Below are 144179 nucleotides of genomic sequence, written 5' to 3'. Positions count from 1 at the left end.
CTACCTCATTCTGGAATACAGCAACATGTGATGGAATCCATTGAAGTCAATGTATTGCCTCCGTCTCTGATCCTCCAAACTTCCTTATGAATTGCGTTGGTGATAGCGTTCTGATTTCTTCTAAAGGAAGAAAGGACTGCCTGCTAGTCAAATATAACATCCATCTCTATTTCTGCTCTATTTCCTGTAGTGCAGTAATAGCTTTAATTTCAGCCATATAATTTGAGCCGCTATATCTCAAATAAAGAAATCTCATATAACCTGTTCTTCATGAATTGGCCTTCTCCAATTTAAAATACCCCAGGCTTCCAGTAAGGCACAGAACCTTCTCCCTTATTACCTAGCCTGTATCTCTCCACCTGCACGTGGCACATTCCCTTGTTTCCAGAATGAGGGCAAGGGTCCTGCTCCAACTACAACCAGAATGACACTTGCTGCTCCTCTTCAACCAAAGGAATGCAAGCCTGCCTACCTGAGTGACTCATGCTCAGAGGGGGAAGTTGGCCTATGTGAGTCCCTGTCCTCCAGCCATTCCCCTTCTCATGCCAGCTTCATTTGTCACATTTTCAGTTGAGAGAGGGAAAAAAAAAATACTTGTGGGGAGGGGGAATCTGGAGAGTCAAGTTGCAGTAGTGGGATGACTCAGTTTTGCTACTCGAGTAAAAATATCAGCAAACATAGGCAATGGTCAGAATGAACATACAAACTGCCATACTGGGTCAGACCAAAGGTCCATCAAGCCCAGTATCCTGTCCTCTGACAGTGGCCAATGCCAGGTGCCCCAGAGGGAATGAACAGACAGGTTATCATCAAGTGATCCATGCCCTGTCACCCAATCCCAGCTTCTGGCAAACAGGCTAGGGACACCATCCCTGCCCACCCTGGCTCATAGCCATTGATGGACCTATCCCCCATGAATGTATCTAGTTCCCTTTTGAACCCCGTTATAGCACTGGCCTTCAGAACACCCTCTGGCAAGGAGTTCCAGAGGTTGACAGTGCGTTGCGTGAAAAAATACTTTCTTGTGTTTGTTTAAAACCTGCTATCTATTAATTTCATTTGATGGCCCCCTTGTTCTTGTATTATGAAAAGGAGTAAATAACACTTCCTTATTTACTTTCTCTATACCACTCATGATTTTATAGACCTCTATCATAGCCCCCCTTAGTCGCTTCTTTTCCAAGCTGAAAAGTCCCAGTCTATTAATTTCTCCTCATAAGGAAGCCATTCTATACCCCTAATCATTTTTGTTGCCCTTTTCTGAACCTTTTCCAATTCCAACATATCTTTTCTGAGATGTGGCGACCACATCTGCACACAGTATTGGTGTGGGCATACCATGGATTTATATAGAGGCAATATGATATTTTCTGTATTATCTATCCCTATCTTGACAATTCCCAAGATTCTGTTAGCTTTTTTGACTGATGCTGCACATTGAATGGATGATTTCAGAGAACTATCCACAATGACTCCAAGATCTTTCTTGAATGGTAACAGCTAATTTAGACCCCATCATATATGTATAGTTGAGATTATGTTTTCCAATGTGCATTACTTTGCATTTCTCAAAGTTAAATTTCATCTGCCATTTTGTCGCCCAGTCACCCAGTTTTGTAATATCCTTTTGTAGCTCTTCGCAGTCTACCTGGGACTTAACTATCTTGATTAGTTTTGTATCATCTGAAAATTTTGCCACCTTTTTGTTCTTTTCCAGATCATTTATGAATATGTTAAATAGGACTGGGCCCAGTACAGATCCCTGGGGGACACCACTATTTACCTCTCTCCATTCTGAGAACGGACCATTTATTCCTACCCTTTGTTTCCTATCTTTTAACCAGTTACCAATCTATGAGAGAACCTTCCCTCTTATCCTGCTTATTTTGTTTAAGAGTCTTTGGTGAGGGACCTTGTCAAAGGCTTTCTGAAAATCTAAATACACTGTATCTACTGGATCTCCTTTGTCTGCATGCTTGTTGACCCCCTCAAAGAATTCTAGTTGGTTGGTGAGGCATGATTTTCCTTTACAAAAACCATGTTGACTATTTCTCAACAAATTATGTTCATCAATATTGTTATATCCTTGGGGCAGCCGGTGTAGGAAGCAATCACTTGAGGCCAGAGAACAGGCAGCTAACCAAAACCTCCATTTTATTTACAGATATACAGAGAGCTCACTCAGCTGGTTGAAACCGGCTGAGCTAACCCATAATAATCTAACTCAGTTGCCATAGCAACAAAAACCATGACAACCAAATACACAACAAATATGTCTGACAATTTTGTTCTTTACGATAGTTTCAATCAATTTGCCCAGTACTGAAGTGAGGCTTACTGGCCTTTAGTTGCCAAGGTCACCTCTAGAGCCCTTTTTAAAAATTGGCATCACATTAGCTATCCTCCAGACATTTGGTATAGAAGCTGATTTAAATGATAGGTTATAGGTGACCATTAGTAGCCCTGCAATTTCACATTTGAGTTCCTACAGAACTCTTGGGTGAATACCATCAGGTCTTTTTACAGTATGTTAGGAGCAATATTTATGCCATTAATCATTGCACTTTGTTCTGATTGGTATATGATCTGGAATCTGAGTTAAAGAAACTAGCATAGCTTCATATATCTTGTATCTTTTGGCTCATACAATACTGGCTCAAGTTTCCTGCATTTTGTAAAATCAGGAGCCTTTCAGTATCCAACTCATTCATAGAGATGTAATCTCTTGGCACAGGCTCTTTCCTCACTTCTGGGCTACTTCTATTGTTCAGTCTCTGTAGATTCCTTAATACATTTTTCTTTTGCTAATCTTCAGTAAGGCTGCCCTTTGATGACTGAGGTGACTGGATGTCACCCAGGCACTGTTAATTGAATTAAAATGTATATGAATCTTAATTGCTGGTACCCCCCGCCCTCTGATTTTCTCATCCACTGCTATGAACAGCAGTAAAAGGCATACTGTAGGCTCACTGCACCATCATTCTGCCTTTTCCACCATTAAATCCTCAGTTTGTCTCATTATTTCCCTCCCTCCCATGAAGTGTATTAGGACTCTAGGAATTAAAGGAATTATTTTAGGAAGGTCAAAAGGAGCAATGAGATAATAGAGAAAGAACACATAGGCTGGATATCAAAGAAAGCTTCCTGGCAGAGAGATATATCAGACTGTTACTTTGAATTTAGGCCATGGTGACCATTTAACAAGCAAAATTCTACAACTCTGGTGAGGGCCTGGGTCATCAGGTTTTGTTAGGAAACATACATGTGTAAAGGGACACTCACCTCAAGTGCCACTGACTGGCTGGGTGAGGTATTGCAACCCTTTCATCACGCCTGGTGCTCCCTGACGGCTGCTGGCCAACTTTGACAGGTCTTCAGTAGCTTGGACCTCCTCTGGCCAAGTCACAAAGCCCAAATGAATCCCTTCCAGGATGTTAGAGTCCCTCGGCCCTCGCTAGGGTCTTCAGCCCAGCTCTGGCTCTTGAAATGCAGCCCTTTGTTCAGGCTCCCAAATAAGCCCTGTTGCCATTCGGGCTTTATGCCACTTTACCCGTGGTGGTTACAGAAACCCTGGCCTGCCCACTAGTCCAGGTTCCAACTCAGGGACTCTAGACACAGCAGCCACATAATGCTCAACTTCAATCCACAGCTGCTATTTCTCTGGGCCTCTTCTCACCAGGCCCTTTTATCTCCAGCCTTATCTCAGGACCAACATCCTCAGATTCTTGGTTCTCTGCACTCCTGGCTGTGTAAGGTCAGCCAGCCATAACTGTCTGATTATTGGGCTCCTTCGGCCAGACAGGAGCACCCTTCTTCACTCCACTGGTCCCAGCCAGCAACTGGGATGCTAAAAGTCAGGTAGCTCCTTTTATCTGGGACAGCAGGCTCCTAATTGCCTATTGCTAGTCCCATTAGCCGTAGAAGGACCAGGTTTCTGTAGATTCCAAAATGACTGCTCCAGACGGCCCTCTCTAGGCAGGCCTGCAGGAACCACCTTCGCTGCTCCATTCCACTCACATTGCTGTTTCCCTGGGCCGTGTGTAGGAGGATTGTGTGGTCTACTGTAGAGAGCTGGAACGGCCAGATACACCCCATCATATGGTAATGGTTATCTATTACTCTCCTTTGTCTAGCATGAATTCCCTGTTGAGACTGTGGACCTGCTGCTGCTCCCTCTGAAGTCAAGACAAAACTCCACTGGAAGAGGAAGTCAACAAAGTTCAAATGAAGTAAGAAGTGCATGATTAAGTGAGGGTCATTAACCAGTGTACCAGCTTCCCAAGAGACAGGATAAAGTCTCCATTACTTAGAGTCTTTAAATCAAAATTGGATATCTGCCTAAAAGATAGCTTGTGGCTCAACCACAAGCCGTTAAATTAGAGGCAGCAATGACTGGGTGAAATCTGTGGCCTATGATACAGGAGATCTCTGCATCTCTTTGAGCGAGATCATCCTGTGCTGTGACTGAAGTGTTTCAGTGCTTGATAACATATCATAGTAACCAAAGACTCAACAGGCCAGACAGTCTCTCCCACCTGGGGCTGATGCAAGATTTTAAACATATTTCCTAATGGCTTGTCCCATCTAGTTTTAATCAATGAGGCCTCTGTCACATCCCTACCTAAAATCTGTGTATATAATCACCTAGGATGGGATCCACAAAGATGCTGAGCATCACAGCACCTAATTTTTAGAGGGAGAAAAAAAAAATCACAGGAACAACATTGTGATCCACCAAGGTAAGTTAGGTGCCTAAACTCCCTATACAATGGAAGGGGAAAGACAGCTACGCAAGAATGAGATCCACAAAAGGCAGCATGCTAGGCAGGGATCTGTCTAAGCTAGCCAGTGGAAGATGCTGACCAGAGGGGTGTGTCCTAAGCAAGGCGTCAGGGATCATAGGCTGGGCCTTCCCAAACAGCCTAGCATGACCCCACCCATGCTCCGCTCCCAGGCCCTCTCCTAGTCCTGCAGTTCCTGGTGCTGTGCTCTGCCCTGGCCCAGGCTGGCTGGGCCACCTAAATGCTGAGTGAATTTAGGCACCTACACGGCTAGACAGCAGCTGCATGGGGGTGGGGTTTGGATCGCACTAGAACCGAAAACTGAGATTCAGGTGTCTTAATCTGGTGTTTAGGTGCTCAAATCTTTTAGTGGCTCTGGGATTAAATGCAGTAGTGGAGCTGCGTGAGTGGAAGTTTGGGTAAAGATGCTAGAGTGAGGCATAAGGATGCCCTCTACACCCTGTGTGCTTTGCAGAAGAGACTGATGTGCAGCTACTGGAACCAAGAGAGGGATGGGACTGGTGATGCCAGAACAGGGGGGACCAAAGGGCCAGGACCATCCCACTTTTTGAAAATGGACAGGCCTAGCCTGTCCACTTTTCTCCATGGCGGACCCTGCCCGCTTCCCGTCCTCATCGCCCCAATGCTGCACACCCCGGCCAGGCCAGTGTCGAGCCCGGGCAGCTGTGGGAGCCACGCAGACCGTCCACCTGCCTGCAGTGTGGGGGGCCCACGTCCAAGAGCAGCCCGTGTCCCTGGGCTCCCAGCCCGGTGGAGGGTCCCTGACTCTGTGCTGGCTCCCCACAGCTGCCCACATGGCACTGTCCCCAACTTGGCTCTGGCTGGGGTAGGTGGCCTTCAGAACCAGTCCAGCCATGGTAAGAACTGCACAGGCAGCTCTGGGGAGCTGTGGATGGAAAGCTCCAACACCATTTATGCAGATCTGTTTGGCTGCTTGCTGGTTGGGGTGCATGAATTCCAATCCCAGTCTCCTGCCTAAAGCTTGATTGCTGAATGAGCTCCATCCGATTCAGTCTGTGGACACTTGCCGGTCAGGGCTGACCCTAACTTTGGCTGGGTTCTAGTCAAACAGCTCCCGAAAACGTCATTGTCAGTCACACAGTGTCACATGATCAGACACTCTAACCCTGCCTCTGCATCTAAAAGAGGCAGGGGAATTAAACGCCATGTTATACAAATAGCAGTAGTAGCTGTAAAAGCCAGGGCAGGGAAATAGAATCTCATGCCTGAGGGCATCAGCTGTCCATGGAGGATGTGAGAGAGACAGGGAGGAATTCTTTTTGCCTTCCATACAAAGCCCAATTGGCGAGGTTCACTCTGAGGGTGGAGGCTTTGCTTTCCTCTGGAGCATTAGGCAGGAGCCACAGCAGCTGAGGCAGGCTATTGGGCTAGTTGGATTATCGGTCCAGTCTGGTAGGTCTGAGCTCTGGGTTGTTCTAACAGGGTTTGCAGCCTGAAAGAGTTCAGTACAATCAGAGAGAGAGAGAACACAACGAGAAGCTGAGATGGGATTAGATGCTTCACTGGCTTCTCCAAATTAAACCAACTTCTCAGTCAGTGTGCTTACTTCTCCCAGAGTCCTCCTTATAGTCTAATCATGTGCTGGTAGCTTTCCTCACCACCCCTCTGACTAGGTCAAATTCTTTCCACAAAAGTGAAAAAAAAAAAACTATACAGACACCAAGCTAGAGCTCTGCTTCCAGGGCTCCTCTTTTACAGATGTAACCCCGGTTGTGGAGAGATTAACGCTTACTACAGAAATACCAGACTCTAAAAACAAGTCAAGTGGCCTGTCATTCTAAACTTGTTTGGAATATTTAGCAGTGGCAATCTAGGGCTGGGAAGGGGGTCAGGTCTTCCTCTCTAAACTAATGACAAAAATTTCCAGTGCTTATAATAAAGAAGTTTTATAAGCACTTTTAAAAAAAAAAAAAAGAGGAATGCTTGTTTCTTTGTCTAAAGCCAATATGCAGATTTCCATGATGCAGATCAGATCAATTCAAGGGCTCTTTAGAGACAAGCAAATTCTTCAACTGAAAAAGGAACCTTCCAAGGAGGAATCTCTCTGTTCTGCTGCCCACTCTAACTTACTATTCAGCCTCACTTCCCAGAAACAGCATGAATCATACTAGTCACACAGAGCCCATCTGCAAATATCTAGGCTTCAATAACTAACAAGTATTTTATCTATTACATTTCTTAATAACAAGCTTCCAGAGAGACCTCACTTTATAAATAAAGAATGTAAAATTGAGGAAAACTATTTATCACAGCATTTTTTTTTTAATTTCCCTTCCTGTGCATTTATTCCAACCATGATTATGACCTACTGCAATGTTAGCTGCATTAATATCAAAATATTTGTGTAAGGGTCCGTGTACGGGTCCCCTTGTCGGGTGAGGGGTCGTTCTTCACCTTCCGGGCGCCTGGGAACCAGGCCGCCTCACTACAGGAGGCTGAGTAGCAGTTCAGTATTAAAGTCCATGCCCTAGGTCAGGGCGGGCCAGCAACCAGTAGTTCAGGGGCTCAGACCCTCAGGCAGGGCTGAGCAGGAGTTCGGTTTGTAAAGCCCAAGCCCTGGCTCAGGATGGGGCAACAAGCAGCAGTTCAGGGGCTCAGGCCCTCAGGCAGGGGCTGAGCAACCAAGCAGCAGTTCAGGGGCTCAGGCCCTCAGGCAGGGGCTGAGCAACCACACAGCAGTTCAGTTTGTCCAAGCCCAAGCCCTAGCTCAGGGTGGGGCAGCAACACAGATACGGGGCTCAGACCCTCAGGCAGGGCTGAGCAGCCAACAGGTAAGTCCAGGCTTCTATGCCGGAGTGTTGGTGAGGGGGAGACTGCCACCCGTGAGTAGGGGGTGGCAGGGGGATGCGGGCCCACCCACTCCACCGCGTCCCAGCCCGGGGCCCTAGCAGCGGCAGGGATCCGCTGCAGTCAGTGGGGATCCTGGCCGCAACACACTGACATAGACTCAGTGTCTGCCACAGCCAGACTGGGGTCGGCTACCCCCGGGCCACTTCCAATTTCCCCCTCCACTGGTACCTGAATTGTCGTGGCTTCAGCAGGGGGGTCCACCAGCATCGGCTCCTCAGGATACGGGTGCACGGGAGGGCTTGACTCCTCCTCTGGGTAGTGGGAGCGGGGCAGGCTCGGCGAGTCCTCCTCAGGGTACCGGGCTCGGGGCAGGCTCAGCCAGTCCTGCTCGGGGCAGGCTCAGTTCAGCAGGAGCTCGGGCACCAGCGTCTGTCCTCTCCAGCGGCCGGGCCTCACTGAGCGTTGGGGCCGGGACTTTATACTTCCGGTCCCGCCCCTTGACTTCCAGGGGGCGGGGACAGGTGGCGGTGACTCCGCCCACTTCGGCAGCTGTTCTGGCTCGGCCCTTTCAGGTGCAGCTGGGAGCCAGGCCGCCTCACTACAATTTGTACAAATGTTGAATTATTATGTCTATTAGAGAATCGGAGCTGATTCAAATGGGTGATTTACCAGTAGTTTTACAAAGTGACCCATTGTGGGTGCAGAGGGGGTAAATGTAAGTTGTTTTGGGGTTTGTTTTTTTTGAGAGAGAAGCTAAAAGGTGTGGATTGGATCCAGCAAAATCTTTCCAATTTACTCTTTGCTAGCTGCAGCAAACATTAACAATGAGAATCTCTTGCATTCTTATAGTTCTTTTCATACCAAGAGACCCTAAAGCACTGTAAAAAACCAAAGCAAACTGCACAGACACACAGGTGGAGAAAAAGGGAAAGACACATATAGGAGATTCTATGCCTGGCTGGTTATTTGTATTCTAGCTGTACCTACCATGTGCTGGGCCCTGAAAAGATTATAGTTGTTGAAGTCAGTAGGCAAGGGCTCAGAACCTCTAGAAGTCAGGGTACTTTCATTTAGGTGCCAACGTGGATTTTGGAGCCCAATTTTAAGCATCCATTTTTGACAATTTAGGCCTAAAAAGTTTAATTACTATATAAAGGCCATATTCTAGCCTTGACCTTTGTACAAACATCCCACTGCTATTAGTGGGAGGGGAGTATATGGGTCTAACTTTGTAGACCAGGCCAATTAATCATAATAAAAAAATAGCATTCAAAGAAATGGGTTTCACACCCTGATCTAATGTGAGTAAAGATATTGCACTCTTCTCTTCCTGGTGCAACAAGCTGTGTCTGGTGCAAATGCAGCTGCCTTTGTGCAAGCAAACAGGTACAAAGTACAAAATAATTGGATATTTTCTTTTTAATGTTGTTGTCTCCGATTGTCCACCCTCCACTCCCCAACGGACACATTCAAACTAGTATGACATTCAGAGATACATGTTCAACTATCTGGGAACAAGATCATCATCTAGCTAGTACTACTACCTAAGAAAAGCAGACCTCCCATTCCCATGAATGAAATTACAAGCTCAGCTGTTTGACTGTCTCTCTTGTTCCCATCCTCTCTCTTTTGCACTTAGATTATCTGATCAGTTCTGAAAGTGGTTGCCCTTGATCTTTTGAATGTTTTGTTTCCCAGGTGTTGCTATTTTTCTAAATTGTTGTAGCTAGTGCACAAAAACATGCTGGGCTCAGCTCTTCTGATTGCAGGAAGGGGTTGTGAAACCATCTGCTGCTAACAGTCTTCTCACATGTTGCTTTTTTTGAGGATGCTGTTATTCCAAGCACCCAAGAAATTTAAGAGTTTTGACTTTACCAAGTCAGCACAATCTATTGCCTACACTACAGTTCTTCAGTTAAAAGAAAACAAAATTGATGTAGGCAGGTATAATAATTGCTGTATATTGAAATTACTGTGTATGCATGCACATACACGGATTAAAAATCCTAACACTTCAAAAAGGTAACATAACACACAGGTGACGTTCAAAAGAAAATACATTTAAAGTATTTTTTTTAAAAGGAAGATTATTGGGGATACGGGAAGGTTGACTAGGGATGAGAAAGGGGTTTGAATAATAGCCGTAGAATGGAACCTTTCTACAGGTCGTGTATTCAATGAATCTTTTTGGAGGGGACAGTTCTCCAAGAAAATGTGGCTAATCTGAAAAAACAACACATTGGGCACCTTAGGGAACACTTGTGCAGGCGGTCTGGTGCCATTGGGCTGGGATGCAATAGCAGTATTTGCACTAACCATGCATAGGACCTTTCATCCAAATATGCCAAAGTACCTAATGAAGGCAGTTATTACCCATATATTACAGAAAGGGAAATTGAGGTGCTGACAAGCTGAGTGACTTGCTCAAGATGACTCAGTGCATCAGGAACAGTATCTTTATTCCAAGTCTGCTTTTCTCCTGGCACACAGCAAGGGCATACAACAACATGACGATTTCCAGTGTCAGCAATGAACATGGTGAACAGTAGGGCCAGGCTCAGAGGTGAGAAAAGGTAAAGACTAGTAACATGTGACATAGCTATTAGTAGAAAGAGAATCTTTGTGCAGGTGAGTTCATGAGCATACAAATTAGGGAGAGAGGGCGACTGGAATCATAAAGAACCGCATCTGTACAGGGGGCTGAATCATCAACTTGCTTATTTTCTAGAGCAGAAGTATTGGGGGGGTGAAGAGACCCATTTGTGGGATCAATGCAATTAGAGCCCCCTTTTTTGTATTTGTCACCTACTGTAAATCACTGCTTATATTAAACTCGTATCTCCTCACTGAATTCTGTTCTTCTACATCTCTCTGGCTGCCGCCCAAAGCAGACACTGCCATTGCAGCAGTAGCATATTACAGTGCCACTGGGCAGGGGGGAGCATTAGTACTTTGTGAAGTGTTTGACCCAAGCTGCAACAGTACTTCACAAAGAGCTTGGGTCTGCGTTCGGCCTGCGTCACACACTTCAGGAACGATCACTAAACATGGCTGGATGGGGGTCGCACATAGGAAACTGGCCAATCCTCTGTTACCAGGTGTGCTGCTCCGAAGCATGTGCTGCCACACCCAGCCTCAATCAAGGAGCTTTATTTCTTTAACTGAGGTTATCAGACCAACAGAAAACAGTCTTACCTCTGTCCTTGTCCCCAGGGTTCTCTGGCACACCAGCTCCTGGCAGCTTCCCAACCTCAGGAAGCTCTGCTCCCTTGCTAGAGTAGCAGCTGCAGGGCTGCTTCCTTGAGCCTCTTGTTCCAGGGACCCACCCCAGCGCTAGCTCCACCGCTGTGTGGCTTTCCCTCCCCAGGGCATAGCCTGTCTCCAGGGGCGGCTCTATGCATTGTGTCAGCCCAAGCATGGCAGTCAGGTGGCCTGCGGCGGCATGCCTGCGGGTAGTCCGCTGGTCGCGGTGATTCGGTGGCATTTCTGTGGGTGATCTGCCGGTCCCGCTCCTTCGGCATCCACCGCCGAATTGCTGCCGAGGCCACGGGAACGGCGGACCTCACGAAGGCTGTCTGACTGCCAGGGCCTTCAGCAGCTTGCCTGTGGGAGGTCCACCGGTCCTGCAGCTTTGGTGTACCCGCCGCCGAATTGCTGCTGAATCCGCGGGAGCAGTGGATCTCCCGCAGGCAAGCCGCCGAAGGCTGCCTGACTGCCACCCTTGCAGGGACCGGCAGGGCACCCCCTGCGGCTTGCCGCCCCAGGCATGTGCTTGGACCGCTGGTGCCTGGACTCAGCTGCCCCTGCCTATCTCCGACCTTCCTCCTCCACCTGCCTACCAGTAGCCCTTTCTAGGCACAAGTGAAGCCCAGCCCTCTTTGCTCACTGGATTGGATTCACCTGCTCTCGCACAGGGAGCTGGGCTTAGTCTAGGCACAAGGAGGAGTTATTCTGTGACACCCTCCTGCTGCAGGACTACCCTCTCCCCATCCAGCCTCTGTTGAGCTAATCTATAATAAGGAGATGGGCTGGGGTGTAGGGTTGCCAGGCATAAGGTTTTTGACCAGAATGCATGGATGAAAAGGGTCCCTGGTGGCTCCGGTCAGCACTGCAGTGTGGGCTCGGGGCTAAGACAGGCTCCGTGCCTGCCCTACTGCTGTGCGGCTCCCGGAAGTGGCCACCAGGTCCTTGCAGCCCCCAGGCTCATGGGCAGCCACAGAGGCTCTGCGTGCTGTCCTGCTTGTCTAGCGCCAGCTCTGCAGCTTCCATTGGCCAGGAACTGTGACCAATGGGAGCTGCGGGGGTGGTGCTTGCAGGTACACAGAGCCTCACTGGCCCACCCATGCACTATGGGGCTGCAGGGACCTGGAGGCCGCTTCCTGGGAGCTGAAGTAAGCACTGCCAGGATCCCATGCCCTGAACCTCCTCCCACACCCCAAGACCCCTCCTGCATCACAAACTTCTGGCCCCACCCAAGACCTGCACCCCCAGCCAGAGTCCTCACCTCCCCCCACACCACCCCTGCCCCAACCCAGAACCCTCCCTTACCCGAACCCCTCATTTCTGGCCCCATCCGCAGCCTGGACACCCCTCCTGCACCCCTAGCTGGATACTTCACTCCCTGCTCCTGCACCCCAATCCCCTGCTCTTCCCTTCCTTTTGCTTGTTTTAAATCTGCTGCCTGTTAATTTCATTTGGTGACCCTCTAGTTCATGTGTTATGAGAAGGAGTAAATAACACTTCCTTATTTACTTTCTCCACACCAGTCATGATTGTATAGACCTCTATCACATCCCCCCCTCAGTCATCTCTTTTCCAAGCTGAAAAGTCCCAGTCTTATTAATCTCTCCTCATATGGCAGCCATTCCATACCCCTAATCATTTTGTTATTGCCCTTTTCTGAACTTTTTCAAGTTCTAATATATCTTTTTTGAGATGGGGCGACCACATCTGCTTGCAGTATTCAAGAAGTTGGCGTACCATGGATTTATATACATGCAATATATTTTCTGTCTTATTATCTATCCCTTTCTCAATGATTACCAACATTCTGTTCGCTTTTTTGACTGTCGCTGCACATTGAATAGATGTTTTCAGAGAACTATCCACAATAACGCCAAAAATCTCTTTCTGAATGGTAATAGCTAATTTAGACCCCATCATTTTATACATATAGTTGGGATTATGTTTTCCAATGTGCATTACTTTGCATTTATCAACATTGAATTTCATCTGCCATTTTCTTGCCCAGTCACCCAGTTTTCAGAGAGCCTTTTGTAGCTCTTCGCAGTCTGCCTGGGACATAACTATCTTGAGTAGTTTTGTATCATCTGAAAATTTTGCCACCTCACTGTTTGCCCCTTTTTCCAGATCATTTAGGAATATGTTGATTAGGACTGGTCTCAGTACAGACCCCTGGGGGACACCACTATTTAGCTCTCTCCATTCTGAGAGCTGACCATTTATTCCTACCCTTTGTTTTCTATCTTTTAACCAGTTACCAATCCATAAGAGGACCTGCCCTCTTATCCCATGACTGCTTTCTGAAAATTTAAGTACACTATAGCCACCATATCCCCTTTCTCCACATGCTTGTTGACCCCCTCAAAGAATTCTAGTAGATTGGTGAGGCATGATTTCCATTTACAAAAAACATGTTGACTCTTCTCCAACAAATTATGTTCATCTATGTGTCTGACAATTTTGTTCTTTACTATAGTTTCAACCAGTTTGCCTGGTACTGAAGTCAGGCTTACTGGCCTCTAACTGCCAGGGTAACCTCTGGAGCCCTTTTAAAAAATTGGCATCACGTTAGCTACCCTCCAGTCATCTGGTACAGAAGCTGATTTAAATGATGGGTTACAGGCTTCAATTAGTAGTTTTGCAATTTCACATCTGAATTCCTTCAGAACTCTTGGGTGAATACCATCTGATTCTGGTGACTTCTTACTGTTTAGTTTATCAATTTGTTTCAAAACCTCCTCTAATGACACCTCATTCTGGGACAGATTTGTCACCTAAAAAGAATGGCTCAGGTTTGGGAATCTCCCTCACATCCTCAGCCATGGAGACTGATGCAAATAATTAATTTAATTTCTCTGCAATGTCCTTATTGTCCTTGAGTGCTCCTTTAGCATCTCGATCATCCAGTGGCCTTACTGGTTGTTTAGCAGGCTTCCTGCATCTGCTATATTTAAAAATTTTGCTATTTTTTTCCTTTTTAGTCTTTGGCTAGCTGTTCTTCAAATTCTTTTGGCCTTCCTAATTATATTTTTATACTTCATTTGCTAGAGTTTACGCTCCTTTCTATTTTCCTCAATAGGATTTAACTTCCACTTTTTAAAAAGGATGCCTTTTTGCCTCTCACTGCTTCTTTTACTTTGTTGTTAAGCCACAGTGACACTTTTTTAGTTCCATTACTATTTTTTAATTTGGGGTATACATTTAAATTGAACCTCTATTATGGTGTCTTTAAAAATCTTTCACACACGTTGCACAGATTTCACTTTTTGCGCTGTTTGACTAACCTCATTTTTCTGTAGTTCCCCTTTCTGAAATTAAATGTTACAGTGTTGGGTGGCTGTGGGGTTTTCCTTGCCAGGGGATGTTAAATTTAATTATATGATGGTCACTATTACCAAGCGGTCCAGCTATATTCACCTCTTGGAACTGATACTGTGCTCCACTTAGGACTAAATCAAGAATTGCCTCTCCTCTTGGGGTTCCAGGACTAGCTGCTCCAAGAAGCAGTCATTTAAGGCATCAAGGAACTTTATCTCTGCATCCCATCCTGAGGTGACATGTACCCGATCACTATGGGGATAGCTGAAATCCCCCATTATTATTGAATTTTTTAATCTCCCTGAGCCTCTCTAATCTCCCTGAGCATTTCACAGTCACTATCACCACCCTGGTCAGGTGGCCGGTAATATATCCCTACTGCTATATTCTTATTATTCAAGCATGGAATTACTATCCATAGAGATTCTATGATACAATTTGATTCATTTAAGATTTTTACTTCATTTGATTTTATGCTTCCCCCCCCCCCCACATATAGTGCCACTCCCCCACCAGCACAATCTCTTCTGTCCTGCTGATATATTTTGTACCTTGCTATTACTGTGTCCCATTGATTATCCTCATTCTACCAAGTTTCTGTGATGCCTGTTATAGCAATATCCTCTAGTTCACCCATCTTATTATTTAGACTTCTAGCATTGGTGTAAACGCACTTTAAAAACTTGTCACTTTTTAGCTGTCTCCCATTACATGATGTAAATGAATGGGACTTTTTTTTCCATTTGACTGTCTCATTAGATCCTACCTGTATTTTATCATTTTCCCAACCTCTCCTCCTTACTAGGAGACAGAGAATCACCATTAGTAGATCCTCCCCTAAGGGATGGTTCTGTCCAAATCATGTGCTCCTCTGCACCTGTGATCTTTCCCCCAGCCCTTAGTTTAAATGCCCTTAGTTTCATTGACGTTAACAGGAATTTTGCCATTGATTGCAATGGGAACAGGAATTATCCCATAGAAAGAAAACTTTCAGTACAAAAGATTTATCAAAATATAATAGTCTATGATTCTACTGGGAATTCTATCAGGGTTGGAAGGGACCTCAGGAGGTCATCTAGTCCAACCCCATGGATGAATTACCTTCATCCCTTCCCCTTTTCCAACCTTTGTCCATTAACTTCCAATGCTGAAATGGCATCTTAGGGCATCGCTTTACCATAAGCGACTTTAAGCACCAGCATATTTCAAAGAGTTTCTGAGGAGGTGCTACATCAGGAAATGAAATATGTGATACAGTGGTCACAGCCGGATAAAGGTCATAGCAAAGCCATCCAAAAATCAGCCTGTCAGTAGGTGAACCTCCCTTTTCATGTTTGGTTTGGTGGCTATGAATTTTTGCACTGGTACCTATGTCAACCCTTTTTTGGAATCAGACATAACTAACAGAGTGTGTATAAAGATGGCAGTTACAAGAATATGGACTGCATACAGAGACATACTGGCATTAGAAAGAGTTCAGAAAAGGGCAACTAAAATGATTAGGGGTTTGGAATGGGTCTCATATGAGGAGAGATTAAAGAGGCTAGGACTTTTTCAGCTTGGAAAAGAGGAGACTAAGGTGGGGATATGATAGAAGTATATAAAATCATGAGTGATGTGGAGAAAGTGAATAAGGAAAAGTTATTTACTTGTTCCCATATTATAAGAGCTAGGAGCCACCAAATGAAATTAATGGGCAGCAGGTTTAAAACAAATAAAAGGAAGTTCTTCTTCACACAGCGCACAGTCAACCTGTGGAACTCCTTGCCTGAGGAGGTGGTGAAGGCTAGGACTATAACAGGGTTTAAAAGGGAACTGGATAAATTCATGGAGGTTAAGTCCATTAATGGCCATTAGCCAGGATGGGTAAGGAATGGTGCCCCTAACCTCTGTTAGTCAGAGGATGGAGATGGATGGCAGGAGAGACATCACTTGATCATTACCTGTTAGGTTCAGTCCCTTTGGGGCACCTGGCATTGGCCACTGTTGGCTGACAGGATACTGGGCTAAATGGACCTTTGGTCTGACCCAGTATGGCCGTTCTTATGTTCCTATACATAGGGAGTATCCTATTTAATCAGGATTTGAACTGCCTAATGCCTATGCCTATTTACTTTGCTGTGCACAGATTAATCTATTGCTAACACATATTGCAGTTATTGCTGTATTCACCCCCAAAGAGGCACAATGAGAAAGAAAATAAATAATAATTTACTCTTATAGAATACCTTCATCTGAGGAGCTCAAAGCACTCTGCAAAGATTAATTTAGCCTCAAAGCAATCCCTATCAAGTTACTTGGTTATAAATGGAGGCAAAGCAAGATTAAGGGACCTGCTCAGGACACAAGTCAGTGGCAGAGCTGGGACTAGCCTTTAAATGGAGGGGAAGTAAAGTCCAGTGGGGAAATGGGTATACAACTGCAGATGCCAATGAGACCATTAGTTGAAACGGCTGAATGCATACTTGTAAGTGTCACAAAAAGAAAGGGATTAATGTCCCTTTTGACAGAACCATTCAAAGACAATAGAAATCTACTGGTTTTAGAAAGAAACAGTTCTGCCTCAGAAAGACACAAGCAGCTGTTATGCTGTTTGCACAGGATTCTTTTAACGCCCTAGTGTCTGCAAACCACAGCTTGAAAATCCTCCCTGCCACATAACATTCCAGACCACAATTGCATGAAACAGAAAAGTCCTGTTAGAAATTACCAGAGCTGTCTGAAAACTGTGGAAAGTTTTACATCACATAGCAAAGGCTTTTCCTGTGGAAAAACTATTTTGCAACTTTCTATTAATATTGTTCTTTGCTGTCAGTTGATGCTGGGGGCTTTAAATATTCTGGTTTCTGAGGATTTTTCATGTTGCTTGGTAAGAACTTTGAATGCAACTTCATTTTATAGCATTTCTCCTTTTTGTAGCTGACTCCTTTGTGTCTCCCCCATTGACTCTTCTGCACAAATCAGACGCTGAAGAGGATAGGAACTGAGATGCATGGAAGTGGTGAGGTTACAGGCATGAGGAATTGTATGGCACAGCTGCATAGTGACCTAGGTCCCTGCAGCAATCTGTTGACAGCCTGAAGAGTTAACAATTAAAAGAACTTTTCTTCTTATGTGAAGAACACTCCCACAAAAATCTCTGGGGCCTAACCAGCCTGTGATTCTTTATTTCGGTTTTCTGTCATGAAAATTATTGTGCAGCATAAAGGACAAAACAAAGATGAGACTTTCAGTGTTCTCCAGTGCTTTGAAGTCTCTGGCAGCAGAGCACAATATCAAATATAAAAGACTGGCCTAAATAAATAAATGCCTTTGGGAGTGAGCAAAACCTCCTGCTTAATACAATACATATCCTCCCTGATACGAAACAGAATTGCAAAAAGTTTAAGGGGGGGGGGGAATATTTTCTCCCTGCATCCTGACTGTTGCTAAAGCAATGCACTTCTCTAGCTCAAACTGGAATTGAATCAACTTGATGAGCAGGGTGAGTGAGACAGAGAGCGAGGAGAAAGAGGAGATGATCACGATCACAAGGTGAAGGGTGGGGGGCAGGGGACAGAGCAAAGTGGACTGAGGAGTGACCAACACAGTGAAGTAATGACCCAAGGAAGTGTGAGTAGAGCTAAAAGCTGCTCAGCAGGCAATCCCAGTGTCATCTGCTCTCGAAGAGCTCATGGGGATCTCGGGAGCTATGGGCCACTGAAGCTCTTACCTCAGACAATACTCCTGCTGAAGTTATTGAGAACCTCCCCTGCCTGCAGGCCTGGGGCCTAGAATATGAGTGACAGAGAAGAATTTGGGGGGGAGACATAAGGGGCAAGAACAAAAAGTCAGTCACAATGGACATCAGTAGGGTCCCCAAAAATCTAACATGTTGCTGCCTGAAAGGTCTGTGAAGGCTCCCAAAATTTCCCTCTCAAGGGGGGAAAAAACCAAAACGTTATGGAGCCTAATTCTCAAACTATACTGCCATCTTCTCATGGGCTAAATGGTTAAAATTCTCTGCACTGCATGTGCTTTCCAGGGCTGGGCTTCCGTTTCCAGTGTTGAAGATGTGTGTGCATCAGGCATTCCTGACCTCACAGCTCACTACTACAGTGTTTTATTGTAGTTATGAATACAAACAGATTCCACTGATTCTTCAGTTACATTGATGGAGTACACCTGGGATGAATTTAGCCCTGTAAGATTGTATTATTCCTCTATATTACATTGGACTGTAGTTTTAGGATTACATCTGATTTAACCCTCTTTCCCAATCTAAATTCCCTGTTAAAATTAAGGTTAAGCATAAAACCTCATTTTTAAAACAAGTTACACACAAGACTGGTGTGATAAATCAGAGGCAGGGGGAGCTCCCTTTTGTAGACACCCAGCTGGCTATGGAACCCCACTTGGTGGTTGTTCTCTGTGCTCCCTGAACGCCGACTCTGCAGCTCCCACGGGCAGGAAACTGCGGCCCAGGGGAGCTGCGGGGGCAGAGCCTGCCTTAGCCCTACTGCACTGCTGACTGGGAGCCACCACATGCTGCCCCCTCCGTGTGCCGCTCCAGGAAGTGGCTAGCCATGTGTAGGGTGACCATATTTCCCTAGGCTGAAGACAGGACATGTGATAAAATTACTCGTATTCAAGTGAGTTCAACGGCAATCATACAAACGTTCAAATTAACATCAAGTTGACTGATCCCCTGTTAAAAAGAACCCAACTACACAGTATCTCTTTTTATTTATCTTTAAGGCTCATAATCCAGCCGCCTCCTGTCCTCTGGCTACAGCGTGGGCAGGAAGAGGTTAAGCGCTAAGGATGCATTGTGCGGCAGGGCCCAGGGAACCTGACTGCAGGGGCTTCTGCAACCCGGCCAGAGAGGTGACTTGCCTAGGGGACGGAGCAGCCCTGCGTTCCCTGGGGGTAGGACCCAGGGCTGGGGGGGGGGGAGCGGGAGTGTGGGTGAAGAGGGTGCTAAGCCCCTGCCCATGGGACTGCTGTTGAGCCTGCAAGTCCAGGGTGTGAACAGGCTGGAAATCACTTCCCCTCCTCCCCTGCTACTCCAGAGCTTGCCGAGGGGCGGAAAGGCTGCCCCATGCCAGCGCTGTGCGGGGCTTTGGCACATGCAGGGCTTGGTTCTTCCTGGCTACCGCCCTGGGCCGGAGGGTCTTGGCTTTCCCAGGGTGCCAGCCCAGCCAGAGGTAATGGGGGAAGGAAGGAGCCTGCTGACCAGGCTATTTGAGAGCTGAGCGCTCTGACCAGGGGCTGGTTCTCCACACAGCACTGGCAGTGGGACGTGCCCTTCTAGGGGGGATATGGAGGAGCAGAGGGGCTGGAGGATGGGGTGAAGGGGCAAAGCAGGGAGAGGACAGCGAGAAGGGGAGCACGTAACAGGCTGATGGGTGGGCAGCAGAGGCGACACATAATTGGCTGCTGCCTGGCACCTGCCTGCACGCACCAGCCGCTGCAGCTCACAGGCAGTGGCCCCTGGAAACGGGACGGGGGGCAAAACCCTGCTGGCCGAGAGCCAGCACACAACAGGGGCTGCGCTGATGGACCACTGGGGGAGCGGCCCACCCTGCATGCTGCATCTTTGCCCTGCCACCAACCTTGCACACCCACCCCCATTGTCAGCCACTGGACAGCCCCCCTCACTCATTGCTGGTGGGCGGGCAGCTGGCAAGCAGGGATCTGGCCAGCAGCAGGAGCTTCCAATACGGATGGGGAGGGAGGCAGAAAATACAGGACAGAGTCAGGACACCTGCAGAAGGGCTTAAATACAGGACTGTCTCTTTAAAAATGGGACGTCTGGTTGCCCTAGCCATGCAGCCCCTGTGGGGGAGCCAGGGAGCTCCTCACGCTGCCCATACCAGCAGGCACCGCCCCCACAGCTCTCATTGGCCTCAGTGCCCAGCCAATGGAAGCTGTAGAGTCAGTGCTTGGGGTGGGGGCAGTGCATGGCAACCCCCCTGCCACATCCCAGGGACGAGCCAGCCGCTTCCGGGAGCCCCATGGGGCCAAAGCAAGCAGGGAGCCTGCCTTAGCCCTGCTGCGCCACCGGACTTTTAGTACCTAAAATCTCCCGGGTTAGTTTCAGTAGCCTCTGGGAGATAGAGCCCGACTCCAGGAGACTCCAGGCAAAAAGTGGGAAGATTGAAATTTGAGCTGCTTGTAGGATTTCCAATGGAGCCAATTAGCCTGTTTACTAACAAAAAACACCATGAGCCCACCACTGAGTATCCACCCCCACAAAGCAGGCCGATGAGTTCCTGCCACAGCCAATACATCTTCCCACAACTGGGCAAGAACAGAAATGGGGAAGGGTGGAGCACAAATGGAGGGGTAGAGCTGGGAAGATGGAGCAGGCAGGCAGCGCTAGAGCTGGGCAGGGCACGTAGGAGGGGACAGGATGGAGCACGCAGGGAGGGTTAGAGCTAGGCAGGGCTGGTAGGAGGGGACCCACTCATTTTTCCACATGGGTGCTCCAGCCCCGGAGCACCCGTGGAGTCGGGGCCTATGCCCCAGACCCCACCCCAACTCTACCCCCTCTCCCAAACCCCCATCCCTGCACCACTTCTTTCTGCCCCCACCCCGTTCTGCCCCTTCCCCCGGGTATGCCCATCTCTGCTCCTCCCCCTCCCTCCCAGCACCTCCTGCATGCCGATGAACAGCTGTTCTGCGGCATGCAGGAAGAGTTGATCAGCAGGGGCCACTGGTGGGCAGGAGTGGGGGGAGAGAGGGGAGCTTGGCTGCTGGTGGGTGCTAAGCACCCGCTATTTTTTTCCGTGGGTGCTCCAGCCCTGGAGCACTCAGAGTCAGCGCCTACAATAGCTCCTGCCTCTTGGAGAGGCGGAATAGCTACTCTGACGGAGCTCTCCTGTTGGTGTACATAGTGTACATGGTGTAGTGTAAGCACTACAGTGGTGCAGCTGCAGTGCTTTAAGTGGAGACAAGCCCTGAAATGCCTTTTACAGGGAACACGATGCTACTTTATTTGTTGCTTATACATGCACTTGGATGGGAGTGGGTTAAACCCTAGGACTCGGGATTTTTGTCTGATCATGTTTTTTGGGTGTGCCTCTTTTGCATCACTGAACAAGCAAAGTGCTTGGAACCACTAAGGACCATAATAGAGCTTGCACTTAAATTAGCGTGTCCTATACCACTTCACTTTCCTTATGTGCTGTGCAGGGGATGGGACAGTCAGCACCTAAGCTAAACATTTAGCACATGACAAAGAGCGAATGAGAGAAACTGACTGTACCTCTCAGTCAGGGTGAAAAGCATAATGTGGTTTATAAAATAATTGAAGATGTATGGCAAGTCTACTCTAAAAAATTAAGTTCACTTAGTAATGTTGACATACAGCCACTACAGTAATTGAATTGGTTTTATACGTCCATGCTACCCTCCTGGTGTCAGCAGTGCTCATCCTTACCAGGAGCACTTGCGCCGTTTTAACTGCATCAGGGACATTGCAGGACAGTTTCTGAAAGGCAGCAACAGTCGATATAGGCAAAGCACCCTCTACACTGACACTGCATCAACCTAACTACGTCGACTTAAGCACCATGCCTCCTGCAGAGGTGAAGTGTAGCAGGCAAGTTACAGCAGTGGTAGCTATATTTTAGTGTAGATGCTTACAGAGTTAGGGTGACGCAAGCTGCCTTACATCGACTTAACTCTGTAGCGTAGACCTAGCGAGACATCATGTAGAAAAGATTCCCTTGGTGTTCTGTTTAGGTAAACAAAGTGAGGGGGGGAAAATGTCTCAGACATCACCAATCTGCCTATTACACATCACATTCTTTTAAGCAAGAAAAGAAATGTTAACAAATGCAATGAAACATTGACTTAAGAGGCAGAAACCCTTTTGCCATCAAAAGGTGAAGAGAAACAATCCCTCTGCTCATTGTGTCACTACTCCCTCAGTGAGTGATTGGACGAGTCACCACTACCACAGGTCAATTATCCCATTGCCTCCCATTCAAACTCCCTCATGCAGGGTGACTTACTCTGAAGCAGGGACTGGGCTGTGAAGCACATGTTAAATCCTCACCTACAGTGAAATATTAAGTCAAACATTCATCAGTGATCAATATCACTAATGGGGGGTTTGATGAACAGAGCCTCTGAGCAGAGACCATATGATTGGTCCAGGTGACTCATCCTTTCCTTCCCCTGCCTCCTTTGGGGCAGTTGGGTTCCAATGCAAGAGGACAATACAACAGCAAGGGTCAGCCCTGGGAGGACTCTAGATTGTAGGGGGCAGTGCAACTAGACAAGCACCTATTAGGGAATCGCTTTGCACAGCATTTTTTTTCCTGGAAAGCTGTCACAAACACTTGCTTTCTTTTTAAGCAAACAGTGCCAATGTGACTCAGTAAAAGAAACCACACTTTCCTTATCCAGCTGTTTACATTCCAAGCCATAACATCTCCTTTGTCTTCAGGGAGGGAAGGCATGAAATTATTAATTTTTTTATACAGGGCCAAGAGTTTGCTAAGCACTTTACAGACAGTATGAAGGGAGGGTTGCTGCCCCAAGCACTTTCAATTTAAATATGCGCGCACACACACGGGAGCTGTACCTAAGGGCAGGAACACCCCACCCCACCGATTTTGCAGACAAGAACTTCCACTGGGTTGGAGGAGAGGTGAAGGAGCCTTTTTGACATCAGTGCTGTTACATTAGGGATGAATTTGGTCTGGTATGTCTATCTCTTAGATTCTCCTCTTCTTCTACGGTCAGAAGAGTGGCTTAGCTAGTCCCTCAGCAGATGTACAGCTGTGCCTCACTTTCCATGGAGTGAGTCTTCCTAGGCTGGTGTGTGGATTTGAGACTTTAGCCACAGTTCCCCCACCTCTCCCTTCAGAGGCAATAAGAGTCCAAACAATAACACCTGCTCCTTCAGCTCACCTTGGGATCAAACAGTTCCCTTGGCCCATGCCAGATAAAGTCCTTCCCTGTGGTCACAGGGGCTCCTCCTCCATAGTGGAATTAGGACCCTCCCTCAATTCAAGGCTCCAGCCTGGGGCACAAAGCTGCTGTTTGCCTTGCATTCTAATCTGCCTTGCCTCAGAGTCCCCTGGGCCACTTCTTGCCTACTCCCTGAAGACTTCTGCCAATCCCAGTCCCACTACTGGTTCCCCTCCATGGAGAACCACTGCAGGTCTCACTCCAGGCTGCTGGTGGTCCACACGTCTCCCCTGAGGCCTTCCCCAGCCACTCCCAGCCCTGTTGCTTGTTCCCTCTTAGCAAGGAGCCATGCTGGCCCTGGCCCAGGCCCACAGTGCTTTCCCTGGGCAGCAAGCCCTGGTCTTCCTCCACTTGCACAATATTCCTCCCCCCAGAAGCTATGCTGCTTCTCTACCAGTATGCAGTCTCATGACCTCTCAGTCATGTGCTCCTCTGGGGGCCTGAATCCCACACAGAATCATTGGACCTATGTCCAAGACCCCATAAGAGGTGTGCAGGGCCAAGCTGGGCTGAGTCCTTAAAGGGTCAGCACACTCTGGTAGCTGTAACCCCAGTACAGTCTGTGACTATCAACAGCAACAGAAATCCAGCTCTCACTCCTAAATCGAACACTGGCATCTCCTGCACCCAGTTTGGTAATGGACTCCCCGGACTCAGCCAGGGCTCAGGAGGCAGTCCAGAATATCCCATGTAGAGGTGCACATTAGCTCACGCTGCACTATAGTGCCAAAAACTCCCATGTGCATACTGAGGTCCCACATCACAGAGCCCCTCGATACATGCCCCTGGAGAGACTTCACCGAGAATATTGCATACAGTGCTTAGATAATAAGGCCATAGGCACTGTGGAGCTACCTATGTAGACTAACAACTAGACACACACATTCACTTTTAGGCACCACAGTACTGAAGAGCTGGAGACAAACTAGTTGGAGACAGTTGGGACTAGCTCATGGTTCATCACATGATGTATTTTACATTATGCATATTCATAATGGTGTTTGCACTTCATCTCACGGCAACTAGACAGTTAAATCAGTGGTCCCCAACGTGGTGCCCATGGGAGCCATGACACCCACTGGGGCATTTATGTGTGCCCGCCTAATGCCCAGCACAAGGAGAGAAGCTGCGGTCCCGCGCCTGCTGGGGACAGAGAACTCCGGGGCAGCGGGCGCCAGTGTTCTCTGTCCCCAGCAGGCGCAGGGCTGTGGCTTAAGCTGGAGAGAAGCCGAGGCCCCGCGCCTGCCGGCGACAGAGAACTCCGGGGCTGCAGGCGCCAGTGTTCTCTGTACTCCCGACTTCTCTCTGCACTGCCCTGATCTGGTGCCAAAAATACCCAAAAACCAAAAACAAAAAGCTCCAACTCTGCAGAATGGACGGAATGCTGCCCCATAGCATGTGCTTCCCCGTGCTTGCTCCACTGGTGCCTGAAGCCAGCCCTGTATGTGAGTAATTGTTGGCGCCCGCCACACTCTTCTGAAAACATGAATGTGCTATTGGGCCACAAAAAGGTTGGGGACCACTGAGTTAAATAGATAATTGGAGTTACATCCAGCATATTTTATGTTATATTAGAGCTGGTAATTTCAGTGAAAAACATCACTGAAACAGCATGAGAGTGAAAAATATGTTCCCAAAAAAATTATACCAGATGTGCCTACTGAGGCACTAATGATTTTCTGCTGTCATAGTCAGCATTTCTCTCATCACTCACCAGCAAGTAACATTTAATATCAGATCAGTGACAGAAACAGATACGAATGCTACCAAAATGAGATGTAAAATGAGATCTTAGAAGAACGCTAGGACTAGCCCAAGGCTAGCTAATTTCTGGAGACAATACGCTCCATGGAGAGCGCGTCATTACCACAGGAGCTCTTTGTTGTGTGGTTTGTAGTTACAAAAGAAAACTCTGAGAACTGAATTTCTTCAGCATTAATATGAGCTCTTCCTCACTCTGCTTCAGAGCCTTCCCAAGGAGAGCTCTGCAGCTGCAGTCTGGTGACAGCATCCCTGGGAACTTGGCTCTATTGGAGAGGGCTTCAGGGAGCTAATATTAAGGCACAAAAGTCAGGCACAAGCTGCATCATCGGCTTGTTCTGTAGGCTCTTCTCCCCCCACCCCAGGGAACTCTGAAGGGGGGGGGTCCTCAGGCAGTCTCCAGTCTTCCATGTGGATTCCTCCTGCATAAACTCCATTACTACTCTACCCCTTTGTACCTGCCTCTCCCACCCCCGACATTCTGCCTTCACTGACCCCTACAGTACTGCCAACCTCAAGAGATCAAAGATCATGAGTCAGACCCCCCAAAATCATGAGATTTAATAAAAAAAAGATATTTTTGGCCAGACTATTGTGTTATGTTTGGTCTTTTGATTTGACACCCGCCCCCCTGCCCCATGCCCATTGTGTGTCAGAGAGAGAGAGAGAGAGAGAATGAATTAGTGTTGCCTACTCTCCCCAGTTTATTGGGAGAGATGATGTTGGTCTCTGTTGCAGGAACTCTCACCCCCACCCCCCACATCTGTCCATCCCCGGTCCAGCAATAAACTCTGTCCCCAGCCCCACCTCACCTCTTCTTCTCCTGTGGCTCTTTACCCCCCTGTCTTGGGGCAGGATGCACCAGTCTCTCCCCTCTTTCAGGCCGGGGTGGTGGCTCCAGAGGCTGTTCACCTACCTCTGCCCCTTCCCATGTGGGTGCTGCAGGGAGGCGGAGGAGCAGAGACACCATCCTGTCCCCATTGCTCACAAGTAAGAAGGTGGCAGCACCACCTTGAGCTCCTGGGCTTTCGCTCTAAAGGCTTCAGGTTGTGATGGGGAGGGAAGAGAGCGCTCTGCCTGCAGCAGATCTGGTTGGTTATTCTCTCTCAGGAGGCGGGCAAGTGGGGCAGGGAACCAACCAGAGGGCTCAAATTCATTTTAGGAAGCATTGCCAGACTGGTAACAGACTCCAGCCCCAGCCAAAATTCCCTCATTACCAAAAAGTTGGCAGTGGTAATGGTGTGTTTTCCCCAGCTCCACTCACCCTTGCTATAACAGGTCCCCCTCTCTTTCTACCCATCTACCCCACATCACCTATTGCACTGTGCCTTGAGACACTGGGTGAACAATGCACTATCAAATTAAATTGCATTGTTAAGAGGAGAAGGAAAGGACCTTTGGACCCTGGAAGCTTGTGTATTATAAATTGCTCCTTGGTGCAGGGAAAGATTATCACATTATCTCAGTTGTCAACAGCCAATTAAGCTCTAAGACACACTGGAGGCACTAGCAATGATCATAACTGTTATGAAATATTTGTGTGACAATAAATAAACAGAATCATAGGTGATGTTTTCCAGACACATTAAGCTTAGAAAAAACAGGTCTTTTAATTTTTTCATCAAAGTTCTGCCTAATGGCAGTTTGTAAATCATATTTTATGAGCTATTGCTTAGAAGAAAATATCACCACTATACAGCCTTTAATGTCAAGCTAATCAGAGACTTCTCTTATGTTTATCTTTAGTGTCCATAGGGCAGAAGGAAAGACAGGGTGATACAGTCTCCATATATTTAAATATGCCCATGAGATAGTTTCCAATAAGCCATAAACACCAGCAAACGGTATGCTTTGTATTGAGCTAGGTCACTATAGCATAACATTGCAAAAGTGTCTTGCTAGAAAGGAAACCAATAGCAAACAATATCTGAGGTGCATACCACCTCCTACTTCAACCTGCCTGGAAAATATCAGCTCTCCTCTATCAATCAGTGTTTGAAGAGCACTGTGCCATTCAAGTTCTGTAGCAAAATGGCTGAAATTCACATAGATGTTAGAGAGACAAGGTGAGAGGTAATATCTTTTACTAGACCAACTTCTGTTCATGAGAGAGCTCTGTGTAAGCTTGAAAACTTGTTTCTCTCACCAGCAAAAAACGGTCTATTAAAAGATATTACCTCACCCTTCTTGTGTGTCTCATACCCTGGGAGCAACACAGCTACAACTACACTACATAAATAATTTGTTAAATGCTCATACTCTGAAACAGGTGACTATGGGTATGACCCTGTTCCCATTGATGTCAAAGGAAATTTTGCTATTGACTGACTTCCATCAGAAGAGAGTTTGGCCTAGTGTCTCTATCCTATCATTGTACTGCAGCTAAATTATCCTTAGCCACTGACAATACTGCATTTATGCATTTCACATTTGCTTGTAATTCTTCATCAGCATATAGAAACACCAAATATTTTAGCTAGAAAGGAATGGGGTGGGATTGTGGGAAAGGGGTTTAACACTGGTTAACTGATTGCAAACCACACCACCTAGGAAATTCCCAGTTCCCACCACAGGAAGGAATGTATTAGCCTGATATATGGTTGTTTGCATTATACTGCAAAAAGTGCGGTGTTACAGATAGGACATATAGCTGAAGTCCCAATAATTTGTGATTAAAAATTTCCTGGCACTTTTCACTGGAGTTAGAGTATTAAGTGCAGGTGTCCTGACCAGATTCCAGCTGGATAATTACAATCTGCCAACCTGTAGTTTTCCCTGCAAAAGCTCTGGGGTGCTTCCATTTCTGTTCTCAACTGTTTATATTTGGCATTCTTTGTCCATAGCTCTGCTTTACAAAGAAGCGTAAAATGGGAATGTGAGATGATATTTCCAGGAAGGAAATCTCAGTGTCCTATTTTTACAGGGAAGAACAGACTTGCCTGAGGTCACATGCTAGATCAGTGGAAGAAGTAGGAACAGAACCCAGGTCTCCTAGCTCCCAGTTCAGTACTGAATGACCACACCCCCTTGCCTCCCATGCAGTACTACTGTACTCCATTTAAAAGGTGCTGTATTGTATGTCCCTCTTGTAGAAGAGAGCAGAACGCTACCTTCTTGCAAGCCATCTCCATAGCGCAGGTCCATGAGAAATCAATAGTGAGCAAACTGGAGCCCTCCCTGTTGATTGCACCTGCCCTCCCTCAAAGCTGAGAAGCGCTCGATTTCATACAGCACTTTCTTTGTGGAGAGATGTCTCATTCCAGGCAGAAAGGTTCATTGAATTATATAGGAGATACTAGGAGAGGGTATCTGCGTGTCAAAGTTTTAAACCAGCATAACATCTGGATGTCTACAAAACTGCTTGTGTACAGAGCTGCTGTTCTTTCATCTCTTTTGTACGGGTGTGAAACATGGACACTATATAGGCGTCACATCAAGCAGCTCAAAGCATTCCACATGCATTGCCTCCGCAACATCATGAAGATCCGCTGGCAAGACAAAGTGCCCAATCTTGAGGTCTTGAAGAGAGCCCAGATGACAAGCATCGAAATGATGATCATGAAGTCACAGCTACATTGGACTGGTCATGTCAGCCGCATGGATGCCAACAGAATCCCCAGCCAGCTTCTGTATGGTGAGCTCTCCCAGGGCACCCGGCATATAGGTCATCCACGAAAACGTTACAAGGACACCATCAAAGCCAATCTGCAGTACAGCAGTATCAAACCCAGGGACCTTGAGGACATAGTGGCGTGCAACAGTCAGAAATACCTGCATTGCCTTTGAGGCAGGCCGCTGCCGGCGTCTACAAGAGGCACGTGAACGACATCACAGAGCACCAGCAGCGCACGACCCACTGACTGTGAACTTCCCATGCACCATCTGCAGCAAAATTTGCACCTCTAGAATTGGCTTGTACAGTCATCAGAGGGCACACCATGGGCTGGTCTACACTATGGGGGAAAATCGATCTAAGATCACGTAGCTGAAGTTGCGTGAATAACGTAGCTGAAGTCGAAGTATCTTATATCGAACTACCTACCGTCCTCACGGCGCGGGATCGATGTCCGCGGCTCCCCATGTCGACTCCGCTACCGCCGTTCGGGGTGGAGGAGTTCCGGAGTCGACAGGAGCGCGTTCGGGGATTGATATATCGCGTCTAGATGAGACGCGATATATCGATCCCCGAGAAATTGATTGCTACCCGCCGATACGGCGGGTAGTGAAGACGTACCCCATGAGACTAACAATAGATGATTTGCTCAGATTTGTCATCGGATCGATGAACTACCAAGAAGACTAGGAGAGGGAGATGTGATAAGGTGAACATGAAATGCTATTGTGCTCAGATGGGCAGGGGGTATGCCTACACAGTAACAGCTGTGCACATGCTAGTCTACCCAACATCACTTGAATCCAGTTAGTGTAGGTAACACCTGCCGTGAAGTCAGCATGGCCCAAGCTTCAGAGCAGGCTAGTAAGCAGAGTACATACTGCGAGCCCACGCAGGGCTTTAACTACCTATGCTGAACTGTTTTCACTGATATTGTTACCTGCACTAGCTGAATTCAAGCTGGCTTGGCTTGAGCATGGTAGCTCATGCACATCTTTTGCAGTGTAGACATGCCACCAGTCTCTCTTAGGGTACCTGTTGACACTCCACAGAAAGAGAAAGAAAAAGTGCCAATTCTGTGTATTGATGGTCTTTGTGCATTATAGTTTGCTATGGTAGGGTAGACATAATATCAGTCTAATATCAAAAGTGTGTGTGTACTAGCCATCTTTCCCTCTGAAATCTTTCATTTATTACTGTAAAAAGAATAAAGTTATGATTCCCATGTCATAATGTTGTTAGATGAGGTTGTTATTGCATTGAGAGAACTCTTACTGAGTGACAAACATTCCAAAGGGATGGATTAATGTCTTTAAACCTCTCAGCTGACACTGCATGGCCTGGTTACTACTGTAAAGACTCCAGCAAGGATCAAGCAGTAAGGTGTTCAAAAGGCAAATAAAGAATTACCATAATGAGCAGCTCTTAAAGAGGTAAGCCTGAGAAATGTCAACATCCCAGTTTTCAGAGTGGTAGCCTTGTTAATCTGTATCAGCAAAAACAATGAGGAGTCCTTGTGGCACCTTAGAGACTAACAAATTTATTTGGGCATAAGCTTTCGTGGGCTAGAACCCACTTCATCAGATGCATGGAGGAAAAATACAGTAAGCAGAATATTTGAGACTAGGCCACTTCCACCTTAATTGAATTGGCTTGTTAGCCCTGACACACCACTTGATAAGGCAATTCCCATCTTTTCATCTGCTATAATATATTCTACTTACTGTATTTTTCACTCCATGCATCTGATGAAGTGGATTTTAGCCCACAAAAAGCTTATGCCCAAATAAATTTGTTAGTCTCTAAGGTGCCTCAAGGACTCCTCTTTGTTTTAACATCCCAGTTGCAAGTTTTACCTATCTGATTAACTGCAAATTGATTCTGCCTTTTCTAAAAGTCTCCCCTGAAGTAAAGAGAGAAGGTACTAACTTATTAAAATAACTTTTCCATAATGTGCCAAGTAATATAGCACTTAAACAAGGAATGTGATGCTTGTGAGAAAATGCTCCTCCTCCCCCTTGGTATTTAAATGTACTTATATATGCTTGGTGAACCATTCCCCCTGGGGTTAATGATTATCTCACAATAATTATACCCACCCCCTGTGCTGGAGTGCTTACTAATTGCAGTGGAAACCTTCTCATTTTGGAATTTTACAGTCAGAAGTGGAAAATGGGTATTAATGTTCCTTCTGACCCTGTTTTGATTTAAAAAAAATTGCCCATCTAGAAATGGTTTAATCTCATTAAATGTTTGGTTAGTAATATTATAAATAGAATAGCCACTAATCACAAATGACAAGGTTGCTATTACATCAAGGGGTCCTAGTGACATTTCAAACCAAGAGGCTACAGCTGGAGGGGTTCTTTAGAAATCATTAGAATCTCAAGCAGGTGTTAAATGGTTTTAATTTCAAAAGGCATATTACATAGTCATATTTCATTACTTCCTAATGCATTTCCTTAATTGTACCATGACCAGATTCTTTGACTTATTTTATTTTGTTACTAAGATAGCACTTTACTCAAGAGACCCTCACCACATTGTATAAGTGTTCATAAACCTCAGTAAATCCCTGTGTGGTAAGCAGCATTATTCCCATTTCAGAGAGGGTAACCTGAAGCACACAGAAGGTATGTGTCTTGCTGAAGGTCACAATGAGTGAGGTGGAGGAGCAGGGAAGAGAACTCAGGAAAACCCATCTCCCAGCCCTTTGCTCTAACCACAAGGCAATATTCCCTCATTCAGAGGGAAATTTTGGCTTCCTGAGATACCACCTCTCTAAATGGATTGTCCAAAACCCAAAAACAATAGTGAGAGCAGAAAGATACCTCTGGGGAACGGCCAGCCCACGTAACAAAGTAAGTGGCAAGAGAGCTGTAATATTTGGTCTAGCTCTCTTTGTTGAGCTTGTTGTGGGTTGGTGTTTAGGGGCCTGCGACATATAGGAGATCAGGCTAGATAATCTGTTGATCCCTTCTGGCCTTAAACTCTATAAAAAGACAGTAAGTGACATCCTGCACAGACTACAAAAAGCAAGTCATCTGAAGGTCAAGGTGTCTGGATTGCTGGATCTAGGAGGAAGCCAATTCTTTGCATTTGTTTAGTGTTTTTCCATCAGAGGATCTCAACTGTTATAACGGTTGACAAATATCATCCTCATGATATAGGTGGGGAAGCTAAGGCACAGAGAGGAGAAATGGTTTGCATAATGACAGAGTTGAAAACAGAGACTTTGTTTCCTCATTCCCAAGTCCCCAGCTCTTAGGCTCTTCTGACATCTAGCCTCTCTGGTGAGAGACCCAGTGGTACTGTGCACTCTGGGGCATGAGGAGTTCTCTTGTATTGTGTTGTTGCTAAGGGGGAGCAAAGGCTTCAAATGTCAGAAGTGTTCACTAGTTTTTGGGTGCCCACTTTGAGATGTCCAAGATGCAGGCTGAGCACTCAAAATTAGTGGATGCTCCTGACAGTATCAGATTTAGTGTTCAAGTTCCTGCACACAAGAAATGTGAGTTTGGGTAAATGGTTCCTGTTTGGGCCTATCTCAGCAGCAAGCTCCATTGCAGGGAAAAACAGAGAGCAAATTAAATAAAAAGTACATTTTATTTAGCACTCAAATAATGCTTTTCCTGTTCAAAGTGCTTCACAAACATTATCCAGATTAAAAGAACAGGAGTACTTGTGGCACCTTAGAGACCAACAAATTTATTTGAGCATAAGCTTTCGTGGGCTACAACCCACTTCACTGGATGCATAGAATGGAACATATAGTAAAAAGATGTACACACACACACACACACACACACACAGAGAACATGAAAAGGTGGGAGTTAAGAGGCTAATTAAGATGAGCACTTATCAGGAGGAGGAAAAAAAAAAGCTTGTAGTGATAATCAAGATGGCGTGTTTGACAAGAAGGTGTGAGGATACTTAACCTGTGTATAATGGCTCAGATTAACCCTCATAATACCTACCTGAGGCAGGCAAGTGCAGCAATAGGAAATTCCTTGTGACATGGAGGGCACACCAGTCTTATGACCCTGACCTTGTGTGGGGTGCTGTCCTCTGTCTCCCAAGCAGCCAATATAATCTTGATCCTGAGCTTCCCCCACCCTTCACTGGGGCAGCTCAGCTGACATTAACCCCTTGTTCACCAGGAAGCAGGCCCTGTCACAGGACTAAACTCACCCTGAGCTGAACACTCCGAAACTTTGAGGAATCTCAAATCTTACAGCATATTTGAATTTTGCATCTGGGCCCCACCTCAAATATATTCTGATTCAATGGGAAGGTTTGTCTGTGCAGCTCCTATTAGCATTACAGGGAGTCACAGCCCACTAATGCCAGATCCAAGAACCCACCAGCAGTGGGATAAGCCACAGAATGTTGGGAAGCTTCTCTGAACTGAGCTAGCAAATGGACTTTCACTCATCAGCGATTGAGGGCCTGACATGGTTCGTCAAAGCCATTAGGAGTTGAGCTATTGACTTCAACAGGTGCAGGAGCCATCTCCAAAACAAATATTAAAGCTAGAATTTTTTTTCCCCAAGTCAGGCTCTCCATTGTGTGGGCTACAAATATATACACCTGTATGTTTAAGTTGCATGCAGTTACCATGAATGCACATCAGAAGGCTGCATACATGTACACTATACACAATGCACACACTAGCTCTCATAAGGCACCCCAACTGGAGCACCTTCCTCTGGTAGGCCACAGCATGACAGGCACACCTGCCTCAGTTTTTCTCCTTCAGAATCCAGAAATAGTCCAGAGCATCTTCCCAAGTATATATACAGCCCTTGTAGGGTTCATTTATTATAAATGAAAGCCCCAGTGCACACAAACAATAGCCACAGTCCAGACAATACATCAAGTAGAGATAGAAACTCCACACCACTTACCAGTATCCCTCACCTTCCTTCTCACCCTCTGTAGCCTGGAGAGCCACCAGGCAACTCCCTCTGCTTCTCTCAGCCTTCAGTTCTCTTCCACTTTCTCCAGCCATGGCTCTCTGGCACAGAAGGGCAGCAGACTAGCTCCTAGCCCTTTTTAGCCTCCCAGCACTGCCTCAGAAAGATCAACCTGCTAGCCCCTCCACGGGTTTCCTAGCCCTCAGCTTTTTTTCAACCTCCCAGCAAGTTAGCCCCTCAACTGACTTCCTAATGATTCCTCCCTCCTTCCAGAGATGGTCTGTAGAGAGCTGTCTGTTTTCTGAAGACACTATCATTCTCTCAAGTCACTCACTCCTTGATCTATCACTCTACCCTTCAGCTTCCCTCTAGCTCATCAGGTCTCTCCTATTTATATGGCCCAGGTGCCCTCTCTTAAATTCCACTTGGAGTGAGCTGATGATTCACAGGTGCACAGGGCCTGCTCCCTCTTAAAGGACACTGTCTGATTGTAGTGTCCATGCAACATATGTCCATCATTACTCAGCTGTGCATGCAGTACAGTAACTGATTAAAAATAAGCCTTAAATGTTTACCTTGTTTATTTACAAAAATTCTAAAGCTCAAGACTCTCCTTCTTTCAATGGTGAAACAAACATTCCTGCAGGCCCCCAGGAATTATCTTGTGAATTCCTTTTCTTGTTGCTCTATCAAACCAGTCACCATATTGAAAAGTACACTGCAAAATCTAAAGTAATCCCTTCATTTTAGGGGTAGGACTGTACTGTTTTGGAGATGTGGTTTTCTGGAATGTTCATTTTTGTGTGAGGTTAGGCACAGTGAACAGCTTCTAGAGGAGAAAGGATGCACAGGTTGTATCAGGACTCCTGGCTTCACAGGGAATGGTCTGTCAGGCGGAATGGAAGTTTGCACACAGATATTTCACCCCAGAAGAAAATGAGTTTTCCTGATGGGGTTGTTCTGCAGTGAATGTGGAAAAAGAGAAAATACACAAATAGTTGGAAAAGTGAAACCCCCGGGGAACTTTATTTATTGGAACAGGGCAACAAAGAACTGCAGTTCTCATTAGATGCTAAACGGACTCCAAGAGACACTAGCCCTATTTATACTTCCAGGGCCTGATTCTTCTCTCACTTACACCTGTGTAATCAATGGAGTCATTCCCAATTTAAACTAGTGCAAAGGCCCCTAGTATTTCATGCTAACAGAGCACTAGTAATTGTCAACTATGACAGCACAGCAGGTTCCCCCAGTGGGGAGAGAAACAGATCAACAGCATAGGACCATATGCACAGGGCACAGTCCTGTATTTAGAATGGCTCTAGGCCAGGGGCTACATTCATTCAGGCAGATTAGACAGAATTTCACATTTAAAGGATATCAAAATGTTACTGCCATAAATGTATAATGCGCTAGCCTACCTCAACCCGCCATTCACTCTCTGCTCCACCACAGTAACAGTAGCAGTGAGGCAGGGAAAAGTGAGTCCTTGCAGCTAGCCCATGCAGCTGCCACACTGAGATGGCTCAGCATGGCCGAGGAAACTGAGTCATGTATGGGGGCTGCAGCATTTGCAGATGGCAAGGTGACCATTGTGTGAAGAACTGCATGCAGTGTTCCTCACTCTCAGTGCCTCAATGAAGTTATATGACTTCTTGTTGTTCACTAAAGCTCCACTGAAATAAAATAATTATTGTTTAGATTCAATGTTAGTGTAATTTCCCTGAATTCAATGGAGTTACACCAGAGTTTAATTTGTCCCAGTATTTTAGATCAGATTCTCTCTTGGGCCCACCCTGCCAACCTACTCACAACCCTCCTTGGAGCTGTGACTCCAGGGTTGAAAACTGCTGCCATAAGCATGTGCAGTTGTATGTCTGCTTCACTTTGCTGTTTCATGGACTTTAAGGTCAGAAGGGACCATCGTGATCATCTAGTCTGAGCTCCTGCCCATTGCAGGCCACAGAACCTCACCCACCCACTCCTGTAATGGACCCCTAACCTCTGGCTGAGCTAGTAAAGTCCTCAAATCATGGTTTAAAGACTTCAAGTTACTGATAATCCACCATTTACACTAGTTTAAACCTGCAAGTGACCCATGATCCATGCAACAGAGGAAGGTGAAAAACTCCCAGGGTCTCTGCTAATCTGACTATGGGAAAATTCCTTCCCAACCCTAAATATGCTGGTCTGCTAGCCCCTGAGCATGTGGGCAAGAAGCAAACATGATGTCAGGGGTAAATGGGCAGAGAAAGCACTAAGCAGAGAGGATTACTACACCAGCCATTAGCATGCTAAGCTATGCTATGCCTTTGCCCCAAAACCCTTTCAGAGCACATCTCAGGGGAGCCAGAGGTCCTCATATAAGCCAGCCCCATGTTGTGTACAGGCTATGCACACTTGTTAAGCTAAATGGATCCAGTGCAAAAGAACTTGTTTCATGGACCAAAGCCTGAGCCTGCACAGGGAGTTTTCCAAATGGCCTAGGAGTGGAGCAGAACCCTTCCAGTAGCTCACAGAGCACTACTGCATCACATGATACCTCCCATGTCTGGGTCACAGGACTTGGACCTAAATGCAGGTTGATGTAGATGCTGCACCTCTCGCAACAATGGGTATGAATCTGCCTCCCTAAATATCCAAAACAATAGGAGTTAAAACAATGTCCCATCTGACAGAAAGGCAAGGAAGTTCAGTTACCATTCCCCAAGCAATAGGAGACCCTGTTCATTGAGCACATTAGCAAGCTGCATCAGCCTGCCCATGAATGGGGAGTCAGGAGCTGAGAATGAGTAATGTCAAGCTCAGCCACAATAGCATTACAAACAAAGAGACAATTCACTGAGCCTCATGGGCAGGGGACTTGCAACTCTCCCAGTCATAGTGCGGTACCAGTCTGTGCACAACGGCTCAGCAACATGAGGACGGGTCAGCTTTGTTGTCTGTCCATTGTACGAGTGGCTGAACTCTCTCTCGAGGATATGTCTCCTGTTGTTCTCTGCCCTCCCAGCACTGAAAGAGACCCTGTCAAAACTAGAGGGCCTAAGACGCAGGTCCCTCAAAAATTGCACAAAGTATCTTTCAGGGGATTCATCCATATTGCAACAATAGTAATAATGCTCTGCACTGCAGTACTGGGGCGAGCACTTCATGAGCAGGAATGCCTGGCTTCCCAGCACCCCTGAGACAGCAGTTACTGTCCCATGGAAGTGGTTAGTGGCTGACACAGGCCATGCAGAGGAGGTGCTGGGAAGAGAATCTATCTAAGGTCTAAAGCTCAAGCCTCATGCATCCAGATTCCCAGAGCCCTGCTCCTCAATGTAAATGTATCAGACACAATGCACAGTGTCTTAGGCGGCTCCTTCTTAGGCGGCTCAGTGTCTCCCTCCAATGACATTGCTCTTGTATCTGGTCACAGCCAGAATATCTTGTGGTGATAGCAGGCCATGTGGCTATTCTAAGTTTATTCCTGCCTGTAGCGAGTCGGTGTGGCTCCCCTCCTGCCCAGCAGAGGGCGCTCCCTCCCAGACGCCCGAGTGGGCTGAGTCACCACTTCCTGTTCCCGCCCCCCGGAAGTCAAGGGGCGGGACAGGAAGTAGAAAAGGAGGACGCCAAAGCTCAGTCAGGAGCCAGCCACCGCCGCGAGCAGACGTGCCGGCGGGAGCTCCAGACTAGGAACCCTCCAGGACCCGAGGCGGCGACCAGGACTGGCCCCCATTGCCCCGCGCCCGGTACGACGAGGAACCCGCAGAACTTCCCCGGGATCGGAACCCGGAGCCGCCGCTAGGACTTCCCCGCGCCTGGTACGAGGAGGAGCCGCCGCCGCCGCCGCTTCCGCCCTGCTGTTATCCGGAGGAACCACCGGAGCCAGCCTGGCCGGACTGCCAGCAGGAGTTGCCTGACTTGCCCCCAAGCCCTGGTCCTGCAGACCCCATGCCGGTGGACTGGCCCGAACCCATGGTGACCGAGGAGCAGGTACCCATAGAGGGGGATATGGAATGTAGCCCGGGGATAGCCGACCCCTGTCAGGCTATAGGTACCGAGGTGCCCACGTCGGTGTGTTGCGGTCAGGACCCCACTGACCAGCGGCAGTGCTAGCCGCTAATAGGGCCCCGGGCTGGGACACAGTGGAGTGGGTGGGCCTGTGTCCCCCCTGCCACCCCACTCACGGGTGGCAGTCTCCCCCTCACCCCAGCGCAGACAGAGACGCCTGCACTAAGCTGAGTTGCTGTCATTGCCCAGCTCCTGACACCAGGACTTGAGTCCTGTGGACTATGGCTTGTTGCCCCGCCCTGACCAGAGGGTCTGGGCTTACTGACTTTGTAGTTGCTCAGCTCCTGAGGCAAGGACCTGAGCCCTAAACTGAACTGCTGTTGCCCAGCCCCCTGCTCCAGAGGGCCTGGGCTTATATAGAACTGCTGTTGCCCAGCCCCCTGCTCCAGAGGGCCTGGGTTTATATAGAACTGCTATTGTGCTGCCCCGCCCTGATTGAGGGCCTGGGCTTACACTAATGGACTGTGTGCCTGGTGTTCTGCCCCTGCCTGAGGATCTGAACCTGAAGGCATTGAGACTGATTGCTGTTGCCCAGCCCCTGCTCCAGAGGGCCTGGGCCTGGGCCTCTATTGAACTGCTGTGGCCCCGCCCCTGCTCCAGAGGGCCGGGGTTTATATTGAACTGCTGTTGCCCCGCCCTGACCGAGGGCCTGGGCTTACACTAATTGACTGTGTGCCTTGTGGTCAGCCCCTGCCTGAGGGTCTGCACCTGTGAACCTTCATGAGACTGATCGCTGTGAGAATCTGAGACTGATTGTTGTTCAGCCCTCCTGATCTAGGGGGCCTGAAGGCGCTGAGACTGATTGTTGGTCAGCCCCCCTGATCCAGAGGGCCTGACTCCTGAGACGCTGCTAACCTTGACTTCTTGCCGCCCACCAGTTAGAGGGGACAAGGAGCGAGTCGGTGTGGCTCCCCTCCCGCCAGCTGGAGAGTTGAGCCCCGACCACCAGCTTACACTGCCGTTGGGGTTTGCCTTTGGAATGGGGCAGGAAGGAGGGTCATTAGAGATAGGCTCATCGGGGAAGAATAGTTAAAAGGGAAATGTGGGAGGAAATTCAATGTGTGGAGAACTGAAAAAGGACAGAGTCTCCCTTACCTGCAGGGATACAGGCTGGGTGAGGAAGAATACAGTTTTCTCCCAAGAATGTCACCTTCTTCCTCCTCTCTCATTTCATCCTTCCCATGTTTCTTTACCCTTCTTCTGTTTTTGTGTTGCTGAGAGATCCCTCATGTCTCCTGCAGTTCATTAATCAGCATGATCAATGTGCTCTCAGCTAAGCCCTACAATTAATCTGTAAAGTTTGTTAGGAAAAAAGGCTGATACGTTCATTGACAATATTTATTGTACTTGAGTACAAATATTGCAGCATAGTCTGTGTGACTGTCCTAGCAATATCTGGATCAAGGGAAGGTCATTCCTCAGCAAGCGTAGCCTCCCTATTGCACAAAATGTAACTAACTTATTATGTGTCCTCTATAGACTATAGCAGGAGAGAAACAGTAATTACATGGGGTTCCTCTGTGGATAGGAGCTTTTAGAACACAGATTTCAGATGGTTCCAGAGGTGTGGTGTTCAGCTCTGCAAATAGCTTTGTTCTGTGCAGTGCTCTTCTGAGGGGTCTGCTCTCTGCGGTCTCATTTTGCAGTCTGTTGCTGAAGGTACTCATAGAGGAGATAGATGCAGGCAAGTGCTTTCTTATGAAGACTTCGTTCATGTTCTGTGGTGTTCTCAAACTAAAATAAAGGTTATTCTGACTCAGAGTGCCTGTCCTTTGGGCGTTGAAAAGAAACAATTCCCAGCTAGGCTTCCCCTCTGACTCTGCACTAGCCTTATAGCCAAGGGAACATGCAGAACAGTGGGAACTAGTGACATCTGAATCTGGAAAACCTCCCTCATGCCCCAAGAATGGTTTTACTTTTTTCTGTTATTCTCTAAGGCAGATTCTAACATTCTCCCCACAGAATGAGCCAGACTCAAGAACTGAAAGTCTGATATACACACTTAAAAGCCACAATTCAATAATTTCCAAAGAACCAGGAAGGCAGACACTCAGAAAAGTGAAGGTAGGAACATGGAGAGAGCAAGACCCAGCAACTAACACACAAGCAATGAAACCTCTGACTTCTAGAGAGTCCCACCCCCACCCCCCCACAGCTCTCTTATCCCCCATCCAGTCTTTGAGATGGTCCATAAGGAGACAGGCAAGTATCAAAGGTAGCCAGGACACATGCAGCATAGGGCTTTCTTGATGAAAATCAGCACCTTGACAAGCACACAAAACCAAAGCAGTTCAAAGAATCTGAAAAATTAAGTATCACGGGGTAGCCGTGTTAGTCTGTATCCACAAAAACAACAAGGAGTCCGGTGGCACCTTAAAGACTAACAGGGAAAAGGTGCCACCGGACTCCTTGTTGTTTTTTGAAAAATTGAGATGTTCTTTTGCTCTGGACTACTAACATACTTTTTAAAGTACAGGGGCTGGCCTTTGCCTTAGAACTCAGCAGGGGAAGGTGTCTTTGAGAAGGCCAAAGGAAGTTAATTAAGAAATTAGCTAGCTAACAAATCTGAGGAATTGTCCCAGATTGAGGTGTCATAGGGGTGGTTTGGGAGCAAACTGATAAATGAAACAGTAAGAAGTCACCATGACCAGGTGGTATTCACCCAAGAATTGGCTCTACATACAAACACTGTCAGTTAACAAAGTCCAGCCTGGCAAGAAGATTGTTGCTACCTACCTATCCCAAACACTTCCAACCAGCTGCCACAGAAAATACTCAGTTAGTCTGGATAGCTCTTGACCATAGCTCTTATTAGTTTGCATTATATGCAAGTGACATAAAAACATAATGAGCTGTGCATGAGTTGGCAGTGCAAATCATAATCCACTATATAAAGTGCAGGCAAAGTGCTGAAACAGAGAAAAACCCAGGCAAATAAGTAAACTCACAGGCAGAAACTTTTGGGAAGGGATTTCTGCCCATATGTAATTTATTACCAGTAACCCCAAATGTTCAGAAATCATGATCAAGTTACCCAAAATCATGAGTTTAGTCTCAAAATCAGGAGGTTAAAAAAATCAGGGGAATTATTTGCCTTTGTTTTCAGAGCCACTAAGATCATGGTTTCAAGATTTTCTGTTCAACCATGAGGGGTAGAAAGGGCCTTTAAAAAAAAAAAAGAAAGAAAGAAAGAAAGCTGAGATTCTCACCTAATCACTTGCCTCTGGGAGCTGGGATTTTAAGATACACATCAAATATTGGTTGTTTGGTGCTTGAAGAGGAAGAAGCTCACCTTGCCCAGTCTGTCAGGGTGAAAACTCATGAAGTCAGAATCACCAGCAAGAATAAATCATGACCCGTATCTGAAAATAAGTTTATTGTAAATTCTCTTCCTGCTGGATGGGAGGGGGAACCTCTGATCTGGTGTCAGAGCCTTCCTCATTCAAAGGAGCCATCGGCAACTGCTCCATGCATTCTCCACGCTGCATGGTACTCTCGAAGTCCTCCACGCTGCATGGTACTCTCGAAGTCCTCCAAGCTGCATGGTACTCTTGAAGTCCTCCAAGCCCAGGGTCTTGTAGTTGTGAAGTCGGATCCCCTCTTTCATTACAACAATAAAATGGCCAGAAAGGGGCTCACTTTTACAGGTCTCGTGCTGTGTTATTTCTTCCATCACTGTAAGTTTATTGAATTTTGTACAGGATTTATTCCTGTCCCAGGAGGCCATTTTCTAGCTTGACTGCACCAATAACTGGTAGCTTAGGAATGCCATTTATTATCAGAGATGGGCTTCAGCTGCTAAATTCAAATCTAGATCATGAAGCACAGCGTCTATGATTTCTAGCCCATTATAAAAATAGGAAAATACAGCTATGCGTCTGGACTGAGGTTTCAAACTCCCCACAGAGTTCATAGGATGTTTAGATATGGAGGTTTCATTCAGCCCATCTACTTATTAGAAGCTTTATTTCCAGGAGCGTTTACAGTCAGAAGCACTGCTCAGAATTTGAGTTTCCTCAGCGGGGCTGAGCTAAATGAACTGAGTTTTTCCCTTTCAGAAACAAGCTGAGTTCAGCAGAACACTTTTAAATGATACACCTGCCCCTGGAAATTTCCACTACATGCATCTGATGAAGTGGGTATTCACCCACAAAAGCTCATGTTCCAAAACATTTGTTAGTCTATAAGGTGCCACAGGACCCTTTGCTACTTTTAAATGTGATTTCTATCAGCAGAATTGGTTCCCAGCCTTAACAATAAGAAAAATATGATTTCTAAGCTCCTTGGGGAAAGGACTGTGCCTTTGTCTCTGCTCTGTACAAAGCTGTGCAGACTGACTGTGCTAAATAAGTAAGGATTTGGCTGGGGGAGAAGCAGCTGGGAAGTGGAACAGAGTAGCATCCAGTGGCACTTAGAGGAATGTGAAATAAGAGGATCTCTGTGTGCTATTACACTAATCTGAGTACATTGGGAGTAGCTCCTTACAGTTATTCCATATACATGTCAGGACAAGGAAGAGCAGAATCAGGCCCATTGGACTGGACTGTTGTATGGAGTTAGGCTAGTGTATAGATCTGACTACCATACATTCTTCTCATGGATCATCTCCATTACTTATCCGAGTAGAGCTGACTGTCTTCCTTCAGGGTAGCAGGGTGAGCCGCAGGGGCTCTCTCTGCTTGGCTTGTTAGACTGAAGATACTAGGAAATGAGATTTCAGCGTCAAAGGAAGAGTCTATGTTTGAAGGGAGAACTAAAAGTTAAGTTTGATCCCTTTATTTCAGCAGCTTCTGTAGTGTTCCTGGTACTCCAACAAGTTGCATCCAGTGCTGACTCAGCACAGTATCTCACAGGCATGCACATCCCAGGAGGTGCATTGTCAGGGCAGGGTTTGCAGGCTGACTCTGTCTGGTGGATGAACAGAGGACTTTTGTCTCCATCCAGCACCTTTCAGCAGCACTGAATACCCTTTTAAAAGAATAAAGATTAAAACAACAACAAAAGACTTGTATTTTCCTGCCAGTCGGGGTCGGAGCTGCTCAGCTTCCCTTAGTACAGCAATATTACAGGCTGCTGCACTAGCTGTTCAGGCAATCCACTAGGGGAACCCAAACCAGGCAGCAATTTTCTTTATGGTTTCAGGAAGACAAGCTGCTTTTACATTCCATTAAAAAATTCATAGCGACATGGATTATGCAAGAACCACCTCCAACAACAAAATCAGTTTCCTCTACAATTAAAAAGCTTGTGTTTAAATTTCCCTTGTAGTTTTAATTGAACCCTGGGAAACTGAATTATTTTCATAGTCATTATAAACTAAAACCATCTTGGTGGCTGATTTTATATTTTTAAATCACTGTTTGAAAAGAGAACTGCATTTCTGTGATTTGTCAATGTCTGAGTTCTTACAAGGGTTCTGAGTGTTTGTAGTACTCCCTGGGGACCTATGCAAATATCAGATAAATAGCTTAGGCAGCACAATAATCAACAATAACTCAGGAAGCTGGTCTGACCTCAGGCAGCTTTTTAAAAAAGCAGCTATATAATACTCTAAATCCATAATGCACTTCACAGAACAAGAGCTTGTCACACTAGAAGCTGCCTTTGGAGGAAGGAAATATTAAGAGACTATTTGTCTCTTTAAAATAAATCTCAGCTATAGATTTGATTACAAATGTTTTCTGACAGCTGAGGGCCTAAACTACACTTTAATAGCTCTATTGTGGAGGGAGCTTGGTACAATAGTTAGCCCAAAGGCCGGAGATCCCGGGCACCTAGCTAATCTACCTGTTGAAGGGTTTATATTGCTACCTGTCACCATAGTATCTGAGTGTCTTCCACATATAATCAATTCCACTAGTGAAGTCCTTGGACTTCATGAAGTCTCTGGCAGGTCTTCCTTTCTGGAGTAAAATTCTGCTGGGAGTATTTTTTGTTTGTTTGGCTTTATTTGTTGGCCAGCCAGAACATATTACCCTTGTACTGCACAGTCTGCACTGGTTGCCAATCAACGTTGGGGGAAGGGGGTTGTCAAAGTACTCTCTCCTCAACGGCTTGTGTCCTGGTTATCTAGGAGATCAATAGGCTGGCTGCCATAGAATCATAGAAGCGTAGGACTGGAAGGGACCTCAAGAGATCATCTAGTGCAATCTCCTGCACAGAGGCAGGATTAAGTATTATCTAGACCATCCCTGACAGGTATTTGTCCAACCTGCTTTTAAAACCCTCCAGTGATGGAGATGCCATGACCTCTGAAGGTAATTACTTCCATTGTTTAACTACCCTTACAGGAAGTTTTTCCTAGTGTCTAACCTAAATCTCCCTTGCTAAAATTTAAGTCCATTACTTCTTGTCCTGTCCTCAGAGGTTAAGGAGAACAATTTATCACCCTGCTCTTTAAAACAACTTTTTATGTACTTGAAGATATTATCATGTCCCCTCTCAGTCTTCTCTTCTCCAGACTAAATAAACCCAGTTTTTTTCAATCTTTCCTCATAGGTTGTGTTTTCTAGACCTTTAATCATTTTTGTTGCTCTTCTCTGGACTTTCTCCAATTTGTCCACATCTTTCCAGAAGCATGCTTGCCATGGCATAGAGGATTGGGCCAAAAGAAATCTGATGAGGTTCAACAAGGACAAGTGCAGAGTCCTGCACTTAGGACAGAAGAATTCCATGCACTGCTACAGACTAGGGACCGAATGGCTAGGCAGAAAAGGACCTAGGGGTTATAGTGGATGAAAAGCTGGATATGAGTCGACAGTATGCCCTTGTTGCCAAGAAGGCGAACGGCATTTTGGGCCATATAAGTAGGGTCATTGCCAGCAGATCGAGGGATGTGATCATTCCCCTCTATTCGGCATTGGTGAGGCCTCATCTGGAGTACTGTGTCCAGTTTGGGGCCCCACACTACAAGAAGGATGTGGAAAAATTGGAAAGAGTCCAGCGGAGGGCAACAAAAATGATTATGGGGCTGGAGCACATGACTTATGAGGAGAGGCTGAGGGAACTGGGATTGTTTAATCTGCAGAGGAGAAGAATAAGGGGGGATTTGATAGCTGCTTTCAACTACCTGAAAGGGGGTTCCAAAGAGGATGAATCTAGACTCTTCTCAGTGGTGGCAGATGACAAAACAAGGAGTAATGGTCTCAAGTTGCAGTGGGGAAGGTCTAGTTTGGATATTTGGAAACACTATTTCACTAGGAAGGTGGTGAAGCACTGGAATGGGTTACCTAGAGAGGTGGTGGAATCTCCTTCCTTAGAGGTTTTTAAGGTCAGGCTTGGCAAAGCCCTGGCTGGGATGATTTAGTTGGGGATTGGTCCTGCTTTGAGCAGGGGGTTGGACTAGATACCTCCTGAGGTCCCTTCCAACCCTGATATTCTATGATTCTGTGACCTTGTGTAACCATTACACTAGCTCAAAGTGAGTGTAAAATTGTGTTTTAATACCCTGTTTGCACCATAAAAGGTGCAGGGCAACAGAGACTCAAGCCCTATCTCTTCCTGTCTGCTCCACCCCATTGGCATTCATCTGATATGCTTTTACCTAGGGTCCAAAGGATCCTGGCTCATGGTGCTCCCTTTAGTTCATAGGTTCTCAAACTGTAGGTCATGACCCAAATGGGATCATGCCATCAGCAGATGGAGTTTGGGTCCAATGGGCCAGATTTGGCCTGAGAGATGATGCTGTCTGCCCCCAAAAGACCCCACCAGGAAGCTACCGTTGTGTTCTATAAAACAGCAGCCTCTGCACAGCATGCCCTCTCAAGTACAGTGCACATGAGGTCATGCTGTGTGGAGGCCACCATTTTATAGATCAAAATGGTGGCCCCTGGTGAAACATTTGTGGTGCAGGTCCAGACACATTTGTCAGTGTCCTAGTGCAGTGTTTGTAGCTCAGGTCTGGACACACTGGCTGTGCAAAGGTGGCTGTGTGGGTGCCAGTTTAGCTATTTGCACCATCCCACTGTACAAGTATCCGGCTGAGGGACTTGAATGCACAAGATCCTTGTCTGTGGACAGCAGCCTCATCAACAGAGCAGCCTCTTTGTTTGAACTGGTAGGAGCCTATGCTAGCCTTTTCTGAAATGGGAGTCTGCAGTGGCTTGTATGCTTCTGAAGGCAGGGCCCATATCTTCTTTTATGCCACCCTGTGTACCCTGCTGGGACCACCATTTCAGTAAACCTAATTACAGGCCCTTCCCAGAGCAGTCAACTCACCTAGAGATGGAGAATGAGAACCTTTCTGAGTACATCATTTACAGAAGATTGTCAACACTCCTTACATTGGCCATGACACAGTTCCTTTGGTCTTACATTTGCACTATGGTCTTTGTTCTTTTTTAAATTCATGTAGTATAATTTTTTATCTATAGTCTATATAATAAAACAGAAAATATCATAATGCCACTACATAAATCCATGGTACACCCACACCTTGAATTCTGCTTGCAGTTCTTGTCGCTCCATCTCACAAAAGATATATTAGAATTGGAAAAGGTTCAGAGAAGGGCAAAAGGCTACACAGACAGGCTGATCCAGGTGTGAAGCTGTGCAGCACAGGGCTGCCCAGAGAATTCAGGGGGTCTGGGGTCTTCGGTGGTGGTGAGGCCCCCGCCGCCAAATTGTCGCCGAAGACCCTGCACTTTGGTGGTGGGTCCCGGGGCGGAAGGACCCCCCGCTGCGGGTCTTCGGGGCACTTCGGCGGCTGGGGGTCCTTCCGCCCCGGGACCCGCCGCCGAAGACCCGGAGTGGAAGAAGCTCCGGGGACCCGGGACCCACGAGAGTTTTTGGGATCCCTGGTGCAAGTGAAGGACCCCGCTCCTGGGGCTCCAAAAAACTCTCGTGGGGGGCCCCTGCAGGGCCTGAGGCCTGGGGCAAATTGCCCCACTTGCCCCCCCCTCCTCTGGGCAGCCCTAGTGCAGCATGAGACAGTAGTTGGAGGACTGCTGGATGCGGAGTAGTTAGGCATGTGTCCACATGTACCTGAAAACCTAAACTCACTGCAAAGTGGAGATCCTCCTGTTCCGAGGAGGTTACTTCCTGCAACCGCGGGCCCCAAATAATTAGTGTTTAAAAGCTGTTGTGTGGGGATGCAAGCCACCGTAAAGCTAGTCTACTGTAACATGCCTGTGCAGACAGGCCTTAGTCTGAGGTATTGCTGTAGTGGCAATGGCTGTGGTATTTGGGGATCAGTAGTTCACATGCGCCTTATCTGTGATGTTATTTGCTCTCACTTCAAAACGCGTATAGTGCCTCCAACCATGATGGGGCCTTGTAACTGACCAATGTTTGATTTGTAAATGTGTGGCTGTGCTGGTGCCAGCTGGGAACCATTGCTCCATGTCAGGCTTTGTGACTGGTGCTCCACATTCCCCCTCACGATCTGATGGACACACCTTAGTGCTGGGCCCTACTGCAATGCTGCTACTACCTTCTATTCTGCCGGGTGCCCTGTTGCTCGTTTCAAGCCTTAGGCTGCTCCACACCCCACACAGTAAGGTCTATAGCCCAAAGAGTCGGTAAGTCAGATGTAGGTAGTCCAAGGGATCTGTCACCCAGGAAGTGCCAGTGACCACTGATCCTGCCGGTGATTAAAACCTGGAGTAGACAAACTCTTGAGGGCGCTCCCAGCCCTACATTTCCGTGATTCTATAGTCCAGGGTTTCTAGTATCAGTGGAAATAGTTTATTATCAGGACTGAACATTGGGGACCAAATTCAGCTCTGGCGTAATCAGCTACTCGTCCCATTGACATCACTGGGGCTGTACCACAGCTGAATTGAGTTCATCATCTCCAGCACAGAAGATCTGTTAGTTGCTAAATGCGTTTGGATGCTGAGCCACTGACGTTGCAAGCTGAGGTCCTTTGCTATGAAGTGCAGAGTCAGCTCAGTCTGTGCTTACTGCTAAGCAGAGATACCAGCACTTCACAGCCTCCAGCATCTCACTGGGATGTATCCAGCATGCAGCACAGGATGGCCAGACAGGTAGTGTGGGTCAGTTGGTGATACTCTGAGCTATGCAGATAATGTGGTTCTTTATTTCCAGTTCCAAAAGAGCCTTCTAAGACTTTTGCACATAAATTGACAGCTAAGGGGACGTTTCTGCCTCTGTGCATCCGAAGACTCCAACTCCATCAAAATGGGAAAGCATTTTACGCCCCAGTAAGTGGTCCAGCTCTGGAATGAATGGTGTAGTAAGCCCCCAGGCATGAAAGAGCTGAAGCACCAGCAGGTCATCTGTAGCTCAGCTCTGACAGAATCCTACTCTCTTTCACCCCAATGACAGGTGAATGTCAAAAGATACATAGCCTGACTTTGATGCTGATAAGCTTCTGAAAGCCGACCCTTACCCAAAGTATTCTAACTTTGTGGGGCTGAAACTTGCAAGGAACTTTCCTGGTAACAAATTCTCTTATGAAATTTCTATTACTTCCTGCTTCTGAGAAGGCTGGACATACCACCAGAATGATCTCTCCTGGGTACCCCAGTATTTCTATGGTGGAGCCCCGAGGAGCAGAGCTGAGCGAAAGTAAAAAATAATGATTAAAAGAAAGAAAAACAAAGTTCATCACATACTTCCTAGTCTCCAGAAAGATTCCATGTGGATGTGAGGTTTTGGCAAAAGTGGGAAGGAGAGGCAGGGACTGGGTCATCTTTACTCACTGGCACATGATTCTGGGAAGCGAGGTGTTGAGGGATGTGTCCCTTAGTAAACAATGTTCTATGAGATTTACTGGGATATCCCGGTATGTGTAACTTGCAGTTCAGATGTGGGAGCTGTAGAGAGAACCGTTCTTAGCCCACCACATCTGAAAGTAGAATGAATTATATTGTAAAAATAAGAATGAATTAAAGAAATGTATGTTCCTTTAAGCAGAAATAAGAAATGTTGAAATACAGGTGTCAGGAAAAGAAACATTAAGGCATAAACAATGAGTCCACTTAAGCTAATGGTGAAACATTAACCAGAGATTGGTAAAAGTTAGTAAGGAAATTAACTATCCATGTCTAGCACAGGTAAACTTATCAGATTCTGCTTCCTTTTCTATCTTGTTACGTTCACGCCCTTTTATCTGTATAAGTAAGATAGTTTTTGTCTTGCATGGTGCTCACATTATCTGGCTGTATTAGCAGAGCGCTGTGCTAATAAAACAGAGTGGTCTGACAAACTGAGAGTCCTGAGTCTGACTTTGACACACATAACTCATTCTTAAAAAGAACAGGAGTACTTGTGGCACCTTAAAGACTAACAAATTTATTTTAGCATGAGCTTTCGTGAGCTACAGCTCACTTCTTCGGATGCATAGAATGGAACACACAGACAGGAGATATTTATACATAGAGAGAACATGAAAAGGTGGAAGTATGCATACCAACAGGACTTTTCCAGTGTTAGAATCAGAAATTATCTGGCTATATTCACCCTTTTCTGGTGGGAGCTGGATGTATAGGTGTTCAAAGCAACATATTAGCTTGTCTGAGAACCTGAAACAAAGGTCCTCATTTAGATCTTTGCCAATCCCTGGAAGAGGAGGATACAAAAAGAAAACGTCTCATCAGCAGGCAGAGCCTATGTGTCACACAACTGAAAAGGAAACTGGGCCCACAGGCCTCAGACCAGGCCTCAGAAGGGTTCCAGGGACAACATTCAGCATAGAAGAGCCAGATTCATATCAGAAGAATAACTGGCAGGGCCGGCTCCAGACCCCAGCACGGCAAGCACGCGCGTGGGGCGGCCCTTTCCCGGGGGGGCGGCAGGCTGGGCCGGCGGACCTGCCGCAGTCATGCCTGCGGGAGGTCCACCGGAGCCCCGGGATGACCGGACCTGCCGCAGGCATGACTGCGGAGGGGGTGCTCGTCCCGTGGCTCGGCTGGACCTCCCGCAGGCATGACTGCGGCAGCTCAAGCGGAGCCGCCGGACCTGCGAACCATCCGCAGCTGCGGGAGGTCCAGCTGAGCCGCGCGACCAGCGGACCCTCCGCAGTCATGCCCGCGGGAGGTCCGCGGCTCCGGGGCGCCTCCCGGGCATGACTGCTTGGGGCGGCCAAAAAGGTAGAGCCGCCCCTGATAACCGGGCATTAGTTTGGGAACTACCATGGCTTGGCGTGACCAAAATGAGCACTGTTGGCAGCAAACAGATTGTGACTGCCTCGGGGAGCAGGCAGCCCAAAGGCCAGGCTTTCAGAGTGTGTCAGAAGAGTTGCAGCACACATACCTTCTGTTCAACTCTGGTTTCAACCACACATTTGCTGAGTGCTACACCACAGCCAAAAGGAAGGTGCAGGTAGGACTGCAGCAGCGTGTGCTTTCCCTTCAGTGAGATGTGTTCCACGTGCCACAGAATGCTACTCTCTCTACTGCTTTCTTTTGCAAACTAATATCTTGATGACAGATGGCTTGAAGGAAAGGCCAGAAAGGGAATTATAGAGTTTCTGGCCTACTTATGGTATGTGACATTTTTAAGTTACTCAGTCTCATGGAATCCTCTTTTCAGATCACCTGGAGGGACTTTGGGCTTTCTGATGAAACATCTAGTAGGTGTTTCAGGACAGGAGCTAGAAAGATAGGAAAGAGCCATGCACAGGCAGAGAAGGTCACATGGACAAGATGACCAAACACATTTTTTCTCTCTATTTTTAATTATATCATTGTTAGCCATACACTTTGCTTGTCTCAGTTGCTGCCCTATGGCTCACTTCATCTATTTGCTGCACCCAGAGAGGACCAGACAATGGCCACATATTTAGAGCTGGGAGCAGCAGCACCAACAAAGGTTTGTGCAGAGAATGAAAATACCCCTGCCTTGCAATACATCAATATCCCTTAACGTGAGGGGGGAAAAGACTCCACCCACAAGCCTATCAGCTATTTATTGAGGCTGAAATAGCTGTTTTTTAATTAAATGTTCAGTAATCAGCACAAGTACCAAATTCCATTAAATGCTTTGCTAGCACAAAGCCAATGGTTCAACTATCAGGACAGCTTTTGCTTTAAATGCACATTTGCAGCTTCCCAGGAGTGCCTGGAAATCCACTAAGCCCCTGCAGCATGTGGTGTGGTGGGGGACTTGTTATTGTAGAGCAAAAACAAGAGAGAAGCACATGGAGTTTTCCTGTGAGTGAGCTGAATTGTGGATAGTGTGCAACCAAGGCCCTCCGTACACTGTACCTGTGGGTCACAACCTTTTCCCTCCTGGAAAGCTAGCCAGAAACCGCCCCTTCCTGCATCCTGTGTAGAGGTCACAACCCATTATTTGCATACAGCTGAATATACAATTTGCAGCAAGCCCTCCCCTGGCTTTGGAAGAACTCCAGTGCAGCAGGCAGGAATGTGACTGTAAATGGAGACTAATTCATTCTAATCCACCCATGATCGCTGTGTTTGTATATTTTGACACCAATCATTTATATTCTGGTGTAACCCTTCTGCCAGGTGGAGCCAGCAGCAGCCAGGGTGAGGTTCAATATCTAGGGGTTCCTTTTCATTGATACAACACAGAACTGGCTTGAGCCCCCACCCAGTAACCTGGGAAATTTACACACCACCCCTGGGTGCCTCTGAGAGGCAATACTTCCCCACTTACAAGCACAGAGTCTGAGTGTAGAAAAGAAATTTTTAATAAAAGGAGGGAAGTAACTTGGCATTAATTTGAGAAAACACCACAAACAGGTTTCATAAGCATAAACTATGAATAAAAGACCCACTCCCAAGGAGGTTGGGCAGTGTCCTTTTCCCCTCAGGTTCTTATGTCCAGCAACCCAAAAGCCCCTTTCACATGCCCAACCCTTCTCTGAACCCCACTCACAGTTGCTGTCCTTGGTCAGTGCAGACCCAGAGTTCAGAGGTTCATCTGCAGAGTTCACCTCCCCTCCTGGGAGGGGTAAAGAGGTACCTTACTCGCTCACCACCCGCTCTGCTGGCTGCCTGCTCACCACTCTCTCCACCAGCTGACTGTCAATCACCTGTCTCTGCTGTAACCTCTGCACATCAGTCTCTTAGTAAAGTTCAGCTCTTTACAGGCTAAGCAAAAACACTGCCCCATCTCAAGTGATTTCAGCTCTTCGCAGGCACGGCAGGGACACAGTCATACCACAACCAATTTCAGTTCTGAGGGGGCATTTAGCATAACAAAAAGACTCTTTAGCTTTATTCTTTGAACAGTGGGGAAGAATAGGTTAAACCAGTCTAGGAAAAACCCTTGAAGATGTATCACTGCCTGGCTAGGAAAACTTGTCCCCACCCCCTTTCACAGAGCACTGACATTCAGGCCCCTGCTTAACAAGGTTCTTTCAACTGAGGGTGGCCCCCCTCATTTGGGACAGGTTAAGCACAGTCTTGCTTTCCTGTATTCCTACAATAATTACAAAATTGGGAACCATATTTCACTACCCCTGCAGTCAGTACTATGGTCATTTGTACCCAACACCAGCCAAAGTTGATCCTTTGACACAGCTATAGCTGATGAATATGTAAACAGAGCAGGAGAAAACTGTATTTACATAAACACACCCATAGTCAATTCCCCTCCCACCTAGCTGTCAGGGAAGAATTCATTCAGATCCTGCTTACATTAGTAACTCTAACTTTTTAATTGTAAATGTACCGCATATGTTTGTATTGTCAGCCAATGGCAGCATTACAGATGGCAGATGAGGGGCAGTTGGTAGGGGTAGTTTGGACTTTGCACAGGGGAAGCATGGAAAGCATTTTGGGATTGGGGAACAAGCACATTAGCTTGGTGTTTCAGTTAAGATCATCATCTGTGAAGTAGCTAACAACATGGATTACTTCCCATCATTGAGATTCAGTGTCACCAGGCAGCTCAGACCTCTTGGGCCTGTTGTTTTAAGCTGTTTACAGACTCTAACAGGCATTACTGCCTGGGTTACATTTGGTTCCTGTACTGAAAGAACCTTCACTGGTCCATCTCTCCCACTCACATAGCCTGAAGCATAGTTGATACTACCAACTTCTGTCGGTAGAACTGCATCATGCAGGGATATGGAAATCCGCACCCCTGAGCGATGCAGCTTTACCCACCTAACCCTTGCTGCAGACAGTGCTATGTTGATGGGAGGGCTTCTCTTGTTGATATAGCTACCGCCTCTTGGGGAGATGGATTAACGATGCCGACAGGAGAAGCTCTCCCGTCAGCATAGGCATCATCTTCACTAAGTGCTACAGTGGCACTGTTGCAGCGTTGTGTAAGTGTAGACAATCCCTGAGCCTTCCTTTCCCCAGGAAAGTCCCTTCTCTCACCAGGATGTATGTGCCCCTGCTTCCTTCCCTCAGTGATTAGCTGTGGCTGGAAGGGTGGAGTGGGGACAGGCTGGCAGGTACATTCCATGCCTGAGCCTTCTTGCAGGTGCTGGGGGGTGAGGGTCATGTAAGCACCCGTCTCCCAGACAATAACCTGCTCCTGCCCTTTTAGCGAAGAACCTTTCTCCCTCTGTCTTACCTGACTGCACATGCAGATGGGTATCAGGCCCATGGGAGAGCAGCCAAGGGGGGCATGGAGTGTGCCCTGGCCACATACAGAGAGGGCCAGGGCTGCGGACAACAGCATAGCTGCTCAGACTGTGGGGAGTTTGTGTGATATTCACATTACCAACAGAGGGGGCAGGTCTGTATCATTTTTGTTGGTGCCCAGAATGAGTCCAAGTCCCACCCGCCACCCCCACAGCTGCCTAAGGCTCTGGGAGGGAGTTTGGGTACTGGGTGCAGGCTCTGGGCTGGGGCAGGGAGTTGAGGTGCAGGAGGGGGTGTGGGAGGAGGCTTGGGGTGCTGGGTGCGGGAGGGGGATTGGGTGCTGGGTGTGGGCTCTGGGAGGGGGTTCGGTGTTGGATGCAGGCTCTGGGTTGAGACAGAGGGTTGGGGCATGGGAGGAGATGTGGGGCATGGGGCTGTGCTGGGGATGAGGACTTTGGGGTGCAGCAGGCAGGCTGCTCTGGGGCTGGGGGCCAGAGAGGAGGACTGTCCCCATCCCTCTCCCTGCCGGCAGCAGCGAGCTGAGCGGGGGGTGTCTCTCAGCAGGCACAACACTCACCCAAGTCCCCCCAGGCTGCTGCTCAGGAGGTCCATTTAGGATAAGCTCCACCCCTGGAGTCGCCTGCTGGGGGGGGGGCTGCCAGGCACCTCCTCCTCTCCTCCCTCTGCAGGTGCAGGAGCCACCTAAGCCTGCCCCAGGCGCGGCTCCTTTGTAGCCAGCAGTGGAGACAGGGCCAGAGGAGAGACTTGGCCCCGAACATTGGTGGACCCGGGCCCCCTGGGCCCTGAATTTGCTGGAGCCCAGGCACCACAGGCCCATACAACTCGCTGCCCCTGTCCACAGCTGCTCCATGCCATCCTGTGGTCCCCTCCTCACACCTCAGGCACATCCTTCAGGGTAAGGTCACCAGTGCACAACTTGTTTTCTTAGACGCTCACTCCAACAGGCTGGGTGAGCTGGCTGGGCTGGCTCCCTCAGCGATCCCAGCTTGATTAGAATTGGGAGTTTCATTCTGGATTTGGAGGCAGAATTGTCCGGTGTGGAGGTGCTGGCTAAGGCCCAGTTCCAGTGTGATCCAATTTAATGGCTACAGAATAACTCTCTCCAGACAGTACAGAAAACCCACCATTAGATCCAGATGACATGTTAATAAGCAGACAGAACCTTGTTCAAAACATTACATTCATCACCCTAAAAGACAAATATAGACAACAGGTCTTGAAAGTCGGTGAAACCTCATGTTTTCCCTGATTAAGACCTGAAACAAAATGTAACAGCTGTGGTTAAAAATACCCCATCATTGCTGCCTTCCACTACATCAGGAAAAGCTATTTATAGAAGGACATGGTCTTTACATAGAAAGCCTTGGTGACAATTGTCTCTTTTCCCAGGGAGCTGAAGCACACTGAGCCATGCAGCACTGCACCTAGAACAGAGAGCTCCATGACAGCCTTCAGCGCTCACACAGCCTGTGTTCCATAATTTAAGCAGTGAGTAATTATTTTCCCTTTTAATTTGATAAGACATGTGAGGGCAGCTGCCTATATTTCTGTCAAACAATAATCAAAGGGACCTAATTTCCCTGCAAAGCCACACACTGCAGACAGAAGCACCTCAGCCCCAGCTCACTCTGAAGTATTTTTGTTCCAACTGCCCTTCAGACAGAGGCTGGACTGGCTAAATTTCCCTTCTCCATTTACTAAAGCTATTTCTTCCAGAAACTGGCTGATAAAATCAACTTCAAAGTGCAAAAGGAGCTATAGCTAATAAGTGGAAAGCCCAGATGTTGCAGGATATAGCAATGGTTGATTTGTTACATCAGTGCTGAATGCCTTAACTTGGTGCTAGGGGGAGATGTGATGTGCTAACATTTTCCAGACAGGACCTATGCAGAGGCCCATCTGGCCAGATGGTCATTAAGTGACAGAACACAGTAGTTGAACATATTCATCTGCAAACTGACTCCTCAGAACTCCAGCTGCCTTGCAGCTACCTAACTAGTCCACAGATTTGCTTTGCAGCTGTCAGAACCTTCCCACTGCCCATATAGCTGCCAGACCCATCTCCTAGCTGGTGACCACTTCCAGTTTCCAAGAGTCACCTACCCAGAAACTAGAGGAGGGAGGGATAGCTCAGTGGTTTGAGCATTGGCCTGCTAAACCCAAGGTTGTGAGCTCAATTCTTGAGGGGAGCCACTTAGGGATCTGGGGCAAAAATTGGTCCTGCTAGTGAAGGCAGGGGGCTGGACTCAATGACCTTTCAAGGTCCCTTCCAGATCTAGGAGATTGGTATATCTCCTATTATTATAGATATTGACCTCAAGGTAAAAGACTGCATAGCACTTTTCACAAGAACAAGGGTGTTAACCCCAGTGTACTGGCCAAATTCCAACTCAGCTAATTAGATTCTGCCTCCAAGACTTCTCTTTGCACTACACTGCTATGCACATTATCACATTTCTTTTGCAGAAGAAAGCGTCTGCATTTCAGTGGTGGGTGGCATTGCTATAGTGATCTCTGTGTGTGTAGCCTGCAAAGTACTTTAGAATTCTTTGTGATAAAGGATGCTTTGTAGATGTCAAGTGCAGCATCATTATTTGGGTTTCCTGTCTGGCTAAGAACAAGAGTGGCACCGCTTCATGTCTAATGCATCATCTCTTCGGGATCTGTATGCTGCCCTTGCAGAGAGACAGGCTCAGCAACCTAACTGATCTGTGCCATGTCTAACTTTAATAATTCTGTATTAAAACAGATGTCATGTGTGGCTGGTGCAGCTTGAAGTCTGACCTGCTGAACAGAATTACCTGTTCTGGGGTCTATAAGTAGTTGGAGGTCAAACACTTAGATTAAGAGAACTGGACTTAAAAGTATCTGCCAATGAACTGCTGTGTGACTTTGATTAGGTCACTGCCCCGCACTGTGTCTCAGTTTCCTCTCTTTTTCTGTCTTTTCTATTGCGACTGTAAGCTCTTTGGGGCAAGAACTGTCTCTTGGTGTGTATGTGTATGTGTGTGTGTATGTCTGCAGTAGCCAGCACAATGGGGCTGCTAGGCACCTTTCTAAAAATCATCAATAACAGATTAATAGATTCCAAGGCCAGGAGGGACCAGTGAGATCATCTAGTGTGACCTCCTGTCCAGCACAGGCCAGAGAACTGCCCCACAATAATCCCTAGAGCAGAGCTTTCCGAAAAACATCCAACCTTGATTTTAAATTTTTCAGTGATAGAGAATCTAGCACATCCCTTGGTAAATTGTTCCAATGGTTAATTGCCCTCACTTTAAAAATTTACGCATTATTTCTAGTCTGAATTTGTCTAGCTTCAACTTCCAGGCATTGGATCCTGTTAGACCTGTCTCTGCTAGATTGAAGAGCCCAATATTAAATATTTGAACCCTATGTAGATACTTACAGACTGTCACCAAGTCACCCCTTAACCTTCTCTTTGTTAAGCTAAATAGACCGAGCTCTTTGACTCTATCACTCTGAGGCAGATTTTCTAATCCTGTGATCATTCTCGTATCTATTCTCTGAACCCTCTTCAATTTATCGACATCCTTCTTGAATTCTGGGCACTAGAACTGGACACACCATTCCAGCAGCAGTCACACACCGGTGCCAAATACAGAGGGAAAATAACCTCTCTACTCCTACGTATGATTTCCCTCTTTATGGAGCCCAGAATCACATCAGCCCTCTTGGCTACAGCGTCACACTGGAGCTCACGTTCAGCTGATTACCCCCCCCCCCAACGCTGCTTCCCAGGTTAGAATCCCCCATCCTATAAGGATGGTGTGACCCATGGCCAGAAAGGGTTAAGCAGCTTGCAGGCTAATTGACCCAGATTTGACCTTTAGGGACATATTGGTAGACAATATTTGTGTTTTTGTGTGTTTACATATATATTGTTATAGGTTAACACTGTAATTGAGCAGTCCCGTGTCTTTGCTGTATTCTGTTAATTCAGAGATCGAAAGGAAATATTAACATCTAAATGAACTGTAAACATAGTGATATCACTGTATTCATCTCTCTTTGAAATGTATAGCAAATCACCTATGGATGGTGGAAAACAGGCAATTGCCTTATGTTAATCTGTGTAGCTAATTACCGGTGATACTTAGAAAACAGGTCCACTTCAAAGTCTCTCTGATTGCCTATTGTTCGCCTAAGGACATGGAACTGTATAAAGATGTCTGGGGTCCTGATCCTGTCATCTCAGATCTGCTTGATGCTTCATGCAGGCGAAGCTTCAGTGACAAGACCAAGATCTCCAGTCCTAATCTGGACCTCCCTGAATATGAACATTGGGCTATAACCTATGGACTAATTCTGAAAGAACTCTTTGCAACTACAAAACTCACCATCTCTGCTATTAATCTGATCTCAGAACTGTACTCAGGTCTATATGTAGACTGATCTTTTAACCAATACTCTCTCTCTTTTCTTTTTAAATACATTTTAATTTTATTAATAAGAATTGGCTGTAAATGCATATTTGGGTAAGATCTGAATTATTCATTAACTTGGGAGGTAATGTGTCTGATCCTTTGGGATTGGTAGAACATTTTTATATGATTACGTTTTTCAGTAATCCTCATCATATTTGACTTGGGTGTCTGGGTGGAGTCCTAAGGCTGGGTTGCTTTAAGGGAACTGTGTTATTGGCTTCTGGGCAACCAGTGAGGTATTAGAGAAGCTGTTTTGTGCTGGTTTGGTAAATCTATTTGGTAAATATCCACCAGTTGTGGGGATTATCAGCCCCATTCTTTGCAGTTCACCCTAACTGAGTGACCTCAATGCAGCTCCCTTGGGATTCCGATCACAGATGGCCTACGTTTCTTGTTCCTAGATGGATATGTTGCCACACACCCCCACCTTGCCTTCCTGGGTTACTCTGGGGCAGGCGACACGCCCCTGTGTGCCGGGGAGCCTGATGTTGACAGTAAAGGCGATGCTGAGTCTCCCGGTGGTGATGGTGGGTAGGTGGGGATTTGCTGGCCAACCCTCTGCTGCAGCCCTTTTACTAACAAAGGAAATGAAGCTTGGCAGTGTCTCCACCTAGCTGGGTCCTACACACACTCACTGGCCTGCCTTGGGAGCCTCCAGGAATACACCTGAGCTAAGCTATGCAATGGTCTAACCCAAAAGTACCAGTTATAAACAATATACAAAGAGTGTACAAACACCCCTTTACTTATCCATCTAGAAAAACGTGATATAAAAGACTGACAATTAAAATGGCACAACCACTTTAAATCAGTAGGGGGCACGTCAATAAATCATTTAATAAATGCAGTTTACAGTCGTAAACGGAGCTTACCCAACTCCCATTTATACTAGCACCACTTACCCCACTCCTGAGTGTGCACTCGTCTGACCGTCAGAGTTGTGGGTGTGTGTGAAGATCTCAAAGCTGGGGCCAGTGCTCTGTTGGTCCAGCCGAGGCAGCCCGGGGCAGGGTGATTCTACTGTGGGATCATTCTGTGCCGCTCAGCCCCTCTGGAGATGGCAGTTGTTCTTCCCAGAGGCCAGGAACCTGGCTCCTGGCTAGACGACAAGGCCGCTTTGTCTCTTCTCAGACTCAGGCACCCGCTTACGGTCCTGTCGCTGTCCCCCTTCCCCTGTAAGCACTTTCCCAGCCAACACAGGAGGTGGTTACTCCCACTGCCTGCGCTGCAGGCCGGCCTCAGTCAGCTCTGGGCTCAGCAACAGTCTCTGCTGACACCCACCAACAGCTTCCGCAGCTTGCCATGTGCCAAATGCCCCGGCACTCTCAGCGGCTCGGACAGAGTGGCACAAGCTGCCCTAGTCCCCGGGCCAGGCTCTCAGCTCCCCACACAGCAGGGAGCCCGCTGCACGCTGCCTCTGTATCCAGAACGAGGCTCCCTTCGCCTCGGACGCAGGTGTCTCTCCCCCAAGGCATCATGGGAGCTGTCGTCGCTGAGGGTGGACTGCAGCATCCCAGCCGGAACACTCCCAATGAAGTTCCGAGGCCCCGCTAATAGAGGGGGCCTACATATACATTTAGCCACATTAAAAGGAATATTGTTGGCTTGCACCCAGCTTACCAAGCGAGCTATATCGGTCTGTCCTCTGCAGGCCTCCCCCAATCTTTGGGTCGGCTGCAAAATTGGGAGCTTCAGCCTTTCCCCTCTTCTGTTTCCTCAGCACAGATACCCCCATCCCCGCGTAGAGTGTGTACAGCATATGGCTGGCCTGGGAACTGCTGAGGCTGCTGTGTTCTGGCCAGCACTGAGAGCAGCAAGGGCGCTAGCTGTACCACAGACGCCTTGCAGTGGCAGGTATCGCATTTGCCATTTAGACCAGCTCATTGGGTCCAGAAAACATGCCTCTAGCATTGTTAATACCTGATGCTCTAGAGGAAGGTAGCCTGCCTCAGGCCTCCAACAAACATCTGACAAGCTATGGGTATGCACAGTACTTTGGGGGCGGGGTGGGCTTCCTGCCTGACATGGCTCTTGCCCCGCCATTCCCCACGGCAAACAGCATGCACCCTGAAGCATGACATTCAGTTACTCATTTTAACTCAGCCTGTAGTGCTCATTGCTCTTGGCAGCCAGGAAATTGCTCAGCGCTTTGAAGATCCCACCCAGACTGTTTGACTGGCGGAGCCCTGGCTGTGGTGATTAACGCATACTGGCAAGCAGCAGATACAGAGAGTGGGCAGGAGTCCCTGGCTGGTCCAGGAGAACCCCCACCCCAAAACACAGACCTCCACTAAGCTCTGCTCGGTCATCACAGCCCTGCCTCTAGGTCCTGCTGGATCAACCAAGTCCATTCCCCAGGTGAGATGAGTGTGAGACTTTGTGCTCCAATCACTTCCTGAAGCAGAGCAAGGCTTGCAAGGGCTGAGAAGTCATGCTGCAAATTACCATGGCGTAGGGATGGATTCTCCATTGTTAACCATTTTAAAATCAAGATGGGATGTTTTTCTAAAAGCTCTGCTCTAGGAATGATTTTAGGGCAGTTCTATGGCCTGTGCTGTACAGGAGGTCAGACTAGATGATCACAATGGTCCTTTCTGGCCTTGGAATCTGTGTCTATAGCCAGCTCAAGCCCATCACATCGGTAGTATGTTCCTGTATGTGCTGCATTGGGCCGCAGTGGCTGGGCATCCCACTAAACCAAGGGGTCCTAAGCTTGGCAACAGCAAGTGCTGCCTTGGCAGCTTGCCAGGAGCCCAGGGTATGCGGCAAATATGCATCGAAAAGTTCATACTGTAAAATAGTAACTAAAAATGCACATGACCAAGTCTGCGTGCGTTCTCCTTGGCAGAGGTATAGAAATCGCTTGTTTGAATTCATCAGCAATAAATACAAAGGAGTCTATGTGCATCCCTTGCTCCTGTTTCAAACAGAGCACGGTCTGGGTCCAGTTTATAGATCTCCATGCGGACATGGTGGGGAACCCCCAGAGGTGAAAGTAAGCCGGTACGGGCTGGTACGGAGGACCAGTAAGAAAAGGAGACTGCCTGAAGGAGGGAGAAGCCTGCCCCCTGCCCCCTGGACTGCACCCTTAGCAAGTTTGCAGATGACACTAAACTGGGAGGAGTTGTTGATACGCTGGAGGGTAGGGATAGGATACAGAGGGACCTAGACAAATTAGAGGATTGGGCCAAAAGAAATATGATGAGGTTCAACAAGGACAAGTGCAGAGTCCTGCACTTAGGACGGAAGAATCCCATGCACTGCTACAGACTAGGGACCGAATGGCTGGGTAGCAGTTCTGCAGAAAAGGACCTAGGGGTTACGGTGGACGAAAAGCTGAATATGAGTCAACAGTGTGCCCTTGTTGCCAAGAAGGCTAATGGCATTTTGGGTTGTATAAGTAGGGGCATTTCCAGCAGATCAAGGGATGTGATCATCCCCCTCTACTCAGCACTGGTGAGGCCTCATTTGGAGTACTGTGTCCAGTTTTGGGCCCCACACTACAAGAAGGATGTGGATAAATTGGAGAGAGTCCAGCGGAGGGCAACAAAAATGATTAGGGGGCTGGAGCACATGACTTATGAGGAGAGGCTGAGGGAACTGGGATTGTTTAGTCTGCAGAAGAGAAGAATGAGGGGGGATTTGATAGCTGCTTTCAACTACCTGAAAGGGGGTTCCAAAGAGGATGGATCTAGACTGTTCTCAGTGGTAGAAGATGATAGAACAAGGAGTAATGGTCTCAAGTTGCAGAGGGGGAGGTTTAGGTTGGATATTAGGAAAAACTTTTTCACTAGTAGGGTGGTGAAGAACTGGAATGGGTTACCTAGGGAGGTAGTGGAATCTCCTTCCTTAGAGGTTTTTAAGGTCAGGCTTGACAAAGCCCTGGCTGGGATGATTTAGTTGGGTTTGGTCCTGCTTTGAGCAGGGGGTTGGACTAGATGACCTCCTGAGGTCCCTTCCAACCCTGAGATTCTATGATAAGAATAGTTTAAACTCAGCTGTTCCCTGAGTGATTCAGCCTCCGGGGGTTAGGAGTGGTTTCTGGCATCCTTGTTAATTTCACTCACAGTAGCTGGGGGGATGGTATGTTTGACCATGGCAGGGGCAGTCCTTTTCTGCCCCCGGGATGAGGGGATCTCTCCAATACTAATATACACAACAAATACAAGCATTTGGCTGCACAGCTTAAATCCAGAGCTAATAAAAGCAGGTGGAAGGGGAAAACTCACTGTCACATTGGTTTCTCGTCGCCTCCCTCCCGCTCCTCCAGCCAGGCTGCAGAAAAGGCTCTGCATTCCTCCCCGCCGCCAGAGGTTCTCCTCTAGGCTCTAGCTTGCAGTAGGGAGACTGGCTGAGATGCCTGCTGCTGCTGCCTGCACAAGAACAGTTTAAACTTAGCTGGTCCCTGAACAGTTCAACCCCTAGGGTTAGGAGCCATTTCTGGCATCCTTGTTAATTTCATTCCCAGTTGTTGGGGGGGGGGGGGCGAAGGGTGTGTGTGACCATGGCAGGGGCAGTTCTTTTCTGCCCCTGGGATGAGGGGGATCTCCTCTATACAAAAAACACAATCAAAATCTGGAACCATTTCAAAGTTCAAATCTATCCCATTTCCTCCCCAGCAGAGGATCATGGTTGTGATGTCCAAACTGCTTGCAGGTCCTCTTTGAAATGTTACTGAACTGTGCAGGGAACAGCTGAGTTTTAACTGTTCTTATGCAGGAGGCAGGCTTCTCCCTCCCTTAGCCAGTCTCCATGCTGCAAGCTAGAGGGAAGCCCCTGCAGCTGCTGAGTGCCAGGCAGAGAGAAAGCACAGAGCCTAGTGTCGGCAGCCTGGCTGGAGGAGGAGGGAAGACATGGAGAAAAATGTGACAGTGAGTTTTCACTTTTTCAGGCTTATTCCAATAGTAAAGTTTTATTACAGACAGTCCTGGTGGTAGTAGTAATAGTAGCTTTATTTTCTCTATCTATGTCATGCAATGGGAGGGATCCATGAAGTACGTAGGAGAGGTGGGTTGCTTGCGATTGGACCATATGGGTAAGAAATGTAAATTACTTTCACCCCTGCCCAAACACCCGGGCTCCCAGCCGCCTCTGCAGCTGGTAGCTCCAGGGGTGATTTAAAGGGCCCGGCTCCTAGCTTCAGCCGAATCCCCGAGCCCTTTAAATCCTGATTTAAAAGCCCTGGGATTTAAAGGCCCCGCCTCTTCCGGTTGAGGCCCTTCCCCCTCCGCAGGACTCTGGAGTACCGGTAAGTCCTTTAAGTTACTTTCACCCCTGGGCACCCCAGCACTAAAGCGTGGACTTAATCACAGCTATTGAGCCGAAGGGGTAGATGCCCTTGCATTGCTGAACCTGTCTATTACAAGCCAGCTTCCCTGCTGTGTTCTATTCACGTCTGAGAGCGCAATCTCTGGCTCTGAGCCCCTGTAATCGGAGCCTTGAGAACATATCTGTTCTACCTTTGTAGATAGCTCTGTGCTGTTAGGAAAGGCTCTTTCCTTTCCTCATTGAAACAAACACACTACAAATGAGACAGAGCGCTTTGTTCACAATGTACTGTCACCTTTTCCTAGCCGAACGTGGAATAATTCAACAACCAGAGTTTTGAACACCTTTGAACTTATTTTTAAAAGTGGCTCCTCTCCTCTTGACCATTAAAATACTGACTTGCTGACCCCTTAAGCACTGACAACACTTGTTTAGGATCAACAATCCTTGTTAGGGGAAATGTGAGCCAGCGATCTCAATTTAACATGCTTAATTGATTCTAACATAGCTAATTACTGATTTAGTCTGGCATTCTCATGGATGCTTTTTCCAGGGGGCTTCTGCTCAAACTCTACACTTATGAATGTATCATGGGGGTCTTAATCCTGCCCCGCAATGCACATAGGGAGGCCACTGCTGCATCCCCAGAATACTAGACAGAATACTAGACAGTGCCAGCAGGGGCACGCTGGCAGGGGCAGGCCCAAGGATGGCATAGGCCTGCCCCTGCCAGCGTGCCCCTGCCCCTGCTGGCATGCCCTCACATATACAGTGCCCACAGAGGGCGCCATTTTGAAGAGCAGTGGGACTGATTCTGGGAGATGTCCTGACCAGACCGGGACAGAGAGAGGGACCTAGGTGACATCACAATCTTCACCAGCTTCAGCTAAATCCCAGCCAGCACTTGGCATGTGTCATTTCCTTCAAATCCCGGCTTAGTTCTTTTCTTTTCTCTCTCTCCTTTTGCCTTCTGTTTAATAAGAGTCTGGCTTTGCCAGACAAGACTGTATTTTGTAATGCTGGAATAAGCCTGTGACCAGAGAGAGAGTTAAAAGAAATACCCTGAACAGTCAGATCCTGATACAAGTTTACCAGGTCTCAGAGTGGCTCTTAGAGTATGTGCTGCGGCTGTTTCTCCAGCAGTGAGGATGCAAATGAGAGTCGACACCAGAGACAGAAGCTGCCTTTCCTATCTTTGTAGTCCTTTCTCTCCCCTTTGAGCCTGTCCATTGTTTTGTCTTTTAGGAAATGGGATCGGACTTCAGCAACAACAGCTCCACCCCATCTCAACTAACTTCTCTCCCCCCTCCCCAAGAATGAGGACTACATCGACTGTCATTCTATCTGAAAGAGCGTCAGGCAGGGTATCTTTCCTTATAAAACTCTCTGCAGCTAAAGGGAATGGAAATCTGGTTAAAATAAAAGCCTTATTTAATACTTTACATTTCAAATGCTTTAAGTGGTTTTCCATCTTTTTCTATAGCTTTAATAAAAGGTTAAAAAGCTGCTGAATGGAGTGTTTGCCATGGTACTAGTGAGGCTGAGGTCGCTGAATGCCAAACCCCGAACCTTGTTGAAACCTGATAATGTTGGACAGTTTCAGGGTCCAGTTAACATCTTTGACACTCTGGGCTCACTTATTCCATTAAATTAATGCAACATTTTTGGTGTCCCTGATTAGGCTCAACAGGGCTCAGTCCTATAGCTTTTTAACGTGTACTGCTCTCAATTAAGTCAATGGGCGTTTTACACAGAATAAGCCCTAGATGTCTGGGTCTAAGTAGTATGTGTGAGTCTGGTATTTGTCATGAGATAGAGTAGACTGAATTAATTACTTACAGTCAGAGTCTTAAAGAGCCCAACTTGGAATTTATAAGACCACAGAAACCTATTACAATTCAACAGCTGTGTAAAGTGTGTGTGTGCACATGTCCTCCTCTTGTACCAAACCTGCAGAACTCAGGTGTTAATGTCGGGCCAAGTCCAGATGTAAGCCTCTCACCTTAAATAACAAAAAACAAAAAGCTGGAGCCTGTGGACTTTATCACCATTAGTTTTAATGTTAATCAAGCCAAAGGATATTTTGATCACTTCCTTTTCCCACTTGCTACAGTACTTACAACAGCGCAACAAATCCTTTCTCTCCATTTTGTCTAACAAAATTAACTCGCAGTTACATTTTTGCTCACCTCCCACGTTTCAAAAATGTAACACTCAGCACTCCTCTGTGAAAGGCTTTTGTTGCTGGTGTTGATTTTTATGGATGTGTTTTTGTGGGTTTTTTTACAATACAAAATGTTTCTAAGTAAGGCTGCGATTTTGGAAATTTTTTTAGTACATTTCATGACAGGAGTGTGGAGAAAAAATCTATAAGTCACAGAAGAGGAGGGGTGGGAGATTGAGCCCATCCCACACTCGCCCCACAGCAGTGGCTCCTGTCCTGCGGGGCAAGGCTTGGCTCCCTACTCCAGGCATTGTGACCCAGCCCACGGGGTCTCAGTGCCACTCAGGTTTGGCCCTTCTGCACTTTTGTAGATGGAGACAGAGGGATCAGTGGACCAAACCCGAGTGTCACACCGTGGATTAGGTTGCAACGCCACTCAGTTTGGAGGCCTAGTCAAATGTGTTTTTACAGCCATTTCCAAGATTTCATGGAGTTTATTCAAATTCACGATTTCTGTGACCACTGTGACCTCTATGACAAAATCGTAGCCTTATTTCTAAGTCATGTAAACATCATAACCATCATGGATATTAGACTGCCCTTAAAGTTTATTCCTTTTTTTATTGATTTTCTACTAAAGATCATATCCAAACTACATTAGCTAGACAAATGTTTCAGCTCCACGACTCCTTCAGTGTAAATTATTACTCTTGTTATGTACTGTTTGTATTGCATTAGGCCTAGAAGCCCCAATCAGATCAGAGCCCCATTGTGCAAGGCACTGTTCAATCCGTGCTAAGAAGGTGATGCAACTCTGAGGTCCCAAGTGAAAAAATGACATTCATTGTTATGGTGAATTTAACGGTTGGTTCTGAATGATCCTGGCAAAATACAGGAACTGGTTCTCATATGGAAATGGTTCAGTGCCGCTGCTGCACTACATTACATCAACACTAGTGCAATTAAACATACTTCAAAACTTTTTACTTTGAAGTCACAGTGTTCAGCTACTGCTGAAGAAATGAGAAATACTAACATGGGCTGATCCTGCAGCCTTACTCGCCTGTGCAATGCTTCTCACGCTCATTGGCTTCAATGGAATAGTCATGTGAGGAAAGAACAGCTGGGAGCAAGGGTTTCAGGGCTGGGCACATGATCTATCGAACTCCTTGGAAAGGAAGTGTATGGGAGAGAGAGACGGAAGCTCCCTTTGACCCAGTTTCCATCTTCATAAATGTAATGATTAAAGAACAGGATCAGCTGCTCATTTCAGTGCTTAGAATACTAGAGGATGGGATCCCTGCATTAAAGAAACCAGCAGTATCTTGTGCTATTATGGCCAGTCCCCGTAACAACCTTTGCAGCCCTTAGCCACCAGTCTGCAGCAATATGCCATTGCAGCAGGAGGGCCTGCGGCCTATGGTGGGAAGGCTGCCTCCTAGGCAGGAGTTGTCAAAGCTGGTGTAACTTGGTCAGCTGCAACTAGACTGAAAATCCCTTCAGAGCAATTGTAAATTCAATGAGGAGTGTAACTTGGCATCTGATTTTGGAAAAGAAAAAGGAATATTTGAAATAAATAGTACAGAGCTGGGTCCCTACAATATACATAACACATTCCTGCCTACGAGAGGTCCCATGCAACAATTACTGCCTTTTAAATTACATTCAAATGTTTAAATTAACCTTTTAGATCTAAATTATGGTACCTTGAAATCAGCTAAAAAAATACAAAAGTGACTAATGGGAAATTTGTACAACACGCCCTTTGAAATTAACCTCCCACCTTGGCAGCCTAGTGACGAGATGCCTCAGTAAATGTAGATCCGATCCGCAATAGCGGCAGGCAAGTGCGTCATGATCTGCACGCGCAGCCACCAGTAGTAATCCATGGGGTGGTAGCGGGTGTAGGGGGAGGACGACGTCAGTGCATGGGTGATGCTGTTGATGACTGGCGAGGTGTCTGGTGAGCCACTGTTGCAATAACTCTCCATCTTGGTGATTTGCTCATCCAAGTACTTCCTGCCATAGTCTTTGCGCACAGTCTCCGGAAGCTCCTTCCACATCTTCTCTGCTATGGCTTTAATTCGCTCCGGGGTGTACAGGTTGGTGGCCCCTATGAAGTTCCCAGGCTCCACCAAACAGATCTTCACTCCTTGGGGGTGCATCTCGTACCGCAGGCAATCGGAGAAGGCTTCCACCCCAAACTTAGTGATGCAGTACGACGATCGAGCAGGGCTGCCCATCCGACCCATCATGCTGCTGATGTTCACCACACGACCTAGGAAGGTGCCAGGTAAATCACAGGGACGTCAGCAGAAGGAATGAGCACGATATACTCAACACATTAGACAGAACAGGCTCTGAAGTCAGATGCTCCTGAAATCACCTGGGCCTTGGGCATTTTTTCAAGTTAGGTGTGGAGCACTGTGTGTAATTACCGTGACTGTGTGTGCAAATGGGAGAACAGTGCATGACAATTGCTAATTGTGGCAATCGACAAACAAGGGACCAAAGGCTACTCAGCCAGTGAAGCTGAAATGCCAGCACAGAGAGGGACCCAGGACGGCTGACGGAAGCAAAGGCACTCAGTGCAGATTTCCTGAGAAATACAGGGCTGAGACAAGTTTTCTCATGGTGCCTTGGGCTCCTCCCAGTTTGAAGTCCCCAGCATTTGCCCTTTTGCCCAGCAGCTAATCTCACCCTCAAGGGAGGAGAATGGTCAGAGATTATCCCTGTGCTAGGATAAGCCGAATTTCTGCCTCATTTTTTGTTCAGTTTTGCTGAACCAGAGGGTCTGTCTGGATTTTCCCTGGGAGGGGTGCGGCAGTACAGCTGGGTTATCAGCCGTACAGGTATGTGGCTGCACAGAGATGCACAGTCCAGTTGCACAATGTGTTTGAAGGATGCTTAGCACTATTTGTATGCAAATTCATTTTTGTTGCCAAAGGCACGGCAGCAGTGCGAGTGTACAGCAAAGTGCACCAGTCATTACAAGACAGCTGCATATGGGCTGCAGCATATAGAGAGGTTGGAGGTTCATCAGCAAAGAGCTAGATCTGTCTGAGTAGAAAACAGCTGCCAACCCGATGAGGGAGGAGGGTGTTCTGCAATCTGTCACTCTGCCTGAAATACTGTGGGAGACCATTCCTCTGTTTCCATGACAGCCAGGCCATCAGTCACAACCCTTCCAGAAATGGTGCTTCAGCCACATGGACTGGCAGGGCAGAGCGATGTCTGCTAATCGCCAGAGCTAGACAGGACTCTAGGGTCTTTCTGAGCACCAGCCCGGGCGTACTGAGTTACCAATACGAACACAGGACAACAGCCTGCTCCCAGCAACAACCTTAGAAACCAGAGGCAACCCACCAACTTCAGTGGAGTGGCTCTGAGTTTCTGAGCGGGTAATCGAGAGCAATTTGGCTCCTTAATAGCGTATGAAAATGTGAACAGGAGCAGGTAGGAGCCAAGTCATCCCCTGGACATCTAGGAAACCTGTCGCCAGGCTGCACCGAGAGGCCCCGTGGGCTGCTCACCCCTTATTACAAGTGCAGCCTGAAGGAAGATTTAATCCTGCTGGTGGCTCTAGCTGTGGGTTGTTGCACTGCGTGACGGGCACATGCCCATGGGAAGCAGTGCAGTGCTCTCGCCAGCCGCCCGCCCGCCCGCCAGGGAGTTTACATTGTTCTCCGGGAGGCAGATTTAAATAGCAAGTTAGAACTGACACAAAGTTACATTCTCCAAATTCAGCTCCTCCTGCTGCCTCTGCTACCCTTCCGCGTCACGCTGGTCACGGACTGGTGGGGGAAAGCAAACAAACCTGCCGGCTGCAAGGCACTCGTGGGCGTGTGCTGATTCCTGCACAGCGACGCTCTAGGCATAGCTGGTCCCAGAGCAGCACAGGGCAGTGCAGCCACCCATGTACCCAGCATTCCTGTGCCTGCCCAGGGCCGAGAACCACTAGGAAGAACCGGGAGCAGAACTCTGTGGCCAAAGTCAGCCTCACACGGCATGTCTGACAAATGCAAAGACTGCAGAAGAGGAGACAGCTGCAGGACATGCCCTTAGACTCTGACCTTAGTCACGTCAGAACCAGCACTTCCTGCAGCGTGACAGTGAGGCACTGAGCAGAGGTTGGGATGAGCAGCTGGGCCAATCCTGTGTGGTGGGAACTAAGGGTGCTCAGCAGCAGGCCGTTATGTAACTCTCAGACCACATGAATGGCTGTCCTCAAAGCCCCTGACACCAGCCTGAGCTTGTACAATAGTGAGGATAAAAGGTCCAGGGTGACACAGGCTGCCAGGAGGAGTCATCCCGAGGACAAGGTGGGATTGGTGTCTGCCTCCTCAGCGAAGGGGTTACCTGCCTCCAGGCAGCGAGCAGAGCAGCCTAAGGGTCCTTGCTGGTTTGGCAGCAACAAGTGCTATGAGCACATCTCTGCTTGGCTAGGAGGCTGGGACCATTCCAGTGGGGTGTGGCCATGGCGGCCTCTTTTTCCTCGATGGCATCGCTCAGATGCCCCCTGCCTTGGGTTGTGCCTAGAGACCATTTGGAAACCTCGGTTAGTGCAATTTAACTGGATGTTGTAATTTCCTGCACTTCCTGTCTCTCACTGCTGTTAATGTAACACCCCAGTCACAGCTGTCATACCTGTAGTGTGCTTTGAGGTTAAGAAGAGTTATAATGTAATAGCTTAGCTGGCTCAATATGGGACTTTCTTCCCCTTACGTCTCTTTGCAAAATCCATGTGAACCTCAGGTTTGTGCTCTTTAGTCTAGAAACCCCATTGCTGGCAGCTCCGCACTCACTGTGAAGAGTCACCCGACACTAACAATCCCCGTGCCAGCAGCTCTGCACTCACTATGACGAGCTACCCTACAATAACAAACCCAGGCCACCTGAGATGCAGCGGGAAACAATCTCCCTGATGCCACTGTAGCTTCTCCAGGCCAGCAAGAGCAGAGCCAGTTTATTTACAGAAGGGCAACTCGGGAGGTGCTTTTGGCCGCATATCTACCATGTCCAGCAACTCCAAAGCAGTTAAAAGGAGTTATGAAACCCATCCCATGATGGACTAAACCCTGCACTCAGATGCGACGTGATGGACCGGAATATAGAACCCTGCCCCGCGGGGGAAAGACACTAGCAGACTGTTTGGGTGGCTTCTCTGTTGCCCTTTACTGAGTGCCATTCTTTCACACCCACTGTGTCCAGGTGTGAACACTGCCCTTCTCAGCTGGTAGCATTTCACACACCCCTCACCCTGGCCACACCAGGTGCAGGGCAATGGGAATTAGCCCTTCGTCTGCTAACACACCCGAGAAGCAGAAGAGCTTGGGGGATGCTAACATGCGAGAAATCACTCACCTTTGGCCCTCCGGATCAGAGGGAGGAAAGCCTTGGTAGTTCGGATTGTCCCCCACAGATTCACTTCAGCTACCTCCTTGTAGGTCTCCATGCTGGTGAACTCTACTTCTCCGAACGTGGAGATCCCGGCATTGTTAACCAGCCCCCAAAGCCCTGCAGATTAAATCAAGCACAAAAAATCACCACTTTGTGATTAATGGCAGAATCCTGGGAAAGGGCTTTCTAATGGATTATTGAATCACATCGTGCAGCTTTTAATTACGATAATACCAAGGTCTGATAGCACTTTTCATCCGTGGCTTTCACAGCACTGTACAAAGGAGGTCAGCATCGTTTTCCCCATTTTATAGATGGGGAAACTGAGGCACAGAGATGTGCTGTGATTTGCCCAAGGTCACCCAGCAACCAGTGGCAGGTCCAAGAATATAACCCAGGTTATAACCCTGAGTTCCGGACTATCCACTAGGCCTGACTGCCTTCCCATCATAACCCATAAAGATGCATTCCAGACTGGAAAGAACCCAAATCTGTGCTCACCTATCTGTTCAGCAATGACTAACTCAGAGAGCACTACAAACCATGGTAATGATATTCTAAATGAAATAAGTACAGAATCTCAGCCACATCTAAACTTTCCTCCTCCTTTATCACCTTAAAACACAGGAAAAAAAAAATTCCCGTCTCCAAATGCAAATAACAAGAACTGGCGAGATCTAGTAGAGACAATGGAGTGTTGTCCAGAGTTAGTTACGTGCCACAGTGCAGGCATACAAGGAAAGAGACACTGGAAAAAGAAAATGCAAAACTGAAACCGTCTCTGCGAATCCAAATTTATCATAGCTAGATTGGGCTGAAATGTCATGAGATCATCACAACAGCATTAGTTCTCACACAACACGTAACTTCCCATATTTCCTGTGTCAGGACCAGGCCTGCAATACTGTAGGAGCCTAACAGTACTTTGGTGCTTCCACTCAGAAGGTGCAGAGATCCTGAAAAGGACTGAAAGGGGAAAGATCAAAGTTTGAGATCTGGATGCAGATTCAGATTATCCCTTCCTCAGATCTCCATGTTATCTGCATGGTGAAATAAAACCCAAGGAACAACATTACAGGGAACAGTGCAGATCTGTGCCACTTTATTTCATAACCTGAGAAACATTCGTTGTGAATTGGACTAAAAAGAAACTACATCTGAAAGCAAAAGCCAGACAGCCTCTCCATAAAGGGCTTGTCTGAAGCAGAGCTTTGCACCGCAAGCTCATTAACCAATTTGAAAAAGCTAGTATGAACACTCCCCCAAGCCCTAAGGTAAACGATAAACTTTTGCAGTCTGGAACAAACATGTAGGAAGTGTCCAGACTAGCTTTTACAAATGGATTAACTGCCTCAAAGTAATTGTCAAGCGGCTAATTTGAGCTAAAAACGCCAGTGCTGACATAAAAGCCAGAAGGTTTGCAATGCCGGGGGAGGGGAGGGTGTGATGTGTGCACATCTCGCCCGCCTCTTCCTTTTGTTCTTCTAGGGAAAAGAAAAGTGACCACTGCTGTTCTTATCAGGCTTCAGTGATTAATGAACGATTAGAGGAGGAATGTGACATAATTTGAACCAATTTGATACAGGAAGCTGCCTGCCATAAAAGGCTGTTGCCGAGTCCCATGAGATGGCTTCGCTTTGTTGTCTAGTAAAAGCCAAATGCTACCTGCTGATTGGGTGTGTTTGACAGAGCCCATGTTCTGAGAACTAAGCCAAAGAGGGCAAACTCCTCATCTGCAACTGAGAATTTTGGGCTGGAAGATTTAGACGTACTTAATTGGAGTAATATGTTTATTTTATATGAATTATGGAACAATTAGTCTCTGGCTTCCTCTGTATTACCTCGATTCGAGCCTTACTCATCCCCATGGCAGTCCTCTGCTCCCAGGGCTGAATTAAGGACATTCCTTAGGGGAAGGAAATTGCTGGTTATTGAAATGTTCCTAACATTCCATCAGACGCCTATGGGCACCTGGGGCTTTCACAGAGCTGAAGCTCAAGTGCTGTCCTCTCCTCACAGGGAGGCATTTCCGGTGAGTCCACGTCTCTCTCACTCAGGCTGAACACAAGTCTATTCCGGCCTCCTCGCCGGAGCCTGTACAGTCTGAGAAAGCGTTAACAGTCCTAGCGGCTTTGCAGGAAACTTCCCAGAGGGGCTCTCCATTTCTATGAATTGTTTGCTTAGCTGATTGGTTTTTAGAAGACCAGGCGTGACTCCCACTTGTCTCTAATCTCCAGTCATCCAGAAATGGCCTCACAATTGCCCTTCTGGGTTTACAAGAGAGTGGTATTGCATCCACTCCTGCCCCAGCTCAGCACATGAATATGGGAATCAATTAATGATCCTCCTCCCCAGGCCTCTGCTGCCTCTGAACAGGGCTAATTATGCATGTTACCTTACAAGCTGCAATGTATTAATTAATAAACAAAACATAATTAGCACCCATCTTCAAATCTTTTCCCTGGCACTGGTGCCAGTCCAGCCGGCCTTGAGCATCCAGAACTGTTGTGGACTTTAATGGCCTCAGTGGGGGTTCTGGGTGCACAAGGCCTGCAGGACGGCTCCACTAACTAGTTAATCTTCACAGTGCCCTTGTGCAGAAGGCAAGGCTCAGTTTCTGCATTGGGCAAATGAGAGACAGCCTCAGCAGATGACTTGCCGTACGACTCAGAGCTGAGATTAGTACTCAGAAATTCTCCTTCTCCCACTAGGGCATGGCCGTGTTCCCCCTCCACACACCCTCCCTGTAAAGTGAACACCACAAAGACACAATGGTCTGATTTAACAAATGAACAGTGCAAAACAAAACTGCTGGCAGTCTCAGGATGGACAGCTCCAGAAACTGAGGGTTCGCTCCTGCTAGGGGCGGAGGACTCTCGCTCTAATCTAGCAAAGCACTTAAGCTAGTGCTTAACTTTAAGCATGTGAGTGGAGCCCCACTGGCTGCTGTTGATTCTGGGAATGCAGCAGGCATCACTGGTACTCGCTTCCCCACACTGTCCTGGGTGCTTCAGCATTGATCTTCCAGGACGACCAACTTTGGGAATGAGTTCTCTCTCTATGTCTCCACTGGCACTGCCAAGGAGGCTACCAATGCTGACGGGATTACTTTGCAATGTGGTCACCTCTGTTTGAATCAGGACTGAGACCCACCAAACAAACGTGAGGTGGTAGCAGCTTTCAGCTATACACACAGCCAAGCTGGGCTAGATTCCAATGGGCAAGTGAAAGGCTCTGTACACCAAGGGGTTGAGGCCCAGGTGTGGAAGATGTGGGTTCTCCTCCCCAGATTCGCTATGTGGCCCGAGGCAGGTCATTTAACCTCTGTAAGCCAAAATCTCCCTACCTGTAAAATGGGGTTAATGATGCTCGCCCCCTAGGATGGGGGGAGGTTTGTGAGGCACTGGGAGAATAGAGACACAGCAGCACCAAGTGCCGTCATTAAAACCCTGCAGATGAAGCCCCCTCGGCTTCCAGGAGGCCTGGCTGATGAAGTGAATTGGGACAGAACATAAGGAAACTTCCCCAGCCTCAGAGTGGGGCTTACAATAGAGGCAGATTATCACAGCTGGTTCCATGCCAACCTCTCCCTTAGTTCACTGAGTGAGAGGCTGAGCTCTGGCATGGCACCTCCTGGTGCACAAATCGTGCATGGCACCAGTCCTGCTGATGACACAAGCAGGTTTTCCATTCAGGATGAAGAAAGGTTTGGCTCATCAGAACTCAGGGCCAGCACCCAGCTGGCGCACTGCTGATGCTGGAGCTGAGCCCAGCTGGCGTGAACCGGCGCGCTGCCGCCGCCGGAGACAAGCCCAGCTGGCGTGAACCGGTGCGCTGCCGCCGCCGGAGACAAGCCCAGCTGGCGTGAACCGGTGCGCTGCCGCCGCCGGAGACAAGCCCAGCTGGCACGAACCAGCGCGCTGCCGCCGCCGGAGACAAGCCCAGCTGGCGCACTGCTGATGCTGGAGCCGAGCCCAGCTGGCGCGAACCGGCACACTGCCGCCGCCGGAGCCGGGCCCTGCTGGTGTGAACCGGCATGCTGCTGCCGCTGCCGGAGCCGGGCCCTGCTGGTGTGAACCGGCATACTGCTGCCGCTGGAGCCGGGCCCCGCTGGTGTGAACCGTCACACTGCTGCCGCTGGAGCCGGGCCCTGCTGGTGTGAACCGTCACGCTGCTGCCGCTGGAGCCGGGCCCCGCTGGTGTGAACCGTCACACTGCTGCCGCTGGAGCCGGGCCCCGCTGGTGTGAACTGGCACGCTGCTGCTGCTGCCAGAGCCGGGCCCTGCTGGTGTTAACTGGCACCCTGCTGCCGCTGCCGGAGCCGGGCCCCGCTGGTGTGAACTGGCGTTCTGCCGCTGGCGGAGCCGGGCCCACCCCAACAACTGCTAACGCCCCTTCCAGGGACTTTGATAACTACAGGAGAGAGAAGCCCAGGGAGTTTAGCTGGCACCTTCCTTAACAGCAAATGGGGGAACAGTATCCAGACATGACATGGGCTGGCTCACCCTACCCTCATCCCTATGGCCCAAGAAGGAGATGCAGAATGGCAGAGGGCCTGTGTAACTGGCTGCTGGTTCCTCTGGGGAGCAGAGAGGATATGATGTCGAAAAGGAATCTGTGTCTGTAGTTTAATGAGTTTCTCAATAGAAATACAGGCAAAGCAGCATGATTAGGTAACAGCTCTGCCCGGTAAAGGGTGTAGTTTAGCCAGGAGAGCCTCGTGTGCTGTGAAATGTTGGCTACAGCTTTCCCTCCAGTGCAAATTCACAGGCTCAGGGCTAGTTCCACATGGGGCAGCTAGGCTCAGCGTTGCAATGGCTGAGTTTAGGTGCCCTGCTCCCCCATGGAACCCACAGCCCTGAGCAGGCGCTCAGGCTCCCTGTGCAATGCACGGGCTGCCTAGGAAAGCGATTGTGAGTGCAGAGCAGGAAATGTATGGGGAAGGGGTGTGGCCTATGCCCCTCCCCTCAAATGTAGTCAGGCACCCTTCCCTGCTTGGGAGTCAGCCACGGCCCCTCTCCTGGAGTGAGGTCCGTCAGCCCATTCTCGCTACAGACCAGCAAGGTGGTGCTGCTGCCTCCCATCTGTCAGTCAAGTGGTTTGTGCACTCAGCTGGGAAGTGGGAGCTCGGCTCTGAACCAGACAGAGTGAGGATCTGAACTTCAGCCTCATACATCCCAGGTGAGTGCTCTAATCATAGCACTACTGAGTACAAGGGACCCACCCCCTTCTTGGCTGCTTTTTGTGTGGAGACCAGTTCTGTATGTGCTCTTAGACAGCCTGAGGATGCATATTGGATCGGGGCCACTGGGGAACGCTTAGTTCGAGAATCCTACCAGGGCTCAGGGGCCGAGCTGCTCGCCAGGGTCAGGACTTATGCGCTTGCATGAAACTTAGATGCTTCCAGTCATAGGGGGAAAAGGAGGAAAAAAGGTGGAGAGGGGGCGGTTAGTGGATTACAGATTGTTGTAATAAGCCATACATCCAGCATCTCTATTCAGTCCATGGTTTTTAGTGTCTAGCAAAGTTATGAATTTAAGCTCCCAGGCTCGTCTTTTGAAGGTGTTGTGCAGGTTTCCTTTGATGATGAGGACTGATAGGCCAGACAGAGTAATGACTTTGTGAAGCTGCTCACCCACAGGTGATGGGGTGTTTTTGTCTATTATTTTCCTGTGCAAGTTCATTCAAGAGCAGGGGTGCTGGAACAATCTGTACAGTGGAGGTGCTGAGAGCCATTGAACCAAACTGTAAACTCTGTCTATGATGGAAACCACTTCAAGCCAGGGGGTGTGGCAGCACCCCCTGTTCCAGCACCTATGTTCAGGAGCACAATGATTGTCCGGTTTCACCACATAGCTGTTATTGGGGCATTCAGTGCACTGGAGGAGGTACGCCACATGTTGTGACAGGCATGTGTAGGACACATGGATCTCGAAAGATGTGTCATGGGGGGTGTTGATCATTGAAGCAGTGGAGATATGTCTGCAGGTTTTGCATCTGCTGTTCTGGCAGGGTCTGGTGCCTCTTTGAGTTGGTGGGTCCTGGTCAGTGAGGAGCTTGCTTCTGATGATGAGCTTGGAGCATTTGTGGGGATTTTTTGAAGGCCTGAAAGGAGGTTTCAGGATGGGGTCCCTACTGAGTATGGGTTGTAGTTGTTTGATGGTACCCCATACGGGTTCCAGTGAGAGATGGTAGGGGATGACTAGGGGTGTGCGGTCAGAGGGGTTTTTATTTCTGTACTGAAGCAGGTTTTCTTGGGGTCTTTGGGTGGCCTGTTCCAGGATATGATCCTCTACATGGACACCACTTGACACCCCAACATCATCAATTTATCAATGCTACCCCACGTCAGAGCTGAATTATCTGTCCTCTTCAAAGGGCTGAATTTCTGACCCGCTACAGACCCTGTTATCATACTAACATGTAGAGGACTAGACATTCTTCCGGCAACTCTGCCTCAAAGAATTCTTTCACAACAATGACGACATCACCCACACTTACCATGCCCCCACCGACAGTCATAAGAAAAGAGAGTCATCTGACTGGACACCCTACACTCTTGATTGTTACATTGACTGCTTCAGGGAAAACATTGACTGAGAAACTCTAACAAACACCATATCCACACAATCTCTCCACCGCTGGGAGGGTAGCTATAAAGCCCCTGAAATCCAACCACCAGAGAGTGACCAAACCAGGAGGCAAAGGGGCCGCCATCGTAGTCCTCAATCATGATGACTATGCTAACGAGGCCAAACGACAACTCATCTGACAGCGCCTGCTCTACAGAACTCAGAGAAGACCCCACACCAGAATTCACCCAGAAACGTCAGGATATCATCAAATCCTTCCCCAAACAACTCCCAAAGAAATCCTACAACCTCATCCCCCACAAGCCCACCACGGGGACCTTATGCATGCTTCCCAAGACACACAAACAAGGGAGCCCAGGCAGCCCCATAACTTTTCTAGGCACTAAAAATCATGATTTGAATAGAGAGACTGGATTTATGGTTTATTACAATCATCTGTAACCCACTAACACCCCCCCACACTCACACACAACTGCTGTCCTCCCACTTCATTCCCCCCATGACTGGAGAGGTGTCCCTTGAAATGTGTGTTAACTCCTTATGCTAAACAATCTGTCCCACCTTGTGCATACCTGTGACACCCGAGTACATTTCCCAGACCTGAGGAAGAGCTCTGTGTAAGCTCAAAAGCTTGTCTCTCTCCCCCAACAGAAGTTGGTCCAATAAAAGATATTACCTCCCCCACCTTTTCTCCCTCATAATCCCCAGTACACATACAAAATGATGGGGTCTAAATTAGCTTTTGCCGCTCAAGAAAAAGATCTTGGAGTCATTGTGGATGGTTCTCTGAAAACATCCACTCAATGTGCAGTGGCAGTCAAAAAACCAAACAGAATGTTGGGAATCATTAAGAAAGGGATAGGTGGTTTACCCCCACAGGCAATTTGCACCAGCATCCTCCCACTGGGGGTTTCACCAAATGGGAGATGTTCTCCCTTATGCTGGGGCTCCATGGCAGACCTCCCGGGGAGGCTGTGAGATACACACAACACACACATCCCCTGGCCATTCTGGATAATTCACTTTGGGGGCTGTGCTGGCCAACTGTTCCCTGCCCCTAAAGGGAAAGTGGGAGGTTTCAAGTGCTTTGCTCTCCCCTCCTGCAGGACTTTCCTCAGTGGGCCCCATGTGCTGGACTGCGCTGGTGTAGCCCAGGGCCAGAGTGCAGAGAGCCAGTGGGAGTCACTGTTTAACTGGGAGAGGGGGGTGAGTAACTGAGAGAGCAGCTGGCACCCAGCTGATTCTTAACACATTTCAAACCATATGCTGCTGTCTACATTGCTTCAGGCGGCTCCTGCCCCACTGGGATGCTCCAGAAGATGCCCTGCTGCGCCTGGCAGTCACTGCAGGGCCCTGCTGCAACATGAAAGAGGCTTATAAAGGCTCTGGCTGCCTGCTGCAGCAGCTCGTGCTGAGGCATCAGAGCAGAGCTGGAGGTGGGCAGCAAGATTCCCATGGGGCCTGAGCCATGTGGGGCACTCAGCATGCTCCTGGCAAGTCACACATTCGGATAGGTGAGGCTACTTTTAGTCTACACTGGCAACACTAAAGCGCTGCCGTGGCAGCGCTTTAACATGCCTTGTGTGGTCATGGTGCAGGGCTCGGAGAGAGCTCTCCCAGCTCTCTAATAAAACCCCACCTCCACAAGGGGCGTAACTACCAGCGCAGGGAGCACGGCTCTACACTCCCAGCGCTGGGGCATGGTCTACACTGGCGATTTACAGCGCTGAAATTTGCTGCGCTCAGGGGGGTGTTTTTTCACACCCAAGCCAGAAAGTTGCAGCGCTGTAAATTGCCAGTGTAGCCAAGCCCTGAGTGACAGACAGTCTCGCAGTGATCTGGGGAGTCTGGATGGGACAGCCTGCTAGGAACTGCTGCTGCCTGAAGCTTTCTCCCCTTCACACACACAGCTTCTGAAGCCTGCCCTGAAAATCACATGAGGCGCAAGCCAAGAGAGCTCCTTCCGTGTAAGTCTGTGCACAAAACCCAATGAACAATCTCCCACCTTTCTGGGGGTCCTTCAAACTGGCGCCCATATGCTCCACCGCTCGCTCAATCTCTTGGCTGTTGCAGACATTGAGCTGGATAGTTCTCATTCGCTCACTCTTCATATTGTCCAGCTCTTGAGAACCTGCTGCTCCTTGGTCCTAGGCAGAGGAAAGAAATCAGTTTACGTCTCTTTGGGACTTGGGTGAAGTTTGTGCAACAAGAAAAGGGCCAAATACAAGGCAGCCGCTAAAAGAAAACCATGAGAGTTCAGTGGGTGGATACCAGACGGCTGGCTCGCCTCTACAACTCTGGGGTGGAGGAGGGGCTGCTCCCCCTGGAAGAATATCCCTCCAGGAGACCCTCCCCATACCAGTTAGCCCTGGCTGCTGAGTCTCCCACTGAATCTGCTCTGAAGAACTGACCCTTTCTGAGGGAATGAGAGAGTGTGAGATGTTACTTCCACATGACGCAGGCTTATGGGGCTTGGGTAATGCCCCAGACTGCGAGCGAAGGGGGGCTGGGTCCCCCCTTCTTTGGGCAAGTAACTCAGCTGGGTTTGAGACTTGATCTTTAGGACTCACGTTCGGCTGGGATACGATAACATATTGTGTGCAGAAAATCACACAGCAGCGAGAGTAGCTGTATACTGAGCACAAACCCCAGTCCTTAATCACAGAATCAGGGCTGGAGGGCACTGGGGCATCTAGTCCAGCCCCTCATAATGTGTGGGTATCTCTGCACCCTTCTTTCCTACAAGCCACTGGCTGTCCTGGGTTCTCACAAGCAGCTCCCACTTGTGCAGAGGTGAACGTGCAGATCAGAGGTGCTTGCGGCCCTGCTAGTGCTCAGGATGGTGGCTTGAGGCCAAAGAACCTGGCTGTCCCCCTCTCTATTGGCAGTTTCCCCAGAACAGAGCCTCTTCCACCGTCTTGCTGTCGTCCTCCCCATGGCTGACTCCTGATCACTCCCTCTCTCTATTCCTATCTCCCCTCCTTGGCACCTTTCTTCTCAGCTGAACATGCCCAATCCCCTCAGTGGGTCCTTTCAGGATTTACACCCTAACCCCTTCACCATCTTTACTGCCCTTCTCTCCAGCTGATCCAGGCCATCTGGCAGCAGGACACTCCAAACTGATGACACTGCTCCAGAGATCACCCATGGACACATCCCCTTGGCTGCATTTACTCTCACTTCATCCTTTTATAACACGCCTCTTTCCCAGCCAGCTCGCTCTCATTGATATGTCTGCTCCGAGCGGTTCCCTCCAGCTGTGTGGAAATGTGAGCTGTGTTCACGTATCCACTGCACTCTCATTCGGTCATGTTTTACACCATATTCTAAGCTCTCTCTGCTCTTGCCTCCTGGCCCCCAGCACACATGGCTGCTCCTCCCTCTCCACATGGCATCAGGAGCACGGTTTGGACCTGATGCTGAGAGGTGGCTGTGAGTTTCATAGGCTCATCACTTCTCAGGACTGGGCCCTTGACTGGCAAGAGAGCACTAGCTACTGGACAGCCCTGGCCATTACACAAATCCCTTGGTGACGATGGTGAAAGTCTGGCTTGAAAAAGCCTCATGTGTCCTCTCCTCACTGCAAGAAACTCCTTCCATCGGTATAGGCTGTCTCTACACCATGGGGCTATGCCGACATAGCAATGCTGATAGTCTTCATAGTACGAACAAACCCTCAGCCTATCTTTCCCTTAGCTCAGAGCCTACCCAACCAGAAGGCTGATCCTCCCATCTGTCCAGTCCCAAAATCTCAATGTGATGGCAGAATGATGGCCACTGATCTCTATTCTCTTCTCCATCTTTCCTTGGATTGCCTCTCTTGTTCCAGCATGGGCTGTGTTAGTAGTGATTAGTATTTGTCCTTACAAGAAGGCTCAATTTCTGTGCTCGATTCACACAGAAACATTTAGCAGAAATGCGTATGAAAATGCAGCACTTTTAGACCCGTGTGTGGCTTTTTGGATTGCTTGTTTTGATTGTGATTGAAAAGATAGCTTAGTGCAGATGTTGGTTGCTTGCTCAAACACAGGGTGGTGCTGAGGTCAGTGTGTAGCCAAAAAGGTCAAACAACGCACAAATGGTACATCTAGAGATGCCAGGAAGAAGTCACAAATTGTAAGCGTGCAAATTCCTCAGAATCAGAAGACAGGGCCAGAGGAAGTAAGAGAGGACAAGTGAAACAAAAAATACCCCTCCCATGGCAAATCTTGGAAAAGCTGGAAATCAATTCCCAGAGAAGAAAATCCTGCTAAATGACACTCTGAGGTAAAAGCTTTCGTGGGTAAAAAACCTCCACTGAAGACGTTTTTTACCCTCGAAAGCTTATGCCCAAATAAATCGGTTAGTCTTTAAGGTGCCACCAGACTCCTCGTTGTTTTAATCTTTAGCTCTGCCACAGACTACACTGACAGACTATAACGTTAATCTTTTATGGCAAAAGCTCAGTAGAAATACTCAGAAAAAGAGTGGCCATTGTTCTGTCCCTCAGGTAGTTTTAAAACAAACAACAGTTTCCATGGCCCTACAGTAGTCCGTGTTCTTTTGCTGCAGAGCCAGTAGAGGGAGCCGCAGTTAAATAAACCCCTTTGCCAGAGCTGCACTACCACAATTTGAAACAATGCAGAAGGAAAAAAAATTATACAATTTTAAAAAATGAATGGAAAGGCAAAAATGTGGGAATTATATTAAAAACATTTAAAAAGTACCTGGCAGTGTCTCTTTGAAGCAAATAATTATGATATGGGCATGGTTGGCTTTAGCAAAGCTTTTGATACGGTCTCCCACAGTATTCTTGCCAGCAAGTTAAAGTATGGACTGGATGAATGGACTATAAGGTGGATAGAAAGCTGGCTAGATCGTCGGGCTCAACGGGTAGTGATCAATGGCTTCATGTCTAGTTGGCAGCCGATATCAAGCCGAGTGCCCCAGGGGTCGGTCCTGGGGCCGGTTTTGTTCAATATCTTCATTAATGATCTGGAGGATGGCGTGGACTGCACTCTCAGCAAGTTTGCAGATGACACTAAACTGGGAGGAGTGGTAGATACGCTGGAGGGTAGGGATAAGATATAGAGGGACCTAGACAAATTAGAGGACTGGGCCAAAAGAAACCTGATGAGGTTCAACAAGGACAAGTGCAGAGTCCTGCACTTAGGACGGAAGAATCCCATGCACTGCTACAGGCTGGGTACCGAGTGGCTAGGCAGCAGTTCTGCAGAAAAGGACCTAGGGGTTACAGTGGACGAGAAGCTGGATATGAGTCAACAGCGTGCCTTTGTTGCCAAGAAAGCTAATGGCATTTTGGGCTTATAAGTAGGGGCATTGCCAGCAGATCGAGGAATGTTATCATTTCCCTCTATTCGACACTGGTGAGGCCTCATCTGGAGTACTGTGTCCAGTTTTGGGCCCCACACTACAAGAAGGATGTGGGAAACTTGGAAAGAGTCCAGCAAAGGGCAACAAAAATGATTAGGGGGCTGGAGCACATGATTTATGAGGAGAGGCTGAGGGAACTGGGATTGTTTAGTCTGCAGAAGAGAAGAATGAGCGGAGATTTGATAGCTGCTTTCAACTACTTAAAGGGGGTTCCAAAGATGATGGATCTAGACTGTTCTCAGTGGTACCCGATGACAGAACAAGGAGTAATGGTCTCAAGTTACAGTGGGGGAGGTTTAGGTTGGATATTAGGAAAAACTTTTTCACTCAGAGAGTGGTGAAACATTGGAATGGGTTACCTAGGGAGGTGGTGGAATCTCCTTCCTTAGAGGTTTTTAAGGTCAGGCTTGACAAAGCCCTGGCTGGGATGATTTAGTTGTGAATTGGTCCTGCTTTGAGCAGGGGGTTGGACTAGATGACCTCCTGAGGTCCCTTCCAACCCTGATATTCTATGATTCTATGGTTACACCTGACACCATTTAAAATAGGTAACCACTCTTTCGTACCCTACTGAGAACAAAGTGTGTTCCCACAGGAAACTGGCTGGCTTAACTGCCATCCAGCCAAGGGAACCATCCCAGGGCCTCACACTGACACAGTGGCCTGAATTCTGGCCTGTCTTACACCCCATTGAAACCCTCACTGTAATAAACAGGGAAATCAGGACAGAATTTGGCTAGGATACCTAGGAACTGACTTCACTTGCATCAGTGCTACTGCCTTCACTGGAGTCACTCCTGATTTACAGTGGGGATTATCTGTACTTCTGACTCTGGAAAACAGTGAATTTGCACCATGTGCCATCTAGTCACCAGAGGGTTGGGGGGTGGGTGCACTAATAAATTAGTCAAAATACGCTTTAAATAAATAGGCTTTATCGGAAGATTAGGTCCAAAGACCCAGCCCAGAATTGACTCCAACATTCTGATTTGAGATGGTCCCAAGTCAGTGTGTTCAGATTTTAGGTTCTGGCCCATTTTTAAATTGGGTCAGAGCCATGATATTTGGATCTGAATTCAGATGTGCAATTCCCCCAAATCTCAGGTGGGTAGATCTGGGGTTCTGGTCTAGGCCCATCTCCGATTCTCATGGAAGTGAAACAAATGCTTGTGTCATTTCTTGGTGTGACACCCACTGATAGGAAATTGTGCAGTGTGTTACAGTGCATGTGTGTTAGATGAAGGACCAAGCTCTCTTATTTCCCTACCTTAAACAGGCAACCAGCAAAGACAATGAAGCCTTTGGAGTGCAGATGTTTGGCTAAAGAGAACCCAAATCCTGAGTCACATCCAGTAATGAGCACAGCTTTGCTGCCAATCTGTAAAACAAGACAAAATAAAACATATTGAAAGAGAGTGTTTGAAACAAGTGAATTGCAGAGCAGGAATAAAACTCGTATATGAGGTCAGAGGCATCCTCTCCCAGGGACGTCCTCTCAACTGCAGGCCAGTTGGTGGAACCTGGCACATCCCAAAGGCACCAAACATTAGCTCTTCACAAGTATCTGTGAGAGGCAGGGATTAACGTCATCCCAGACCAGGAGAATGGCTCAGCATCCAATGGTGATGGGCTCTAGCAGAACAGAGACCAGGCAACCCCTACAGCAGTTCACATACACCTAGAAATAATGCCTGAAAATACAATAAAGAGCTACCAACAAAGCTCAGATGTTCTCCAAACCTAGAACTGCCCTGCTGTATTCAGGGTTAGCTGAACCGAGCAGGAATGAATAAATGCAATATGCAAACGAGAACTTACGGGGGAGAAATATGTCAATGCAATTAAAGAAAGGTTTCAGTTTAATCCTACTCACTGCTTGTTTCTTGTGGCCACCCTATAACATACAAACCCTCTGGTTACAATCTCATCAGATCTCATAAGATACGCAGAATCTGACTGGTTTAATATTTGGATGGGAAACCAGTTGGTTAATGTAAGATATTATTTTTTGCCTAGCTATTTTTCACTATGAAGGTCAAAAAGGGGAAGTTAATATTCACTTCTCCTCCTAAGAACATTGAATGGCTGGAGGTCTGCGGTGGAGGATGTTCAAATCCCTATAAGCGGTGTGTGAAGTGCTCTGACTTCCTTTAGGAGCAAAGGAATTGACTTCACCATTTTGATTAGATACAGGCCCAGGCCACTGTGTCCAGGTTTGATGTGCTGGCCCAATTTGCGCCAGGCATTACACATAGAGAGGGTGCTGCTATCAGTACCGTTAGTGAAGAACCATTTACCATGGCCTCTGTTCAAAACGAGACACTTGGCTTTCCCCAGGGCACACTGGGGCTGAGCGACAATGACATTAGCTAGTCCGACCGAACTCTCCCCAAGGTTCTGTTAGTCGCTCGGGGTCGGAGCAGCATCTCCGACTAATGCGGTCAGGGATTATTATAATGTCAGGCCTGTGCCATGTGCAAAGGCAGGAGGGTACAAGCCTGGCCACAAGCGTACCGGGGAGGATGGCCCTTCCGGTGCCCCAGCAGGCAGGCACTAGCCGTCAGGAAGGAGATGAGGAGGGATGGGGCCATGCCCTTGATCAGCTAACAAGGGGGGAGCACATGGTACCTTCACTAAAGTGTGTGCGGGGGAGGGGAGGTACTGCTCGGCCAGCACACTCCAGTGGTTCCCAGGAGGCATTTGGGAAGGCTGATCTAGCTGTGCTCCTGAGGACTCCATGGCTGCCCCCCACCCAGGGCACAGGGCAGAATCTGACCCTTAATTAACTGTAATTTACAGCAATACAAATAATTATGCCTGGTACTATAGCCATGGAGATCTTTTGTCAGAAAACACGTTTTAAACACTAGCTCATGGTGAGAGTTTGGGAGGCGCATTGTGCACTTGGAAAAATGCTACTTGGCAACACTCCCAGTCCCTGAAATCCACACACCGGGGCACCTAGCATGGTAGGAAGGTGGAACTATAACCAAGGACACGATCTATGGCAGGTCCCATGACCAGAGCGTGTGAGTGACGCATAGTCCTTGAAGTGCTGTATCCTCAGCACAAGTGCTATTATTCCCAAAAGTCAGTGGGCTCAGTATTGGAGTAACTGGGTCTGTGTTATACAGGAGGTCAGACTAACTGATCTAATGGTGCTTTCTGGCCTTAAAATCAAGGAATGAATTTCAGATATAGGGATGTGAGAGACTAAGTGACTTGCCCAAGGTCACCTAGGAAGCATGTAGCAGAGCAGAGAACTGAATCCAGGTCTTCTGAGTCCCAGGCTAGCATCCTAACCACTGGGAAAGGTGTCCTCTGATGCACACAGCTGTAAACTCCAGTTCTTCCTCAAAGTGCCAGGGAACATATTGTGGAGCTACACCAATTTCCTCCAGCAAAGAATTCTGTCCCTAACATCCACTCATAGGGGGCAGGACTATTGTATACAATGCAACTGTATAAACTTCCTTAGAGAGGAGCTTTCCAACTGGTAAGTGAGTTCCTAATGTAGTAGAAAAAAACACTGGTCAGGGTGTTCAATTTCACCACGTGCTCTTCTTCGTTAATGGACGCTACACACTAGGAAAGAATGTGGAATATGCTAGAGAGGTCCAACACAGGCTCTGTAGTGCAGATCAGAGAGGAGAATTTTGTCACAAGGTTTCTATGTTTGTGTTAAAAATCCTAGCTCGTCAGAGACAGCTCTTTTAAAGTGCTGTACACTCACCTGATCTATTTCACTTGCATACGAACGTCTGCCACTTGGAGTCAAGAAAGGAAAGCAAAATCCTTGCACAGGCCTGCAAGAGGAAAGAGAACAATCAGGCACAGAATTTCTTTCCCAGCCACCGACCTTGAAACCTAGGCAAGAGCCATAAAGAGGTAATTTAGTTTTCCTCCTGTCCGCGGCATAGGATGTAATCTGAGAACAGAGGGCTTGGTCTGCAAATCTCCCTATACCTATTTTTTCTCCACTATGTCAAACATTTTTTCCTCAAAAGACTTAATGCTATTCCCAGTAGCTGAAGCTGCCAGGATACTAGTGAGCCTTATAAAACAGTCACTAATCTAACGCACACGGATACACCCAAACATGAAATGGACAGTCCAACGTTTTGAGGTTCTGAGAGCAGCAATACTCAGTATTCAATACCCAGAAAGCAGGTTTGGTGTCAATCATTCCACAGTCCAATAAAACTCACTGTTAGGAGACAGTCTCTGATATTCAGCTTAAATTTTCCTTTACTCAGTTCTACCTCATTACCCTTAATTACAGCCCCTCCCATCCCCTAAATAACACCTCTCTTGCCCTGGAGTCTGCACCAATCAGACACTCTTATGCAGTTCTCACATCCCGCTTAATAATTGTTTAACTAAGAGCTTGTGTGGCTTTGAGCTATGCCTGCCATACAGGTTACAATCCCCTCTGTACAGTTCATCTCCAGACATGCTGCATTTCCAAATGCAGAGTGACATGGAAAAGATGATGCTTTCCACAGAACGAGCATCTATTAGGAGAGCCGTATGACTGGCAGCAACTCACCCTCAGCTTACAAAGATCATTTAAAGTCAGGGTCTCAGTCAGAACGTCCATGAGAGCAATCCAAATTCCTTCCCCAGGCAATCACCTCTCCTCTGGAGCGATGTCAGTTTCTTTCTGGTTCCTTCACTCACTGTTATTGCTGCCTCTCAGCTGCATCTTGCTACAGTCTCTTGGCTCTCTCCCTTTGGCTCCCTGCAAGTATTTCAGCTTCCCTCTGCGCTTCTTTAGCTATCCCCTGGCTGGGGGTCTCAAACACTTTTTCTCAGGGAGCAGTGCTCTCTTGCTCTCTCTCAAGTAAATTGGTTCAGCTACTTGCAAGCAGATCCTCATCGGATGCCAGAGGTACCCCCTAAACAAGGTGTGCCACACTATAACACTTTGTAAAAAGATCTACATGTACTCAGCTTCTTCAGCTGCATCTAGGGCTGGATGGAGCTGTGACAGGAAATGGGCTATGCCTCAGATGGGTAAGGTGGAAACATCTAGTTGGATGGAACTGATATTGGCATGTTTAACCAATCGGGTTACTACAGTTCACCTGCCATTCCACAGGCCAGCTCCTTCTCTACCTCAGCTGCAGTGTCACAAGCCCTGCCTCCTCTTGAAATAGCAGAAGCCAAGCGTGAAGAGGTTTAATTGCTGCAGAGGTCAGGCGCAGGTCACAAACAGGCTGTGTCTAAGATTACTGAACCGAGATACTGGCCTGGCATCCCACAACATTTTCATAACATTCATCTTAGTTGCATGTAACATTTTTATTTTTCAAAGTCATCTTTCTTTTGCTATTTACTTAAAACACATTGATCGACTGTTGTCCTTGTGCTGTTGCAGAGCAGAGCAATCTTGTGCAGATTACTGTGAATTTTGTCTATCTTGTTTTGTGGGGTAGGCGAGTGAAATGAAGGTGAGTTGCTGATCAGTACTGATGCCAGCAAAAGAAAGTCCCAGCAAATGTGCATGACACTAGGCCTCTTAATGTGCTTTTATGGTGTGAACCGGTTTTAATCACCCTTATACAACAACTGAATTCTAGAGAGCACATCAGAGACCTTTGACGATACAGTGAGCTGATGGTTATGGAATTTAATTTGTTCTCTTAAATCTGTTAGCTTTGATTAATTTAACTATATGCAAATCTCGAGCAGAATTTGTCATGATTCAAGTGTGCAGAATATTATCCCATTGCATTAAAGCAGTGTTTCCCAAACTTGGGACGCCGCTTGTATAGCGAAAGCCCCTGGTGGGCTGGGCCGGTGTGTTTACCTGACCTGTCCACAGGTCCGGCCGATCGCGGCTGCCACTGGCTGCGGATCGCTGCTCCAGGCCAATGGGGGCTGCTGGAAGCAGCAGCCAGTATGTCCCTTGGCCCAGGCCGCTTCCAGTAGCTCCCATTGGCCTGGAGCAGTGAACCGCAGCCAGTGGGAGCCGCGATCGGCGGACCTGTGGACGGGGCAGGTAAACAAAGCGGCGTCTCAAGTTTGGGAAACACTGCATTAAAGCACTGACAATGCAACAGCACTGCCATTCATGTCGATGGTGAGACTTCCACTGCAGCTCTGGCTAGCAGCCAGTGAGTGCTTTAGATCGTGTAGAGTAGAGAAACAAGATGTGCATTTAGGAAACAGAAATGTATTGTGAGCAAAGGGGACCGTAGCCCCACTGGGGTCCTCCTGGGTGCAGGTGTCTGCCTGGGTGGACCTGACTGCAGTATCTGGACCAAAGTTTCATGCTGTTTGTACAAAAAATCTCTACAGTTTTTCAGACTTCGGTGTTTAAAACTGTCAGCTCCATGAGCCATCTGCAAAGTCATCAGTAACCAATGCCAAAGCTTCCAATGTTTTTTAGGGTCCAATCCCACACTCTTCACTCAGGCAACCCCCCGCCCCCAAAGTCCAAGGCCTTCTGATGTCAGTAGGGGCAGACTCAGTGCCTTTCAGGGCTGGGCTCAAAGTGAGATGGCCGGATAAACAAAGTCAGTGGGAGTTTTGCCTGAGTGAAGAGTCCAGGGCTGGGACATTATTGACTAGTATTGAGGGGCCACAAGCACAAAGCCTGCGAGCCTCCATGGGTTTGATGTGGCCTCCATATCTTCCAGACACACATGGGAAATGGAACTGAACTACTTCCTGGTGTTTCCTACCAACCTGAATGCTTGGTAGGTGATGAACTATTCATCTAACTGATGAACTATTCTCTGTCATCACCATCATACATCTGCCCATCCCACATCCAGATACCTAATTAAGAACATAAGAACAGCCCTACTGGGTCAAACCAAAGGTCTATCTAGCCCAGTATCCTGTCTACCGACAGTGGTCAATGCCAGATGCCCCAGAGGGAATGAACATAACAGGTAATCATCAAGTGATTCATTCCCTGTCACCCATTTCCAGCTTCTGGCATACAGAGGCTAGGGACACCACCCCTACCCATCCTGGCTAGTAGCCATTGATGGACCTATCCTCCATGAACTTATCTAGTTCTTTTTTGAACCCTATTATAGTCCTGGCCTTCACAACATTCTCTGGCAAGGAGTTCCACAGGTTGACTGTGCATTGTGTAAAAAAATACTTCCTTTTGTTTGTTTTAAATTTGCTGCCTTTTAATTTCATTTGGTGACTCCTAGTTCTTGTGTTATGAGGAGTAAATAACACTTCCTGATTTACTTTCTCCGCACCAGTCATGATACTATAGGCCTCTATCATATCCCCCCTTAGTTGTCTCTTTTCCAAGCTGAAACGTCCCAGTCTTATTAATCTCTCCTTAAATGGCAGCCGTTCCATACCCCTAATCATTTTTGTTGCCCTTTTCTGAACCTTTTCCAATTCCAATATATCTTTTCTGAGATGGGGCAATCACATCTGCACGCAGTATTCAAGATGTGGGCATACCATGGATTTGTATAGAGGCAATACGATATTTTCTGTCTTATCATCCCTTTCTTAATGATTCCCAGTTGTGTTTGTTTTTTTGACTGCCACTGCACACTGAGTGGATGTTTTCAGAGAACTATCCACAATGACTCCAAAATCTCTTTCTTGAGTGGTAACAGCCAATTTAGATCCCATCATTTTATATGTATAGCCAGGATTAATTAACTTTCCAGGTATGCTGTGAAGTACTTCTTTTTCCATGAAGAAGAGCTTGGAATCTCATCTCTCTCACCAACAGAAGCTGGTCCAAAAAAAGATATTCCCTCCCCCAACTGGTCTCTCATTTTTCTTGGACATTCGGGGCTTGATCCAAGCCCTCTGAAGTCAGTGGCAAGACTCTCATTGACTTCAGCCGGCTTTGGATCTGGCCCTGGTGGGGGAGGTGGATTGAGGGACAGCGGGATATAGTCAGCTGTGGGCACATTAGGGTTAATATCACTGTGACAGGTCAATATCTTGCATTATGAATTTGGATGAGGACTTGGTTGTGTGTCAGTTCTCAAGCCCTGATTCTATTGTTATAAAGTACGTTTTAATTGTTGTAAAAGTGCCAAGAGGAAAGAATGGAGACATCAGTGTAAATCGAAATAATTACATAAAAGAAAATATGTGAGTTCTTACAACAGTTCTTGTTATTTTAACTTGAGTTGGAAAGAAGATTCTTCGTAACATTTAAGTCCTTTTGCAGGACAGAAATTAATGTAGGGCCTGATCCTGCAAACACCTGCTGCTACTAAACATCGTCCCATTGACCTTAAAGGACTACTCACGGCAGTGAGCGCTGCCTGGTCAGAAATGTTAACAAGAATTGGCCCTGAAAGTGAACAAATGCAACCATTTTTTACACTATAATTTAAAATGAAATTCTGCCAGGGTAGAAACATCTGACTTCATTATCCAACACCTGTCTTTATTTATAAACCAGTAACATTTTTAGACAGCATTTGTGGGAGACAGGAGTTTAGACTCCAACCTAATTTTACAATTTGACTCCTCCATTCAAATTCCTGCATTTCAGACCAAACCCTGCAGTCTCAGCTCAAGCACAGCTCTCACTGTGAGTCCGATTCTGGACTCATTTATTCCAGAACAAGTCCTGTAAAGTAAGGGGAGTTACTCTAAATTTAGACCAATCAAACTCTGGGTCCAAATGAAGAGGGTATTTTGTCTGAGCCAGGATTACAGACCTAAATGGTTAATCTTCTGCTTGTGTTTAGAGAGAAGCAACTTCATTACTTTGCCCAGATCATCTTCATAAACACCCCACCCCTTCCCTTCCAAATTTCTCTGTTGTTTGATTTGGTTCAGTACCTGTTTGGAGCCTTGATGTGTGTGTCCCGCTAGCCCTCACACTCTCCCATGCCCCCAGGTTCCTTACCTGAGACCATTTCCAATGTCCCTGAAATTCAGAGTTTTCACAGAGAAAAGTGACAGACGCCGGGAGAACCTGGTAGCCAGCATCATTGCAATCCACAAACTGTACCAACAGCAAGCTCTTTCCCCTTTAGCTCTGAAACACAAGAAAGCACCTCTCCTTTATTTGCTCTGCACTTTTATAGTCATGCTGACTCCTAGTATTTTAACAATAAAATAAAGTCCAAAGTAGGCTCATCTTTCCCCCCTTCCACCCCACACAGTGAGATAAACAGCTCACGCAACATCTACCAGTTTAAACTACTTTTTTTTTTTAAAAAGTGAAGGGGTTTAAGCAAACAGAAAAGCAATGGGTCATTTTACAAAAATCTCCATTTTCATTGATGTATTGCTTCTTAATCTCTGTATTTTCTTAAACATTTAGAAAAAATGTAAATTAATTCCTCAAGTAACATAGTTTTAAGTCAGCTGTCTGAAATACTTTACCGTTTAAATGTACATCCAGCGCTCTGAGCAAAGTTAAATCCTACATTTTCAAAACATTCCCTGGGCTTTAATGCCAGTGGTAGCCATGTGGCTAAAAACGTGTGCAGCTCTTTGAAATGTAATGCCCCAAATGGCTGGCAATACAGATCTAAGCCCAGGAAGTCACTGAAAAGGGTATTCTAAAAAGGAAAAGTGCACAAAAGCAGGAGACAAGAACAAGGGGCCTTTCCAAGAGTGAAGCAATTTTGTACAAAACAAAATCTGATCTAAATTTTCTCCTAGAACCTGAATCAAACCTATTTTCTTTTAAGCTGGAAAATACTGGTTAATTTTTAATGTGTGTGTGTGGATAGATGGATATTTTATTCTATGTTATTGCACTTCTGGGGTCTGTCTGGAAACAGAGGTTGGCCAGAAATGAGAACATTCCATGAAAAGCGCTGTTGTTAGGGCCTTTACAGTTTGGTCAGAAGGAAGAAATACTGGAAATCTTGCAAGAAAGACTGTTCTCATGAAAGCAGCAAAGAGTCCTGTGGCACCTTATAGACTAACAGACATATTGGAGCATGAGCTTTCGTGGGTGAATACCCACCTCGTCGTATGCATGTCGTGGAAATTTCCAGGGGCAGGTATAAATATGCAAGCAAGAATCAGGCTAGAGATAACAAGGTTAGTTCAATCAGGGAGGATGAGGCCCTCTTCTAGCAGTTGAGGTGTGAACACCAAGGGAGGAGAAACTGCTTTTGTAGTTGGCTAGCCATTCACAGTCTTTGTTTAATCCTGAGCTGATGGTGTCAAATTTGCAGATGAATTTGTTCTCATGAATGTTTGTGTTAGCCAGCTTTACAAACTCAGGTTTGCCTGGTTCCAAGAAGCATCTGAACTTTGGGGTTCTCAGACAGATCAAAGATTCCTTCATTGCTCAGGTCTGTTCTACCACCGATGCTCAGGTGAGAAGATTACTGCATGAAACTGATGGGCAATACATTTAGAAGAAAGGAGAGGAATGCCTTCTGTGGTCAGACAGTGGAAATACAGTGTCACGGGGGTCAGCAGCACTACTAATGCTGTCTAGATTTTTTTTTAAATCCAAGAACATTTTATGACTATTCATAAAATCTGCATCTATGGAAGCACAGATAATGATAACGAGGGTAATAAACTCTCAGGCTTCAGGGTCTGAGCGTTTTGTATAGAAGAATTTTAACTCTATGTACATCATTGCACAACTGCCACAGTGCAGAGCAGATGGATTTCAGCCCAGGTCACAGGGAGACTGGCTGTGTGTCATGGGAAGGTTGCACGGGAAGGGAAGATGATTGGGGTTTTCTCTCCTGATTTGTACTCGCCACTTCCAGTGCTGTCCATCTCACCCCATCCGGGGGTGGGAGAGCTGCTTTCTGCCCGTATTCTGCACCCCCGCCCCCCTTGGTGTGATCTGTCTGCCCCACGCAGCCAGAGCCAGAGGCAGTTGTTACATTAAACAGAGCGCTCTCTGGAATGACCTCTAGCTCCCCTCTCTCCTCATGTGTCTCAGGGAGAGCCAGCCGTGTTCCTGATGGAAGTAACAAAGGAGGGAAGAAGGTTATGGTGCATTCCCATGTGACCTGGAGTACTGGGGAAGGGGGCTGGTGTCTCTCAGTCGATTTCCTCTTCCTTTGCTTCTCCTCTCGCTCTGTTGTGCCTGCTCTGCCCCGCCCTGTTACACCCGCTCTTCCCCCCATCCTCACCCCTGTTGTATCAGCTCTGCTCCGCAGGCACACTCACCTCCCCTTTGTACCTGCTCTGCTCCCCGCCGCCCCTCCCCCCATCCTCTGTTCTATCTGCCTTCCCACCACTAAATCTGCTCTGCTCCTTTGGTTGAATCTGCTGTTCCCCTCCCCTCACCCTCTGTTGCCTTTCCCTGCACTAGGGACTGCCATGTGACATGTACAGTACTAGTTTGCTACCGCTCATATTGTAAATGGAGAGTGACCAGTCCAGTAAAACCTGCTTTGGAGCACAGCGTGCAGGGGAGACAACAGTCTGTGGGTCTGAGCAGCAGGCCAGAGCCTGGCCAGGAAATGAGGGCTCAATCCTGTGAGGTGAGAGCACTCCAGAGATATTAGCTGGGCAGTAGATACTAGAGCAGATGGGCCATTGGTCCCATGTGATATTGCAAATCCCATGTGTGGGCTTGAGATCTTTGTGTCTAAGCCCCCCTGCAGTTAATTGCAGCTAGTTGTGTAACCCCTTTGGGGTCTAGAGAGCGTGGCCCCTTGAAATCTTTTTCCCAAGGGGGAGGGGGAGAGTAAGAAAAAGGAGGGAAACTCCAGGGGGCAGGGCTGGAGCTGGGGGAGAGGGGGAAGCAGCATGGCTGGCCCTGGAGAAGGGAGCAGAGAGAACCTGCCGGAGGCCTGAGGAGGACAAGCCCGATCGGGGACAGCCCAGGACAGGAGCCAGGAGGAGCCCTGTGCCGGGGGGAATCACCCGAGAAGGACAGGCCGGAGCTGGACCCAGTATCATGGCTGCCCGGAGCTGCCTGGGGCTGTGAGTACTGGGGCTTGTGACTCTGCACTGGGAATAAGGAGGGAGGCTGTTAGATAGTTAAGTGGGGAGGTGGCTGCTCTGTGTGGCTTTGCAGAGAGCGGCAGGAGAGGGCACCGGAGGGGTTTGCTGGGGAGAGTTCACTGGCGCCGAAGACGACCAGGAGCCCCCAAGACTCACCACTGGACTGGAACTTTGCTCAGGACCCCTGAACTCTGTGCGCAGACACATTGCTCAGTGTCTGCCCCTCCAGCCTGTGCTACCACTGGGCCCGTGGGGCCTTGGTTTGAATGCAGCCCTGTTTTACTGCTCCCCCTATATTTCCCCTTGTTTTCCGCCTCCCAGCCCTCTGAAAATAAATATCTCCCTTTGTTACATCCATTGTACTTTTCCTGTAGGTGTGTGTGTTCACTCTGGGGGGTTTGGAACAGGTGCCCCTGGGGTGGAAGGGATTTCTCCTGCCGCGTTCCTGCGCGCGCTGTCTCTTGGCCAGAGCTGCCTGCAGAGCAGACTCCATCTTGGCCATGAGGGCGCTAAAGTTACAGTTGTAAACCCTGTTGTATTGATGAGAGAATAGCCGTGTCTGGGGGCAGCAAAGGGGTTCTCGTTGAATGGGAGCTGCAGTGAGCCCAGAGAAATTGCAGGGTGATGCCCTGACCTGGCAAGGGTGACTTTGCACCATGCATTGCACTGTCAGGGCTTGGCCACATCAGCATCGTGACCCAAACACGCCGAGCTGGTTCAGACAGGGCTGCCAAAGTCACAGCTGCAAAGGCCCGAGGCCCCCTTCCCGCCCCACCCCACCCCAAGGCAGGCTTCGATGCTGCTGTATCTGCTCCAAAGCCAGGTACTGTGGAGGGGGCAGGTCGGGGACAGGCTCCCAATGTTCTTTGCTTACCTTGTTACTTACACTTTGACAAACACTGCAAAGCCGCTGGCTGCCGCACAGGGGTCCCTGACTGACCTTCCCCCCCACCTGTCCTGGTCACAGCTCCCCCGCAGCAACCCCTCCCGCCTCTGGGGTGCCCGCTCTGCGGGCAGAATGTCTCTCCTCCAGTCTCTGTTGGGCCCATCCAGCCTGGGGCCCTCAGTGGGGAGAGGTGACACTTGGGTGCCTCAGGGAGGGGGATGGGCGGGCTGAGGAGAAACAGGGTGATTAGCGGCTCCCTCCCCACTCCTCTTCACTCCCCCCTCTACAGTCTACTTTCCTCCTTCAGGGCTTGTACACCCTGCTCCCATATCCCTCTGGAGCCCCCGTCCCCGAGTTACATCCCCCGGAGCCATGTCCCCCATTACACCTCCCTTCCTGGGCCCCCTCCCCCCATTATATTCCCCCTAGGGTCTCACAGGGTGCTCTCCGGTCTCCACTTGTGTCTCTCCCTGCACGCTGGATGACCTGCGCTCCCAGGAACCCAGGTCTCCCCGTAACTGGGACTTGGAGAGCTGCACACACGCAAGCAGGAGCCCCACAGGAAAGGGCGGATGGGTTGAGCCCACATTTGGGAGCCCCAGGCATGGAGTGGGAGCTGTGTGGCTGACAGAGCTCTGTGGTGAGTGTGAGTCCCGGAAACCATGGGTCTGCAGGGGGCACCTCACAGCCCCTCCCCCAGCTATAATCTGATCTCTCTCCACAAATCCACACCCTTGTTCTGAAATTACTGCTCTCCGTAAGGGAGTTACTCCTTTGTCTCAGAGGCCTGCACTGTTAGTGTCCAATCCCGGCCAATGCCCCTGGCGGGGGTGTGGGGGCTTATTACACCAGCACGCTGAATTTAGGGTCTTGCTAACAAGGAGCTTTCCAGCGAGGCTCAGTTGTTCTTGAACCAGGCCTCTGTTAAAGCAATGGCAGGCCACCAGGCTGCCATTATTCTGTCTCCCTCCTTTGCTCGCTGTCACAGGGAGGAGGAAGGGCGATGGGGGAAAGATGACTACTTTCTCTTTCTTCTTTCCCTCTTCCAAGGCTGCTGGAAGCGAAAAGCAGAGATCCCAGCAGCTCCACTTGCTCAGTGCCTCTCGCCAAGATGGACAGGTTTAAATCAAAGTGATTTTAAATCACTGATTTCAAGAATGATTTAAATCAAGAAGCAGGAAATCCTTCATTGAAGTAAGTGATTTTAATCTTGTTTTGCATTTGTATGTTTTAGTTCTATTCTTAAAGAAAGGCTTATTCTCATTGGTTGGTAATCACTAAAATGTGTGGATTTCCAAACAAATAGAGCCTTTACACAACATTTTGAACTTCCTTTTGCTAGCCAAGAGGATGAATTACATCTATACACAGAGAGCTAAGCAATTATGTATCTTTATATACTTTTTTCAGATTCTTAATTTTTACTTTTTTATTATGTTAGAATTTGGTGAATGATATTTCTGATTTCCTAGATGGTAATTATTTACGTGGGATTTGTGTCAAGCTGCCTTGGAAATTGGAATTCAATTAAAAATGTAGAAAAACAGCATTTTTATTAGTTAAAAGATTATCTTAAATGTCTTCAATACGTGAGAAAAAAAGTATCAAAAATCTTTTGCATTTAAAACTAACTGATTTATTAAACAAAGGAAATAGTCACCATAGCTAGAGAACTGACTGTTTCTTGAGACCAAGGGCCACATCATCAATGGTATTTAGATGCCAAAAGATGCACACAGGTGCCTACTAGGATTTTCAAAACCACATAAGCAGGTTAGGTGCCTAACTCCCATTGGAATCCATGGGAAAATCAATGGGAGTTAGGCACCTAACCACAGGTGCTTCTGAAATTCCATTAGGTGCTTCTCTGTATCCTTAGGTGCCTAAATCCCTATGATAATCTGGCCCCACATGCTTCAAGGTTTTTAGAACTAGTAGATCTAGTCCTCTCCCACCCATCTTTATTCAAAGATGAGATGAGAAAAACAAGATTTCCTGTTTTTTCAATTCCCCATATGTTTCTCAACTTTCAATGAATTAGTCTAAATGAAGAAACTATGCCTTCTGCACCTGCTAGCTAAATTAAAATCAAACGTAGTTCAGGCAAATGCATTTCTGCACAAGAGAAACTGAAAGTACTTATATTTGGAAAAATATAAATACCAGTACTCACACCCCTGAAAAGACTGAAAATAATATAGGAACTTAATGCAGGTAAGACATTGTGACATATTGAAAAGGTTTGAGTAGACCTCCCAAGTTAAAGATGTTTCCCCCTGATTCTGAATATAAGTAAAAACGCAGTACCCTTTAACTCATTCAAATTTAAGGAAGACTTATTGATGTAGCACATTTTAGTCCGTGCCCTAAAAACTTAAAGACAGGGAGGGGATTAATCACACCAGATAAATCCATATCAATGGAAGGGCTTCTCTGCTCTATTAGGATCATTGTGTATTTAGTTACAAAAACATACATCCATGTAGATGAGATTCTGCTATCTCTAGACATAGGTACATATTTACCAGTTTGGGTTTTTTTAAAGTCCCTAACTACATAGAGAGATCCAGGATTACTCTGAAGAAGCCTTTGCAACCATGAAAATGTGGATGGAAGATGAATTCTCTGCCTAATTAACATCTTACTGTTTATGTAAAGGGTTAGATTTTCAGCTGAGTCCAAGTTTCTGCGTCAGGAGGCTGGTGGCAGCTTTCCGAATGCATGCTACCCAGCCCTGGTGTAAATCAGAGCTGCTGAGAAGCACCTGAAATTTATGCCACAGGTCCCTGAGTGGTGGGATGCCAGTGAAGGGCTGAACCCATGGAGCTCCACCCTGCTACTCCCTGCCTGCCCCAGCACAACCTGACACATCTTTCCCCTATACCAGGCACGGGGAGATTGTGTTGACCCCCCCGTGTGGGGGGTTCTCCATGAGCCAGTTTATGTCAACTCTGTTCTGCTCAAGTAGCACAAAATGGACTCAGCAAATCAGAGTCCAGTACTAAGAATGTTTGCACTTGTTGCACCTTAGTGTAGATGTGCAGCAGTGGTGCAAAGCCCCAGTGCAAATGTGCAGCAGTGGTGCAAAGCCCTAATGCAGCTGTGCAGTACCGGTGCAAAGCCCCAGTGTAGATTCAGAGATGTTCAGGCCAGATGGGACCATTATGATCACCTTGTCTGACTTTCTGCATTACACAGGCCAGAAGACCTCACTCTGTAACTTCTGCAGCAAGCCCATAACTTCTGGCTGAGCATGTCTAATAGAAACATACCCAGTCTTGATTTAAAGACTTCAGATGATGGAGAATCCACCACAGCCCTAGGTAGGTTGTTCCAACAGTCCATTACCTCAGTATAAAAAGTGTGCACTTTATTTCCAGTCTGAAATAAAGCTCTAGCTGCAGTTTCCAACCATTGGATCTTGTTAGGCCTTTTTCTTCTAGACGAAAGAGCCCTCTACCATCAGAAATCTCTTCCCCGGGTAGGCAGGTGTAGACTGGGATCAAGTCCCCTCTTAACCTACGCTTGGATAAACTAAATAGATTGAGTTTCTTACGTCTCTCATATAAGGTAGGTTTTCTAGAACTTGAATCATTTTTGTATCTCTCTTACTATTTTTCAACATGGTTTTTGAAATGTGGACACCAAAACTGGACACACTATTCCAGTAATAATCTCACTAGTGCTGTTACAGAAGTAACACCTGCTTATACATCCAGGATTGCATTAACCCTCTTATGTACAGGACTCATGCTCATTGGCTATCTGTCGTGACCTCTATGTCCTTGTTGGTGGCACTGCATTCCAGGATACTCGCTCTGACCTACATTCTTTGTTCTTACATGGATTTGGTTATATTAAAATACATGCTGGTCAAATGAGTCACTTTACCAAGCACTCCAGATCAGTTTGTATAACTGACCTGAGCCCATCAATTTTTGCCACTCCACCGATTTGTGGCATCTGCAAATTTTACTAGCAGTGATTTCATATGTTCTACCAGGTCAGTGATAATAGTTGACTGCATTGGTTGGGCAGGGCTTACACCAGTGCAATTATCCCAGTTTCAGATTAGGGGAAATCCCACTGGTGCAGTGTATTTACAGTGTGGGGTTGCACAAGTTCAGCTGCACCAAGGCAGCTATTCTCATGCAAAAATCCCTAATGTAGACAAGTCCTTATACAGAACAGACTGGGGCATGTCTACACTTACCCAGGATCAACACTGTGGCGATCAATGCACCCTGGGTTGATTTAGCAGGTCTAGTGAAGACCTGCTAAATCAACCGTAGATCGCTCTCCCATCTACCCAGGGTGGTGTACACACCACAGTAAATCGACCTATGCTACGTTGACTCCAGCTACGTTATTCACATAGCTGGAGCTGCATAACTTAGGTCGACTTACCCCCCTAGTGTAGACAAGGCCTGGAACACAAATTGTGTGAAAGTGTAGCAGTGATTGTTAGACTTCCAGCAACAAAGTCATTGAAGTCTATGGTGCTTCATCTGAAGAAACACTGAAAACCTGGGCCCTCTTTTTTTCAGTTGTAATCTTGGTTCATACAGGAAACCCAGTGCTGTCTAGGGGCTAGTTAAGGAGACAGACCTGAGTTCCATTCCCAGCTTCACCAATGACTTGCTGTCTGACCTTGAGAAAAATCAATACACGTTTCTGTGCTTCAGTTTATCCATTCATAAAATGGGGTCAATAAACTTCCCTATTTCACAGATACTTATTGGGAGGCTCAATTAGTAAATATTAATAAAGAACCTGGTAGGATAAATGGTATGTATCATTAATTGTATTGTGATTAATAAGGGTGAAAAATGAGCAAAAATATTTACATACTCATAAACTAATAATCTGTAACAGGTTCAGGTTGTGTAGATTTTTCTAATTTAACAAAATGAGATAAATAATTGGAAGATCTACTTAAAAAGTATTGTACCAAAGAGGATAATAATATAAATTAAACCGTGGCCATTTGGGGCCAGGCTCTGCCCTTGATTCTTGCCACTATTTCTCATTGGAAAAAAAAAAGTCTCGTCTCATGCATAAAATTACCCAGGACCCAAGGCTGGTGTCTTGCTCTTACACTAACCCACGTACTACATCCTTCACCCCTTTACACCTGGGGAAGTCGTCTCCCCACACAATGTGGGTATGAACCATGGCCGCTTGGGTGAGGGGGGAATTCTGGGTACAAGACAGTTTGTGTGTGTGCCAGGGCCAGGCACCTCCAATGCAGAGACAGCAATCCAACAACCCCGCTGAGGTCAATGGGAGACATCTGTGGGTTTTGTTTGGATCAGCATCAGTCCCTTGACATCTGACTCTCTGGTTCCAGCGACACATTGCAGGGATCTGGCCTGGGCTGGCCACACACCCCAAGCACTCAGCACAGGGTTCAGACAAAGCAGAGTCCTTTAAACCCGCCCAGCCACATTTCAGCACAAGCAGCATCCTGAGCGCACACCCTAGGCTGGCAAGGGGCCAGACTGAGCCAGCCCTCAGCATCTGACGAAGTGACGTGCCTGCCTCAGAACTGCATCATCAGCCTATGGGAGCAGGGGCGTGGGCATGGAGACAGCCTGTGCCTCCTGAGCAGCTGCCCTGGCTTGCGCCTGTCTCCAGATCACGCTGCCAGGGGCCGCACAAGTGATGCCAGCTCGCCAGTCCCCAGCGGCAATAGCCAGCTTCCTCCTTAAAGACTAACACGGCTGCTACTCTGAAACCTTCCTCCGCATGCCTCTCCCGTGCCAGCTCAGCTCGCTGCCAGAGCGGGGCACAGGTGACATGGCCCCCTCTGACCTTCATTGATCCACCAGGCCAGACCTGGAAAATCCCCCATCGCCTGTGTCTGCGTGTCTCTGCGCGCCTGTGCATCTGTGTGCGTCTTTGTGTGTGTGCATGTGCGCATCTCTGTGCATCTGTGTGTGCGCGTCTTTGTGTGTGTGCGTGTCTCTGTGCATCTGTGTGTGCGCGTCTTTGTGTGTGTGCATGTGCGTGTCTCTGTGCATCTGTGTGTGCGCGTCTTTGTGTGTGTGCATGTGCGTGTCTCTGTGCATCTGTGTGTGCGCGTTTGTGTGTGTGCATGTGCGTGTCTGTGTGTCGCTGTGTGTGTCTTTGTGTGTGTGCATGTGCGCATCTCTGTGCATCTGTGTGTGCGCGTGTCTGTCTGTGTGTCGCTGTGTCCGCCTCCCCCCGTTCAGTCGCACCGGCTCCCGTTCCCCACGCGCGGCTCCGTGCCCACGGCGGCGCCGGCCGATCCCCCCGGTCCGGTCCGATCCGGCCCGGAGCGCCCCGCGGGAAGGCACCCGGCGGAGCTGGGCGGCCGCGCTCGGATGCTGCTCCCGCCCCGCGCCGCTGCTGAGTTACCTGCAGGAGCCGCGTGTCTGGGACGCTCGCCCGGCGCCGGCTAATGTGTAACCCGCTTCCCGCGGCTGCGCTGGGCTGCGGGGGGCCGGGCGGGAAGTGATCTCACTGCTCCCCCGGCCCCGCCCGCCTGCCCGCGGGCTGCACCGCACCGCACCGCACCGCCCGGTCCGGCCGGGGCGCGGCGCTGCGCTGCGCTGCGCTGCGGGAGCCATGCGGGGACGGGCCCTGCTGCGGCGGCTGCTGCTCCCGCTGGCCCTGGGGCTCCCGCTGCTGCTGCTGCCGCTGCCCGGCGCGTCCCCGGCTGCTCGGCTGGGCCTGGGCTGCGTCCTGCTGCTCGGGCTGCTCCGAGCGCTGCTTCCCCGCGCTGCTCTCCCCGTGAGTACCCGCCACCCTGCCCACCCCGCACCGCACCCCCACCCCCTGTCCTGCCCGCACTGCCCCGCACCCCCTGGCCTGAGCCAGCCTCGCCCCCCACCCCCTGTCCTGCCCGCAGCCGGCTCCGCACCCCCTGGCCTGAGCCAGCCCCGCACCCCACCCCCTGTCCTGCCCGCACTGCCCCGCACCCCCTGGCCTGAGCCAGCCCCGCACTGCACCCCCTGTCCTGCCCGCAGCCGGCTCTGTGCCCCCTGACCTGAGCCAGCCCCGCACTGCACCCCCTGTCCTGCCTGCACTGCCCCGCACCCCCTGTCCTGAGCCAGCCCCGCACCGCACCCCCTGTCCTGCCCGCAGCCGGCTCCGCACCCCCTGCCTGCAGCTGGCTCTGCCCCTTGCCCCCCCCCATCTACAGCTGGCCCCATGTCCACTGGTGCCCTGCAGTTCCCAGGGCAATAACCCTGCACACCTGCTTCAGTGAGGGGGTAGGGACCCACTCATGTGCACACCCCCAGGGAGTGGCGGGGACCCACAACAGGTGAAATAGAGCTAATTTCTACTTCAGGGCTATCTTTTTTAAAAAGAACTTTAGGAGAAACACTTCAGGGAAGGATGAAAACTGAAGGACAAGACCAAGGAATCCCTCACAGTAACTCCACCTTCTTCCTCCCTTTCCCTGTTCTCTCTTCCTTTCCTCTCAAGGTTCACTTCCATTAATCTTTTATTTGCCTCTTTCAATCTTTAGACTCTTTAGGTTTTGTTTAACTGACACTGAAAAGCTACTTTAACCCGACTCTTCTTTCACACCAGCGTAAATCAGGAGTAACTCCGCTAACAGCAGTGGAATTATAGATTCACAGATTCCCAGGCCAGCAGGGACCATTGTGATCATCTAGTCAGACCTCCTGGATAACATAGGCCATAGAACTTCCCCATAATAATTCCTAGAGCAGATTTCAGAGGCTCTGTTTAGCCCTGGGCTGTACCTTCCTAGAGAGAGGGGTGGGGGACGTGCAGCCACCATTTGAAATAACCGCGGTGCCTTTGCAAGGAACACTTGCATTTCAGGGGGCTTTGAGATGCATGTACTAACCACCTTGTAAGTGTCAGTCGCAGTATTAAAGGACAGTTGGAATCATTCCCCAGGATCAGACCGTGCTGTAAAATCTGGCTGTTTGTAGCTGACACCAAGCAAGTTGCCACCGTAAGATTTTCCTCAGCTCCTAGTGGGCACTGCTGTATTTACGCTGCTTTTCCTGGCTTCTGCCACATGCTGCTGGATCCCCTAGCCACTGAAACCAATGGGAGCCTTGCCATTGACTTCAGTGGCAGTAGGACCCGGCCTCTGAGTTCTGTCTAGCATGCCTGACAAGTGGAAGTAACTCAGCTGTCTCCAGGATTCCTCCCAGAAACACACCACTGCCAAACAGGGCATTCGCTCTTTGCGGCTCTGCACAGAGTCCTGGCCTTGCTGTCAGACTGGTCTGTGCTGGTCCCCACCGCTGCTGGCATTACACAGAACAGTCAATCACACGGGCTAAAATAAATATTATTGGCGCTGGAGCCATGCTAGGCTAGGCACTTGAGGATTTCACCATCCCTGAGGCACAGGTTCGGCCCTGCTGTTCTGCCCTGGCCTCGGCTCCTTCCTTCTCCCTGCTGATGCTGGGTCACACAAACACATCCTGGACATTCTTCCTCTTCACGTCTGTGACCTGAGATGGGTCACGCGACAGTCAGAGCAGGAGCAGGCATTAGCCTTGTCCTGGGACGTTGTGTGCCAATTCCTCAGCCCCCTCATGTTCCCTAGCAGCAAGCACGACCCAGTCAGTTCTGAGCCCTCGGCACATGGACGAGCCCGTGGGATTGAGCAGCGAGTCTCTATTACCGCTGAGTACAGATGCACTCTAGTTATGTGGGAGAGGGGCCTTCTAATATGTCCTTTCCCCAACTGCCCATAGGGCCCCAAGAAGCCCAGGCCACAGCCCCTCCTGCAATCCAAGGGATCTGAAATGTAAAGAACCTTGGCCACAGGCTGGAAGTGCCAATGGGCAGCCAGTCCCAAGAGCTTGTTGCTGATCTTTTCCCAAGCTCACAGTTCACTCCAGTGCTCTCACAGTTGCCATGGGCTGCAAAAGGGGGGCTGCAGGTCTCTTCATTTCTGGGGGGGATCCAGGTCAGTGCACAGTGCGGGGATGCAGTCCTGCTCAGGGTGCAGCTACCACAGCTGTTAGCACTTCACACAGCACAACAATGGGCAAGTTTCTTGCATTTGTCCATTAGCTGCATCCCTTTAGTGCAACTTACATTGCAGGGACCACAGAGCCTCCCTTATGTGCTATGCTCCAGCCTAGAGTGGATGCTTCTTTATTTATAGCCACGTGATGAAAGCACTGACACAGCTCTAATGATTTCCACTCGAGTAAAGGAAGGATTATCTCAGCAGCTAGCTCAGGAAGTGGTTAATCATGGAGAGCGGAACCATATGTCCCGAAAGAGGGATTTGAAATCCCACCGAGTGGAGATCTGCCCCCCTGTTTTTGGAGTTGATGCTAATATGAACTAGCCCAGTCAATTACAGTAACATACTTCTACCTGGTGCCTGATGTCTTCCACCCACTAGGAGAGTAGAACTGATGAAAACTGAGCCTATGCAAGGACTGTTTTCCTTTGTTGCTTCCTGGGTTTCACGGAATTATATGAATGAGATATTAGAGAATCAGGCCCATGAGATGCATGTGTGAACTTGTTCCCATGCAGAGTCCATATTTGCACTGTGTGGTGCCTATGGGGGAGGAATTTGGTGATCTCAGTTCAGGGTCCACAAAACCCACCACCTCAATTGCCCTGAGTTAGTGAAACTACTATCTTCAGCAGACAAACCAAGGACTAGGTGAGCACAGAAGCTTGAATTGCTCTCATGCTTAACAGCTGGTCCAAACTGGGATAAGTCAGAAGAGGATCAGGCCCCTAAGCTGAAATCCTGGTCCCACTGAATCAATGGCAAAATGCCCATTTACTTCCTCGTGGCCAAGACATCATCTCTAGTGGTTTAGTTGGGAAGTTCTCATGTGCAATTTAACCAGCAAAGCCTGTATGTTAGTCATTATAGAGATTCATTGGCTGGATTCAAACAGATAGCATTACAAGATGAACGATCCCTTTGAGCCCAGGTTCTCACTCTCAGCATATACCAATTTAAGGTGTATGTGGGTAAAAATAAGTACAGATATAACACAGATACCAGATCCGATCTGACAGTTGCTTGGAATAAAGAAGATTCAGCAGAAATACTGTTGTGGACATTACGAATATGGGACACTTCAGTTAAATAGTGAGGTGGCAAAGTTTGCAGATAATACTATATTACTCAAGATAGTTAAGTCCGAAGCTGACTGAGAGGAGTTACGAAAGGATCTCACTAAACTGGGTGATTGGGCAACAAAATGGCAGATGAAATTCAGTGTTGATAAATGCACATTGGAAAACATAATCCCAACTATGCATACAAAATGATGGGATCTAAATTAGCTGCTACCACTCAACAAAGAGATCTTGGAATTATTGTGGATAGTTCTCTGAAAACATCTGTACAATGTGCAGTGGCAATCAAAAAAGCTAACCATGTTAGGAACCATTGGGAAAGGGATAGATAATAAAAGACAGACAATATAATAATGCTATTTTGTAAGTCCACACCTCAAATACTGGTGCAGTTGTGGTCACCCTGTCTCCAAAAGCTATATTAGAATTGGAAAAAGTTCAGAGAAGAAAAACAAAAATGATTAGGGGTATGGAACAGCTTCCATATGAGAAGAGAATAAAAAGACTGGGACTGTTAGGCTTGGAAAAGAGACTACTTGGGGAAAATGATAGAGGTCTATAAAATCATGAATGCTGTAGAGAAAGTGAATAAGGAAGTGTTATTTACCCCTTCACATAACACATGAACCAGGGGTCACCTAATTAAATTAACAGCCTGCAGGTTTAAAGCAAACATAAGGAAGTACTTTTTCACAAAACACACAGTCAACCTGTGGAACTCATTGCCAAGGGAAGTTGTGAAGGCTGAAAGTTGTGAAGGGTTCAAAAAAGAATTAGCTATGTTCATGGAGGATAGGTCCATCAGTGGCTATTTGCCAAGATCGCGGGTGTCCTTAAACCTCTGACTGTGCCAAATCACTGACTGCTAAAAGCTAGGGCTGAGATGATGGGGTGAATCTCTCGATAAATTGCCCTGTTCTGTTCATTCCTTCTGAAGCATCTGGCACCGGCCACTGTCAGAAGACAGGATACTGGACTAGAGGACTATTGGTTTGACCCAGTATGGCTGTTCTTGTGTTCTTAGGTAGTTATGGAAGAACTGATGTACCTGAAGCATCAATATTTGGAAGAATTTTTTTGAAGTCTGTCAACTCTTGTAATAAGTGGGAAAAGATTGCATGATGACTGGGGTGCTGCAAAACTGAATGCTCTCACTCATAACTAAGACCTTGATTTTACTTAAGACTCGTGAAAATAATGGAAAAATTGATTTTTTAATTTTTTTTTTTGTGGTACTTTAAAATTAGAAATTGGTAGAAGAAAAAAGTAAACTTAGCAACCAGCACAGAATTGCTGATGTCTCACTTTATACTTTTGAAATGAAATGTCTTTGGTTTAAACTGTAGAGCGCAGTGGAGGTGTCTGTCTTCCCCAAAGACAGCCTGGGAGATGGTAGTCATCTGTACCTCACTGCTCTCTCCAGAGGCTGTCTTAACTGGAGGCAGTTGAAAGTAAGGGGAGGTGGATGGTCCAGAACACTAGCCTATGACTTGGGAACTATGGGTTCAAGTCCCGCTTTGCCACAGACTTCCTGTGTGGCCTTGGGGTACAGGTCACTTAGTCCAGCGTTGTTTAATATATTAAAGATCTGGGAAGGGTGAGCAGAGAGGTAGCAAAATTTGCAGATGACTCAAAGTTACTTAGGATAAGAGACGTCTCTGAGGAACTTCAGAGACCTAAACAAGCTAGGTGAGTGGGCAACACAATGGCAAATGAATTTTAATGTTTACAAAGGCGAAGTAATGGAAATTGGAGGGGGAAAATTACTCCTGCCACTCACATGGTTCTAAATAAACTGTCTCAACTTGGCTGGCCCCTTTAAGGGAAAACGGGGCCTCAGTCTAACCTGTGACAAGAGCAGCTCACTTCCTCAGATGGCTGAGGTCATGTGATTAACTCAGGGCAAGCCTGGGGAGATGAGGGAGGAAAGAACAAGTGCCCTGGGGTAGTCACTGCAGAAAGAAGCTTGAGTGGGAGCCTATGACTCCAGCTAGGGGGGGTTAGCAGTGCTACGCATGACAGAAGCCTCAGAAAACATTGACCTGGGATTGGGGCCTGAAAGGCCAATGTGTGTAAGGACTAAATAAAATGGACCCCAGAGGGGAAGAGTTTTAATTACCATGGGACTATGATGTGGAGTGCTTAAGGGGACTTGAGCAGAAGGAGAAACCGAGGCAGGGCACTGCAGAGAAAGGGACTTGGGCATCATTATGGGTAGCTCAATGAAGACTTCTCACTATGCAGCTATTGCCGAAAATCAAACAAGATGTTCGGATGCATGAAGAGTGGGATGCTGAATAATATGGAGACTGTTTTAATGCCTTTATTTAAGTCAATGGTGTGTCCTCAGCTGGAAGACTGCGCATAGAACTGGCCACCCCATTTCAGAAGGGATAGTGCAGAACTCAAGTGGGTTCAGGGAAGGGCAACAAGAACAGTCAAGGGTCTGAAAAAACTCTGGTACAAAGAGAGATTGAAAAGCCTGTGACTGCTAGAAAGGAGATGAGTAAGAAGGGGCATGATAAAAAGTATGTAGAATGATGAGTTGTCTAGAGAAGGAAGATCAGGAACTTCCGTTTTCCCTGTCTCATAGCAGAAGTACAAGGGGACATTCAATGAAATGGAATGGTGTGAAAATCAAAACTGATAAAATGAAACACTTTTTCACACAACATGATTAAATGTGGAACTCATTGCCCTAAGAAGTCATTGAGGCCAAGAATTTAAGATTCAGAAAGGGACTGGGCATTTATATGGATGTCAAGAAATACGCAGACTTATAATTAGTGATAAAAATCCTGCAGAAGGGATATCAAACCTCATAGAATCATAGAACTTAAGATCAGAAGGGACCATTATGATCATCTAGTCTGACCTCCTGCAAGATGCAGGCCATAAAAGCTGACCCACCCACTCCTGAAATAATTCTCTCCCTTGACTCAGCTGTTGAAGTCCCCAAATCCTGATTTAAAGACTTCAAGTAGCAGATAATCCTCCAGCAAGTGACCCCTGCCCCATGCTGCGGAGGAAGGCGAAAAACCTCCAGGGCCACTGCCAATCTACCCTGGAGGAAAATTCCTTCCTGACCCCAAATATGGCGATCAGCTGTACCCCGAGCATGCGGGCAAGACTCTCCAGCCAGACACTCAGGAAAAAGACTTTCAATATCCCAACATTGACCCTCGGTACTAATGACCAGTGGTGGCACATTATTGACCTATTGACTAAATCACGTTATCCTATCAAACCATTCCCTCCATAAACTTATCAAGCTTAATCTTAAAGCCAGAGAGGTCCTTCGCCCCCACTGTTTCCCTCGGTAGGCTGTTCCAGAATTTCACTCCCCTGATGGTTAGAAACCTTTGTCTAATTTCAAACCTAAACTTCCCGACTGCCAATTTATATCCATTTGTTCACGCTTCAGAGCTTAAGACTGTCTCTAATTATTAGAGATCAGGATGAGCCATAATGTTGGGGGCATTCTGTGGGGTTCTTACACCTTCCTCTGCAACATCTGGTGCAGGCCCCTGTCAGAGGTGGAATATTGGGTTAGTTTGGACTCAGGTCTGATCGAGGTTGGTGATTCCTGTGTTCCTCAATGAAGAGAAATACACTTATGTTTTTACGAAACTAAAGACCCGCCACTTTTACATACTGAACTTGTCAGAAAATGTATAAAATAGTCCCCTCTGCCTTTGCTGCCAGGAGTCCACAGACTCCCATTCTCACTGCATTTTCATGCAGTGTGTGCAAAGTCCCTAGAAGGAGAACCCCGCACATGCTCTATAGCCACAGCCAAGAGGAGTAAATCTGATTTGTGTCACTGAGATCCGTGGATCTGGCTGAATACACAGAGGGACATGGGTGCTAGAACTAGGCGTTCTGGGGGTACTGCCGCACCCCTTGGCTTGAAGTGGTTTACAGTTGGTTCAATGGCCCCCCCCATACATATTGTTCCAGGACCCCTACAAAGGGAGCAGACCGCCTAAGCAAAAAGAGATTATTTTTACACAGAAACTTTTCAATGCAGCACCGCCCTGTTACTTGCTAATTCATATTATCAAGAACATTAGAACAATCAGCAACTCGGGGGGGGAGAGCGGGGGCTCGGCATTCAGCAGAGGAATGTTACCAGACTCTGGATCTTCTCTCAATAGTTATAATCCAGATTGGTTCATATTTTGTGAAGTTGCCTCAGCATTTGAAACGGTTCCATTACTAGGATGGAAGCCCTTAAGTGCCTGGTAAAGCAGTGTGAAATTAAGGGTTTGTTGTTGGAACAGACAAAGTTCAGTATTGTAACTGCTTGTTTTGAACTTAAAATGAATCCACGCTGCACCAGATAATAAGGAGGGTGTCAAGGACGGGTTCACAGGGGATGGGACCTTGAAAAACAAATGACAGTGAGAGAAGGAATAGGAAAAAGTCTAGACAAGTGTGTGCGGGTTCTCAAATTATCTGGAAAGGCTGAGGTTATCCAGATACTTTGCTTAACTTTGCCTCTGTTGCAATCATAGGGTCTAATTTTGAGCGTGTGTGGAAATTGTACAACTTATTTTAAAGAAAATCAGACCCTTTTTTGAGAAAAATAAGTAAACTGTAAATGTGTTGATGTGGGTGCAGGTTTAAGTGAATATTTATTGTAGTGTACTTAAACACACAACTTGCCTTTGTGGAAAATATCATCTAGATATAGCAGTGCCATGCATATAGACTAGTGAGCTAGCATGTGTGATGTAACTGAGTCATCCCACCAAAGCCATCACAAAGCCAAGAGTTCTGTGTTCCTGTATGTCAGTAGCTCCAAGGTGCACTGGCAGAACTATGTGGGGTGAGTTACCTATATGCTGGTTAGTCTATAACACCTGCTGTCTCCAATGACTGTACAAATATTGGTGAAAGAAGCCTCACCATCCTTTGAGCGGCAGCTAACTAGTAGTATCTCCATTTCACAGAAGGACAAACTGAGGCATGGAGAGGCTAAGTGATTTGCCTGACATCATTCCAGCAACTCGGTGTCAGGGCTGTGGCCTGCTTACCATTCCTGAGCTGCTTGTCAACCATGCTGCATCTGCCTGCTCTACTCAGGGCTGTGGGACCTTCACGTTTGCAAGCATTCAGGGCTTGTCTACACTTACTGGGGGATCAACGAGAGGCGATCGATGCATTGGCGGTCAATTTAGTGGGTCTAGTGAAGACCCACTAAATCAACAGCCAATCGCTCTCCTGTCGACTCCCGTACTCCACCGGATCGAGAAGAGTAGGGGGAGTCGATGGGAGAGCATCTCCCGTCAACATCGCGTAGTGTGGACCCTGTGGTAAATAGATCTAAACGATGTCGATTTGCGTTACACTATTCATATAACTCAAATTGCGTAGCTTAGGTCAAATTTCCCCTGTAGTGTAGACAAGGCCTCAGTTAACCTGATTTTCAAATGTTGAGGGGCGCTGCTTGGGTGATCATTTGAATATCTTCTAAGCAGTCTTTCTAGGAGACAGAATAAAGAGCAGGAACATGGCATTTACACAGTGATATATTTTGAAAGGTGTACATTTGCACAGCCACATCTCTATATGGGAGATGTGTGTGTAGCACATCTAAGTACTTATATATCACAGTAGCATCCAAATACCTTACAGTTATTAATGTATTTATTATGCTCACGGCATCCTGTGAGGCCAGGCAGTGCTATTGTCTCCATTTTAGATGGAGGAAACTGAGGCACAGACCACTAAGTGATTAGCTGCAGGTCACACAGGGAATCTATGGCAGAGCCTCGCATTGAACGTCTTGAATCCCAGCCTAGTGCTTTACCACAAACGCCCCCTCTCAGTGGGTTTATTGGTGCTATTAGCAGTCCACCTTCATAGATCTGTTCTCCCAGCTGGATGCGGGCACATGCCCTACCAGTGTCACTGAGCCAGGCCCAGATCCGTTCATCTCAAAGCAGAGATCCCAAAATAGAATGAAGGTGAGCCTGTCCGAAGACAAGAGGAGAATAGAACCTGCCATGTGAAGTACAATGGTCTCTCTCTCTGTGTCTCATTAACTAGGCAGCAGTTTAGTTTGTTACATCATAGGCTGAGGAGTGTCCCTTACAGCAGTGGCTCTCAATCTTTCCAGACTAATGTACTCCTTTGAGGAGTCTGGTATGTCTTGCGTACCCCATGTTTCACCTCACTTAAAAACTACTTGCTTACAAAATCAGACATAAAAATACAAAAGTGTCACAGCACATTATTAGTGAAATATTCCTGACTTTCTCATTTTTACCATATAATTATAAAATAAAGCAATTGGAATATAAATATTGTACTTACATTTCAGTGTACAGAGCAGTATAAACACGACACTGTATGAAATTTTAGTTTATACTGACTTCGCTAGTGCTTTTTATGTAGCCTGTTGTAAAACTAGGCAAATATCTAGATGAGGTGATGTACCCCCTGGAAGAGCTCTGCGTACCCGCAGGGATACACATATCCCTGGTTGAGAGCCACTGCCTTACTGAATTGTAGGAACTGGGGATGGAAAAGACGTGGTAGGTCTAATCTAGCCTGCCCCTCACAGAGCAGGGCAGTTTACCCCCCTTCAGTATAGTGGAGTTCTTTAGGGATGGGGACTGCCCACAGTCCTTGCAGGCCAGGCAGCCCTCTTGCCCTTGGATAATGTACCCACCAGCTACGTGCCAGAGGATAACAAAGCTAGCGATGGGATCATGAGATCACTGGCTCCTCCCTGAGGAACAGGGCATCTACTAAAGTGACGCTACTCCTGGGACCCGGTTCTGCAGCTGCTGCATACAAGCAGCTCCCCTGCTGCCAATCATTTCATTACTGGCAAGTAGGATAATAGTAAATGCCATTGGCAAGGTTTATATGTTAAATATATTCCGTAGATTTTCCCCAGAGGCAGACATAGTTAAGAGGGGTTCATTAACGTGCTTTCATTTACTTTGTGCAAAACAGCTGCCCAGTTCTAAAAACTGATGAGCTAATGAATCTCAAACTGACACAGTCCACTCCCCTTTCTAGGGATCGTCGTTTGTTTCCCTCAGCTGATCTGTGCCCTGGTAAGATTTGCTGATAGGGGACCTGATTACAATTAGCTGTGGCTTGTTTTGTTCCCTCTTGCCTGGCTCCAGAATAGTCCTGGAAGTGACAAGAACTGGCCAGCCTCTGTTTGGCTCCTGAACTTTCAGGAACAGAGCTGATAAACAGTGGGGAGAGGGATGAGCCATTCTGACCCCAGGGAGGGAGAGGGCAGGAGTGTAGTGCTGGAGGTGAGTAGAGATGGCCATGATAAGTTTCCACAGCATGATTCATACTGGGCATGACTCAGTGCCAGTGAGAACAGAATCAAGCCTTGTATATTTAAATTCTCATTTCCCTTTTGTCCTTCATATCATGGTTTGTGCCTGCAACTTGCTTCAAGCACAGCTTAAATTTAAGATCATTACTGTCTGTAAATGAGCTTGTAAAAGCAACACCACCTCCAGTGCGTAAAGGAGGGGATGTAATTCATTCTCTTATCAGTTTCTGCTCTGCCTTCTGTCAATGATCTGATCCTTATTATACTGTAGTTCTTCCACATTAAACTTCTTTCCTTATTATTGCTACATACATCAGCAAAAACCAACAAAATAGGAGAATGAGCAATCAGCCCCATGTTATCTGGAAGGGACAGCTGGACAGGTTGCCAGAGTGCGGGGCTCTTATTCCAGAAGCTGTCTCTTGTGGCATAACACAGGGAATATTGGGTTGTCAGCCACTCCCCAGAGACATTTTAGACCTAAGTTCCTTATTGCTTCCTCTTACCCTTTTTTATTGTATAGCATCATCGCCTGAAAGATAGTGCCTCAAGGGAGCCTGTACAAACTCCATATTATACAGCCCTAGCTTCAGTTTGGAGAGCTACAGACCATTACAGCCATAAAAACAGGACACACAGTTTAGTGTTGCTGGCTCACTTATACTTTAAAGTTTAATTGTTTCACATAACTGAAGGTACCATGATGAACAGAATAGGGGACGGCGAGTTCAGTCAGAGGGGAGGGAGTATGTCCTAGGAGTTAGAGCACAAGATTGTGTGTTTAAGGACTTCTGGGTTACTGTGTGACATTGGAATTGGAAAAGGTGCAGAAAAGGGCAACAAAAATGATTAGGGGTATGGAACGGCTGCCATATGAGGAGAGATTAATAAGACTGGGACTTTTCAGCTTGGAAAAGAGACGACTAAGGGGGGATATGGTAGAGCAGGGGGCGGCAACCTTCGGCATGCGGCCCATTAGGGTAATCTGCTGGCGGGCCGCATGACATCAGCAACTTTTGTGTCCATCCTGATGGGGAGCAATAACAATACCACCTAGCTCTTATATAGCATTTTTCATCCATCAAGCTCAAGCAACATAAGTAGCATTATACCCATTTTTTCAGGTGGGGAAACTGAGGCACAGCAGTGTGGTAACTTGTCCAAGGTCACCCAGCAGGGCAGAGGCAGGGCTGTGAATAGACCCCAGGTTTCCCAAGTCCCAGTCCAGTGCTCCTCCCAACAGCTGTGTTCAGCCTACTAGAAGCAGCAAAGAATCCTGTGGCACCTTATAGACTAACAGACGTTTTGTAGCATGAGCTTTCGTGGGTGAATACCCACTTCTTCGGATGCAAGTGGTGGAAATTTCCTGGGGCAGGTATATAAAAGCAAGCAAGAAGCAAGCTAGAGATAACGAGGTTAGATCAATCAGGGTGGATGAGGCCCTGTTCTAGCAGTTGAGGTGTGAAAACCAAGGGAGGAGAAACTGGTTCTGTAATTGGCAAGCCATTCACAGTCTTTGTTTAGTCCTGAGCTGATGGTGTCAAATTTGCAGATGAACTGGAGCTCAGCAGTTTCTCTTTGAAGTCTGGTCCTAAAGTTTTTTTGCTGTAGGATGGCCACCTTAAGATCTGCTATTGTGTGGCCAGGGAGGTTGAAGTGTTCTCCTACAGGTTTTTGTATATTTCCATTATCCTCACACACAACTATTTCAAATTTGCTGACAATATATATCTCCAGATCAGTGGCACCGCTATGGGCACCCGTATGGCCCCACAATATGCCAATATTTTTATGGCCGACCTGGAACAACGCTTCCTCAGCTCCCGTCCACTCACGCCCCTTCTCTACCTACGCTACATTGATGACATCTTCATCATCTGGACCCATGGGAAGGAGACTCTGGAAAAATTCCACCACGATTTCAACAGCTTCCACCCCTCCATCAACCTCAGCCTGGACCAATCTACACGGGAGGTCCACTTCCTAGACACCACGGTGCAAATAAGTGATGGTCACATCAACACCACCCTATACCGAAAACCTACCGACCGCTATGCCTACCTTCATGCCTCCAGCTTCCATCCCGGACACACCACAAGATCCATTGTCTACAGCCAAGCACTGAGGTACAACCGTATCTGCTCTAACCCCTCAGACAGAGACCAACACCTAGAAAATCTCCACCAAGCATTCTCAAGACTACAGTACCCACACGAGGAAATAAGGAAACAGATCAACAGAGCCAGACATGTACCCAGGAGCCTCCTACTGGAAGACAAACCCAAGAAAGAAACCAACAGGACTCCACTGGCCATCACATACAGTCCCCAGCTAAAACCCCTACAACGCATCATCAGGGATCTACAACCCATCCTGGACAATGATCCCACACTTTCACAGGCCTTGGGTGGCAGACCAGTTCTCGCCCACAGACAACCTGCCAACCTGAAGCATATTCTCACCAGCAACTGCACACCGCACCATAGTAACTCTAGCTCAGGAACCAATCCATGCAACAAACCTCGATGCCAACTCTGCCCACATATCTACACCAGCAACACCATCACAGGACCAAACCAGATCAGCCACAACATCACCGGTTCATTCACCTGCACTTCCACCAATGTAATATATGCCATCATATGCCAGCAATGCCCCTCTGCTATGTACATTGGCCAAACTGGACAGTCTCTAAGGAAAAGGATAAATGGACACAAATCAGACATTAGGAATGGCAATATACAAAAACCTGTAGGAGAACACTTCAACCTCCCTGGCCACACAATAGCAGATCTTAAGGTGGCCATCCTACAGCAAAAAAACTTTAGGACCAGACTTCAAAGAGAAACTGCTGAGCTTCAGTTCATCTGCAAATTTGACACCATCAGCTCAGGACTAAACAAAGACTGTGAATGGCTTGCCAATTACAGAACCAGTTTCTCCTCCCTTGGTTTTCACACCTCAACTGCTAGAACAGGGCCTCATCCACCCTGATTGATCTAACCTCGTTATCTCTAGCTTGCTTTTATATACCTGCCCCAGGAAATTTCCACCACTTGCATCCGAAGAAGTGGGTATTCACCCACGAAAGCTCATGCTACAAAACGTCTGTTAGTCTATAAGGTGCCACAGGATTCTTTGCTGCTTCTACAGAACCAGACTAACACGGCTACCCCTCTGATACTTGACAGCCTACTAGATGAGTTTGAATATGTTTTGTGGAATTTTGGTGTCATCCCTTTTTGCTGGTGTCTGAAATTTTGCTGCCTTTTTCTGTGTCTCTATGTTGATTTACTTTTTAAAAAGGGAACTGTTGTCAGTGTCATTGTAGCATAAATAATCTGGTTTTCTTGTTAGAATGGAAGCATGTTTTATGAGATGGGTTGTACGCTGCATTTTCAAGAGAGAGCTCATGGCATTTCTGGACAAAAGTGCCCACATTCTGATCTCATTTACACTGGTGTAAACCAGGAGAAAGTCAATGAAGTTAGTCTGGTGTAAAATCATGTGACAGCAGAGTCAGGCCCATTGTGCCTTGCAGCTAGTGGTGTCATTTACGGCTGTGCACAGGGGATGTGAAATGGTGCCAATGATGTAAATGTGTAGAGGATTTTGGTAATGTCTCACACTCACTGTGCATGAGTGTAAATGGCAGTGCAAGGGGCGGGGTAGAATCTGGACAACTTCAGAACAATTTAGGGCTTGTTGACATATGGTGTAGCCAATATCCCTACTAAAATACTATTGACGTGTGCTAAGCCTGCTCGCAGGGCTGCACCGTTGCTATGTACTGTAATTTTAATAGGCTTCTGCAGCATTGTAATAGCTCTTGCTATCACAGAGCGTATCCACTCCCTCTAAACTGTTGGCTTCCCCTGCACAGGTTGACGGGAAGGCAGTGCTAATAACAGGCTGTGACAAAGGGTTTGGACATGCCTTGGCAAAGCAGCTGCATGCACAGGGATTCACTGTCTTTGCTGGCTGTTTGCTGGCGGTGAGTACTTCATTAAGTTAACTCTGTTAGAGGTTGTGAAGGGCACATTTTAAAGGGATAGTAACATGCTGATTTAAAGTCTGTATCAATGAAAATGTCTGCATTTTTTAAAAAAATGCAAATTAAACATTTTTTCTGCTTAGACTTCAACATTTCTTGCTCAGCATTGCGGAGTCAATCAGCTAGCCATGGAAAAGCCCTAACAGACTATCAAATCGATAGGTCCTTCAGCCAAGAAAACTGTCCCACCCAAATCTCTTATTGGAGACATCATCGACAGAAGCAAATAGATGCGATGCCAGATGGAACACTCCCAGGAACTCTGTTCATGTGAAAGCACTGTTTCTGAAGCAGCTCTAAATGAGATCTCCAGATTACCAAAAATCTTGATATAGAACCGTCTGTAAATGAGTCTGTAAAGTCAGTTGCCTCCTAGCACCAGGAATGGCTACATCAGGGGTCGGCAACCTTTCAGAAGTGGTGTGGTCTTCATTTATTCACTCTGATTTAAGGTTTTGCGTGCCAGTAATACATTTTAATGTTTTTAGACGGTCTCTTTCTCTAAGTCTATAATATATAACTAAACTATTGTTGTATGTAAAGTAAATAAGGTTTTTAAAATGTTTAAGAAGCTTCATTTAAAATTAAATTAAAATGCAGAGCCCCCCCGGACCGGTGGCCAGGACCCGGGCAGTGTGAGTGCCACTGAAAATCAGCTTGTGTGCCGCCTTCGGCACGCGTGCCATAGGTTGCCTACCCCTGATCTACATGAAAAGATGGAATTCCATCTGAAGTACAGAAGAAAGGATGACAGGTGTCAGACTTGCTGGGCAGCCAGCGGAGGCAGGAGCTGGAACAGGGACTGGCTAGCGTGGAAGCAGGCAAAGGCAGGAGCAGGCTGCAGCAGGGCTGGGTGGAGTAGAAGCAGTCTGTCAGGATTACTAGGCAATGAGTGTGTTCCCGGCCTGGTGGTGGTGTTGAGCAGACTGGAGACACTGCTTCCCTTAGGAGCCTGTATGCCTGTCTTGGGATCAGCTGGGTGGGTCCTCACCTGTGGATTGGCTGAACCCGTGTTGGATGCATGGGGCCTATCATGAGATCTGCAGGTAATTGCTTCTGATGACTCATCACACTGTCTCAGGGATGACTCATCAGGCTTATGCCGTCTCAGAGGTAACTGGTTTGGGAAGGCTCAGGCCAGAGGTAACTGGTCACATCAGATGGTGCATATGTTTAAGCACAATGTCTTGCTTTCCTGCCTGAGGGCAGGGAGACCGCAAGACATGAAGGACACCAACATCATAATGTTGGACAAAACCAAAGGAGATTGGAGTGCCAGCAGCTGCAAAGGAATCTCTCTCTTTAGTGTTGTTGGCAAGGCATTTGTGTGGGTCATTCTCCAAAGACTGCAAGTTCTTGCGGAACATGTATATCCGGAGACTCAGTGAGGCTTCTGTGCTGACAGATCAACTATCAACATGGTCTTGAGACTGAGGCAACTGCAAGAAAAGTGTCAAGAACAAGGAAAATCTCTCTGCATGGACTTCATAAATCTTACAAGGGGTTTGAACTGATCAGCAGGAAGGGCCTTTCCCGACTGCTAGAGAGGATTGCCTGGGCCCCAGTCCTCCTCAGTCTGATCATCATTACACTGCACTGTAGCCTTCATGCCATCATGGAAAGATAAAAATCAAGCTGACAGCTTTGAAATCTGCAGTGGTGTCAAACAGGAATGTGTTTAGGCACCAACACTCTTTGGTATAGTCTCCTCTCTCCTGCTTGGTCATACTTCCTCATCTAGCACCAAGGCAGTACATCCCCATACACGATCAGATGGGAATGTCTTCAGCATCACACATCTTAAGAGCAAAAGTCAGTCAAACGCATGCTGATAAGAGAATTTTTTTTTGCTGTTGCTCAGGAATTGGCCTTATTAACTGCTCATGATATTGTAACATGACACACAATAACTGAACTGCTTCAGTGCTTATACCGTTGTCTGTTGAGACGGATATTTATTTGTGTTACTGTGGTGCCCAGGAGTCCTAGTCATGGACCAGAACCCCATTGCACTAGGCGTTGTACAAAAACAGAACAAAGTGACAGCCCCTGCCCCAAGAAGCTTGCAGCCTCAGTATAAGACAAATGACAACAGTTGGATACAGACAGATGGAGGAGGACAAGTATACGATGAAAGAATATTGCTTGGCATGACAGGCAGTGAGCTCTGCACACCAGCAGTCTAACCCGTGTCATGTTTTTTGTAGGCCTCCCAGCGAAGTGGGGCGCTGAGGGGATTTGAAGGTGGATAGTGAGGTAGCTAGCGATATTATCATTGTCCTACTCACTTGTTCTGCCATATCAGTGTAGACTGTAAGTTCTTGGGCAGTGGCCAAAGCTCTTGTGAACTCTGCTTGGTTGGGAGGAGAGGCCATCTAGCATATTTGGGATGTTTGAAAAATAAGGCAGGGAGAGACTTCCAGAGCTTCAGACAATTCAGGGCAAATGTGCTGCCAGCAGGCCACTCTCTTCCCCCCCTCCCCGGCTTTAAACCAGAGCTGTGGTTAGCTTAAGTGTCTCCAACAATTGTAGCTGTAGTGGTCTCCACAGGCACTGACTTTCTTCTTTCCAGGTGGGTGCTCCACCCTCGCTCCCCTCTGAGGCCCCACCCTCACTCTGCCTTTTTCTGCCCCCTCTCCCACCGCCTGCTGCCAAACAGCTGGTTGGTGGGGCCCCCCGAACAGCTGATTGGGTGGCTGGTGGGTGCTGAGCACCCACTATTTTTTTTCATGGGTGCTCCAGCCCTGGTCTCTCAGGAAGCTGGCTCCCAAACGCTGTAGGGTCACTGGCAGTGAGTACAGAGTATGGAGCACCAGAGCAGCATGCTCCCAGAAGGGCAGCAGCTCCTTTCTGCTCTGACTTCATCTTCCAAACAGTCCCCTGGGGAGTGACATGGCCTGTTTATTTCCATGGGCCAAGCCTAGAGGAAAAATTTAAAAAGAGCAACTGAGAGAGCCAAGTCAATTCAGGTTTTGATATAACAACTGAAGATTTTACTAATAAGAGATGAAACGAAATGCAGGATTTTTAATATATTTTTTTTATTTTTCTGTGTTCCTTTAAGATAATTTAAAGCTGACTAGGAAATGTTTGACGGTGGCCAGTGTATCCAGGTGTTTGGATGGCTGGAGACCACAGCTGTACTCCCAGAAACCACCGCAGTACAGCTCGAACGTGACCCACCTGGCTGCCTAGTGTCAGCGAAGGTTACGTTTGGTCATTGCACCAGAAAGGAAAGTTGGCCAGGCAAGACACCTCAGCTGACATACTTCATAACTTGGCAGAAGAAAGTCCTGTTGGACAACTGCCATTGTGTGAAAATTTCCATGCAAAGGCTCTGTAAATCCTCTATTACTAGCGTCATGCGGTGCTTTGAGCTGGCCCTTCGCTGCTGCGTCACTTTTCACTGCCTTGAGATGGGAACAGCAGGTGGAAGGATGGAGCGAGTGTGGAATCGAATGTTTACAGGGAGGGCTATTTCAGGAGACTGGCACACCAGTGGAGAGCAGAGAGGGCATTTGAGGGCAAATAAATGAACTAAATTGACCTCACAGTCAGCCTGACTATCTGGAGTTCTATATGACTAGTCTGGTCATTTTCAGAAGCAAGGAAGTTTCACCTCTTGGTCACAAGTTAAAACCTGACCCCAACTGGTATTGGCCTAGGAGGCAGAGTGGTCTAGTGCAGGGTTTCTCAGTCTTTTAGGCTGGCAATGCCTCATTTAAAGTAAAAAATTATTTTCATCACCCCCACCATTCCTTAAACTTACTATACAAGTAAAAATAAAAAATGTCTCACTGATAATGCTAAGCCTACAGAACTTATAGATGGGTGCGTTTCTAGATGTTGAGAGGGAATACTTGACCTTGAAGGGAAAAGGTGTGCCGGGAATAGGGCAGCAAGTTTTTTTTGCTTTAGATTGTTATAAATTTTTCAACGCCTTGCAACATCCCCAGCCCATGTCCCTGGCTTGCCTTTTGTGACCCCTTGGGGTTGTGGTCCACTGGTTGTCTAGTAGTTAGAGCTGGAAACATGGGGTCGATGCCCAGTGGTTTCACAGGCTTGCCGTATGACCTTGAGCAAGTTACACTACCACTCTGTGACTCAGTTTCCCATATGCAAAAAGAATGTAATAATACTCACCCATCTTTGGAAAGCGCTTTGAGATCCTTGGAGGACAGGTCATATGGAAGCATCACTATCACCTGTCTGTTCTGTGGCTTGCTGTTGGTTGCTTTATCAGAGCACAGGATTTTAATTCTTGTTTCCCTGATGCTGTCACTTTTTAGAAACTTTATGGTCCCTGAAAGGTCTCAGCTGCCCCTTCAGCAATGGAAGGCGGAGGGGTCACATTCCAAAGGAGCCATACCCCATGTCTGCTACTTCTCACAGCTCCCGAAGTGCATTTTGGCCCCATCGTAGTTAGCGGGGCCCAAGTCATTAAACACTTCCTCTCCAGTTCTGTTTTACAGGCTGAGCTCCAGATTTTCCTGCTGGGACAAATGGGCACAGCTGTTTTAAATTGCAGCTCTTCTTCTATGGGTTCCTCAAACAACAGGGATATGGCAGAGCAGCCTCTTGACTTCAGTGTGAGGCAGCAGGGAGGGGATGGTACAGGAATGGTGAATGGAGCCCCGCAGAGAATAGCAGCCTGGGCAGAAAGCAGGTGAACAAGGCTGTGGGACCTGTTCGACATTGGTGGAAGTTGGGAGCCCTTGGCACCCCCTGAGGTCAGGCCCTTTTGTAGTAAGATGCTGATCTTCAGCGTTTCTTCTGAATCTGCATTAATGCTGCAGAGCAAATGGGCAGCATTTGTGAAAACTCCCTGGTAACGGGCTTTGGGCTAAGGGGCTAATTTGGACTAAATTGTCACTAGTAATCTGATTCCAGTAGGAATGGAAACATCCTGCGTCAGATCTGGTGCTGGAGCCATGTGAAGAGTCAATCCTCTAGGTCTCCCATGGCATCTTGGAAGCAACGCTGATTCCTGGGCTACTCCCAATAAAACTCCCCACAGCCACCCGGGCCTCCCCACACCTCGCCTGCCCCGCGGCGCTGCACTCCACAGGCCTCGTGGTGACCTCTCCCCCCGTCCCGCCCGGTGACACCGCCCTCCACGGGCCTCGTGGTGACCTCTCCCCCCGTCCCGCCCGGTGACACCGCCCTCCACAGGCCTCGTGGTGACCTCTCCCCCCGTCCCGCCCGGTGACACCGCCCTCCACGGGCCTCCTGGTGACCCACCCGCCCTGCCCAATGATGCTCCTTGGGTCTCCCCATGATCTGCCCACACTACCCAGTGACACTGTGCTTCACAGGCCTTCCTCTGCCCCACATCATGACACCTGCTACAAGGACCTCCCTGTGTCCTTCCCACCTCATGATGCTGCACCCCCTGCCAGAGCATCCCCACCCCGCGACACTCCACAGGCCTCCTCGCACCCTACCCATCCCATGACATGACCCCATGCCACACGGGCCTTGCTGTGACTGGCCTGACCCACATCATGATCCATGTCAGGACTGAACGGGCACTTTCCTGTCCCAGGAGAGAGGAGAGAACTGAAGGGAAGAAGAAAGAGACTTGCCCGCATGGAGGGGAAGGTTTTCTCTGCTGCTGGCACCCAAGCACTGGAGCAGCCCCCGAGCAGAGGAGGTGGCCAGGGCTGCACTGTGAAGACACAAGCAGGCAGGGCAGAGCAAAATCAACTCCAGTGAAAGGAGCCTGTGGTGAGCCGCTGCAGCAAGGAGGGAGGGCCAGCTTCCCACGGGCGGGGGACATGGTTGTACCAGGTTAGTCACACAGGAATAGCAGCACAATGGGCACAGCCACAACACTAAACTTTACTGCACACAAAGTGTAGCCTGCCTCCAACACGGCCAGGATGTGCAGCTGGACGCTTCACACTGAGTGACTACATGTAAGGCAGTTTAAGCTTCCCATCGCATCTCCCCCCTTTTGTCTTTTCTGTATTTTAACTACTTTAAAACTCTAACACTTTTTTTTTCCAAACTAACTTTTTGAATTTCAATACGTGTCTGTGTATTACTCATCCCCGAATGGCACTGGTTCTTTAACTATACATCCACAGTGGGTAACATCTTGGAGACTAGGCTGTCTTTCCCTTGCAATGGCTGGCCTGGCAAGTACGGAGTCGGTTCATCTTCCTCTTCCTTGTTCTGCATCTTGTTCTCAGTTGATTACTGAGTCTCTGGAACAAACTGAAGATGTCAACAGTTTCTGCTGAACTCCCCACCGCCTGTCTCAATGGTCTGTGACTTGGGCAATGCATTCTTTTTCTTTACAACAACTGGAGTTCTCCATCCTTTTCCTTCATGGCCATTGGGTTCCAGATCAGGGGATTCTCTGAGTGACATTGGTTATAAAAATGTTCATAACTATTTTTTGCCTTTTGATCTAATTCAGCCACTCCTCAACAGATCTGGCCTCTTTGGGGCTAGATTCTTTTCCAGGGTTGGAACAGTAGACCTGAGTTGCCTTCCTATCATGAGCTGGGCGGGACTCCTGGTGTTCCTACTAATGGAATGGCTCTTCCTGCTTCAGTATTTCATCACTGTCTGTACTGCCCTCTCAGTTTCTACATTTGCTTGTGGGTAATGGGGGCTGCTAGTGGTGTGTTCAAAGTCATACTTTGGAATGACGTAAATTCAGCTGCAGTGAATTGTGGTCCATTGTCTAGCAATAATTGTTCTGGAATACCAGAATGGGCAAATATGCTCTTTAATTTCTTGGTAACACTGCAACACGTTGCATCTTTCAAATATATTATTTCAATATAGCTAGAAAAATAGTCCATTTCAACTAGGTAATGATGTCCTCTGAATATGCATCAGGCTGCTGCTAGCCTCCTCTAGGGGCTGTCTGATAAAGATGTTAGAGAGACAGGTGAGGGAGGTAATACCATTCATTGGACCAACTTCTGCTGGTGAAAGATGCAAGCTTTTGAGCTACATAGAGCTCTTCTCCAGGTCTGGGAAAGTTGGTAGAGGTATTGCTACTAGACGCTCTTTGTGTTATGTCGGTCTGTTAGTTCTGCAGTGTTCACATGAAAACATTTTATTCATAGAATCATAGACTATCAGGATTGGAAGGGACCTCAGGAGGTCATCTAGTCCAACCCCCTGCTCAAAGCAGAACCAATCCCCAACTAAATCATCCCAGCCAGGGCTTTGTCAAGCCTGACCTTAAAAACCTCTAAGGAAGGAGATTCCACCATCTCCCTAGGTAACCCATTCCAGTGCTTCACCACCCTCCTAGTGAAAAAGTTTTTCCTAATATCCAACCTAAACCTCCCCCACTGCAACTGAGACCATTAATCCTTGTTTTGTCATCTGCCACCACTGAGAACAGTCTAGATCCATCCTCTTTGGAAACCCCTTTCAGGTAGTTGAAAGCAGCTATCAGATCCCCCCTCACTCATCTCTTCTGCAGACTAAATAATCCCTTCGTGTCCTTGCTGATTCCAGACAACCACACTGACGGATTGGCTCATTCATGGCATTTAGCAAGTCCTTGATGACCTGGATGGATGAGGTCTAGAATTTCTCCTCTCAAAGCACTTTGGATGATAGTACAATCACCTTTAATCATTAGGCCATTGGACTCGCTTAATTGTCTGTGTACAGCAAAGCAGTCTCCTGTCACAGGTGTTCTTGTGTTCTTCAGATACTAGGGCCACCCTGCCCGAATGTAGCTAAAAACTTCTTGACATTGCTCCTTGTAGCGGATATAGTTTCCTGCCTGACACTTGTCTGTAAGTTCCCACAGCATCTACAAAAGCCTTTTCATCATCTTCTGGCCCACAGGTGTTTGAGTGCAATGTGGGGCTCCGTGAAAATATGTCTGCTGTTACCAGATTTTTACCAGGAGTATATTCAGCGATAGGGTTAAATTGCATGAGCCAGTTCAAAAGACATTGGCATCTCATTGATGCTTGATACAGGTCTTTTCCATTGATAAGGGTTACAAGAGGTTTATGGGCAGTTATCAGTTTAAAGGAACGTAATCCATGCAGATATCTGTAGGAGTTCTCACATGCTCATACACGTGCCAAGGCACTCTTTTTCAATCAGTGCATATCGTTTTTCTGCTTTGATAAGTGTACAAGAGCAAAATCCAGCTGGCTTCAACTCAGATCCATATACCTGCAACAGTACACCACCAAGGACATAGCTACTGGCATCGGCAGTGCCCATTGTGTGTTTGTTTGCATTGTAGAACATTGAAACTGGAACAGCTGAGAGAATTTATTTTACCCTTTTCCAGGCAATCTCCTGATTTGGCTCCCATAAACTGGATGGTATTGTACCTTAATAGTTCATTCAAGGATTTTGCCACTCTAGAAAGGTCTTCAGGTATTAGCCAAAATAATTTACCATCCCCGTTAAGCATATCAGTTCTGGAACAAATGCATTAAATTCTCTAATTGCTTTTACTTGCTCAGAGCCAAGACTAATTCCATCTTTGTTTATTATCTGTCCCCAAAGTTCATTTTGGTGTAGGTGGAAAACACACTTTTCTTTATTTAGCTTGAGTCCAGGTTCACTGATTAAGCTCAGACCTTTACTGAGGGTTTTGTCTTGTTTTCCACTGATGACTCATATACTAAAATTTTGTCCATAAAAATGACAACCCCGTTTATGTTCTTTAGCCACTCTGCCATCTTTCTTTGAAAAATGTCAGGAATTCTGGTAATCCCGAAACGTAATCTTTGAAAGCACAATCTCCCAAGTTGCGTAATGAATGTAGTCAGTGTAGCACTCTCTTAGAAACCACTTGAGGCATCAAATTTGGAGAATACAGTAGCTCCTGCCATGTCAGGAGGAAAGTCTCCGAGTGCTGGAAGGATATAGTTTTCTCTTGCTACTGCTTCAGTAAGTCTTTTAAGATCCATACAGGTTCGTATTTTTCCCTATAACAGGTACCATCGGTGCAGACCATGCAGTTGGCTCAGATCTTTTCTTGATTATGTCACTCTTTTCCATTCCCTTTAACTCAATTTCTACAGTATGAAGTAATGGGATAGGAATTTTGTGGGGCATATGTACGCTATGCGGTTCAGCAGCCTTTCTACTGCATCCCCTTTTAAAAATCCAGTACACCAAATAGTCTGTTTCCTCCTCCCATCTTTCTCACTCCACCCGTCATGGCAACCACACTGAGACAGAGGAGACTGTCAGCCTCTGATCACATCCACAGTAACATTAAAGCTTTTGTCTTTGTAGGTTGCTTCTGTGGAAAACTGTCCAGTGCTGCCAAAGTACCTGGGGGCTTATTTAGGACAGTATCTGCTGGTTTCAGCTCTAGGAGAGGTTGAAGGTGATTAGAAGGCCCTTCTGGCATGACTGTTGCATCCACACCTGAATCTATTTTAAAATTAAGTCTTGCCTCAGATATTCAGTTTCACCCTCCAGGTTGGCTCTGTGTCATTACCTGTGACTGAGCCCAGAAAAAAGGTCTCTTGACTATCCGTGCTCATTTCATGTACTGCATATGTGCAGCCGGGTGATGGGGTATGCAGACCCCACACTGGACAACAAGGGGTTAATGAGCTAGTGTGGGCTCAGGTGGTGCTGCCCCATAGCAGGTGTGAGAAATGGCAGGTTGAAGAGGGAGAACCTCAGCTCAGCTGATGGCAGACCAGGGAGGAGGGCAGACCTTCAGTCCTCAGCTGCTGGAGAGAGGGCAGAGCTCCCCAGCTGACTGCTGCCCAATGGCCCCTTCCTGAGGGGAGGGAGGGCCAGATGCTGACTCACCTTGAGAGGGAACCACTGCCTTCTGTTACCTGCAAATGCAGGTTAGGGCCCTAGATCAATGAGTGTCCTCTGAAGGAAGAGAGCCTGGACCCAGCTTTGGGATGAACATCTGTGTTAATTCCCTTGTTTTTGTTCATTAACTACCCAGAAGAGGAGAGACTTTAAAGTGACCTGGGCAAAGGTCCAAGTCGCGGGAAGAGGCAGATGATCACAGCACCGGAATGACCATCAGCCGAAAGTCCATGATGCGGAGAGTTGCTATGCCAGGCCCAGCCACAAGAAGGTGCTAGTTGTGAGTCAACCCCTTCATGGGCAGTCAGTGGCAAAATGTCCCATTTTTGTGCATTTATGAGATTTGGCTCCTTTGGCTGGACAATCACCTCTTGGATTGTGACTTTCCCACATCATCTGCAGCAATTGTAATAAATCCTCAAAAGCAATGTGGGGTAAGCCTCAGACATTGCCTTTGAGGATTTATTACAATTGCTTTTTACAGCTGTGCTAATATCCTGTCCTCGCTCTGTAAGTCACTTCCTCTAGGTCTCTTTCTGGCAGCCTCTGGTCTCTGTTTTGATTTTTAATCCTCTCCAATTGTCTTGTCATTTCTGTTGCTGTGTGAAGGGTTACATAGGACTGGAAGGGACCTCAAGAGGTCTTCCAGTCCCCTGCACTCGTGGCAGGACTAAGTATTATCTAGACCAGTATTATCTAGAAATCTGTCTTCATTCGCAGTTTCTCTGATAGTCTGTTTCTAAAATGCCTGGCACTACTGTCTCTAGTCTGCTCTTCCTTTTTATCCTCAAGATCATAGTTTTCTGTCATGTCATACAAGCCTCCTATAAAAGATTCCACAGCCTCCCCAGTGTTTGGACATGCTGGTAAAAAACCACTCGCTCATAAACCACACTAGGCTGAGGTATAAAATGCTCATCAAACTTAGCCAGCCCCCCAAAGTAATTATGTTTTTGTGGCTCTCCTCTCCAAAGACCAAGGATTGAAAGGTACATTCAGCTTCCCTGCACAGATGAGAGAACTAGCTTTCCCTTCCCCTGTCTCATTGTGGAGTTTACTTGCAATACGAAAATGTGCAAAGTGCTCCGTCCAGTTGGGCCAGTCGGACGGTCTGTTGAAGCTGAAGTTCTCTGGTGCTTGGACCTTTAGCATTTTGACAAAATTCTGCAGTTTCTGGTGATTATCTTCTGACACCATGTTGTGTTAGTCACACAGACAGAGGCAAGATAGATGCTAGTCACAACAGTTTTATTGTAAAGAAGAGTGTAGACTGCCTCCGTCACTCAGTAAAGATGGGGTGCAGTATGCTTCGTACAGCACCACGTAGTGACTAAACATGTCCCCAGACCTGAAGAAGAGCTCTGGGATCCTCAAAAGCTTGTGCCGTCCATCCACAGAAGTTGGTCCAATAAAAGTTATCACCCCCTCACTTTGTGTCTGTCACACATTATAATGCAGTTTAAACTTCCCCTCCCACCTGAAAGCACAGAAGCAGTAGAAAGAACAAATAAAACAAAGAGCAGGCGAAGGGGTAGAAGTTGTGTCCCCAAGGTGATGGAGCTGCTGCTGTCGGAATCTGGGCACCAAGCCCAGACTCTGCTGATAAATCAACACAGTGACATGGGCGAGGTTCTGGGGGCAGTTTCATCTTGCATGAGGACCCATCTGCAAGAGGGATGAGTCCCTTGTATGGTTCTTCCTGGGCACCAGGGGAGAAAAGGAGGCAGATGGCGCACTGGGAACACCAGGTCTGCACACTTCTCTCCCTATTTTGTACCCAATGTGCATTCTCTTGGACGACCTCTCCTCCCTCCCAGAGACCCAAGTGGACATCATGGTGCAGAGTCAGGAGCAGCAAGGGTCAGTGACACAGACCCAAAAAACCATCCAGGAAACAACTCAGGCAGACACTGGGAGTAGTAGGCACAGAGCAGAATCCTTGGGGTGGTGGGGGGTACAGTGAGAAACCCCAACAGTCCTGGGAAGCATGCCTGGCCTGAGCACTCCCGCAGCCCTCCCAGAGCTCACATCGCCCCAGAGGGGTAAGGAAGAGGTGGACCATGGAGGGGCAGGGCGAACCCTGCAGTGGGTAGTCATGTCAGACAGTTATTCTGATGCTTATTTGGTATAAAAATAGACCTTCTAAACCAATATACTCTCTCAGCATGGAGTGATTTGCAGGAGTTTAGGGCAGTAACTACAGATGGTCCTCCTTGGCTGAAGAAGAAAATTCTCATTTTAGGTGAGAAATACTAATGAGCGACACTATTTTTCCAAGTCATTGACCAATGGCTGTTTGGCAGAAGTATTGGAAATGTGTTTCCTTTTTATTGTAGGAAGGGCTGAGGAGGGGAGCAAACTTACTTAGGGAGCCCTGGTTCTTAGCACTCTGAAATGACAAGAAGTGCCTTGAGCACAGATACAATAAGTCTCTGTTTGTGAGCTGGATTGGCTTCATTTTGTTCACTGTGAAGCAGCTGAAAGGCTCTTTGTATGATCCAAAGCTAAGTTTTTAACAACGTTTTCCCAAGATACAGTGAGCAGCAGCGTACCGAGTATAAACGGTTTGCTTCAAAGAGAGCATAACGTTGTGATGCTGACATGATGCCTACCAAAATGCCAACATCACACTTTGGAAGGTTTCCTTACATAGAAAGGTATGAGAAGTGCTGTTGTGGCTTGTGTCCAGTCACCTGGGAAGTTCCACTGCTTTGTCCTGTGTTTCTGTGATACTTGGAAACATTTCAGATTTAAAAGGAAATGTTGTGGGGCCAGATCCTGAATTCAGTTACACTGGTGTAACGCTGGAGTAACTCCACATTGAAGTTAATGGAGTTACCCCATCTATATCAGCATGATTGACATTCTGACTAACCACATGACCCTTTTACTTAGCTGAAGAGGTTGTCAGAGGAAGGCACTTTTGAACTGTACACCTTGCAGGAAACAGGTAATCTGCAACACCAGTAAAAGCAACTAAGTAAATATGCAATATTTACTTCAGCCTTCCTGCAAAGGCAGTCGAGCAGGTACCTGTGGGGTAAGACAGGCAATCTCCCCACCTACTGTAACATGATGTGGGACTATACACTTGCCTTGTCTTCAGTGATTTCCCTACACCCCCCTTGAATTTCCCCAACACCCCCACCCAGTTTTGTGAACTAGTTTCATGCCAAACCTGGTGGCTGAACTTTGCGACTTTGTCCTCACCCACAACTATTTCACATTTGGGGACAATATATACCTTCAAGTCAGCAGCACTGCTATGGGTACCCGCATGGCCCATAGTATGCCAACATTTTTATGGCTGACTTAGAACAATGCTTTCTTAGCTCTCGTCCCCTAATGCCCCTACTCTACACTGATGACATCTTCATCATCTGGACCCATGGAAAAGAAGCCCTTCAGGAATTCCACCATGATTTCAACAATTTCCATCCCACCATCAACCTCAGCCTAGACCAATCCACACAAGCGGTCCATTTCCTTGACACTACTGTGCTAATAAGCGATGGTCACATAAACACCACCCTATACTGGAAACCTACTGACCGCTATACTTACCTACATGCCTCTAGCTTCCATCCAGGACACACCACATGATCCATTGTCTACAGCCAAGCTCTAAGATCTTACCACATTTACTCCAATCCCTCAGACAGAGACAAACACCTACAAGATTTCTATCAAGCATTCTTAAAATTACAATACCCACCTGCTGAAGTGAAAAAACAGATTGACAGAGCCAGAAGAGTACCCAGAAATCACCTACTACAAGACAGACCCAACATAGAAAATAACAGAACGCCACTAGCCGTTACCTTCAGCCTCCAACTAAAACCTCTCCAGAGCATCACCAAAGTTCTACAACCTATCCTGAAAGATGACCCCTCACTCTCAAAGATCTTGGAAGACAGACCTGTCCTCGCTTACAGACAGCCCCCCAACCTGAAGCAAATACTCGCCAGCAACCACACACCACAGAACAAAAACACTAACCCAGGAACCTATCCTTGCAACAAAGCCCGATGCCAACTCTGTCCACATATCTATACAAGGGACCCCATCATAGGACCTAATCACATCAGCCATGCAATCAGGAGCTCGTTAACCTGCACATCTACCAATGTGATATATGCCATCATGTGCCAGCATTTGCCCCTCTTCCATGTACATTGGCCAAACCAGACAGTCTCTATGCAAAAGAATAAATGGGAAGCAAATCAGACGTCAAGAATTATAACATTCAAACACTAGTAGGAGAACACTTCAACCTCTCTGGCCGTTCAGTAACAGATTTAAAGGTGGCAATTTTGCAACAGAAAAGCTTCAAAAACAGACTCCAATGAGAAACTGCTGAACTTGAATTAATATGCAAACTAGATACAATCAATTTAGGCTTAAATAGAGACTGGGAATGGTTGAGCCATTACACACATTGAATCTATTTCCCTATGTTAAGTATCCTCACACCTTCCTTTCAAACTATCTTAAATGGGTCATCTTGATTATCACTACAAAAGTTTTTTTTCTCCTGCTGAGAATAGTTCATCTTAATTAATTAGCCTCTTAGAGTTGGTTGGGCAACTCCCACCTTTTCATGTTCTCTGTATGTATATATATATCTCCTCACTATATGTTCCTTTCTATGCATCCGATGAAGTAGGCTGTAGCCCACAAAAGCTTATGCTCAAATAAATGTGTTAGTCTCTAAGGTGCCACAATTACGCCTGTTCTTTTTGCGGATACAGACTAACACCGCTGCTTCTCTGAAACATGCCAATTTAGTGGTTGTTTGGAAATTTGAATTGAAATTGAAACATTAATGCACACTTTAAAAGCATATACAGTGTATGATAAAATACATGTATCTGATAAAGTATAATAGATTTCAAAAGTATGAACATAGACTAGCTTCCTTATACAGCTGGTTTTTATGACAGTCAGTGCATTCATTTCGGTGATGTTGGCCAACCTAATAATTTCAAATGATGATTTGTAAGCAAAGTCTAACTGAGCTCTCCCTGACAGCTAGTGATGAGCTGGGGCTGCGGGGAAAAGGCTTCAGGACCAGATTGTATTTACATTCACACCTAATCTACCTAGATATCCAGCAAACAGAGCTGTGTTGCCCAAGTGATAGATTTTGGCTGGGGTTGGGTTACAAACCACTTGAATGCGGGGGGTGGGAAATGAAATGTTGTTCTTATTGTATGAGCAAAGGTCAGTAGAACTGTACTTAGCCTGTGCTGATTGACCTCTATCGTGTCCCCCCTTAGTCGTCTCTTTTCTAAGCTGAAAATTCCCAGTCATTTTAATTTCTCCTCCTGTTTCATACCCCTCATCATTTCAGTTGCCCATCCTGTACCTTTTCCATTTCCAATGTATCTTTTTTGGGATGGGGTGACCAGATCTGCACAGTGTATTCAAGGTGTACACATACCATGGATTTATATAGTGGCAATATGATATTTTCTGTCTTATGATCTATCCCTTTCTTAATGATTCCAAACATTCTGTTTGCTTTTTTGGCTGCCGCTGCACATTGAGTGGATGTTTTCAGAAAACGATCCACAATGACTCCAAGATCTTTCTTGAGTGGTAACAGCTAATTCAGACTCCTTCATTTTGTATGTATAGTTGAGATTGTTTTCCAATGTGCATTACTTTGCATTTATGAGTATTGAATTTCCTCTGCCATTTTGTTGCCCAGTCACCCAGTTTTGTGAGATCCCTTTGTAGCTCTTCACAGTCTGCTTGGGTCTTAACTATCTTGAGTAGTTTTGTATCATCTGAAAATTTTGTCACCTCACTGCTTACCCCTTTTTCCAGATCATTTATGAGTATGTTGAACAGTACTGGTCTCAGTACCGGCCCCTCTGGGATACCACTATTTATCTCTCTCCATTCTGAAAATGGATAATTTATTCCTACCCTTTGTTTCCCATATTTTAATCAGTTACTGATCCATGAGAGGACTTCCCTCTTATCCCATGATGGCTTACTTTTCAAAAGTCAATTTAAATTAAATACATTTTTAAAAAAATTTATATATATTTTTTAGAAATCTAGACCTGTTATGTGTAACTTGCATTATGTTATGTTAAATTTGCATTATCCTAACAAAACATTTACTTTATTCTCTTTTATATATATCATTGGCCCTGACACCCCACCCTGTAAATTCGAAAACCCCACCCCAATTTCAATTCCTGGGGAAACTACTGCTTGTCTTGTTTGCCTACAATAATTGGAAGCTGTATGCAAGTACAGGAGAAATCAGATCAATCAGAAGTGCTGACTAATAGCAGCCCATGAAAATGCAAATGTCTCCTCCCTGATAAAGTTGATGATAAGAAGGAGAGGAGGAAATGGTGACCTAGATATCAGCTCTAAGATGCCTGGATTCTCTGGAGCCCCATGGCTGAGCTCAGGTAAATGGAATGGTCTCAAATGTAAGTTTTGTTTAAAAAAAAAAAAACACATGGCAACAAATACAAAATACACACCGCAACAAAACCAAAAATAACTCCAACAAAACTAAGCACCTATATAATTGTTTCCATTATTCTATTTAAATTTCCAGGGAAAATATTTTCCCTCAATTTTCACTTCAGTGTTTGCAAACTAAATATTGCAGCTTTGTGCTATTGCATGAGACCCTGAAAGTAAATTTGACGAGACACTGGTCTTAAAGAAAAGTGGAGTTGACCTGTCTTTTCTCATTATTCAGGGTGGAGTAAGCATTTGTTCTGATGTCCTTACCCAGCATTTCCTCTTCCTGTCTTGCTGTGAACCAGGTGTCTGACTGGCTGCCACTCTCCCCCCAGAGGTGGCTGCATCTCCCTGACACTTCCATTACTACGCCTCCTGATCTCTTTTGTAACAAATGCAAATTGTTATACAGAAGGTTCACTTGTCAATGTTTTAGACCTTTCCTTTTTTATAGCACTAGACTGTTTGCTCTCAGACTCCGCCAGCAAGTAACTACCTTTGGCATTGTAGTCTGGCATTTGCTTCTGAAAGAGAATGAAAGAATACATTTAAGTAGAATGGGTAGGAATTTTTAGAGTGAGCTATTCAGAGGAGCTGCCTGAAAAGCCATTTACTCTCAAGCTCAGAAAATCTGGACTTCTGTGATCCTTTTGAAAATGTTGGCTCTATTACCCACAGAGCACTGACACCGGTCAGCACTTACATAGCTCTCTACACCCTCTGACTGCAGGGCAAACAATAACCAATGAATCCATCTGTGAGGCAGGGAGAAACAGAGTCAGTCTCACTATTTGCTGGGTGGGGAAATTGAGACAGAAATGACAGGTAAATTCACAAAGGTTGGACTTGCATTGTGTGATTGCTGTCTGGGGCCCACCTCTGCATGCGCATTTCCAACAGCCCAAGCCTGTGTCCTTGGCGCGGGGCTGGATTACTGCCATCCTGTCTGAGCAGGGCATCTCTCTTCTTTCTCTCTTGGGCAGGGTGAGAATGGAGATGGTGCCAGGGAGCTGGAGAGCATTAAATCGGATCGCATGAAAGTGCTGCAGCTAAATGTGTGCAGTGACCAGGAAGTGGCTCAGGCTGTGGAGTTTGTGAAGAACAATCTGAAAGAGCCGGAGAAAGGTAGGTAGTGCGGATAATGTTACAGGCTGGGAGAGCCTGTGCTCTCAGGCCAGTTGCCTTTTGAATTCACTTACATGAACCCTTGCTAAGGAGGACTTACCCCCCTAGGGACAGAGTTAAGGTTATCCGAGTGACATAGTAATGGATCTGAGTGTTGTGTGGGAGGCATTTCCTGGCTTTGTTTTTTTGTTGTCACATTCTGGAAGGTGCAGAGGGGAGCTGGACTGTTGCATGACAGCAGCACAGATACGTGCTGGTGAGCAGCAGCCATCTCTTACTACGAACGGCCTGGCTCCTGCTGGATTTGAAGAAAGTTACTACTCAGCAGCACTGCAGGTAACCAGGCTGGCCAGGGGGATTGGATCTTGAAATGGGACCTCCCTGTGCCTCTCTGTCTCTCCTCTCTGTATCTGAACCTGCTTCAGGGAGTTTGTGAGGGTTCTTGGCCATGGTGGTTCCCACTGTGCCTGCTCCACTGTATTCATAGAGCCTGCCTGGCCGCCTACACAGGGGTTAACCAACCATCAACCTCAGACTAGGACTGATGATAAACACATCACATGTCAGGGTATTGAGCATCTCCCCCACAGAGACATCCTCACAGGAGCACTTGAGGGTTTGCTCTATCCAAGAGGTGGGGTAGGGCCAGGAATAGCTTTTTCCTTGCTCATGGCAGGTGTTAAGGTTCTGGGCAGATTAAAAGTGTGGCAGAAAGATAGTCCCAACCTTCATTCAAAGTACACAACAATGTCCTTAATCCCTACATGAATGATGCTATTAAATATAAGGAAGAAATAACCAGAAGTCAAATATATAGATATACTTATCTCATAGAGCTGGAAGGGACCTTGAAAGGCCATTGAGTCCAGTCCCCTGCCTCCACTAGCAGGACCAAGTACTGTCCCTGGCAGTGTGTGATTTTTGTTTTTTGTCACCCCACTGATCCCTAAATGGCCCCCTCAAGGATTGAACTCACAGCCCAGGGTTTAGCAGGCCAAAGCACAAACCACTGAGCTATCCCACCTCCTTCCCTGAGTGTGCTCTCTCTGTGCACAATTCTGTCCTTCATGCACAACCATTCCACACCCGCCCTGTCTCATTAGATTCCTCTCCACACCTTTTCACACCACCCCAAGCTTTTCACGCAGTGCACATTAGCAGCAGCAGCAGCACAGAGTTATGCTGTACAGAATGACAGCTTGCAAGCAAACAGCACTGTTGTTTCTCAGACAGTGGCAATGAGATAAAAGTCTGGTTCCTAGCAGGGGTGGGCACAGGATCCCTTGTGCACTTCTCCATCTGATAGGTGGGCAGTCCCTCCTTCGTGGAGATTTATGTAGTCACTCACTGCCATAGGCATGCTCATGGCAGCTCCCTTTCACTGCCATCTTGTGGCAGAGCCATGGGGACCTGCTGGGATCAAGACTTCAGGACACCACCATGTCTGAGAGATTGTGGTCTGAGGCCATTTTTGCTGGCTATAAGTATGGCCTCCGAAACCAGAGGGAGCACACTGCCCTTCTGAAAATTAACAGAGTTATGCCTGGGAGAAGACTGAATTCTCCTTGGGAACGAGATGGGCCTATGTATACAATGCTAAACACCACACTGTGACTCTTGGTGGCAAGCCCAACACAACGTGAGACAGCTGGGCGAAAGTAACCCATACCCATAGAAACAGTGGCTTGCTTCATGCTAAGTTCCAACCCAACCTTCTTGCCAAGACCAGGGGGCACAGAATCAGAGTGATGCTGCGTCCATCTAGAATCTACATTTTTACTTAAAATACAGTTCAGAATTTTACTTCTGGGGGAATTCTGCACCACTGCACATGTGCAGAATTTATGTCTCCTGCAGATTTCTTTGCATCCCCGCAGAAAAATGACTTTCTGAAGGGGGAGCAAAAGGAATTCACAAGAGCGGTTGTGCAACCCTCCCCAGCAGTATGTTTTGGGTGCCCAGGGCAGCTGGCAGAGAAGTAAATCACTGTGGGGCAGGAGGCGGGACTGGGGAAGACCTGGCTGATGGCTCTGACCTTGCACTAGGCTCAACTACTAGTCCCAGCTGGGCTGGGAAGGACAGGACTTCCTCTTCCCCTGCATGGCATCTGGGGCTTGGTCAGACCCACCCCCAGATTTCTTTCCTGTCTGCAGGAAGCTCTGCAAACTGCCCCTCCCTCCCCTGCTTCCTGCACCCATTGCTCCTCAGCTGTAGGGGGAGGGATTCCTATAGAGGGAGCTGTTCCCCCATCCACCCACTACCCATGCATCCAGACCCCCTCATACCCAGACCCTCTCACTGAGCCTCACCCTTCTGATAAGCCCCACTCCCCTTGCATCTGGACCATCCCAATGAGCCACGTGCACCTGGATCCTTATCCCACCGAGCCCCAACCAGCTATAAGTGGATCCCCACCCCACTGAGCCCCACTTCCCCAGCATCTGATCCCCCTACTGAGCCCCCCACCCAGACTGCCCTGCCGAGCTTTATCCCTCCCACACCCAGTCTCCCCCACCACTGAGCCCCAGCCACCTTCACCTGGACCCCCCCTGCAGAGTCCCATTGCCATTACACCCAGAACCCCCCAAGCCCCTGTGCATCCAGATCCCTCCCTGCACCCAGTTTGCCCCACACAGAACCCTCTCAACCCACACCTGGATCCCCCCCACATAAAGCCCCTCCACACTTGGATCCTGCCTTGCTGAGCCTGCCTGCCCATGGTGAGGGGCAGGGCCCTGGGGTGTTTCTGGGGCAGGCTGAGTCCTTGCGTTGTGTCAGGGTTGGGTGCAGCCTCACCACTGAGTCTGTGTCCGGGGGAGGAGCTGCAGAGTGATCTCCCACCTCTGTGCAGCCAGTGGCCTGTACTCCCCAGTGCCAGGCTGGAACCTCCACATTTATTTGACAAATAACATTTGCAGAATTTTAAAATATTGTGTGCAGAATTTTTAATTTTTGGTGCAGAATGTCCTCAGGAGTAGAATTTGTTCCCAAACACACACACAGCGCAGCATTCCAGATGGAGTGTCTGGGCTCTGAGACGCTAAACGCTTTGGGGTGGGGAGAGTCTCTATTTCTCTTTGGTCTTGGGCCGCACCCACCAGTGTTGACACTAAACAAATAATAATGATAATGCTCTTTAAACATGTGATTGTGCTGCATGCCCCATATGTGCCAGATGACTATCAAAGTTCTGTTACAGACTACTGTGATATGATTGACTAATGATGGAATCTCATAAAGGATTAACTGCTTTAATTAGCTTTTTCAGAAATGGTTCTAAATGTACGAAATGTATTATACAAGCTCTGGTTACAGAGAGACCTGTGCCAGGACATGGCAGGGAGCCAGGAACTCCTGTGCCAAAGCTCTGCTGTAAGCCCCGTTCCCTCTCTGGCCTTGGCGAAGTCACTGACAATACAAGTCTCTGCCGAACTCTCTTACTTCAGTGAAATTACACCAGGGATTAATCAGGCACTCGGTGTCCTAGTACCATAGTATTCTTATCATTATTTATTATCTGTGCGTGCTGTCGCCACACAGACCATCATCAGGATCAATGCCTCATTTTGCTGGGTGCTGGTCAAACATATAATTAAAGATAGTCTCTGCCCCAAGGAATTTACAGTCTACAATAAGGACAACGCTTAACAGGTGGGTGTGTAACACAGAGAGAGTTTGTCTGGGAGATGAGAGCAGCGTGTGTAGCAGAAATAGGGACACAGCGTTGCCTGTATTTAGCTATATGTATAATTTACAATCTTCAATTTAAAATAATCATATGTACACAGACACCAGAATAAATGAACACAAGGTTTCAGTGGCTCTTCCAACAGGCCACCTGCCTACATGTTACCCGTATCTAGCTAGCTGAGGCCATCACCGTAGAAATGGGACTTGAGAAGTGATTTGAAAGAGGGTGAAGGAACTGAATTGGAGAGAGCATTCTAGGCATAAGGAACAGCATGGGAGAAGGTGCTCAGAGAGGACAAGGGCATCGGAGTCTGCTACAGTTGGCTAGGCAGAGGGGCCTGTTCATGATGTGGTACGACAGGTGAGCAGAGAAGTATAATGGGGACCCTGATTATGACTGGGCCCTACCACAACAGAAATAATAAATAGGTGACTAAATAACTGGTCAGATTTTTGCAATGTCTGATCCTTGTTTTCCTACTGTTTGCTCTGTCATTATCACTGGCTATTGCTTGCATAGCACCATATGGATATAAACAGGACTTTAAAAGAAAGACAGTCCTTATGTCGGAGAACATAAAATCTAAGGGCTCAGTACTGCAGACGCTGCTGGAGGCTCCTGTCTTTAGTGCAAACTAACGAGGTTCTGCTGTAGTAAGGATTGAAAGTAGCCAAATTGTGGGCTGGTTACGAGTTGCTGCCCTCTGCAAACACAGGAGAAAGAACTTGGATGGCAGACCCTGCAGAGGTGCCATGGTTAAGTCAGGACTTTCAAAAGTGGCCTTTGATGTTTCGGGTGCCCATCTTGAGCCTGTTTAGCACCCTCATTCCCCCAGAAGTCAGTGGGACCCGTGGGTGCTGAGCCCCTCTGGAAATCAGACCCCAGGTTAGGCTCCCCAAATCAAGTGTTATCCTTCATCTTCTCTGGCTTGAGGAGGACACTGGGCCACTGCTGGGGAGGCAGCTGCTCCAGGGGAGCTTGGGCCTACTTCTCTTGTTTGTGCTCTTCAGTCAACACCAGCCAGAGTGGACCATGGTTAGTGGGACAGATACAGCCCCATCCTGCATGTCTGTCCGTCCCAGCCTCAGGAGAACCAACCACATGACAGCAAGCAGCAGTCCTCCCGTTGGAGGTTCAGGTGCTGGCCCCTCACTGACTTCTCTGGTGCTTTGAGCCAATGCTTTGATGCCCTTCTGTCTCACCTGTTTGGGAATTTAAAACGTTAACCAGTTAACTGATCAGCATTAATCTTACTGGTTAATCCGCCATAACTGTTAACCCCCGCGCCGTCTGGAGCAGCCCCAGCCCGGCCAGCCGGCCGACCCTTTAATTGATTAACCATTTAAACAAAATATTTTTAATCATTTAAACAATTAACTTCTAAAAAAATATTTACATCCCTACTTCTGTTACTCCCATGTTACCTTAGCCCACTGTGGTTCCTCTCTTTGTTGGTGTATTTCACTGTCCTAGATGAAAATGTCCTGTTTTTGCCAGTGGATTATTTTACCCCGAGAGAAGAAAAAACCCTAGAAGGGCTGTTTCTCCCTGAGGGACCCCTCACTTAAGCCCTTTAACTCTCTTGTTTATTGGCAGGGCTCTGGGGCTTGGTGAATAACGCTGGAGTATCAGCCTTCGGAGAGGTGGAATTCACCAGCATAGACAAGTACAAGGAGGTGGCAGACGTCAATTTATGGGGAACTGTCAGAGTGACCAAGGCTTTCCTGCCCCTGGTTCGCAGAGCTAAAGGTACAGATGGCCTCTGGCATGGCCGCAGTCAGAAGCTTTGCAAAGCAACAGGGAAAAGCCACTAAAAACATCTCAAGTTCTGCCTTTAGTGACACCTATGCAAGTACAATGAAGCCCCCGAGGCTGTACAGGCATGATGGAGGGCAGGATTTGGCCTGTAATATGAGCGTTTTGCAGATCTATAGCAAGTCCCCTTGTGTAACTCCTGTCATTGAGGGGACCTGAGCTATGGAGAGGATGATAAATGAGGTTATAACAATATCTATGCACTGAGCCCTTTTAGATGCTTCCCAAAAAGCCAGCCCAGCTAAACACGCCAGTGAGGTGGTAAATATGAGGAAATCTGAAGGACTCTTGGAGGCAGGCAGCAGTAGGCCGATGCAAGCCCAGCCTCCTGCTCTGGGAAGGGAGACACAGACACACAAGAGGTGACACTGAGATGTTTTTTCCAGATATCATTTATATTGTGTGCTGCTAAATATATCCCAGCTGCCCTATAATAAGTAACTGCCCAGCCAAGATTATATGTTGTTATTCCTGTTCCGTTGTCATGGCGAGGATGCATAGAGGGTGTGAACAATAGTGTAGGAACCAAGTGTGCCTCTCTGCTCCATGTGGCTGTAACATTTCAAGCCCCAGAGCTTGGCGCCATAAAACTCCTTATTGCTGCAAGAGCTGAGAGGATTTTCAGGGTCAGTTCAGTGACTGTAGCGGAACCTGCAGCTGCAGGCTCCCCAGTGCGCTGCCCCCCGGCCCCCCAGGAGCTGGATGAAATGTTAGAGGAGGTTTCCTACTCCTGCTCCCAGCCCTGCTGGAGTACAAACCACTTTGCGCTGGCAGAGCACCGTGGTGAGGACAGCATGAGCTGTCCCTGGGGGATCAGAACATCTCCCCTTTATCACAGCTGCAGCAGGGCCGCAATCACAGCTCCCTCGCCTCCTGTTTAACAGGAAAGTTCCATCCGTCTCCCATCACACTCTACATGCTTACCCGCCAGTTCCGGACACAGACCGATATGTAAATGGACTGCAGAGAAACCTCCCCTGCACTGGCATTGGGGGGGGGTAGTGGGGGGGGGAGAGAAGGCCACCCAAAAAGTCTTGGGGCTCCCAGCTTTGGGCCCCAAATGGTCCTGAGCCAGCCCTGTCTGTATTACCCGGAAATGAGGCTAATCTGCAGCTCTTTGCTGAGTTTATGGAATGGATGGAGTGGCCGTGGCCATTGGAAATCCCCATCCGTGTGCCCACAACAAACATGGCTGCTTCTGCTTCTGTCCCCTGCTCCTCCTTGGCTAATACCCAGCTAGCAAATACAATGTGTGTACCAGCGGAATTGTTCCTGGTGTGGAGGTGGAGAGGAGCAAGGTCTTCCAGGCACAGGGAGGAGAGGGCGTAGATTGAGAAGATGACCGGTAATGAGATTCACCATGTTTGTGTTGGGGACCCCTGACGACAGCGTGATTTCTGGATGTCAGTCAGCATCCAGGGCTGAGGGAGAGGATGTGTCAGTAGCATGAGGCTCAAAGGAGGGTGCTTGCTGCCGTGTCCTGGCTGAAGAGCCCCTTGTCCTCCAGAACAGAGTTTGTTGTCTGGAGATTATTCCCTGAACAGGTTATCCTGTCACCAGTCTATTCGGGCGTCCATCCTGTCCAGCCCAGAACAGAGGCTACCAATTTCCTTTTCCTGTCTCTGCCCACTCCAGGTCGTGTGGTGAACATCACCAGCATGTTAGGGCGGATGGCCAGCCCTTCCCGCTCCTCCTATTGCGTTTCCAAGTTTGGCGTGGCAGCCTTCTCCGACTGCCTCCGGCAGGAAATGTACCGCTGGGGAGTCCGTGTTATCCTCATTGAGCCCAGCAACTTTGTAGCTGCTACTGGCATTCTGACGGCTGAGAGCATCGAAGCCCAAGCAGAGGAGCTATGGAGAGGAGCCAGCAAAACTGTCCAGGAAGACTATGGGAAACCGTATTTCACGCGCCAGATAACCCTGATGAAGTCCTTCATTAACAGCGGCCTGAAGGACATGTCCCTTGTCCTGAACGACATCACGGATGCACTTACTTCCAAGTACCCGTACACCCGGTACAATCCCATGGAGCCCCACTGGCGCGTGAGGCTGCACGTCATCACTCACCTGCCCACCGCAGTTGCGGACTGGCTGTATATTTACTGAGCCACACTTTAAATAACTGGCCTGACAGCACCCACTCACTGCGTGTATTCGGATCTTAAAACTGATCAGTGGTAGGTAGAGATGGGCGGGTCCGGAACACCACGTCTCTCTGCACGAGGTGGTTTGGGCAGGATCGGGGCTTCAGAACACATAGGCTATGGCTATACTTGCACTTCAAAGCGCTACCGCGGCAGCGCTTTGAAGCGCTAAGTGTAGTCAAAGTGCCAGCGCTGGGAGAGAGCTCTCCCAGCGCTGTCCGTACTCCACCTCCCTGTGGGGAATAACGTACAGCGCTGGGAGCCGTGCTCCCAGCGCTGGGGCTTTGACCACACTGGCGCTTTGCAGTGCCGCAATTTGCAGCGCTGGAGAGGGTGTGTTTTCACACCCTGCTGCAGCGCTGCAAATTTGCAAGTGTAGCCATGGCCTGAGAAAAGACTGAGTCTGGCCCCTTCCTAGTCCTGCTGTTCCAAGGACATGTTCCACTGGGCTGTGGAGGAGGCAGGGGAAGGTTTGGTATAATGAGACAAATCTGTTCCTGGTGTAATGAGGCCAGGTGGGCTCCCCCCCGGGATGGATTTCTCTCATTAATGGGATCTTGCCAAGGGCAGGCCGGTTGTGATGATGCTAGTAGATGTCTCAAAGAAAAGAGCTAAAATGGGAAACAAAAGCAGCGTTTTCCATTCAATCAGAAATAGGTCAGTCACAGCTTCTCTGCTCCCCGTCCTCGTGATATTGCTGAGTCACACGGCTCCACAGCCGTCTCTAGGGAATACAGCGGCGTGACCTCTAAATGACTTAATTATGCAGGGTCAGGCTAGGAAAAATCTAGACGGCTCTGCATGTGCAAAATCTCAGTAGGGAGAGGCCGACCTTGCCAGGCACTGTAACCAGGGTGCAGACAGAGCCACTGCTAGAGCCAGGGCCCAGATGAGCGCATCTAAAGGGGGTTGGAACCCTCCCTGGCTCTCTCATTGGCTGCTGGAGCAACAGGCCCAAAGCCCGGGGCTTAGAGAGCCCTAGAAATGCCCCTTCATGGGCAGACTTTCACCTCTGGAAGACAAACAGGCACTTGGCATCTGGGCCAGTTTGGGAATAAAACCACATTGGGGCTGCCCCAGCAGCTGCTCCTGCCCCTCCACCCCCAGAGACCCCCGTTGTTCCTACTGAGAATCTCCTGCCTAGATCCACTGCCCTGGGGATGGGCCGGACAGATTGTCACATCCCGTCCAGAGTTCGTGGAGCCTGCCATACCTTGGTTCACTGGAGCCCATGGAGAAAGCCATGCTGAGCCAGCCAGCAGCGTGGAGATTTATGGGTTAATAACCCCTGTCAGGGGCTTGAGCATCTCAGGTGTGCGCCTGGCTGAGCGAAGGCTCCCAGCCCTCAGTGCAGCTGGGCCTCGCTGGTGCTCACTAGAGGGCTGGGCGAGGGCCCTCAGAGGGAGAAGCTAGTCAGGACAGGGCTCTCTGGAGCTGGGTGGTGCTTCCTGGGAGCTTGGCTGGCTGTTTGGTGTTGAGGTCGTTAACTCCGTGAAGGGCTGTAGCCAGGGACTGTGCCATTCAGGTCTGTTGGTTAGAGAAGAACCCCTGTAGGAAACAGCAGAGAGGGATTATTGTTGTTACTTAATGCAGGGCGTCCTGTGAGCACGTCCTGCTCATGCAGCCTCCAGCCCTGCTGGTGGCCTGGATCCCCTCTGGGCTGAGAGGGAGGGGATGCCACGGTCACTGCGTGCTCAGTGCGCTGGGGAGAGTGAGTTGGGGCGGGAGAGGTTCAGTCCAGCTCCTAGTGGGCGGGTGTCCCCAGCACAAATAGCATCCTCATGTCTGGCGCTAACTGGCCCCCCTTTGGCCCTGCCTAACCTGCCTTCTCAACAACCCCCAGACACCCACACTGGATAAGAACCATCCCCACAGGACACTGAAATGCCTGGATGGTCTGAGTACAAAGCCCTGAGTGGATGCTGCCAGGGGCCTCATTTCTTTCCTTTTATTAATATTTCACAATGAAATGGCACTATGACAATAAGTGTCTCCTCAGAAACCTTCCTAGTATCTCTGCAGCTAATGAGAGTGGATGTGGCTGGTGACTCGGGGATGGGGCCGGTTGTTTGTTGCTTTGTCTCTGCTAGTGCTGGAGTTGCTCAGCACCTCACCCCTTCTCTAAGGAGTGGCTGCTTGTAAGAACATGATCTGACTCCCGGCACTGCTGGTCAGGCTGGGGATCGATCGTCCAACTTCAGCACAGGTATACAGCACACACGCCCCCTGCTGCTGCTGTTTGTTCTGTTTCAAACTGATGTGAGATAAAAGTGAATTTCAAACCAATTTGGCGCTCATCCCGACCCTGCCCTCCTACGTGAGTTACAGCATTTTAGAGGACACGGACTGTACCTGTGGCTGAAGTCTGAATCCAGCTGTAAATGCTGTTTGTTGTCGTGAAACCTCTTGAGAGTAAGGGAGGCCTCACATGGAGCTTGTGTGGAGAGGGCATGTGTTATAAATAAGGATTGGAAACGCTGGGCTGTAGGGCTATTTTCCATTGCAGATCACAAGTGTGCAGAGAATGTCAGGGATGCAGGATGCCTGTTACTGGAAAAGATAAGATACCCTGGTGTTAAGCTACCGCTGCTATCCTCTGTATCCTTTGTGTCACCTGCACTGTGAAATTCTGGGAACACTAAGTACCACTTGATTACACAGAAGGGAAAATAAAGGAGATTTATAGAG

At 47.6% G+C, this 144179-nt stretch overlaps 2 protein-coding genes and 1 pseudogene across 4 annotated transcripts; 2 read left to right on the top strand and 1 right to left on the bottom strand.

Annotated features, from left to right (window-relative positions):
- Positions 1-64744: 64744 nt before the first annotated feature.
- On the bottom strand, positions 64745-101450 carry BDH1 (3-hydroxybutyrate dehydrogenase 1). 3 transcript variants are annotated; one of them, XM_045030026.1, is made up of 7 exons: positions 101375-101450; positions 91076-91207; positions 85949-86021; positions 83483-83593; positions 78848-78989; positions 70214-70366; positions 64745-67127 (listed from the first exon to the last, which is right to left on the bottom strand). In XM_045030026.1, exons 2-7 carry the CDS (start codon positions 91159-91161, stop codon positions 66658-66660), a joined length of 1035 nt encoding a protein of 344 aa, XP_044885961.1. In that variant the 5' UTR covers positions 91162-91207; positions 101375-101450; the 3' UTR covers positions 64745-66657. The 3 variants fall into 3 exon arrangements, with proteins under 3 accessions (XP_044885961.1, XP_044885963.1, XP_044885962.1); XM_045030028.1 differs by lacking the exon at positions 101375-101450 and adding an exon at positions 95431-95436; XM_045030027.1 differs by lacking the exon at positions 101375-101450 and adding an exon at positions 94982-95061.
- On the top strand, positions 100160-141716 carry LOC123376857 (D-beta-hydroxybutyrate dehydrogenase, mitochondrial-like). The gene is made up of 6 exons (XM_045029099.1): positions 100160-100178; positions 101604-101749; positions 116266-116376; positions 133701-133842; positions 139130-139282; positions 140984-141716. The coding sequence occupies exons 1-6, from the start codon at positions 100160-100162 to the stop codon at positions 141451-141453; spliced, it is 1041 nt and encodes a 346-aa protein (XP_044885034.1). The 3' UTR covers positions 141454-141716.
- Positions 135283-135626, top strand: LOC123377510 (annotated as a pseudogene).
- Positions 141717-144179: the final 2463 nt, after the last annotated feature.

Source organism: Mauremys mutica, chromosome 9 (genome assembly GCF_020497125.1).
Source record: "Mauremys mutica isolate MM-2020 ecotype Southern chromosome 9, ASM2049712v1, whole genome shotgun sequence".
Classification (NCBI taxonomy): Eukaryota; Metazoa; Chordata; order Testudines; family Geoemydidae; genus Mauremys; species Mauremys mutica.
This window is presented reverse-complemented; position numbering and strand designations above follow the sequence as displayed.

Coding starts and splice junctions, on each gene's coding strand:
- BDH1 (XM_045030026.1), bottom strand. CDS start 91,161: ATGATGCTGGCTACCAGGTTCTCCCGGCGTCTGTCACTTTTCTCTGTG. Junction 83,594..85,948: donor ATGCAAGTGAAATAGATCAG/GTGAGTGTACAG, acceptor CTTGTTTTACAG/ATTGGCAGCAAAGCTGTGCT. Junction 70,367..78,847: donor TTTGAAGGACCCCCAGAAAG/GTGGGAGATTGT, acceptor TTTAATCTGCAG/GGCTTTGGGGGCTGGTTAAC.
- LOC123376857 (XM_045029099.1), top strand. Junction 116,377..133,700: donor TTGCTGGCTGTTTGCTGGCG/GTGAGTACTTCA, acceptor TCTCTTGGGCAG/GGTGAGAATGGAGATGGTGC. Junction 139,283..140,983: donor CCTGGTTCGCAGAGCTAAAG/GTACAGATGGCC, acceptor TGCCCACTCCAG/GTCGTGTGGTGAACATCACC.